Source organism: Ceratotherium simum, chromosome 17 (assembly GCF_057802395.1).
Source record: "Ceratotherium simum simum isolate JZ-2026a chromosome 17, ASM5780239v1, whole genome shotgun sequence".
In the NCBI taxonomy this organism is placed as follows: Eukaryota; Metazoa; Chordata; class Mammalia; order Perissodactyla; family Rhinocerotidae; genus Ceratotherium; species Ceratotherium simum.
This window is the reverse complement of record NC_141916.1, coordinates 31,061,940-31,195,968: the sequence shown is the minus strand read 5'-3', so window position 1 is coordinate 31,195,968 and position 134,029 is coordinate 31,061,940. Positions and strand designations below refer to the sequence as shown.

The 134,029-nt window shown below is 39.3% G+C and overlaps 2 long non-coding RNA genes across 2 annotated transcripts; both read right to left on the bottom strand.

Moving 5' to 3' along the window:
* Window positions 1–25,848: 25,848 nt before the first annotated feature.
* On the bottom strand, window positions 25,849–87,681 carry LOC147914766 (uncharacterized). Its single transcript, XR_015554888.1, has 3 exons — window positions 87,344–87,681; window positions 28,190–28,283; window positions 25,849–27,702 (listed from the first exon to the last, which is right to left on the bottom strand). It is a non-coding gene; the product is annotated as an uncharacterized LOC147914766 (long non-coding RNA).
* Window positions 87,682–101,597: 13,916 nt separating this feature from the next.
* Window positions 101,598–104,638, bottom strand: LOC147914765 (uncharacterized). Its single transcript, XR_015554972.1, has 2 exons — window positions 104,498–104,638; window positions 101,598–101,968 (listed from the first exon to the last, which is right to left on the bottom strand). It is a non-coding gene; the product is annotated as an uncharacterized LOC147914765 (long non-coding RNA).
* Between the last annotated feature and the right edge of the window lie 29,391 nt (window positions 104,639–134,029).

Sequence of the window (134,029 nt, the reverse complement as noted above, 5' to 3'; positions counted from 1 at the left end):
AGACACAGTGAGAGCTGGGCGGTAAACCTCCATGTCTGGAGAGATGACACTGTAAGAGAGGGACTCTCAAATATGGATCTGGGTGTTTACATAGGGAGGAATAACCATTCCTCTTTCCCCTCCTCGAAGGAGGGAGGAAAATCTTTGCCCCTAATGTAAACTAATTTTCCCTAGGAAAAGAAGGGGAAGAATCTTGGATTCTTACCCTTTGGAAGCTAAATTATCTTTGGAATCTAAATTGCCTCTAGGGGAGATAAAGCCAGCCTCTTTGAAATTACAAGCAGGGTTTTCTCCTCTTTTGACGAGTGAACACTTAGGGTGATAGTTCGCACAGTCCTTCCCGAGGTCTCTCTAGGGAGGAGGGAAAGCAATTCCCTATCCTGGAAAGTAAGGCTTTGACTCCAGGTAAGGTAAGAGAAGTTTTATTGCCCTTTAAACGGCAGCAGATGGCTCTGCAATCAAGGCTGTAAAGAGCAAATGTTTCTGGGGGACATCCGAGCAAACACTCTCATCTTAGAGTAGATCAATATCCATGACTCCAGAGGCTGTGGTTTTACAGGAACAGAAACACAGAGAAAATTTATTTCCCCGCAGACTACAGTGCAAAATTTCAGAATGGGTAAGATTTGTCTTTGGTAACCCATGGACATCCTTTCTGCACTCCCTCCCTCCCATTTCCTACATCTTATCTTTGACCTTTGGTGCTCTTGTGGGACTCTACCCTACCACTTCAATTTGGGGTATGGTCCCCTTCACAAAATACTCTATGCTATAAGATTACTTTGTCCCATGTCCCCAAATTAAAAAGTCCCATATTTTTAGGGTAGCAGATCTTAGCTAGTTCTTAGAAGGAAAGCAAACTAACTAAAAATTAGCCATCAATGAATGACGTGCTCTTAATATTGCAGGAGATTATTTTTTCAAGAGTACTGATACCTATCACAAAGAGATGGAGGGACTGAAAGAACGAAGTGAGGTCAATTTTTGAAAGCCCACTTATAATTTGTAAAATGCCATATAAACGAATGTTAATTTGTATGATAGTTATTACTAATACTACTACACTGAGGCCTGGGTACGGGAGGACACTGTATTTTAATTCGTGGCTCGTATTGACTTCCCCCATTTTAGTGCACTGGACTTCATTTTCCTACTTTCTGCCTCATGGTCACAAGATGGCTGCTGCAGCTACAGACTTATATTTTTACATACTTTCCTGGCAGAAAGAAGGATGTGAAGTAAAGGGTGAAGAGAACAAAATACGCTTTGTCTTTTTATTCAGAAAGGGACCCTATCCCCAGAAACTACTACCTTCATCTTATTATGCAAAACTGTGTCACACGACCAGCCCAGATGCCAAGGAGGATGGGGAAGCGTTTTTTAATTGCGCACACAGTTACCTCAAATAAAATCAGGGCTCTGTTAGGAAGAAGGGTTGTGCAGGGGTCGGGGTGGATATTGTTTGAATGGGCAGCTAGCAACTAGCATTCAGCAATTTCACTTCTAGGAACTTTATCCTACAGTTATACTCGCTGTTGCAGAATCTGTTGGTGCCCCCACCTAGATCCCTGGGGCTCCCTCCTACCATTTTGGTGTGCCCATCCCCCTAGCAGCTGCAGACGCTGCTGGGAATGGCTCCCGGCCTACAACCCCAGAGGATTGCCCTTGGATAATTAGAGCCACCTGGACCTGAAGTGCCTGGAGTTATGTGTTAACCCCCACCCCCTGCCCGCCCACCCAGGAGTAGCCCACAGCCAATGTCTGTCTATGTGAGGGTACAAATGTTCTGGTCCCTAGCCTAAGGGCAGACAGATTCTACTTGCAGTCTATGCTTCAGTCTTTAAGAACAGACTGAACCCAGACTTCTGAAACCACATTCTTGCTTTACTTCTTCCCCTTTCCTGTCCTGCTTGCCTCACCCACTTGGGTTTCTCTTGAGAGTGTTCTAATAGAGCACGTGCACAAGAATCTCCACCAGAATCTCTGCTTCCAGAAGACAGACCTAAGACACACGTATGTGAAATGACGCATACAAGATCCATTGCTTCATTATTTGTAATAGAAAAAGACTGTCAACAAGCTAAATGTCCATCACTAGCATACTGGTTAAATAAAGTATGGTAATATATATAATTGAAAGGTTGCCATGTTAAAAAGAATGAAGTAGCTAAACTCACAACATTGGTTCCTCTGGGAGAGAAACTCAGGGTCAAGGGACAGGGTGGGAAGTAAACATTTCATGTACCCTTTGTTCCTTTTGAATTTGGAACCATTTGGTGAATTGCATATTTTAAAGAATTAAATTAACATTAAAAATCAATGTGAACTAAGCAAGTAAATTTGATACTTAAGCGAAAATTTCCAAATACCTGTGAAATTTATTAAATAATTATAAAATAGTAATAACAAAAACTATTATTTATTGAGAGATTACTCTGGGGCCTGTCTCCTTCATTTCTCAAAGTCATCTACACTCCATGTCATCTCGTACTTAATGCCTCTGCCACTACAATCTGGCTGTGTCTCTCCCCAAAAATGACTCTTTCTGAGGTTATCAATGACCTCCTTGTCTTTAAATCCAGTAGCTACTTTTCAAGCCTCATTTTCCTTGTCTCTCAGCAGCATTCTGTGACATTATGCTCTCCTGGTTTTCCTTTTTTTTTAAAAAAATCTTTTTCAGGTGTACATCATTATATTTTGGCTTCTGTATAGACTGCATCATGTTCACCACCAATAGTCTAGTTTTTATCCATCACCATACATATGTGCCCCTTCACCCCTTTTGCGCCCCTCATCTCCTCTAGTAACCACTAATCTGTTCTCTTTATCTATGTGTTTGGTTTATCTTTCACATATGAGTGAAATCATACAGTATTTGTCTTTCTCTATCTGACTTATTTCTCTTAGCGTAATACCCTCAAGGTCCATACATGTTGTCCCGAAGGGCTCAATTTTGTCCTTTTTATATGGCTGAGTAGTATGCCATTGTGTGTGTGTGTGTATACATATATACCACATCTTTTTGTCCATTCTTCCATTGATGGGCACTTGGGTTGCTTCCAAGTCTTGGCTATTGTGAATAATGCTACAATGAACATAGGAGTGCATATATCTTTTTGAATTAGTTTTTTCATGTTCTTTGGATAAATATCCAGAAGTGGAATAGCTGGATCCTATGGTATTTCTATTTTTAATTTTTTGAGAACTCTCCATACTGTTTTCTGTAGTGGCTGTACCAGTTTACATTCCCACCAGCAGTGTATAAGGGTTCCCTTTTCTCCACATCCTCTCCAGCACTTGTTATTTCTTGTCTTGTTAATAATAGCCATTCTGACAGGTGTGAGGTGATATCTCATTGTAGTTTTGATTTGCATTTTCCTAATAATTAGTGATCTTGAAAATCTTTTCATGTGCGTGTTGGCCATCTGTATATCTTCCTTGGAAAAATGTCTGTTCAGATCCTTTGCCCATTTTTTGATCAAGCTGTTCATTTTTTTGTTGTTGAGTTGTATGAGTTCTTTATATATTTTGGGCATTACCTTCTTATTGGATATATGATTTGCAAATATTTTCACCCAGTCAGTGGGTTGTCTTTTCATTTTGTTGATGGTTTCCTTTGCTGCGCAGAAGCCTTTTTCGTTTGATGTAGTCCCATTTTGTTTCCCTTGCCTGAGGAGACATGGTATTCAAAAAGATACTGCTAAGACTGATGTCAAAGAGCATAATGCCTATGTTTTCTTCTAGGAGTTTTACGGTTTCAGGTCTTACATTCAAGTCTCCTAGTTTTCTGCCTACATCTATACTCATTTCTTCTTGGTCTCCTTGATCAGTTTATCTCCTTCTGCCAGTCTTTAAATGTCCCAAGTTTCTCAAGACTCTGACTTAGGCTGACTTCCTTTCTTTCTTTATGTTCTCTTCCTAGGCATTATTATCCATATCCATGGTTTCAATAATCATCTATGGACAAGTACATCCCCGGTTTTATAAAATCTCCTCTGAGCTTCTATTTTCAACTGCATATTTACATTTCCACTTGGATATCCCGGTGAATGGCCACCACTATTCATCCAATTTCTCCTTTTAGGATCCTGGGCATCATCTTTTTCCTTTAATGCTCATATTTAATCAATCACCAAATCCAATCAATTTTGACTTTTAAATATCTCTCTAATCTGTTCATTCCCCTCTATCTTACTGTTACCACCTTCTTTTAGCTGCTTCATAGTCTCTCACCTAAACTCGTGCAAAAGTGTTTTAACTTGCCTTTCTGCTTTCAATCTTGTTTTCCTCTATTGCATTCATCACACTGTGCCCAGACTAATCTTGTGAACATATAAATGTAATGTCACTCCCTTCAATAAAACTTTGCAATGGATTTTCGATGCCTTTCAAATAAAATCCAAACTTCTCATCAGGGACTCCAAGGCTACACGGTCTGGCCTTTGCCTACCTCTCTAATCTTGTTTCAAAGCATTCTGCCTCTGGCTCCCTCTAGGTTACTTCCTCGATACTGGCTCTTTATTGTCTCAGGGCATCTACTTTTGTTGTTTCACGTTTTTTAACATTCTTCTTCCTGTTTTCATGTATTTGGCTTTTTCTCAGTATTCAAGTCAGATAAAATGTCACTTCCTCAAAAACCTTCTCTGACCATGCCATCTAAAATGCCCTCATGCTGCTTTATATCACAGAAGAAAATTATTTTCTTCTTAGCACTTACCACAATATGTAAGTATACTCCTTTATACTTGCATATACATATATACAATTACCTATTAAATATGTAACTATTTATTTATGAGTTTACTTATTATCCATTGCCAACACCCACCTCAACCCCAAATGTCAGCCCCATCAATGCAGGGACCTTGTTAGCCTTACTCACCAGTGAATTCCTTTTGGCTAGAACAATGCCTATCATTCAGTAAGGAATCAATAAACATCTGTTAAAAGACTTTCACATCACTCTTTTTATGTTTTTGCCCCCGAGTCACGCTGGCTTTATTTGAGCTTTTAAAAAATGCTCTACAACTTTCTCCCTCAGTACCTTACCATATCCTATTTGCTCTGCCCAAAAAGCTCCCTGCCACCATATATTTAGTTAACAGCTACTATTTTTCAGGTCTTAGCATAAATGTTACTTCTCCAGCTTTATCATCCCTGATATTCTAGAAAAGATGAGGTCACTGTTATATAATCTCCTAATATCTATATTTTTCCTTCTTGGCACTTATGAAAATTTATAATTACATTTATTTGTTGGTCTGTTTCCTCTAGACTAGGACTTAGTAAACGATGGCCCATGGGCCAAGTCTAGCCCATAACCTATTCTGTAAATAAAGTTTTATTGGAACACAGCAACACCCATTCATTTATGTGTTGCTTATACGGCTTCTAAAATATTTACATTCTGGCCCTTTACAGAAAAAGTTTGCTGACATCCATGCTAGACTAGAGTTTAATCTCTATTATGGCAAGGATACTATCTGTTTTGCTTATGTCTTCCTAACACACTACTAAAAATTAAAGGACTCCAGTAAAACTAGTTAAATAAATGAATGGTAATTACTCTGCTAAGTACTTTACATATATGACCTTATTTTAATTTTCACAGCAGCTTTATGAGATAAGTAGTGTATCTACAGTTCACAGATGAGGAAACTGAGGCTCAGAACCATCAGTGACTTGCCCTAAGGTCACACAGCTGATAAGTAGCAAACCAGTTTTTGAACCTAAGTTTAAAAAATTTTTTCTTCTATAAATTTTGTTTAGAAATAATTGATAGTAAAACTCGTCAGTGAAAGTTTAATAAGGAATAGTGTATCGTCATACAAATTACTAATTAATTATAAAGGAAAATAGTAACTTTACAATGGAAACTCCAATTGATCAAAGTTAACATCAACAATGATGGGGTAAACTGATATCACTTCCTCCTGATGTAATGTAATGAGAAGGTTGTAACATCTGTTATACAATGTTTATGCTAAAAATACATGATCTGAATCTAATCACAAGCAAATATCAGATGAACCCAAATTGAGGGATATTCTACAAAATTCAAAATGTCAAATAATTCAAAAAGCAAAATTCAAAAATGTCAGTGTCATGAAAGACAAAGAAAAGCTAAAGAACTGTTTCAGATTAAAGGAGACTAAAGCGATATGACAACTAAATGCATTGTGTGATCCAACAGGGAATCTTTTCTTTTTCTATAAAGGATGTTACTGGAACAACTTGGTGAATTTATGTTAGAAATAGTGGATGATTAAATATAGCTATAGATTTCTAGCTCCTCCTGAAAAGAAGTGGAGCTGTTTCCCCACTATGTTAGTCAGGGTTCTCCAGAGAAACAGAACAAATAGGCTAGATACTTGAGATATAGATATGGAGTTGGCTCACATGGTTATGGAGGCCAAGAAGTCCCATGGTCTGCCATCTACAAGCTGGAGAACCAAGAAAGCCATGGTGTAATTTAGTCGAAGTCTGAAGGCCTGAGAATTGGGGGACTGATCATATAAGTCCTGGTCTGGGTCTGAACACCCAAGAACCAGGAATGCCAACGTCTGAGGCAGAAGAATATAGATGTCTCCACTCAAGCAGACAGAGCGAATTTGCCCTTGCTTTTTTTTGTTTGTTTGTTTATTGTGGTAACATTGGTTTATAACATATATATTTCAGGTATACATCATTATACTTCGATTTCTGCATGGATTACATCATGTTCTCATGTTCACCACCCAAATACTAATTACAATCCATCACCGCACACGTGCCTAATTATCACTTTCGGCCTCCTTCCTCCCCTCTTCCCCTCTGGTAACCACCAATCCAATCTCTGTCTCTCTGTGTTTGTTTGTTGTTGTTATTATCTACTACTTAATGAGTGAGATCATACGGTATTTGCCCTTCTCCCTCTGACTTATTTCACTTAGCATAATACTCTCAATGTCCATCCGTGTTGTCACAAATGGCTGGATTCATCATTCCTTATGGCTGAGTGGTATTCCATTGTGTATATATACCACATCTTCTTTATCCGTTCGTCCCTTGATGGGCACTTAGGTTGCTTCTAAGTCTTGGCTATTGTGAATAACGCTGCAATGAACACAGGGGTGCATGTATCTTTACACATTGGTGTTTTCAAGTTCTTTGGATAAATACCCAGCAGTGGAATAGCTGGATTGTACAGTAGTTCTATCCTTAATTTTTTGAGGAATCTCCATGCTGTTTTCCATAGTGGCTGCACCAGTTTGCACTTCCACCAGCAGTGTATGAGAGTTCCCTTTTCTCCACATCCTCTCCGACACTTGTTGTTTCCTGTCTTGCTAATTATAGCCATTCTGACGGGCGTGAGGTGATATCTCATTGTAGTTTTGATTTGCATTTCCCTGACAATTAATGATGTTGAACATCTTTTCATGTGCCTGTTGGCCATCTGTATATCTCCTTTGGAGAAATGTCTGTTCAGGTCTTTTGCCCATTTTTCAATTGGGTTGGTAGTTTTTTTGTTGTTGAGATGCATGAGTTCTTTATATATTTTGGAGATTAAGCCCTTATCAGATGTATGGTTTGAAAATATCTTCTCCCAATTGTTAGGTTGGTTTTCGTTTTGTTGAGGGTTTCCTTTGCTGTGCAGAAGCTTTTTAGTTTGATGTAGTCCCATTTGTTTATTTTTTCTATTGTTTCCCTTGCCTGGTCAGGCATGATGCTTGAAAATATGTTGCTAAGACCGATGTCGAAGAGCATACTGCCTATGTTTTCTTCTAGAAGTTTCATAGTTTCAGGTCTTACATTCATGTCTTTAATCCATTTTGAGTTAATTTTTGTGTATGGTGTAAGGCAATGGCGTACTTTTATTTTTTTGCATGTGGCTGTCCAGCTTTCCCAACACCATTTGTTGAAGAGACTTTCCTTTCTCCAGTATGTATGTTCTTGGCTCCTTTGTCGAAGATTAGCTGTCCATAGATGTGTGGGCTTATTTCTGGGCTTTCAATTCTATTCCATTGATCTGTGTGTCTGTTTTTGTGCCCTTCCTTTTTGTTCTATTCAGCCCCTCAATGGACTGGATGGTGCCCATCTGTATTGGTGAGGATGATTTTCTTTACTCAGTCTACTGATTCAAATGCTAATCCCTTCTGGAGACATCCTCACAGACACACCCAGACATAATGTTTTACCAGCTATCTAGACATCCCTTAGCCCAGTCAAGTTGACACATAAAATTAACCATCACATCTACCTCTTGAATCTTGGGGTTGACCTACTTTGCCAAGTAAAATGCAGAAGCGATGTTATATGACTTCTGAATTTCACCCTCCAAAGGTCTTGTTCTTCTGCTTTTTGCTCTCTTAGAATGCTGCCCTGAGACTACCGTTTAAAGAAGCTCAAGCTAGCCTGCTGGAGGATGAGGTTATGAACTGAGGAGCACAAGTTGACAGCCAGCACGAGTGCCAGGTGTGTGAATGAATGAGACTATCTTGGTAGTATTACTATTGCCCTGGGTGGATTTCAGGCAAGCCCAGCAGAAGAACCACCCAGCTGATTCCAGACCAAATTGTGATCCACATATTGATGAGGAATAAGTGGATGCTGTTTTAGGCTACTAATTTTGGGGGTGGTTTTTTATGCAACAAAAGCTGACTGAAACAGGCATATCTGAGAAAAACTGGCTGCTTGGGCAAGGGTTCACAAAATGAAATCATTAACTAGAGTCTGGTCATTAGCTTACAGGGGCAGAATTTCAAAATTGCTAACGAATCCAGAATTGATCAGACTGCATAAATATGATAACCAAACTCACAAGAAACTGTTTATAAACCAAGACATCTATCAGAAAAATTTATAGTGAAAATTATATATTTTTTCATGACCCTTGTTTAGGTAACTGGGAAGCATTTATACCATCAGCAATTTACTTAGGGGAGAATGGAATTAGAGCAATGGAAAGTATACAGTTTATCCAAACTAAGAAGTACATGATCCAAACTATAATGGGGTAAAGTAAACCATCTTTAACATACAATAGTATATAACTATGGCGCAACAAGAGTGTTTGTGTCTGCCATAGTCAATTTCTCTGGCTAGGTAATCAGTGCCCAAATCTTGCTCTCTTGCTATCCTTTACTTATCTCCTCTGACCTTTTTTTTATTGCAAAATTCCTTTGGATGGTGTAAAATTGATATTTTAGCAATATTTGGTACAATTACATTCTAGTCCTTTCTCACTGATATTATACCCCAATCACCTTAATGGATCTTGGGCGTTTCCAGGTATTCTTATGTCGTAGGTGTTTCCATTAGTCTTTTGACTTTGTTAATAAGTCCTTGACTTATGCCATGCATAATTTTTTTAGTAGTCAAATTTATCATTTAAAAAGATCTCGTCTGAGTTTTGTGTCATAGTTAGAAGGCCAAGGACCTCAGAGATATGTCTCTGGCTATTGGAAATAGACTTCCAAAGAAAAACTTTCATCCCAGGATCAACATGGCAGGAGGAGGCTAGTGGAACGGTAACAAAACGCATGACCTCAACATAAATAGGAAGAACTCGTGTCAATTATATCTCAATAAACCTGGAAAAAAAGTAAATAAATAGGAAGAACTCCTGAAGACAATAAGAGGCAAGAACTTGCAATTGAAGAAAAACGATCTTCTGCCTTCCTGATCTGTGAAGTAATTTCCTGGCTCATAATAGAGGATTGTCTCACCAGTTTTTGTTTTGTTTTATTTTATTTGGCAGAGTAAGGGAGTCATTACTCTGTATTGTGTAATAAGGTTCCGGATACATACCTGATATATTTACAAGAAAGATTATTGTCTTCAGAAAAGTTTATTTTTATACATAAAGCAAAAGAAAACAACATAGGAATCTTCTTATTTATCTGCCACTTATTTTAATTTATTATTATTTTTATTTATACAGGAAAGAAGGCCTCTTATAAATAGTAAATGATTTATATTTCAGAGAGAATTGAGATTAACTTTATGCATTCTGGTGAACAACACAAATTTCACCCTGTTGTAATATACATAAATCAAGTTAAGTTTATATTCCTTGGCCATGACTCAGATCTATTATCTTTAGCCTCGTGGTCTATGGTCTCTTGTCATATCAAAGTAAAATTTGTGTAACCTTACAGAAAAGCATATGTAAATATACAATTGTGTAAACACGAAGAAAGCAGCTTTTAGGGTATATTTGCACATAGTGCCATATATTGGTATAGAGTGACAATCTGGTGATATTTCCTTTATTATCATACTTACAAATATGTGATCATACAGTGTGGAAAAGTAATGCTATATGCTCCTTATTTTACTATTATTACAAGATCTTATGCATTCTTTATTGCCAGTTTATGCCAGTAAAATTGATCTCCACAGGCCTGCTTTTTGCTTATAATGCTAACTAATGAAAATCCAGGACTTGGCTTTATTAATGCAAGATTTTCTAATTAACGAAAGAAGTCTCAGAAAGAGAGAAAGGATATGCCAGTCTCCCTTATAGCACAGAGGAAGAGACAGCTTTCTGTGACATAAAATTTGTTCAAAATATCTCATTTTGTAAAATGTTAAATGGTGGATATTCACAAAAAATATTGATTTTTTTTCTGTGCAATATGGAGATGGTGTGAGTATTCATAATAATAATTTCCAGTGTGTTCTATTTCTTGTTATTATAAATCTGTCCTTGGAAGCATAGTTTTAAAAAAGGATTTTATAAGACTACTAAGACTTAGAAGTTTAGTTGCTATGTCCTTAAAAATAACTAGGAGAGGGGCTGGCCGAGTGGCGTAGTGGTTAAGTTTGCATGCTCCCCTTCTGCGGCCTGAGGTTTGCAGCTGGGATCCCACGCGGGGACCTACACACCACTCAACAAGCCACACTATGGCGGGATCCCACCTGCAAAAAAATAGAGGAAGATTGGAATGGATGTTAGCCCAGGGACAATCTTCCTAAAGCAAAAGGAAAAAAAAAACAAACCTCAGAGAAATGCTTGCACTTGGAGGTCCTAAGAACATGCTAGTATGGAGATTTGTTAGGACTCATTTGACTAAGTAGCAGATTATACTCATGGCTAAAGTTTACTCTAGCAAAGGACACAATATAGGATAAGCAGAAAAAAGATAAGCCTAGGTGAAGTCCAGAAAGATTAGGCACCAACTTCCAGGTCCTCCCTCTGTGGGGGGGTCACACTGAAGTGCTTTCTGTCTAGTGCTGAATTAGAGGAATATATAGGAGATGTCTCTGCCCAAGTAAGCCCACTCAGGTCTCAGGGCCCAGAATTCTTATAGGAATCTGGTCGTGTGGGCACATTTCTCCTATGTGACCGCCCATAGGGCAGACCTCAAACCAGGAGGCAGCTAAACATGATAAATCTTGATATGTTGAGTGGTTAAACAAGACTGACAATCTGATATATCTTGTCTCCATGCCTCAGAAGCACAAGACAACCTCATTAACCAGTGGCTATGTTAATTCCAAGGTTTTAGCTCCCAGAGTTTGGCCAAGAGTTAGTACCATGACTCCAGATACATCCAGAAATAGGCAGATGTGCTTTGCGAACTCCTTTCTTGAAGCTGTGAAACTGAATAAAGGAAACCTCATTTTATTTATTTATTTATTTATTTATTTATTTATTTATTTATTTATTTTATTGTGGTAACATTGATTTATAACATTGTATAAAGTTCAAGTGTACATCATTATACTTCTATTTCTGCATAGATTACATGTTTACCACCCAAAGACTAATTATAATCCATCATCACACACACGTGCCTAATCATCCCTTTCGCCCTCCTCCCTTACCCCTTTTCCCTCTGGTAACCACCAATCCAATCTCTGTTACTATGTGTTTGTTTGTTGCCGTTTTTATCTTCTACTTATTAGTGAGATCATACAGTATTTGACCTTCTCTGTCTAACTTATTTCGCTTAGCATAGTATCCTCCATGTCCATCCATATTGTCACAAATGGCTGGATTTCATTGTTCCTTATGGCTGAGTGGTATTCCATTGTGTATATATACCACATCTTCTTTATCCATTTGTCCCTTGATGGGCACTTAGGTTGCTTCTAAGTCTTGGCTATTATGAATAATGCTGCAATGAACACAGGGGTGAGTGTGTCTTTACACATGGGTGTTTTCATGTTCTTTGGATAAACACCAGCAATGGAATAGCTGGATCATATGGTAGTTCTAGTCTCAGTTTTTTTGAGGAATCTCCGTACTGTTTTCCATAGTGGCTGCACCAGTTTGCACTCCCACCAGCAGTGTGTGAGAGTTCCCTTTTCTCCACATCCTCTCCAACACTTGTTGTTTCCTGTCTTGTTGATTATAGCCATTCTGACGGGCATGAGGTGATATCTCATTGTAGTTTTGATTTGCGTTTCCCTGATAGTTAATGATGTTGAACATCTTTTCATGTGCCCATTGGCCATCAGTATATTTTCTTTGGAGAAATATCTGTTCAGGTCTTTTGCCCATTTTTTTAATTGGGTTGTTAGGTTTTTTTTGTTGAGATGTATGAGTTCTTTATGTATTTTGGAGATTAACTCATTATCGGATATATGGTTTGCAAATATCCTCTCCCAACTGTTACGTTATCTTTTTGTTTTGTTGATGGTTTCCTTTGCTGTGCAGAAGCTTTTTAGTTTGATGTAGTCCCATTTGTTTATTTTTTCTATTGTTTCCCTTGCCCGGTCAGACATGGTACTTGAAAATATGTTGCTAAGACTGATGTTGAAGAGCGTACTGCCTATGTTTTCTTCTAGAAGTTTCATGGGGAAACCTCATTTTAAATGGAGTGAGGAGGCCAGAAGGGGGAGCTCTCATGTACTACCATGCCACATCAATAACAGGAAGAAGCATCAATCACAGCCCCAAGAGAAAGAACTGTCAACAAGAAGAACCCTCAATTACAGACCCCAACGGGAGAAGATGTACATTGCATCCCCAATATGAAATTGACTACCCTAGCAACTCAGCCAATGAGAAATCATCACCACCCTGAGCTCTCATTTTCCACCAATGGACTTTGTTCAAAACAACCCCTCCTTGGGGGGTGGGCAGAACGGCTGAAGGGATGCATTTATATGGTGACTGACAAACACTAATGTACAACAAAAATTTCACTATAAAACAAAAACAAAAACAAACAACCCCGCCCAATTTCCTCCTTTTTCTCTATGAAATAATGTTGCTCTCCTTTGCTTACTGGACTTGCCTATGGCTTTTGCTATAGTTTGCTTGTCTTGACTTGCAATTCCTCTGCTATTCCCAAATAAACCCATTTTCTTGGTAAAATAACTGGCTGTTTTATTTTTCAAGACAACCAAGCTTATAATTCTGATTGGTTGCTCTACTTAATTTGTTGCCCCATTAGTAGTATTGTAATTGACATCTCTGCATGTGTAAATAGTATATATTCTTATAAGATTGCTCTGCAAATCAGAAGAAGATCATTTGTTCCTCTTCTTTTTCATGTATGATAAGGGAAAAAAAGCCTGTGACTTTGCTAAATTTCTTATTTTAACAAAGAGTCTGTGAGTCTTATCTAGCTAAAATTAACAACTAGCAAAGGATTCTAGCAGCATATAGTTTTAAAATATTTTATTGTAAGAGTAATTTATGCTTTTAAACTATTCATAATACATCGTGCAATATAATAATAACGTTTTTGTTAGTCTAGAATAATGAATTGAAGATTCCAATGGTTGCTTTTTAAAAAAATAACATCTTTATTGAGATGTAATTCACATGCCATAGAACTCACACATTTAAAGTGTGAAATTCAATGGTTTTTAGTATATATTCACAAAATTGTGCAACTATCACTACAATCGACGTTAGAACATTTTCATCACCCCAAAGAGGTATCTTATACCCATTAGCAGTCACTCCCATTTCCCCTCAAACCCTAAGCAACCACCAATCTGCTTTCTGTCTCTATAGGTTTACTATTCTGTTACATTTCATATACATGGAATTATATAACATGTAGTCCTTTGTGACTAGCCTTTTTCACTTAGCATGTTCTCAAGGTTCACCCACGTTGTAATATATATCAGTACTTCATTTCTTTTTATGGCTGAATAATATTTCATTGTATAGCTATATCACATTTTATTTATCCATTCCTGAGTTGATAGATAATTGGGTTGTTTCTACTTTTTAGCTATGGATAGTGCTGCTATGAACATTCCTATAGTTATTTTTTGGACATATGTTTTCATTTCTCTTGGGTATATACCTAGGAGTGGGATTACTGGGTCATATGATAATTCCATGTTTAACATTGTGAGGAACCACCAAACTGTTTTCCACAGTGGCTGCACCATTTTACACTGCTGCTAGCACTGTATGAGGGCTCCTGTTTCTCTGCATTCTCCTCAACACTTGTTATTATTTGTCTTTTCGTGATTGCCGTATGAGATGGATTTTTTCTTTCATACTTCCAGATATAATCTCTGATGGAAAATCATAATTACCAACTTCAGGCTGTTCTAAATTCCGAAAATGGGTAGTGCTCTGAGAGAACAGCTTCTTGCTTATTACTCAACTTCTCTGTTCAGTTTTCAGTTGGGAATATTGCATTGTATAGTTGTTTAAGTCAAATGATTTCTAAATTCATGTGCCACCAAGAAGTAGTGAATTCACCATTACTGGATATATTTAAATAGAGATAAGATGGCTAGTTAGCAGACACACTGCAAAGGCAATATGTATGTGGGTTGGAATAGGTGGTGTTTGGCGGATTCCAAGACCACCCCAAGTTTGGTGATTTGTCAGAAGACTCACAAGACTTGTCACCGACCAGGTGACTCAAGGAAGGCGGGTTTGGAAGCAATTAACTGTTTTTCCAAATTGTTTCTTTTCCTTTTGTGGTTAAGGAGATGTTACCACCAGCCATCCTGAAACTGACCAAGCCTCACCACAAGAGCTATGCCCATGATCTTTGCCTTATTTTTAATGCAAAGATCTCTCCAGGAGGAGCTTAGCCCTCGTTATGTGGAAGCATGTTCTCCAGCTGAGGCTGTGCAAGTGAATACCTGCCTCTCCCTTTTGAATATTCATTCCCCAACTGAAATAAAAGTTTCTGCTTCCCCTTGTTTGGGGACTTCCCTTTGTTGTTTGGAAATGATTCCTCATGGCCTCCTATTTGCTGCAAATACACTTTACTTTGTGAGGCAACTTCCACTGGTGTAGAGTCTTATTTAACTCACCAGGAGACGAGCCCACTTGGTTCGGTAACAGACTGAATAGCAGGTTAAAGTCACAGCTAAAGTTTACTACAGCATAGGCTACAGAGCGAAAGCAACAAGAAAAAGACATCCATCAGATGGTGTCTAGAGAGGTCCAACACATATTCTGAGTCCTACCTCCTCTGAAGTCACACGGGACATGCTTTCTCTCTGGAAGCAAACTACAGGGTCATAAGTGGAATGCCTCTACTCAGAGAAGCTCATTCAGGATTCAGAGTATGAGGCTTTTCTGGGGGACTGGTCACATAGGCTTATCCTGCTATGCTACCAGCGACAGCAAGCAAAACTCTGGGCCTCAACAATGAAACCAGGCATACATCATCAATCTAGATTTTGTGCAAAGCAAATTGACAACCTGGTATGGCACTGTACATTGCTCCATGTGTACACATGGAATCATCAATCAATTAGTTACATAAAGACTGTTCTGAGGACCACATTCCCGAGGGCTGGCCAAGAGTCAATTATGGTCCCAGGCTGCCTTGGAGATGTCAGGACTGAGCAACTAGACCTGCTGTATTGACTTACCTCACAGATGGCCTCTTCAAGAGAGTTTTCATCATTCTAGAATCTTATTTATCAACAAGATTTACACACTAAAATTCAAAATGCCCAAATAATTGAGAACAAATTTATTGAAGAGAGAACTCAGATTGCAAGGAAAATAATAAGGAAGTGAATGGAATCAATCATGAAAAGGACCACATAAATATTAAAGGTTACAAGGCAGTTTTAACCTATTTGTTTCGGAAAAAGAATGGTAAGTAGAACTTAGATATTAATATTGTGAAGTTTATTTTTAATTTGGGATGACGTAGCAAGTCTCTTCTAGCTTAGAGAGCACGAAGTCTAACCACTGTCTTGGGATGGCCCGAGAGATGACCTAATAGGAGCCCAGCATTTAAGCATACAGGAATAAGAAAAATGAGCACAAGATCAGTTTCAGAAGGGGGAAACAGAAACTAGAGATATCATGAAGTTAAGTTTGGACCAGATATCAAGGTCACACTGGCCCTTTTAGGAAAGGGAAGTTAAACAGCTGAGAGGGGAACTACAACGTAGATGAGGAAGTAAAAATGCTTAGTAGAGGAAAAGAGTAGAAGCAGAAAGGGAAATGGGGCCCACAAGGATTGCTTTTTATGTTTCTTCCTTTTTCTTCTTTCCTCTTCTCTCTCAGCAAATACTTATAGAATATCTATGTAATAAGACTAAAAGTGCTTAATAAATGTCATGAATGAGCAATTTCTAAGTAAGCCTGAGTCACATGCGTCTAGATGTTGTCCTAATGTGTGTAAAACCCCTCAGTGTGTCAAATTTGCACCAACGGCTCTTAAAGAAAAGGCCATTTATTGGGAATGTGTGGACAGACAGTAGCTTGATTTGTAGCTTTGCGGAGGCCTAGATGCTTGGTTTTTGACTCTTGGTCAATATAAGGGCAGTGGAATTTATGATGTACAGTTTAAAATCTGAATCTCCCCTGGCAAACCCCAAGGTCATTTTTTTTACTCTTGGTCTTCAACTAGCCTAACCAGTTAGATCACCTGACTTGATTATGTGACCAGAGGGACAAAAACCCTGCTGGAAACTTCTGCTTTAGCCTCCCCTGAAGCCTAGATTCCTTGCACCTATCTTGATGATTCAATCTGGTGATGAAGCCCCATCCCACCGTGAGTGAATAAGGACCCTGGGGAGCTTGTGTTTACTGTTGTTTTAAGCTACTAAGTTTTGGGGCAATTTTCTATGCAGTAATAGATAAATAGCTAATTAGTCAAGGCATGTGTTGCTCGTTTGGGTATCTGGTTGAAATAAGGCTGAATAGTCCCTTTCTTTTGTGTTTCAGAGAGCATTTTTACAGCACCCCACCCCCACACTCCACATACCATACAAATTTTGGCATGGGTTAGAGATATGCCTTATTTTGTATGGTGGGAGAAGAGTGATTGGAATACTAGCAGACCATAGGCACATTCCCAGGCAGGTCAATTTTATGAGAGTACAAATGGAAGCTGAGACTCAGAAATTGGTTTCTTTAAAGCTATTCATACCCATATACATCATGGGAATCCTTCAAGTTTTCCCAGAGGTACATATCCCAGTTTGAAGACCACTGGAGAGGAGTTGCTATGCTGTGTTGGGAAACCGTTTGAAGAAGGAAACAGTGAATGGGATGAAATAAACACTTTTCAGAGGGATTCCAGTGGGTCACTGTTGCTGACTCTCAAGCTATATTCAACCCGGAAAGGGATCATAAACCAGGATCTGGGCTCAGTTGGGTCCTCTGAGACCATTGAAGACATCCATGCATTGGCCTCACCTCCTTGCCTTTGATGCTCCTCTTCTCTGAGAGATGGAAGATAGGTGTCAGCTTGCTTGGTTTGTTTTAGACAACGTTTTTTTTTTTTCCTGGATCCCATTGTCTTATTATGTTTGTTAATGTGGATCTTCTAATTGTTTCTTTCTTCCTCATATGTGTTTACCCAACACGGGACCTCTTGTCTTTCATAATATATGTTTTGCATGTTAACTCTGGATACATTTAGCCAATGTAGGATATTTCAAGAATCTACAATGGCTATTTAATGTTTTACCATCACTGCCAGTGCATAATCACATTAAAATTTGTCTCCAGTTTTATTGAGATGTAATTGACATACTGTACTGTATAAGTTTAAGGTGTACAGCGTAATGATTTGACTTCCATGTATTGTGAAATGATTACCACAATAAGTGTAGTTAACATTCATCATCTCGTATAGAAACAAAAAAAGAAAAAGACAAAAAGTTTTTTTCTTGTGATAAGAACTCTTAGGACCTACTCTCTTAGCAACTTTCAAATATGCCATACCATTTAAAAAATCTCATCAATCCAATTAATAGATGACTCTTAATAAAGGACACAAGAAGAACTCCATCTCAGTTGTCTTTACAATTCTCTAGGTTTTGGTCAACTCTCATGGCTTCATTTACCATCTATGTATCTATAACAAGAGGCTCAAAGTGACTTTCCATGTTGAATCAGAATTGAGGACTAGCGTTGAAAGCTGAGGCAAAGAAGAACCAAAAAGAGAGACATTTTAAAGAGCCGTCTTTGGGGCTAGATTTCACCCCTGGGCTTACTAACACACAGCAGACTGAGCCTCACTCATGCCAGCTTTCAACCCACCTCCAACTCCAATCTACAGAAAAGAGGGCCAGGGACGGGTGGGGAGAGGGAAAAGGAGAGGGAATCAGAGTTGCCCTTGGCCGTGTGGTGCTTGCTTCCTTCACAAAACTAAGTGAGAGAGAAAACTCCAATAGAAACATTGAGAGAGATTAGGGGGCCTGCAACAAGGGGACTAGCATTTCTCCCCCCGTTGAGCCTTTGCTTAGAGATGTCAGTGCAAGAATGAGGAGCAGCCTTGGAGTGGTCACACCTCTCGCAGTTTGGCATGGCAGGGATACACATGATTTCTTGGGCGATAGCTGGCCCCAAAACATTGCTGGTCAGGTGAAGGAACCCCAGCAGTTAAAGGCTGGAGGACAGGCAAGGTGGGAATGGGTTGGAGTGGAAGAGGTAAATGAAAGTCAGATCTCATGTGAGTGTGGTGGAGGAAATAATGAAGCTGACTATATCCCTACCCCTCTCCCTACTGCCAACATTTTCGGTTCCTTAAGCCATAATTCGAGCAGGAAAGGAAGGATAGGGAAGTTTTGGATTGGATATATGATTGCAGTTTCAATTAGACTGGACTGTTTTCACGACTGAAAGTGAGGAATGCAAATGGAAAATCAGGGAATCTGTCCGTGATGTTGCTAAAGAACAAGGAAAGGGGATTCAACAGAGCATGACTGAAAGCACTGATTTAAGGAAAAAAAACATTTTTCATATATACATCCCACTGAGTTGAGAGACTCATATAAGCTATAAGCTGGTTACTGGCTGACTCCAAAATTTACATTTCTAGCTCCAGATCCATATCTCAATGGCCTCCTACGCATCTCCGCTGGGATACTACGCTGGATTCTGTATGAAAACCATATATAGTAGTCATTAGTGGGGTCCCAGGAGGCAGACTGTGTAGGTTCATTCCTGGCTCTACACTTAGCTAGATCTATAACCGTTGGCAAGTTGTTTAACCTCTCTATGCTTCAGTTTCTTCATTTGTGAAATGTGGATAATAATATATTCTTCATGGGGTTGTTGTAAGGACTAAATTATTTATATTGGCTGGCACTTGATAGAACATAGTGAGTGGTAGAGCAAGGATTAGAACACAGTTTTATTAGACTCTAGAGCCCATGCTGTCAATCACTGAGATATACTCATCTTTTTTTATGGAAATGACAATATTTTGGACATATATAATAGTAAAATATATTATTAAAATCAATTTCAATTAATCTCATCAGTTTCTTCATGCTGTTTTTTAAAAATGTGGCTACTAGAAAATTGCATATGTGGCTCACATTCTATTTCTGCTGGACAGTGCTGCTCTGGACCTCATCATCACCTGAAATTTCCTCACCTCCAAAATCTCAAATGTCTCACTCCCCAAACACAATCTCTTTCCTTGCATTTTTCCTAAAATGGTCTCAATTATCTCCGCAACTCAGGCACAAATACACATGGTCCATCATTTCACTTAGTAAACTCCTGTTTATCCTTTAGGGGCAAATCAATTGTCACTTCCTCCGAGAAGCCTTCTTTGACTTCTTTGATTGTTAGATGCCCTATTATAGCATTCCTTTAATGTCATATTCTCAGTCATTTCTGTCTTATTCCTTATTACAGTTGTAATTTTTTGTTTATTTCTGTGACTATTTGATTACTGTCTGGGTTCTCCACTCAAATATAAAATCTGTACGGCGCTGAACTGTGTCTGTTTTGACTCAACACCAATTCCCCAGTGTCTACCACAGCACTTAGCCTTTGGTAAGCACTCAAAAAGATAAATATTCAGTACATAAATGTTCTCACTCGGGCCGGCCCCGTGGCTTAGCGGTTAAGTGCGTGCGCTCCGCTACTGGCGGCCCGGGTTCGGATCCCGGGCGCGCACTGATGCACCGCTTCTTCGGCCATGCTGAGGCTGTGTCCCACATACAGCAACTAGAAGGACGTGCAACTATGACGTACAACTATCTACTGGGGCTTTGGGGGGTGGGGGAAGGAGGAGGATTGGTAATAGATGTTAGCTCAGAGCCAGTCTTCCTCAGCAAAAAGAGGAGGATTAGCGTGGATGTTAGCTCAGGGCTGATCTTCCTCACAAAAAAGAAAAAAAAATGTTCTCACTCCATCTTTTTCTAACTCACTGGGATCTAGACTCTACTGACACTAATATTCTATATTTTATCCCTATTCATCAGTCCTCTTCTAACTGTACTGACCCCCATCCAGAGCAGGCTCCATGATTAATTACTGCTTGAGTTTCTTGCAAGTATCAAACTCCTCATCCCTCTGTCCTCTTATTTCATCTTGCTGGTCCAACCCTAGATGAACCCATTGCTCTGCTTTCTCTTTTCTTATACCTCAGTGGCCCTTTTATCCAAGCCCTGGTGGAGAAAATAAAACCAGGCATGTGAGTACCACTCTAAATTCATAAACTCTAAACCCGACTGTTTGGCAAACCCTAATGACCTTCATACTTCCTGGCAATTCTACTTTATTTTGATGTAGAATTTCTGTCCCACTGTTTCTTGCTTTAATTTTTTTCTTGTGAAATATTCATACAAAACTGGGAATGTAACATATACACACAGCTTACTAATAATAAGCACCCACATATCCAGAATTCTGCTTAAGAAATAGGGCATTACCACTACCTTTAAGGAAGGATGACCATATAATTTTTTTCTCTAAACTGGGACACTTTTGAGAGTGAAAGGGTTTGCTAAATGGTCGGGATACAATGACAAGCGGTGTAAGCCAGGACTTTCCCAGGCAAATCAGGACACATGGTCCCTCTCCTTAAAGGCCTCCTGTGTGCCTCTCTCAGATTGTATACTCTCCTACCCTGAATTTTGTGTTATCTTATTTTTTGTTTCTTTATAGTATGTATGTATTCCTAAACAATATGTAGTTTCATTTTGCCTGTTTTTAAGCATAATATAAATCATATATGTTATCATATCATATAAATCATATATAATATATAATCATATACTAAGCATAATATAAATCATTGAATTATACCACACGTATTATTCTGAGATCTGTTTCTTTCATGCAGCATTGTTTCTGAGATTTATCCATTTAGCCATAACATGAATATCTGTAGTTCACTCAGATTTTTCTGCTTTATTCCACTGATGAATACAGCACAGTTTATCAGTTCTACTGTTGATTGACATAAGGCGATCTTTAGTTGAGAGCTATTACAAATAATGTTGCTAAGAATATTCTTGAATTATCTCCTGATACTCATGTGCAAAACTTTGGTTTATGATCTAGGTGTAGAATTACTGGGCTTTAGGTTATGCACACGTTCAACTTTATTGTAATGCAAAACTTTTTTTTTTTTTTTTTTGCTGAGGAAGATTCTCCCTGAGCTAACATCTGTGCCAATCTTCCTCTATTTTGTATGTGGGTCACTGCCACAGCATGGCCACTGATAAGTAGTGTAGGTCTGTGCCCAGGAACCAAACCCAGGCTGCTGAAGTGGAGTGTGCCAAACTTAACCACTAGGCCACGGGGCTGGCCCCTGCAAAACTATTTTACAAAGTGGTTGTACCAATTTTCACCAGCATTGTATGAAAGTTTTCATTATTCCACATCCTCATCAACAGTTGGAACCATCAAATTAAAAAATTTTTGCAAATCCAGTGCTTAAGAAATGCTATATCATTGTGTTTTTAATTTGCATTTTTTCATTTCTAATGAGGTTGAATATTTTTTCATATATTCATGGTTCCTATTCTATGAAAGCCTTTTGCTCATTTTCCTATGTATTTATTTTTCTTTTTTGTGTATAGAAATTCTTTATATATTTGGATATTAATCCTTTCAGTTATATGATTTGCAGACATTTTCCTTTTGTTCGTAGATTGTCTTTCATTTACTTTATGGTGTCATTTGATAAATAGATGTTCTTAATTTTAATGTGGTTCAGTTTGTTAGTCTTTTCCTTTGTCAGATGTTTTTCATGCATTATTTAAGAAACATTTGTCTACTTTAAAGACAAAATATTTTCGTATTTTGTCTTCCAAAAGTTTTCTAAGTTTATCTTTCACATTTAAGGTTTAATCTACCTAGAACTCTTTTGTCTCAGCACCATTTACTCAGGAGCCATCCTTCCTTCACTGACGTGTAGTATTGTTCTATCGTATGTCATGTTTGTATATATCCAAGGGACTTTTCTCTGGGGTCTCATTTCTGTTCCATTGATCCATTGTTTTGTTTTTTTTTTTAATTTTTTTTTCCCCCCAAAGCCCCAGTAGATAGTTGTATGTCATAGCTACACATCCTTCTAGTTGCTGTATGTGGGACGCGGCCTCAGCATGGCCAGACAAGCAGTGCGTCGGTGCGCGCCCAGGATCCAAACCTGGGCCGCCAGCAGCGGAGCGCGCACTTAACCGCTAAGCCACGGGGCCGGCCCTGATCCATTGTTTTTTAAATCTCATAGCTAATACTACATTTTTTAAAACAGAATATTTGACTGAGGTTGGCTCTTTGTTCTGCAATAATAATGTTAGAATCAGTTTGTCAAGTTATAAATTAATCTTAGGAGATTTTAGAGATCTCAATCCTTCTTATCCAAAAACATGGTATGTCTCTACTTGTTTAGGCTTTCTTTAATGTATCTCAATGATGTTTTATAATTTTCTTCAAAAAGAGTTTGCATACCTTTTGTTAGATTTATTCCCAAGCTCTTGAAATTTCTTGTAAAATATGTCTTTTTGGGGAGTATTTCTCCCAACTTTTTATTGTGAAAAACTTTCAAACACACAGGAAAATTGAAATAATACAGTGAGTATCTATGTGCCCTTCACGTAGATTCAATCACTGTTAATTTTGTCATATTTGTTTTAATGTCTGTGTGTATAATTTCTTTTCTTTTGTGCCATTTTCACAAACTTTGCCAGTGGTGGAGTCATCATTTAAAACTAGGAAGTCTAATGTTAGGGTCCGATCAACACATTCTAAGCTCATCTCATATTTTCTGACAAAGTATTCACAATATCCCATTTCTTACCCTCTGCTTTGTCTTTCTTTTTTTTTTTTTTTGATTTTGTTTATTTTATTTTTCCCCCCAAAGCCCCAGTGGATAGTTGTGTGTCGTAGCTGCACATCCTTCTAGTTGCTGTATGTGGGACTCGGCCTCAGGATGAACGGAGAAGTGGTGCCTCGATGCGCACCCGGGACCCGAACCCGGGCCACTAGCATCGCAGCACGCGCACTTAACCACCAAGCCACAGGGCCGGCCCACCCTCTGCTTTGTCTTGACCACACTTGAGTCAGGCTTTTTCCTACAGGTCCCTGAACTCTGCTTGCCCCCAAGCCTGAGCAAGCACGTGCACGAAAGAGTGGAACATGCCGCCCCTTATCAGCTTCTCCTGGGAATCAACAGAGGACTTTTCCTGTCAGACCCCTCTGGTCTTTCCTCCTGCTTATCCAGCTTCCCTTTAGGACTCTGCTTATCTCTGCTTCCCTTCCCCTATCCTATAAAAGAAGACCTTTTTCTGTTTGATTTTTAAATGCTTGCAGATTTCTGGGATCAGAGTGTTCTCCCTATTGAAATAGTCTTTCTTTCTGATAAAGTCTCTCCCTATCTAAGTCGGGATTTGTTTTTATTTGACATTTTCCCGCCCCACCCTTGGAATTAGCCATTTTTCCACTTAAAAGGAAATTATTCCATTTAGTGTATACTTTTTTATCATCAGTGTGTGTGTGTATGCTTTTTCATCTAACCATTTGAAAATAAGTTGCAGATGCCATGACACTTCACCTCTAAATATCTCAGCAAGCACCTCTTAGAAATATGGAGAGTCTACCTCATAACCACAATCTGTTATATGACCCAAGAAAATTAACTATAATTCTATACCATCTAATATCTAGTCCATATTCAATTTTCCCCAAGTGTTCCCAAAGTCTTTTATTGCTGTTTTTCTTTTTTTTCCCTCCTAACCAGAATTCAATCAAGGTTCATGCATTATATTTGGTTGTCTGGTCTTTTTAGTCACTTTTATCTAAAGCATTCACCCTACCTTTTTTTTTTTTTAATCATTTTTTATTTATTTATTTATTTATTTTTCCCCCCAAAGCCCCAGTAGATAGTTGTATGTCATAGCTGCACATCCTTTTAGTTGCTGTATGTGGGACGCGGCCTCAGCATCGGTGCGCGCCCAGGATCCGATCTCGGGCCACCAGCAGCAGAGCGTGCGCACTTAACCACTAAGCCACGGGGCCGGCCCGCACCCTATCTTTTTGGTTTGTTTTTCACAACATTGATTTTTGAAGTCTATACATAACTACTATATAGATATATAATAGGATAAAACAAATGAGGAAATACATTAATAGTAAAGTGTAAGAGAAATAAGATACAAAAATAAAATAAGAGAAAAAAGTAACGTTAAATTTGAACTGGCAATATTAATATCTACTCATGATTTAAAAACGATATCACTTCCTAATTTTGTTCACTAAACTGGTCTAGAAGCAATGACACTCCAGTAGCATTGCGCATACCTGGGGCCCAGATCAGAGTTTCTAAATACCATTCCCCACTAACAGGAATCATTGCCTTTTAACTGGAAAAATGGGGATTCCAGGTCTGAGGCAGTGAAATACAATGTAAGCATAGAATGTCTTCTTGTGACCCTGAAATTAGATTTGTTAGTTTTAAATCATGGCTCTACTACTTGCAAATTTTGTGACAAATGAGCAAAAAACATTAACTTCTCCACATTTCAATGTCTTTTTCTGTACAGTAGGAGATAATAATAATACTTAGCTCATAGAATTTTTGCAAAGAGTTAAGTAACAATACTTGTAAAGTTCTTAGAATGGTAACTGGAACATAGGTGCTCAGAGGTATTAGGTATTATTGCCATTGTTTTCATTAACACCATTCAGACTTCTATCATTCTTAGCATAAAAACCAAAATCTTTGACAAGCCTTGCAAGACCCTGCCTGATGTTCCTGTTTCTACTTTATTGTGTTCACTATATAACCATTCTCTTTGCTTTCAAAGTTTGGACCACACTTATGAATGTGCCACATTCTCATCCATTTCAGAGCCTTGGGCACATAATGTTCTCTCTTCTTGAAATGTTCTTCTGTCTCTTTTTTTTTTTTTTTTGTGAGGAGATCAGACCTGTGCTAACATCCGCCAATCCTCCTCTTTTTTTTGCTGAGGAAGACGGCCCTGGGCTAACATCTGTGCCCATCTTCCTCCACTTTATATGGGACGCCGCCACAGCATGGCTTGCCAAGCAGTGCGTCGGTGCGCGCCCGGGATCCGAACCAGCGAACCCCGGGCCGCCGCAGCGGAGCACACGCACTTAACCGCTTGCGCCACCGGGCCGGCCCCTCTTCTGTCTCTTTTTGACTGGCCCTTCAGAGCTCAGCTCAAACGCAACTTCCCCAAGGAATCCTCTCAGACCAGCCCCCTTGTAAAATAAACCCCGAACCCTATACTTCTTAGCAGTACTTTATTAGTTGTGATACACTAGGTTATTTTGCAGGGCAAACAATCCCAAAATCTCAGTGGCTTAAAACTACAAAGGTTTTCGCATTCTAATTATATGTCCCTCAAGGTTCTGTAAGAGATTTTGTTCATCTTAGACACTCAGTCATCTGGTCACCAAGGCTGATGGAGTACTTAACCATCTTGAACATTCAATTGTCGTGTTACTGAGGAAAACTCTTTAGTTTCTCACATTGAGCAATTAAATGCTTATCCTGGATAGGACACATGTCACTTTTTTCAAAAATTGAGATAAAATTCACATAAAGTTAACTGTTTTAAAGTGAACAATTCAATGACATTCAGTATAATCACAATATTATACCACCACAAGCTCTATGTAGTTCCAAAACATTTTCATCACCTCAAAACAAAACCCTGTACCCATTAAGCTGTTACTCTGCATTCCCCCCACCTCCCAGTCCCTGACAACCGCCAATCTGCTTTCTGTCTCTACCTAATATTTACCTATTCTAGACATTTCGTAGAAATGGAATCGTGTAATACGTGACATTTTGCGTCTGGCTTCTTTCACTTAGCATGATGTTTTCAAGGTTCATTCATATGGTAGCATGTAATAGTACTTCATTCCTTTTTATGGTGGAATAATATTCCATTTTACCTATATACCACAAATTTTTTCTTATGTATTCATCTGTTGATGGGTATTTGGAGCAGATATTTTGGCTATTGTGAATAGTGCTGCTGTGAAAATTAGTTTGCAAGTATTCGTTTGAGTCTCTGTTTTCAATTCTGTTGGGTATGTATATTGAAATAGAATTTCTGGGTCATATGGTAATTCTATGTTCAACTATTTGAGGAACTGAGAACTGTTTTCCATAGTGGCTGAACCATTTTGCCTTCCCACCAACAAATATGAGAGATGCAATTTCACCACATCCTCACCAACACTTATTTTCTTATTTTTTAAGTTACTGCCATCCTAGTGAGTATGATGTGGTATCTCTTTGTGCTTTTGATTTGCATTTCCCTAATGACTAATGATGTCGAGCATCTTTCCCCGTGCTTGCTGGCCATTTGTATGTCTTCTCAGGAGAAACGTCTATTCAGTTCCTTTGCCTATTTTTAAATTTGGTTGTTTGTCTTTTTGTAGTTGAGTTGTAAGACTTCTTTATATATTTTGGGAATAAGACCTTTATTGGATATATGATTTGCAAATGTTTTCTCTCATTCTGTAGGTTGTATTTTCACTTTCTTGATGTCTTTTGATGCATAAAAGTTTTTAATTATGATGAAGTCCAATTTAGCTATTTTTTCTTTTGTTGCTTGTACTTTTTGTATCATATCTAAGAATCCATTGCCAAATTTGAGATCATGAAGATTTACCCCTGTTTTCTTCTAAATTTTATAGTTTTAGCTCTTATATTTAGGTCATTAATTTATTTTAAGTTATGATATGTTAAGGTATGAGGTAGTGGTCCAACTTCATTCTTTCACAAGTGGAGATCCAGTTGTTCCAGCACCATTTGTTGAAGAGACTATTTTTTTTCCCCATTGAATGGCTTTGGCATCCTTGTTGAAAATCAATTGGCCATAAAGGTATGGTTATTTCTGGATTCTCAATTCTATTCCATTGGTCTATATGTCTGTCTTTATGCCAGTATGTTTTGATTACTATGGCTTTGTAGTAAGTCTTGAAATTGAGAAGCGTGAGTCCCCCAACTTCGTTCTTTTTGGGTGTTCTTTTAACTGTTCAAGGCCTCTTACAATTCCATATGAATTTTAGGATTGGCTTTTCCATCCATCCTGCAAAAAAGGGACAAGTGTCACTTTTGCTGATAACTCATTGGCCAGAACTATCAACTTGGTCCAACCCAAGCCCAATTCAATCCTATGTGTCAGGAAGAGGAGAATCATATATTACTGAGCAGCACTAATACCCAACATGAGCATTATTACAACTGTAAATTAACACTTAGTTTTATCATTCATTGTTTAACACCCATCACTCTTAATGTAATATTTCCTAAAGGGGAGTAATTGTGTCTGGCTTCTTTACTAATTTGTCTCCAGTATCTTGAACATAGAGGTACTCAATCAACATTTGTTGAATACATACTTCTTTCATTTAAGAAATGGCATTACCACACTCCATGGGTAGATAATCTAGTCTCTGAGAATTGTTTCCTCATAGTCACTTTTCCAGGGATAATTCATAAACAAAATAGAAAATTTCTACTCAACATTTATACACAAGCATTAACTAATATTTTTGTATAGTAGACATACCTACCAGACATATCCACCAGAGCTAGCATGGAAATCAGTCTCTTGGAGTTGGGATGAAATAAAGATGATAGGGGATTTTTCTCTTTGAAAAAGGCCATCTACAGTGAGAGAGAACATCGCCGATTTACACAGGAAAGCAGGTTAGAGAAATGGAGAGAAAAAGAAAAGAAAGAAAAAGCAACAGCAAACCGTCATACTGGTTGAGTTCTTGGATTATGAAGTATCTGAAACTAGATCTACCCATGGAATTTCCAGTGTAATAAATCAATACATTGCCCTTGTAATTTAACTAGTTTGACTTAGATTTCTTCATTTACAACTGAAAGAATCCCAATAAATATAGATTCATACCCCATGAGGGAAGTTCTTTGAAGTGGGCTTCAATGTATTTTAGCAACATCCAAGTTAAACAAGACATTTGCATTCAGAAAAAGGTTTGTAATACTGAGCAAAACATAAGGGTTTATATTTGTCCACAAATGTGGCTAATTACCAATGGAAACAAGAGAGATAATCTTGCAGAAGAAGTGTTTTACTGAGCCAGTGTTTTGGAACAAATATCTTCTTGTCTTACTTTCTAGATGTTCAGTAAGAAAAATTTAAATTATTTCTGGCATGCAGAAAGCTTGGACAGCTTCAGAAGTTGGTCTTATCTCTTTATAAATGTTAGTGAAAATGCCTGCAATATTTTTTTAAATTTCACAATGGTTTATACAACAATTTACAGAGCACGTAGTACACTCTGTATAGCTAAATCAATAATAAATTAAGTTTTTTAAAATGTTAAAATTCATTTTAAAATACTGAAAATTAATTTTGGATCCTACTTAACATCTATGTTTTCATTCCCTGGATCACTGGTTAAGGATTACTCTATATGATCCAAATGATATGAAGCATTTAACTTTCTTTTAACAAGTATGTTTCTAACTAGCAGGACCTGATCCTTTCTCAGGTGAAAATTATTAAAACACAATATATTTCTGTGAGAAGAAAATATGATTCTGATAGGAAAACCTCTGTTTTTCTGAAATCATCTTTTGATGGTCTTACAGTTTTCGGTATATAGGTCTTTCACCTCCTTGGTTAAATTTATTCCTAGGCATTTTATACTTTTTGTTGCGACTGTAAATGGGATTGTTTTCTTAATTTCTCTTTCTGCTAGTTTGTTGTTAGTTTATAGAAATGCAACAGATTTCTGTATATTGATTTTGTACCTACATCTTTACTGTATTCATTTATTATTTCTAATAGTTTTTTGGTAGAGTCTTTACGGTTTTCCAGATGTAAAACCATGTTATTCATGAATAGTGACAGTTTTATTTCTCCCTTTCCAATTCAAATGCCTTTTATTTCTTTTTCTTGCCTAATTGCTCTGGCTAGCACTTCCAATAGTATGTCGAATTAGAGTGGTGAGATTGGGCATCCTTGTCTTGTTCCTGATCTCAGAGAGATAGCTTTCAGCTTTTTACCATTGAGTATGATGTTAGTTGTGGGTTTGTCATATATGGCCTTTATTATGTTGAGACACATTCCTTCTGTACCCATTTTTTTTTTTTTGTAAGGAAGACCAGCCCTGAGCTAACATCCATGCCAAGCCTCCTCTTTTTGCTGAGGAAGACTGGCCCTGGGCTAACATCCGTGCCCATCTTCCTCTACTTTTTTATATGGGATGCCACCACAGCACAGCCTGACAAGCAGTGCATCTGTGTGCGCCCAGGATCCGAACCCGGGCTGCCAGCAGTGGAGCGCGCACACTTAACCGCTATACCACAGGGCCAGCCCTGCTTCTGTGCCCATTTTATTGAGAGTTTTTTATCGTAAATGGATGTTGAATCTTGTCAAATGCTTTTTCTGCATCTATAGAGATGATCATACGGTTTTTATCCCTCATTTTGTTAATGTGGTGTGTCACGTTGATTGGTTTACAGATGTTGAATCATCCTTGCATCCTTGGAATAAGTCCCACTTGATCATGGTGTATGATCCTTTTAATGTATTATATTTGGTTTGCTAATATTTTGTTGAGGATTTTTGCATCTGTGTTCATCAGAGATACTGGACTGTAATTTTCTTATTTTGTGTTGTCCTTGTCTGGTTTTGGTTTAGGGTAACATTGGCCTCATAAAATGAGTTAGGAAGCATTTCCTCCTCTTCAATTTTTTGGAAGAGTTTGAGAAGGATAGGATTAAATCTCTTTGAATGTTTGCTAGAATTCACCAATGAAGCCATCTGGTCCTGGACTTTTGTTTTTTGGAAGGTTTTTGATTACTGTTTCAGTTTCCTTACTAGTGATCTGTCTATTCAGATTTTCTATATCTTCACAGCTCAGTCTTGGAAGGTTGTATGATTCTAAAAATTTATCCATTTCTTCTAGATTTTAGAATTGGTTGGCAGATAGCTGTTTGTAGTAGTCTCTTATAATCCTTTGTATTTCTGTCATATCCATTGTAACTTCTCCTCTTTTGTTTCTAATTTTATCTATTTGAGGCTTCTCTCTTTTTTTCTTAGTGAGTCTAGCTAAAAGTTTGTCAATTTTATCTTTTCTAAGAACCAGCTCTTACTTTCATTGACCTTTTCTATTGTCTTTTAGTCTCCATTTCATTTTTTTCTGCTCTGATTTTTATTATTTCCTTCCTTCTGCTAACTTTGGGCTTCATTTGTTCTTTTTCCAGTTCCTTTAGGTATAATGTTAGATTGTTTATTTGATATTTTTCTTGTTTCTTGAGGTAGGCCTCTATTGCTATAAACTTCCCTCTTAGTACTGTTTTTGCGGCATCCTATAGATTTTGGTATGTTGTATTTTCATTTTCATTTGTCTTCAGGTGTTATTTTATTTCTCTTTTGATTTCTTCCTCGACCCAATAGTTGTTAGTAGCATGTTGTTTAGTCTCCACATATTCGTGACTTTTCCAGCTTTTTTCTTGTAGCTGATTTCTTCTCTTTGTTTAGTCTCCACATATTTGTGACTTTCCAGCTTTTTTCTTGTAGTTGATTTCTCCTCTTCTCCTTCCTCCTCCTCCTCATGTAAGTTCTCTTTCTCTGCCAGCCCCTCCACTCTGTTTTTCCGCTCTCTTCCACAACCTCTTGACATCAGATTTAAGATACCCCAATGGTGTATCTAGAGGTCTTCTGAGCACCCAGAAGGAAAAAGATTCCCTCTTCTCCTGGATACCATATTTTAGGATCTGTAGAGGAGGAGATTAAAAATAGTCCACACTATAAAACTTACGCATATCTACCTACAATGCATATTATGAAAACTCTTGACTACCCAGCACTTAGAAGATGCCTGGCATGTTGCTGATTTCTAACCACCCGAGAATCATGAATCTCTGTCTCCCTTCCCTTACCTCTCTACCCTGCTTATCCCTTAGTTCTTATTACTACCACCCCCACCCCCAAGCAAGACCCCGCTCCTTGGTCTCTATCAAACCTCCTAACTCTTCAGATCTCCAGTGAGTCCTTCTCAGATTAACTTATGGAGGTCCACCTTCAAGCACCCCAGGATACCCACAATCATTTTCCAAGAGCTGCTTGTGTGCAGGGCTTTTGTAAGAATACTTGGATGGGACAGATCACATTAGGTGATCACATTGCCTCCAATCTTCACCTCCTCCTCAACTCCCAATACCCATGGCTGCAAATTCATGTTCCAATTGAAACAAACATCAAGAGCAGCCTTGATGCTCTTGAAGAAATGATGCTTTTTTGTGTGTGTGTGAGGAAGATCGGCCCTGAGGTAACATCTGCCAATCCTCCTCTTTTTGCTGAGGAAGACTGGCCGGGGGCTAACATCCATGCCCATCTTCCTCCACTTTATATGGGACGCTGCGACAGCATGGCTTGCCAAGTAGTGCATCGGTGCGCGCCCGGTATCCGAACTGGCGAACCCCAGGCTGCTGCAGCGGAGTGCACGCACTTAACCGCTGTGCCACCGGGCTGGCCCCAAAATGATGCTTTTCGAAGAAAAAAAAAACGTGGATGCAGGAAAGGTTTTGTCCACTGAGTGTATGTATTCATGGCTCAGTGATTTTTGGGGGAGCTGGCTTCATCTCATTGTCCTCTCCCCCAGCACTAGTGTGGCACTCCAGTCACTACTTCTCTGGATGTTTCAAAAGGTCCATTTTTTTTCCTTCTGTAAGTGTTTACCCCTTGCATTCATGGAATAAAAACACCACGTGGGCAAAGACCATACTTTACCTTTTTACTTCTTATGTCACCTTATAAGAACACAGCAGACTAGCCTTCTCCCATATTTTCACCTTCACTTCTATGAATCCTATTATTCTTAAACCAAGAGAGTCACCCTGTCACTTTAGGAGGGGACAGACACCCCAGTTTATTCAAATGATACTCAAATATTTACCTTTTTCTGACTCTTCTTTTTCTAATCTCTTCTTAAGTCAGAAACTGTGAAGGGTGTGAGATTTTAAGTAGCTTGCAAGCTAACAAGTTACTCTGCCACAGGTTTTTCTATACACACTGGCAGAAAACTGGAGACCTCTGTGTCAGAGACAAAGATGGTGTACTCACAGCAAAGGGAGCAGCCAAGGTAACATCATAGCTCTAGTTTCCTGAGCTCCAATCCCCCCGGGGTAACACATCGAGGGCCAGACGATATCTATACATGTTTTTGGGGTGCAATATGGGAGATGAAGTCTGAGTTTAGGAGACTCTGATCTTATATAGTGCTGCTGGTAAATCTGCCCATCCTCATTTCCAGAGAGATATTGTTTTGTTATCCTGGAATGTAAGTAAATGTTTCTGGGGAAAGATATCTGTAAATCTCTTGGAGGAAGTTACCATATTGATCTTTACTTACCTGGGAATGCAAACTCATTTGCTCCAGGGGGAGTCCTTATCTCTATCTTTCCAGGGCTGCCTGCTTGCACAAGCATTCCAGGCAGATAGTCCTGGAGCACAGCAGCTGAGCACATGAGAGTGCTGCAGAGTCATAGAAAATTGCCTTTTCAAAGCTCTTAAATTATCTTGCCCCCAAAGTTCTGTCTTTGGACATTCCACTGCACTTCCCTTTAAAAAATCTTATCCTTTCCAACAATTTTGATTGTAAAGACTCCCAAATCAAGTGCTGCTAATTTCCTCAATATCAAACCACGATGGGCAGCAAACTTAAAGTGTTTAATCGGAATGTTTTGGCAGAAAGCACAACGATAGATGGTGTATGGGACAATAATCTTTTTGTTTGTTTTGGTTTTGTTTCTTGTGAGGAAGATCAGCCCTGAGCTAACATCCATGCCAACCCTCCCCTTTTTGCTGAGGAAGGCTGGCCCTGAGCTAACATCTGTTCCCATCTTCCTCCACTTTATGTGGGACGCTGCCGCAGCATGCTTGACAAGCGGTGCATCAGCGCGCGCCCGGGATCCGAACCCAGGCCGCCAGAAGTGGAGTGTGCGCACTTAACCGCTAAGCCACGGGGCCGGCCCGTGGGACATTAATCTTGAGCTAAATGAGGAGGTAGGAAAGCTCTAAATCTCTCACAATTTATTTTAAAGATGGCCTATTATATTAGGTAGTAGGAATTTGTGTTAAATATTACCATTTGTATAAAAAGGGGAGTAGATAAAGAATATGTATGTAATTTCTTGTGTATGGATATCAATGTAAGTATACCAAAAACACCAATAACAGTTGTCTATGGAAAGGATATTGAGTGATTGATGAGTTGGTGCAATAGTTTGGATTATTGTGCAGTAAATATTCACTCCCTTCCCCATTCCACTGTGGGTAAATTATATTTCTTAGGCTTGGCCATGTGACTTGCTTTGGCCAATGGAATACTAGCAGATGGACATTAGCAGAGGCCTTAAATATGTTTGGCTTTGCTCTTGTAGTCCTACCATTTGTCTTAAGAAGAACATGGGCCAACAGCACTGCTTCTTCAGCCTGGGCCCAGAAACGAGACATGAGGAACAGACATGACCCCAACCTGAATCCTGGAGCCCAGACAGCCCAGCCCCAGTCTGAAGCAGAGTTATCCACTGACCTACAGACCAGTAAGCAAGAAAAATAAATGCTTGTTGTTATAAGCCACTGGGTTTTGGTGGGTTTTTTATACAGCATTATTGCAGCACTAGCTGACTCATAGAGTTGGAAAGGAAACTTTTCATTCAATATTCTTTTGTAATTTTTGTATTTTGAACCATGTGAATATACTATTTATTTTTTGAAAAATTTAAATGAGTATACGGTCAGGCACATATGCCAAAATGATTCAGGATATAGATAAGGGTAATCTTCATAATGTTAAATGGTTTCTTTGTGTCCATATCTTTCCATTTCCTTATCTTGGACTCAAGATGATGGTAGTGATGAAACAAGAGTGAAAAGGATATTTTTAAAGTATTCTGGCAATGTCTTCAAAATTCTGAGGAAATTTCATTTCCAACATAAAATTCTGTACCTAGCTGAACGATCCATCCAGTGTGAAGGTGGAAAAAAGTCATTGTCACTAATTGCCCCATTAGTGCTACAGGATGAGTTTAAGACTTTTTTTTTGGATTCAAAATGGCATTCATCACTTCACACTTACTAGGATGGCTATAATTAAAAGAAAAAAAGGAAAATAACAAATGTTGGTTAAAATGTGGAGAAATTGCTATACTTTGCTAATGGGCATGTAAAATAGTACAGCCAATACAAAAAACAGTTTGGCAGTTCCTCAAAAAGCTAAACATAGAATTACCATATGACTCAGCAATTCCACTAATAAGCATATACCCAAAGGAAGTGAAAGCAGGGACTAAACCAGATACTTGTAAGCCAATATTCATTGCAGCATTATTCACATTAGCCAAAAAATCAAAACAATCCAAAGATGAAATAATCTTATCATTTATGAATGGATAAACCAAATATGGTATACACATACAATGGAATATTATTCAACCATAGAAAGGAATGAAGTTCTGATATATGCTACAACATGGATGAAGCTTGAAAGCATTATGCTAAGTGAAGTAAGCCAGACACAAAAAGATAAAAATTATATGATTCCACTTACATGAAACATATAGAATGGGAAAATTCCTAGAGACAGAAAGTAGATTAGAGGTTACCAGAGGCTAGAGGGAGGGGGATGGGGAGTTATTGCTTAATGGTTACAGAGTTTCCGTTTGAGGTGATGAAATAGTTATGAAAATAAATAGTGGTAGTGGTGGCGCAACATCGTGAATGTAATAAATGCCACTGAAATGTATACTTACAAGTGGTTAAAATGGCAAATTTTATGTTATATATATTTTAACTACAATTTTTAAAAATTAATAACCTCATATTCCAAAAACCATTAAATTATATACTTTACATAGGTGAATTGTATAGTATATAAATTATATCTCAATAAAGCTGCTTAGAAAACAAAGGACATTCACAAACCAATATGACCTCAATAAAATAATTTTTTTTAAGTTAAAAAAAAAAGGACATTGACAATTTCAACCTTGCTGAAAAAGAGACAACTCTGCATGTGCTGGTAGAACAGTCAGGACACAGGATAAGGCCAACATAGAATTATTTAGTAAGTACATGTAAGCTAGCTCATCTTGAAATCCAAACACCAATCAAGAATAACCAGAACTGGAAATTGAGGATAGAGCTGTTGTTCCTCAGGTCAACTGTCAAGTCTTCCAAAAGACTACTAGAAAAAAACCCGTTAATCAGGCAAAGCTTTATTTATTAGATTTACTGCAGTAAGGAATAATACCACTTTGATAGAGTCTTAGTAATGTTTCAGAAGAGTGAAGTCAGAGGAAGATATTTATAGGGTTTTGGAGTCTTGAGTTCAAGTGGCTTAGATGGGTCTTTCAAGAAGAGAAATTGACTGGGATTGGACACAGTTTGTGACATAATAGTTTAGGTTTGGTGGATATAGGGAAGTGAGGCTCTTGAAGTGAGTCATGATAGGTAAACTATTACTTGGTAAGTAAGTTTTTGTCCAGGTGGGTGATCTATTGTCCTAATAGAAGAGCTGTTTGCCTAGGTGAACAAATTGCTTACCAAGATAAAATTAGCTTTGCAAAAATTTCCCCAAATGATTGGTGAAGTTATCTATTGATTTATCATCATATCTTTTGGGGGAAGAATTTCCTGAGACAAATATTTCAGTTCTCTGTCCCAATAGTTAAGCTATGTTGATGCCGGTGGTCTCAATTATCACTCAAGAACAGAACAATCCTTATAGAGAGAGGCCTGGGCACTCAATTTACCCTATTATTTTCTTAGTTGCAATCAGTGATTGGCAAACTACGACTTGTCAACCAGAGATGACCCACTGCCTATTTTTGTACAGCCGACAAGCTAATAATGGTTTTTTCATTTTTAAATAGTTGGAAAAAAATTAAAAGGTGAATAACATCCTGCGACACATGAAAATTATAAGAAAATCAAATTTTGATGTCCAGAAATAGAGTTTTATTGGGATACTGGCACACTCATTTATTTACATATTGTCTATGGCTGCTTCCTGCTACAAGGACAGAGCTGAGTAGTAACAACAGAGACTGTAGGGCCTGCTAAGCCTAAAATATTTACTATCTGGCTCTTCATAGGAAAAGCTTGCTGACCCCTTCTCTAGATGGGAGAACAGGAAGCATATTACCAAAGAGTGGACAAGCTATTTGAGAATAAAAGGAAGAGAGAAATATACACGGTGAAAAGTAGGAAGAAAAAGAGTGAAAGAAATTCTTCTATGTCTGGTTGGGTAACTAAATCAAAGGCAAGTGGACCAAAGATACTCTATTCACATATGAGCACAAAGCTGATAGTAGACACCTTATAGAAAAATTTTTCTCAAATACAAAAATTAACACAGCAAATTAAAACCGAGTCTTGAACGTCTTCATATTCAGAAAACAAGGCACATACTTTTCAGTCATTCTCTGCACCATTAGGCAAAAACATACAAATGGAAACATTTGTTTCTACTGGGGAAGGAGGACAATCACTAGGAATATTTTCCAATTCATTCTTGACTGTATACACACACATACTCACTTGCACAAACTCACATTCACCAAAAAACATGCTCCCTCTCCAAATTAAAAAAAATAATAATAATAACAAAATAATCCCTCAAGCCACATCTGCACTTTGTATTTAAGCAAACAAAGATCCTGGGAGTAAATGCAAAACTTAAAAAGTTAGTTGAAAGAAAAATGATGACCAAACATCATCATTAGTATACAAAATATTCCTGTTACGTAAATATTAATAAATGATGTTCTCTGCTTCTCTTCAACTTTGGAACCATGGAGCTGGTTTGTTAAATTTACTCCACGTGAGCTCCAAGAACCAGAAAATACTTTACTGTCATTCTTGGATGTCACATCAAAAATTTTGAGGGTATCTAGACAGAGAGACTGAATATACAAACAGACAAGGGCCAGACTACACATAAAAATAGAACTCTGACCCACAATCTGCAGCAACCAGCCCAGGAAATTAACCCATCATCTAATACAGCCCAGGAAGTCAACCTACTATCTATAAGTCAGACTTGTAGGAAGTTAGACCACTATCTCTAGCAAACAGTCCAGAAACCAAACAATAACGCCTGTAACAATCAACCCCAAATATCTAGGACTTGATTAATATCTGATAGCCTTCCTAGTCTTTGCAACTTTGGAGCAAGTAGAGAAAGCCAAATATGCACCCTTAACCAATCACATAGGGTGCTCCACTTCTATTTAGTCCACCTAGAGCTCCCCCATGACAACACCCTCCAGTCAGGGAACACCCTAAGGCTTCTCTTTATTCCACTAGAAAGCTTTCCTACTCCTCTGCCTGCCTTAGAGTTTCTGCCAAAACACAAGTGATTGTGGCTGACTCTCTTGCTATTGCCAGCTCAGAATAAATAGCTTTTGCTTTTTCTCAATGGGTAGTCTTTGTTTCCACAAGGCCATTATTATCTTCATCATCAGTATCTTCTAGTTTTAAACCTTTGCTATTCAACACTCCCCATGGGAAAGACTGCTTGGCTAACATCCTAGAACATGTAACATTGTCAGCGCCCAGCTGCCTTCATATTCCAGGGAGCATTTCTGAGACCATTTTGGCCTTTGCATGATGAGTAATTATAAAGGTGTTAGAGAGGAAAGCCTGGGTCCTGAGATTCTGTCACGGATTAGGTGCCTCGAGAAACTCAAAGGTGGGTTTGGAAGCAATTAACTGTTTTTCCAAGTTGTTTCTTTTCCTTTTATATGTTAAGGCGGTGTAACCACCAGCCATCCTGAAACTGACCAAGCCTCACAACAATAGCTACGCCTATGACCTTTGCCTTATTATTTATTTATTTTTTTTGTGAGGAAGATCAGCCCTAACATGCATGCTAATCCTCCTCTTTTTGCTGAGGAAGACCGGCTCTGAGCTAACGTCTATTGCCAATCCTCCTCCTTTTTTTCCCCAAAGCCCCAGTAGATAGTTGTATGTCATAGTTGGACATCCTTCTAGTTGCTGTATGTGGGACACAGCCTCAGCATGGCTGGAGAAGCAGTGCCTCGGTGAGCACCCGGGATCCGAACCCGGGCCGCCAGTAGCAGAGCGCATGCACTTAACCACTAAGCCACGGGGCCGGCCCCATGACCTTTGCCTTATTTTTAATGCAAAGATTTCTCCAGGAGGAGCCTAGGCCTCATTATGTGGAAGCATGTTCTCCAACTGAGCCTGTGCAAGCGAATACCAGCCTCTCCCTTTTGAATATTCATTCCCCAACCAAATATAATTTCTTGCTTCCCTTTGTTCTGAGACACCATGACTTTGGAAATGATTCCTCATGGCCTCCTATTTGATGCAAATACACTTTACTTTGTGAGACAACATCCACTGGTGTAGAGTCTTATTTAACTCACCAGGAGGCGAGCCCACTTGGTTAGGTAACAATTCCCCCTTCACCTTTTTTTTTTTTTTAAAGATTTTATTTATTTATTTTTTTCCCCCAAAGCCCCAGTAGATAGTTGTATGTCATAGCTGCACATCCTTCTAGTTGCTGTATGTGGGACGCGGCCTCAGCATGGTCAGAGAAGCAGTGCCTCGGTGCGTGCCCGGGATCCCAACCCAGGCCGCCAGCAGCAGAGCGCACGCACTTAACCCCTAAGCCATGGGGCCGGCCCTCCCTTCACCTTTTTTTTTTTTTTTTTTTTTTTAAAGATTTTATTTATTCTATTTTTTTTCCCCCCAAAGCCCCAGTGGATAGTTGTATGTCGTAGCTGCACATCCTTCTAGTTGCTGTATGTGGGACTCGGCCTCAGGATGAACGGAGAAGCGGTGCCTCGATGCGCACCCGGGATCCGAACCCGGGCCACCAGCATCGCAGCGCGCGCACTTAACCACCAAGCCACAGGGCCGGCCCTCCCTTCACCTTTAATTAGGTTTATCTCTTCCACTTCAGTAATATTACTTACAGCTACTTTTAAAAAGAAAACCCTGAAGCTTTTTGCTGTCAGCTGTTACTATTCTACGCATCACCTTCTTTCTGCAAGGAAGGTGTACCCTGTCTCCTTCCAGATCTGAGCTTGAGGTCTGGCCACCTTTTCTTGATTCACATTGTTGGTCAATCTGAGGCAGGAGCCTCTTTCGACACTAGCAGATGGCAATAGTGAAATGGTTGCTTTGGTGAAGATAGAGAAAGGAGGCAATTAGTTTTACGAAAACAAGCTTCCAGAGCCTCAACTTCTTATTTATTTATTTAAAAAAATTTTTTTTATTGAGGTCACTTTGGTTGAAAGCCTCAACTTCTGTATATACTTTTTCTTAAATTAGATCTGCCTGAGAACTTGGCTGGAGTCAAGGCATCATGCTGGTTCTCGGACGTTATTCAGGTCCTACCTTTCCAGCTCCCCTTTCATATCCGCTCTCCTCCCTCTTATATGAACCTACCACCGTATATTGCTTTGGGGAGAGAAAGGCTCCAGGGCCCTGGGAATGATGCACTTCAAAACACAGTGTCAACTATTGAGGCAGTGGATGACTCAGATGATAGAGGAACATATCCTTTGCAAGTCAGATGTATCCAAATTCTTTGCTTTCAACAAAATTGAAAGAAGATCTAAAGAAGTTGACAGCCAAAATTGCATTAAAAATCAACATTCAATGATTGATACCTAGGTAATTTGGGCATGTATCTCAAAAAGGGTTCAAATAATTGAATGATATCACTATGATAAAACCACTTCCATTCCCATCTACTTATTTATGTTATAAGGTATCAAATAAAAACAAATCCAGACTTAGGTAAGAAGAGACTTTTTTCAAAAAAAGACTACTGTGATAAGGGGAGGAAGATATTGCAAAATAGAAAACATGCCACATATTAAACAAGGTCAGAAGGAACAGGGTGTGGGGGAATGGGATTGGCAGATGTCACAATGAGCAGGGAGCACAACTGAACAGTTCTTCTTTGTGTTAGCCAGTTCTGGAAGGGCCACTAAGGAGGTTGTTCCACATTCCATGCTTGTTTAAGCTCAAGGGTAGGCCAAAGTTCAGGGGCCCTGGGGGTAGGAGGGAAGCCTATCTAAAGTTTGGTCAAGTCAGATTAGTGGCATTTTCGGCAGATTAGTCAATGTCAAGAGTTCAGCTAATCATTTATGAGAGAAAGAATGGGAATTTGGAGGGTTGTGTCTAGCATTGTCATAGGTAAACAAGAGGGTCATCCATGAGTCTTACCTAAGTCACTGGGGAAGAGTGGCTTTTGGCAGTAAGCCGTTTCCTGGAACACAAACAAGTTGGGGGGATTTTTTTAACTATGCTGTTTTCCAGGACAGGGCTCAGGTAAAGTTCAACATTACCAAAGGTTCACACAGAATTGATGCTGAACTCTAAGCTGTTTTTTTTTTTTTTTTTTTTGCTGAGGAAGTTTCGCTCTGAGCTAAAGTCTGTTGCCAACTTTCCTCTTTTTGTATGTGAGCCACCGCCACAGCATGGCCGCTGATGAGTGGTGTAGGTCCACGCCTGGGAACTGAACCCGGGCCACCGATGTGGAGCGCACCGAATTTAACCACCAGGCCACTAGGGCTGGCCCTCTAAGCCATTTTCTTAATAAGTCATAATTATTCATGGATATGTGAACTAAAAAACAAAAGAACATCCAACTCACTAAGATATGTATTTCCAATAAAATTTTACTTCCATGTTGGAGTGACTACCAGCTCAGTTATTGGTTAATGTTAGGTTCAGGACTGATAGAAAGACTCCCTAGGTACAATTTGTTCCCATACTACAGATTCTTATTCCATGCAAACTGCTGCATTCTGCAGTATCCACAATTAAATTATTGGCATCTGATGGTTTTATCTAAGGATCCAAGACAGCAAGGATTCTTTAGGAAGCTGCTGATCTTTTCTCAATAAAATAGCGCAGTTTCTTCATACTGTAATGCTGGACTTCTGTAATGACTTGCACACCCCCATTGGGACCTTGGATAATTTGATTAGTGAGGGATCTCACTGGGGTGGCAAAGTGAATAACTATGGCGTCCTTCTATGTCCCCAAAAGGCATTAGGGAAGCTATGAGGATCAGCCTTTGTTTCAAATACCAGTCTTAGAGCTCTTGGCTCTTCCTTTGCCTTCTCTCTGTAAGTGGTTTCATATCCAACAATGCTGTAAGCAGCAACCATGAGATGGTATTTTTAGCCTTTCTCTCTCAGCCGCTTCTCTTTGTCAACACTAGCAGGTGGCATTTAATCAGTTCTTAGTGAATCAGATCAATGCTTTTTAAATTCCACTGATCAGATCAATTCTTGGATGGGACTATAAAATGTTAGCCATATCAAACAACATGATGGGTCAGCAACTTTTCAGGCATCAAATTTCTCTTCTTTTCTTTTTATTACCCTTTTACTAATACTTCCTTATTTTCCCCTCCCCCCAGCTCCTGGCAACCACCATTCCATTCTCTGCTTTCATGAGTTTGACTATTTTAGATTCCTCATACAAGTAGGATCATGTAGTGTTTGTCCTTCTGTGTCTGGCTTATTTCATGTAGCATAATGTCCTCCAGGTTCATCTGTGTTGTGGCAAATGGCAGGGTTTCCTTCTTTTTTAAGACTGAATAATATTTCAGTGTATATATATAACACATTTTCTTTACTCATCGGTTGATGGATATTTAGGTTGCCTCCATGTCTTGGCTATTGTGAATAATGCTGCAATGAACATGGAGTGTAGATATTTCTTTGAGATCCTTATTTCAATTCCTTTAGATATACACCCAGAAGTGGGATTGCTGGATCATATGATAGTTCTATTTTTAGTTTTTTGAGGAACCTCCATACTGTTTTCCATAATGGCTGTACCAATTTACATTCCCACCAACAGTGTACAAGGGTTCCAATTTCTCCACATCCTCTACAACATTTTTTATCTTTGTTTTGCTTTTTTTTTTTAATAAAACCATCCTAACAGTTGTGAGATGATACCTCATTGTGGTTTTGATTTGCATTTCCTTAATGGTTAATGATGAGAGCAACTTTTCATATATCTGTTGGCTATTTGTATGTCTTCTTTGAAGAAATATCTATTCAATTCCTTCGCCTATTTTTAAAAATTGGGTTATTTTTGCTATTGAGTTGTAGAGTTTCTTTATATTTTGGATATTCATGCTTTATCAGATATATGGTTTGCAAATATTTTCTCCCATTCTTTTTGTGTGTGTGTGTGAGGAAGATCAGCCCTGAGCTAACATCTGATGCCAATCCTCCTCTTTTTGCCTAGGAAGATTGGCTCTGGGCTAACATCTGTGCCCATCTTCCTCTACTTTATATGGGACGCCGCCGCAGCACGACTTGACAAGCTGTGCGTCACTGCGCTCCCGGGATCCTAACCATGGAACCCTCTCAGGCCGCCACAGTGGAGCACGTGCACTTACCCGCTACACCACCAGGCAGCCCCGTATTTTCTCCCATTCTGTCAGTTGCCTTTTCATCTTGTTGATTGTTTCCTTTGCTGTGCAGAAGCATTTTAGTTTTAGGTAATCTAAATTATTTATTCCTTTCTGTTTTCTTACTTCATAAGTTTTGCCAAATGGAATTAGGGATCTTCACATTTATTGCCACTTCTGATACAGATCTGGACTGATGGAAGGGCTAACAAAACATAATGTGTTTCCAATACCAGTTTACTTATTTTATTCAAAGCATGTAGGACAGGTAATTCAGCATGCAAGCAAGCATCACTTTTAGCAAAAGTCCTTTCAATATCCCAGACAGAGCTTCCAAGACCTCCCATTTCATGGGTCATGCTCAGTTACGAGGGATGAAGGTAGAGTGGGGTGGACCACTTTGGTTTTGGGAAACTATTCCACTCTCTGCTCCTCAACTTTTCATACCCTATTGGTCATATTGGTCCTCAGGGCGTGTGTGTAACTTACTAACATTCTTTGGTCCAGCTAAATCAATATCAATGAAAGGTTATACAAAAAATAATCTGGACAACCAGATACATCTCATGCAGAAAAAGCACAGTCTGCACCCCATTCCCCATTTATCTTAACATTCTAGGAATTAATGTTCGAAGAAGGTAAATTCAAAGTCAGTTTCCCAGGTGTCCCTGGGCCTGGAACTAGAGTTTCAGTTTACTGAAAATTTTTTTCTTACAATGTTTAATAATTATTTCCTTTTTTTTCCTGAGGAAGATTCACCCTGAGCTAACATCTGTTGCCAATCTTCCTCTTTTCGTATGTGAGCCACCGCCACAGCATGGCCACTGACAGACGAGTGGTGTAGGTCCACGTCTGGGAACCAAACCTGGGCTACCAAAGCAGAGCACACTGAACTTAACCACTAGGCCACTGGGGCTGGCCCTAATTATTTCCTAAAAAGCATAATATATTCACTGTTTTTGATCGATTGTTTACTATTAATAACTGTAGTAATAATTTATTTTTATAATTTTATTTATTTATTTTTCCCCCAAAGCCCCAGTAGATAGTTGTATGTCACAGCTGCACATCCTTCTAGTTGCTGTATGTGGGACGCGGCCTCAGCATGGCCGGAGAAGCGGTGCGTTGGTGCGCGCCCGGGATCCGAACCTGGGCCACCAGTAGCGGAGCGCGCGCACTTAACCGCTAAGCCACGGGGCTGGCCCCATGTAGTAACAATTTAATCCAGAAGAAAATTTAGCATTAGAACTTTAAGGGCCGGCTCCGTGGCTTAGCGGTTAAGTGTGCGCGCTCTGATGCTGGCGGCCCGGGTTCAGATCCCGGGCACGCCCCAAGGCACCACTTCTCCGTCCAACGCGAGGCCGAGTCCCACGTACAACAACTAGAAGGATGTGAACCTATGACATACAACTATCTACTGGGGCTTTGGGGGGAAAAAAATGAATAAATAAAATCTTTAAAAAAAAAAAAAGAACTTTAAGACATAGGAAATAAAAAGTTTAAAATAATTTCAATTTATATACATATTTTTGCTCAGAGAAACATGACAAGATGATGAATAAAATATTCAAACATATATTACACATATGTAATATATTTAAATATATCTAACATACTATTAGAATAAAATTTTGTGGGGAAAAGGAATGAACATATGCGTTCAAGGAGAAAAGAGAAATTGTATAAAATATACACCTATTAAAGAAGAGCTTCTTGGGCCGGCCCTGTGGCTTGGCGGTTAAGTGCGCGCGCTGCGATGCTGGTGGCCCGGGTTCGGATCCCGGGTGCGCATCGAGGCACCGCTTCTCCGTTCATCCTGAGGCCGAGTCCCACATACAGCAACTAGAAGGATGTGCAGCTACGACACACAACTATCCACTGGGGCTTTGGGGTGAAAAAATAAAATAAATAAAATCTTAAAAAAAAAAAATAAAAAAATAAAGAAGAGCTTCTTTTTTTTTTGCTTTTGATGAATATGCTGTATATCAATATCCTATGCTATTTAGATAACATTGGATACATTTTAACAAGTGATACATGTTTTTATTTTAAAAGATCAAGATTTACACTATGCCCCAAATTATATTCTTTGAAACAGGTTAGAAGTAAGTGAGGGAGTACATAATTTTTCAACATTATTTTAAGCACACATTTAGAAAAAGTAAGAAGACCCTCAAGTTGAAATTAATCATCTTGGAGCAATGGAGAGAAGGGAAAGAATGGCATGGCTGAATTATGCACACATTATTTAACTATCTGAGAGTCTTTTTGATAGTCTTTCCATCCAGACATAGCCCTTTTGTCCCATCTTTAACTGTAGGACACACTCATTTTCTCTAATTAATTTAGGGACTAATCATGTACAGTGAACATCATGTCACTTTTTTTAAAAAGAAAACATAGGGTCAATGAGGCAGATGGGATCGTACCCTCCCTGTATTTGAATTTTACCTTTACACCCTTTGCTATGTGACTTTGCAATTCCTCCCACTAGAGATGGATTGTATTTCCTGAAAGTTACTTTGGCTAATAAAACATGAGTTGAAGGGACGGTATGAGGGTTCTTGCTCCAAGAGACAATACTACGTGCTCCTGTGATCTCTTACAAGAAGGACATACCCCCAGGTAGCTGCTGGTCCAAAGAAACTGAGGAAACATGTAAAACAAACCTACACCCAAATAGAAGCACAGAGCCAAACCCAGGCAAACTTCAGCCCAAAGCAAAGTAGCCCCAGCCCATGTGAAGACCCATAAGCTTGTTAAAAGTCTCTGAGTTTTAGGGAGGTGTGTTATGCAGCGTTATTGTGGCAATAACTGACAAATACAATGGAGTTTGAGTATCTTTTCTTTAATGTGTGTGTGTGTGTGTGTGTGTGTACGCATAGATGCATATGTGTATGTGCATGTATTTTGATCCAGCACTTCTTGATTGGTGCATTAGAGTGACAGTCAAACATCCTTTATAATTTACGAGTTTTTGAGAATGAAAAAAGGGAGACTGGAAAACTTGGCCAATTGATAGACACCAGCTTAGGCAAGGGATCAGAGTTAACATCACCAGTAATAAGACATACTGATATAACATAGTCCCTTATATAATGCACCAAGAAGGGCATAACATAACTTCTGTGGTATTCTTGCCAAAAATGCATAACCTCAATCTAATTACAAGAAGATATCAGACACACCGAATTGAATGACTCTACAAAAAAACTCATCTGCGCTCCTCAAAAGTATTAAGGTCATGAAAATGAAAGAAAGACTGACGAAGTGTCACTGATTAGAATAGACTAAGAAGCCATGACAGCTAAACAAAATGTGGGATCCTGGATTGGATCCTGGGTCAAAGAAAGGACATTAGTGGGATAACTGGCAATATTCAAATATAGGGTGTAGAATAGTTCATAGTATTGTATTGTAGGGGAGCAGAATTTGCTACCCTAAAATATGTCTCTTTGGCTCAATTATTTTTAAGAACAAAAGACTCAGGAAGAAACTTTGACCTTCTACCTAACTGCCTGAAAGAATTTGAGATAGAAGGCCTGTTCCAGGAAGGAGCTATCACCATAGATAACTATAGTGTAATATGAACCAGGTGTGGTAGACAGGGAGGGACCTAGCAAGGCCCCTTGGATCAAAGTCCTCTCCATGTCCCATTATCTCTGCAAGACATGGCAAACATTTGTTTACTCAACATCTGCTTTTTCATCTCCACGTGAGTGAATTGCCTTCCTTCTCTTTGAAGTCCCAAACCACTACCCCCAACATCTTCCCTTGTCTTTAGCTGAAGATGGTATTTAAGGTAGTGGCTTCAGCCATTCTGGCAAGTTAACTCAGTTTTCCTGGGTTTCTCCCAGGTATACATGTTATTAAACTTGTTTGATTTTCTCCTGTTATTTTGTCTCAAGGCCAGTTTAATTCTTAGACCAGCCAGAAGAACCTAGAAGGGCAGAGGAAGATTTCTTCCTCCCCTACAGTATCAATGTTAATTTCCTGGATTTGATCATTATACTATAGTTATGTTAACTATAGAGGATGTTAACATTAGAGGAAGCTGGATAAAAGACACATGGGAACTCTGTACTACTTTTGCAACTTTGTGATGTCTAAAATTATTTCAAAATAAAAAAGTTAAAAAAAAAATCAGGAATGAGGCCAATTATCTTCAGAGTGACACATTTTAAGAAAAAATTAGGGTTTCCATTTAGGATAATATTTGCCAGATCCCATACCAATTAGATCAGAATCTCTGAGGTGGGAACTAGGCATCAGTATTTTTTTTTTTTTTTTGGTGAGGAAGATCAGCCCTGAGCTAACATCCATGCTAATCCTCTTTTTTTTTTGCTGAGGAAGACCAGCTCTGAGCTAACATCTATTGCCAATCCTCTTCCTTTTTTTCCCCCAAAGCCCCAGTAGATAGTTGTATGTCATAGTTGCACATCCTTCTGGCTGCTGTATGTGGGACGCGGCCTCAGCATGGCCAGAGAAGCGGTGCGTGGGTGCGCGCCAGGGATCCGAACCTGGGCCAACAGTAGTGGTGCACGCGCACTTAACTGCTAAGCCATGGGGCTGCCCGGCATCAGTATTTTTTAAAAGCTGCGTTGGTGATCCCAGTGTGCAGCTGAATTTAAGAACCAGTGGTATAGAGAATAATAATCAAATGAACACTAATGCACCCACCACCCCGTATAAGAAATACTCAGTTTAAAGAAATACCCAAGGACACCTGTTGGCGCAGCAGTTAGGTGCGGGCGATCTGCTGCGGTGGCCTGGGGTTCACTGGTTCGGATCCCAGGCGTGCACTGACACACCACTTGTCAGGCCATGCTGTGGTGACGTCCCATATAAAGTACAGGAAGATGGGCACAGATGTTAGCCCAGGGCCAATCTTCCTCAGCAAAAAAAGAGGAGGATTGGCATCAGATGTTAGCTCAGGGCTGATCTTCCTCAGAAAGAGAAAAAAAAAAGATAGAAATACCCAGTGGACACCTTCCTGATCCCATCCCATCTGGTCTGAAAATATTTCCATCCTGATTTTGATTTTCCTTATCCTCTTAATTTTCTTCATAGTTTAACCAAATATGAACATGTGGTTTTATTTTTACATTTTTAACTTTGTATAAGTGGAATCATACTATATATATTTGTTGGTAGCTTGTTTTTTTCACTCAATATTATGTCTATAAAATGTATAGTTTTGTTTTTGTTTTTGTTTTTTGTTTATTTTTCCACCAAAGCCCCAGTAGATTGTTGTAGGTCATAGCTGCACGTCCTTCTAGCCGCTGTACGTGGGACGCGGCCTCAGCATGGCCAGAGAAGCAGTGCGTCGGTGTGCGCCCGGGATGTGAACCCAGGCCGCCAGTAGCGGAGCGCACGCACCCAACCGCTAAGCCACGGGGCCAGCCTAGTATAGATTTTTTTGTGGGTGTGCGTGAGGAAGATCATCCCTGAGCTAACATCCATGCCAATCCTCCTCTTTTTGCTGAGGAAGACTGGCCCTGGGCTAACATCCATGCCCATCTCCTCCACTTTATGTGAGAGGCCACCACAACACAGCCTGACAAGGGGTGCACGCCGGGGATCCAAACCCGGGCTGCCAGCAGTGGAGCACACATGCTTAACCACTACGCCACAGGGCCAGGCCCTAAGAATGTATAGATTTTTAACTCCTGTAGCTGTAGTTTTTCACTACTGTCAGTATGTTAGTATATTATTATCTCAGACTTTATTTGTCCATTCTACTTGAGGATATATGGGCAATTTTCAGTGTTTTGCTATTATAAACAATCCAGCTATGAACATTCTTATATTCCTTCTTGTGCCCAATGCAAGAGTTTCTGCAGGGAACATGCCCAGGAAGTGGAATTGCTGAGTCATAGGGCACATCCATTTCAGCTTTTCTAGATAATGCCAAATTGGTTTCCAAAGTGAATACACCATTCAGACTCCATCAGCGCTGCATAAGATTGCTTATTGCTCTTCATCCTTGCCAGCATTGACTTTGTTTTGTTTTTTTTTTGGCAATATGGTAGGTAGAAAATCATATCTCGTTAGGGTTTTAATTTACCTTTCCCAGATTACCAGTGAGATTGTGCTTATTTTCATTTGTTCACTGGTTGTTCATTTGTGAAGTGTCTATATATGCTTTTGAAGACGATCAAGATATGCTATCCCAAAATATGCTACTTTGGCATAAGGATTATCTTGAGCTAAAGGCAATGAAAAATCAACAGATCCAGGAACAATTCTCTGCCCTTCCCTTTACTGCTTAAAAGTATGGCATAAATAAATACCAGGAAGAGGAGAGTAACTCTTATCAACGGAGATGGAGAGCCACCGCCAAGATGAGTTTGCATAAACAAACCTTACTAAAATAACCCTTATCTTCCATTAGTTTCCCCTGTATATTTCCTAATCATTTCCCTACAATTTATTGTCCCTTGATGTCCAAACCTCCCCAATACCTTTCCCTCATTTTTCTCATGAGTTGTTTGGTATTTCTTACTTACTTGTAAAAGTTATTTACGTTTTCTGGATTCTAATCCTTTGTCAGGATTATATATGTGTGACAAATCTCTTCTTCCAGTTTGTAGTTTGTGTTTTGATTTTCTTCATGGGGTCTTTTGGTGGACAGAGTTTTTAATTTTAATATAAGGAAATTTATCAATCTTTTCCTTTATATTATTTCCATCTTTTTTTCATTTTAAATGGTAAAACATTAAACTTTAAAACCAGATAGGGATGTCATCTATCACTATAATTTCTATTATTATCTTAAATCTTCTGGTAAATTAAGATAAAAAAAAGTGAAATAACTGGCATATATATTGGAAAAGAAAAGATAAATGATCCCTTTTGGCTGATTATAAGATTTATGCCTGGAAATGCCAAAGACTCTAGTAAAAAAGAAAAAAACACTAGAATCAATCAAAGTAATGATATGGTTGTTGCATTCAAGATAAATATACAAAAGGTATAAAAATTAATGTGTTTTCACAATTCTAGAAATAAGCATCCAGAAATTGAAATGGGAAAATAGTCTAGTCACAACGGTTGACGAAGACTGAAACATACTCAGGAATAAGTTTAGTAATAAGTAGCATTAGTTGAGCACGTGCTTTGTGTCAGGCACTGTTCCAGATGCATCGTAAATGCTAGAGACCAAGATTCAAACTTAGACAGCCTAGTTCCAGCATCATGCTCTTACCTCCCTTACTTCCTCCTTATCCCTGTTACTTCAATCTCATTCTCCCTGCTTATTTCTACCCCATGCCCATTCATCCCCCATAACTAGTCTGTTTCGATTCTGACTTATCTTTCCTGTATTTCTTTTGCCCAAGGAGCACATACATGTGCGTTTTCTTATGTACTCTTCTTTCTTACATTAAGGGGGAAGTACTATAGATATTCTTCTGGACTTTTTTCCACTTAACTACATGTTCTGGAAATCACTCCATATTGGTTTATAGAGATCTTCCTCATTCTTTTGTACAGTTGCGTAGTCCTCCATTGAGTGGATGTGCCATAGTTGATTCAAGTACTCTCCTATGTATGGGCATTTAGGTTGCTTCAGTATTTTGCACTTACAATCAAACCTGTAATAACCTTGTGCATATGTATTTTTATATCGTTGGAGGTGTATCTCCAGGGTAAATTCCTAGAAATAGGATTGCTAGGTTGAAAGATAAGTGCATACGTAGTTTTGTTAGCTACTATCAAATTACCCTCCAAGAGGGTTGTACTGAATTGCACTCCCACCAGTCATGTATGAAACTATGTATTTGCTATATAGCCTCACCAACAGAATGGGTTGTCAGAATATATTTTTAAATTTTTGCCAGTCTAAATTTTGCCAGGTTAGAAATGGTATCTCAGTGTGATTTTAATCTGCATTTCTCTAATAATGAATGAGTTTGAACTTTTTTCATACGTTTGAGTACCATTTTTATATCTTTGTTTGAGCATGTGTAAATTGTCTGTTCATGTCTTTTCCCTATTTTTCTATTGAGTTTTTGGTCTTTTTTTCTTTTAATTTTTGAGGGTTCTTTGTATATTAAGGATATAAGTCCCTTGTCTATGGAATGTTGTGAATGTTTTCTCTCAATTTCTCAGTTGTCTTTTGACTTTGTCATGCACATTTAAACATTTTCATGTAGTCAGGTTTATCAATCTTTTCTTCTTTTTTTAATTGAGGTAACACTGGTTTATAACATTATGTAAATTTCAGGTGTACATCATTATATTTTGATTTCTGTGTAGACTACATCAGGTTCACCACCCAAAGACTAAATACTATCCATCACTGTACACATGTACCCTTTCACCCTCCTCCCACCCCCGCTTCCCCTCTGGTAAACACCAATCTAATCTCTGTATCTATGTGTTTGTTTGTTGTTGTTGTTGTTGATCTTCCACATATGAGTGAAATCACACAGTATTTGGCTTTCTCCATGTGACTTATTTCGCTTAGCATAATACCCTCAAGGTCCATCCATGTTGTCACAAATGGCAAGATTTCATCTTTTTTTTATGGTTGAGTGGTATTCTATTTTATATATATATATCTCACATCATATTTATCCATTCATCCATTGATGGGCATCCTTAGGTTGTTTCCAAATTTTGGCTATTGATGGACATCCTTAGGTTGTTTCTAAGTTTTGGCTATTGTGAATAATGCTGCAATGAACATAGGGGTGCATATATCTTTTCGAAATAGTGTTTTCATGTTCTTTGGATAAATACCCAGAAGTGGAATAGCTGGATCATGTAGCAGTTCTATTCTCAATTTCTTTGTGTGTTTTTTTGTGTGTGTGTGAGGAAGATTAGCCCTGAGCTAACATCCGATGCCAAGCCTCCTTTTTTTGCTGAGGAAGATTGGCCCTGGGCTAACATCTGTGCCCATCTTCCTCTACTTTATATGGGATGCCACCACAGCATGGCTTGACAAGTGGTGCGTCGGTGGGCGCCCAGGATCCAAACCTGCGAACCTCAGGCCGCCAAAGGGGAGCACGCACACTTAACTGCATCACCATCGGGCTGGCCCCTATTCTTAATTTCTTGAAGAATGTCTATACTGTTTTCCAGAGTGGCTGTACCGGTTTATATTCCTACCAGCAGTGTATAAGTGTTCTTTTTTCTCCTCATCCTCTCCAACACTTGTAACTTCTTGTCTTTTTAATAATAGCCATTCTGATGGGTATAAGGTAACATCTCATAGTTTTAATTTGCATTTCTCTAATAATTAGTGATGTTGAACGTCTTTTCATGTGCCTGTTGACCAACTATACATCTTCTTTGGAAAAATGTCTGTTCAGATCCTTTGCCCATTTTTTAATTAGGTTGTTTTTTTGTTGTTGGGTTGTATGTGTTCTTTATATATTTTGGAGATTACCCCCTTATCAGATATATGGTTTGCAAAATCTTCTCCCAAGTGTTAGGTTGTCTTTTCATTTTGTTGATGGTTTCCTTTGCTGTGCAGAAGATTTTTAGCATGATGTGGTCCCATTTGTTTATCGTTTCTTTTGTTTCCCTTGACTGGGGAGACATGATATACAAAAAGACACTGCTAAGACTGATGTCAAAGAGCATACAGCCTATGTTTTCTTTTAGGAGTTTTATGGTTTCAGGTCGTACAGTCAAGTCTTTAATCCATTTGAGTCAATTTTTGTGTATGGTATAACGGTCAACTTTCATTCTTTCACATGTGGCTGTCCATTTTTCCCAATACCATGTATTAAAGAGATTTTCCTTTCTCCAGTGTATGTTCTTGGCGCCTTTGGTGAAAATTAGCTGTCCGTAGATGTGTGGGTTTATTTCTAGTCTCTGGATTCTGTTCCATTGATCTGTGTGTTTGTTTTTGTGCCAGTAGCATGCTGTTTTGATTACTATAGCTTTGTAGTATATTTTGAAATCAAAGAGTATGATACCTCCAGGTTTTGTTTTTTTCTCAGGATTGCTTTGGCTATTCAGGGTCTTTTGTTGTTCCATATATATTTTAGGATTGTTTGTTCTATTTCTGTGAAAAATGTTGTTGGTACTTTGACAGGGATTGCATTGAACCTGTAGATTGCCTTAGAAAGTACAGACATTTTTAACTATGTTAATTCTTCCAATCTGTGAGCATGGAATATCTTTCCACTTCATTGTGTCTTCTTCAATTTCTTTCAACAATGTTTTATAGTTTTCAGAATACAGGTCTTTCACTTCTTTGGTTAGATTTGTTCCTAGGTATTTTATTCTTTTTGTTGCAATTGTAAATGGGATTGTATTTTTGGTTTTTCTTTCTGCTATTTCATTGTTAGTGTATAGAAATGCAACTGATTTTGGTATGTGGATTTTGTACCCTGCAACTTTACTATATTCATTTAATATTTCTAATAGTTTTTTGGTGGATTCTTTAGGGTTTTCTATGTATAAGAATATGTCATCTGTTGGAGCCAGCCCGGTGGTGTAGTGGTTAAGTGCACATGCTCCACTTCAGCGGCCTGGGGTTCGTAGGTTGGGATCCTGGGCGCGCACCGATGCACTGCCTGCCAAGCCATGCTGTCACAGCATCCCACATAGAGTAGAGGAACGTAGGCACGGTTGTTAGCCCAGGGCCAATCTTCCTCAGCAAAAAAGAGGAGGATTGGTATCAGATGTTAGCTCAGGGCTCATCTTCCACACACACACAAAAAATGTCATCTGCAAATAGTGACAGTTTTACTTCTTCCTTTCCAATTTGTATCCCTTTTACTTCTTTTTCTTGCCTAATTTCTCTGGCTAGGACTTACAGTTAAATTAAATAAGAGTGGTGAAAGTGGGCATCCTTATCTTGTTCCTGTTCTTAGAGGGATAGCTTTCTGTTTTTGTGGTTGAGTATGATATTGGCTGTGGGTTTGTCATAAACGGCCTTTATTATGTTGAGGTATGTTCCTTCTATACCTATTTTATTCAGTTTTTATCATAAATGAATGCTGTATCTTTTTGAATGCCTTCTCTGCATCTATTGAGATGACCATGTGATTTTTAAATCTTTTCTTTTCTTCTGAATTTTGAGTTAGAGTCAGGAAGCCATTACCTTCACTGAAGTTAAAGAGGTAATCTACTCATGTTTGTTTCTAGTACTTGAATGTTTTCATTTTTTTTTACATCTAGATTCCTAATCCATTTGGAATTTATTCTTCATGGTATGAAGTATGGATCTGTATATATTATATTTTTCCAAATGGCTACCCAGTTGTCCCAGAACCATTTATTTAAAAGTCTTTTACTTCATTGATTTGAGATGCCACCTTTGTCAGCTACCTAATGGTGTTTTGATGAACAGTAGTTCTTACTTTTAATGACTAAGCTCTTTAGAATATTATCTTAAAATACTTTTAGAATTTAAAAATATTTCCCTCTCTTTCTTCTTTTTTCTTCAGAGTAAAGAGCCCCAAAGCAGCTTTGGGGGGGAGAAAGTTCACAGTGGAACTCCGGCCTGGCTTTAAAGGCTCTTCCTTTCCCCAGCCTTGATCTCCAACTAGAGTTTAAGCTTTAAGAGGGAAGATTAGAACTAGTTAACAAGTTCAGCAAGGTTGCAGGATACAAGATCACCACACAAAAATTAATTGTGTTTCTATACACTTGCAGTAACAATCCAAAAATGAAATTAAGAAAACAATTCCCGGGCTGGCCCTGTGGCTTAGCGGTTAAGTGCGCGCGCTCTACTACTGGCGGCCCAGGTTCGGATCCCGGGCGTGCACCGACGCACCGCTTCTCGGGCCATGCTGAGGCCGTGTCCCACATGCAGCAACTAGAAGGATGTGCAACTACGACATACAACTACCTACTGGGACTTTGCAGAGAAAAAGGGAAAAAAAACGAGGAGGATTGGCAATAGATGTTAGCTCAGGGCCAGTCTTCCTCAGCAAAAAGAGGAGGATTGGCATGGATGTTAGCTCAGGGCTGATCTTCCTCACACACACACAAAAAGAAAACAATTCCATTTACAGTAGCATCAAAAGAATACAATATTCAGAATAAAGTTAACATAAGAAAAGTAAAACTTATACTCTGAAAACTACAAAACATTGTTGAAAGAAATTAAAGAAAAGTTTAAAAAATGGAAAAACATCCCATGTTCATGGATTGGAAGATATAATGTTATAAAGATGACGATACTCCCCAAACTGATCTATAGATTTAATCAGAATCCCAGCTGATTTCTTTGGAGAAATTGACAAGCTGATTCTAAAATTGATATGGAATTTCAAGAGACCTAGAGTAGCCAAAACAATCTTGGAGAGAAGAACAAAGTTGGAAGACTCACATTTTATGATTTCAAAACTTAGTGCAAGGCTACAGTACTCAAGTCTGTGTGGTACTGGCTTAAGGTGAGACATATAGATCATCTGAATAGAATTAAAGGTCCAGAAGTAATCCTATGTATCTGTGGTAAACTGGTTTTAAACAAGAGCACCAAGATCATTCAATTGGGAAAGAATAGTTTTTTTCAACAAATGATGCTGAAACAAGTGGATAGCCACATGCAAAAGAATGAAGTTGGACCATTACCTCACACCATATACAAAAATTAACTCAAAATTTATGAAAGACCTAAATGTAAGAGCTAAAACTACAAAAATCTTAGAAGAAAAAGGGGTAAATCTTATGACCTCAGTTCTGGCAATGGATTCTTGGATATTACACCAAAAGCATGAACAACAAAAGAAAAAATAGACAAAATGGACTTCATCAAAATTAAAAACTGTTGTGCATCAGAAGGGCACTATTATGGAAATGAAAAACAAGCCAAGGAATGGGAGAAAATCTTTGCAAATCACATATATGATAAGGGACTTGTATCTAGAATATAAAGAACTTTTACAATTCAATAATAAAAAGACTACATAATTAAAAATGGGCGAAAGATTTGACTAGACATTTCTTCAAAGATATACGAATGGCTAATAGCCACATGAAAAGATTCTCCATATCATTAGTCATTAGGAACATGCGAATCAAAACCACAATGAGATACCACTTCATGCCCCCTAGGATGGACAGAATAAAAAAATCAGATAACGACAAGTATTGAGAATGTGGAGCCATCAGAATATTCATACATTGCTGGAGGGAATGTCAAATGTTTCGATCACTTTGGAAAATAGTCTGGCCGTTTCTCAAAAAGTTAAACATAGAATTACTATATGATCCAGCAATTCCACTGCTAGGGATATACCCAAGAAAAATGGAAACATATGTCCACACAAAAATTCATACATGAATATTTATAGCAGCAATATTCATAATAGCCAAAAGGTGGAAACAACCCAAATTTTTGTCAGCTAATGAATGGCTAAATGAAATGTGGTGTATCCATACCACACCATAGGATATTATTCAGTCATAAAAAAAGAATGAACTACTGGTACGTGCTACAACATGGATGAACCTTGAAAACACTATGCTAAGTGAAGGAAGCCAGACACAAAAGACCACATATTGTATGGTTCTATTTATATGAAATATCCATAATACACAAATTTATAGAGACAGAAAGTAGATTAGTTGTTGCTTAAGGCTGAGGAGTATGAGGGGATAAGGGAATGATAGCTAACGAGCACAGGCTTTCTTTTTGAGATGATAAAAATGTTCTAAAATTGATCATGATGATTGTTGCACAATTCTGGGAATATACTAAAAACAATTGAATTGTACACTTTAAATAAATGAATGGTATGATATATGAATTATATCTCGGCAAAGTTGTTAAAAAAAAGAGGGAAGAAACTTTATTGTTTTCAATGCTACATCCCCATCGCCTAAAGTAGTACTGACATACATAGGTACTCAATAAATATTTGTTGAACAAATGAATGGAGTACTCAGCATTTTCTTTCTTTTTCAAATAGAAGTATTGAGAGTATATTTGTATACTTCATTTAGAAGCGTTACTAAAAAAAAAAGAAAAGAGCATGGTTTTATGTGATTTTCATTTGCTTGTGTTATTCTTATGTTTTAGCCAGGAGAGTTTTTGTCTCTATACAGTTGTAAATGATCTTCCACACAGCCACCAGAATAATATATATGTATATTATTTTTGGTGAGGAAGATTAGCCCTGAGCTAACATCTGTTGCCAATCCTCCTCTTTTTGCTGAGGAAGATTAGTCCTGAGCTAACATCTGTGCCCATCTTCCTCTATTTTATATGGGGCACCTACCACAGCATGGCCTGACGAGTGGTGCGTAGGTCCACATCCTGGATCCCAGCCCATGAACCCCGGGCCGCTTAAGCAGAGCACACGAAGTTAACCACTATGTCACAGGGCCTCCCCAGAATGATATTTTTTAAAATGCAAATTTGAAAATATTTGTCCTCTACTTACTATCTTTCAATGACTTCCTACTCCCTGCAGTATTTAGTTCAAATCCTCAAACAGAGCATACAAGTCTCTTATCTTGTAGGGTATCCCACATTCTTTTATCGTCTGATTGTATCACTTTGTCACTTAAAGTTGTTTTTTCAACATATATATGTGCCCCAAATTATATGGTTTAATTTTCATAATTTCTGAATTTTATTGAACAGATATCACATTATACATAATATTGTCAGTCTCAGCTTTTTCACTCAATGTAACAGTACTAGGATTCTTCCATATTGATGTGTGAAATTTTATTTATTCATTTTCAGAGTCATATAATATTTTCCATCTATTCAATCTCCTGTTGAAGGGCATTTAAGTATTTTGTTTGTTTGTTTTTACTGTTATAATCAGTGGTATAGCAAACATTCCTGTATTTGGGTCCTGGTGTTTATAAGCTAGAGTTTCTCTTAGGTATACAGTTGGGAGCAGTTACTTCTCTCAAAAATGCCTAAATCAATTTAAATCCTTCCCAGCAATGTTTAAGACATCTTGTTGGTCCACATCCTCCCCAATATTTGACATTATTATATGTCTTCATTTTTGCCAATCAAATGGGTAGAAAATGGCCTCTCATTATAGTCTTGATTGTGGTCCTGATTACTGTTGAAGTTGAGTACCTCTTTATATTTATTGAACTTAGTGTTTCTTCTTTGGATGTAAAACCTGTTCACGATCTTTGTTCATTTTATTTTCTGTGAATTGGTGCTTCTCTTATTGATTTATAGTTGTTCTTTTTATAATCTTGATACTAATCCTTTGTCAGTTGGGTATGTTGAATATATCTTTTCTGAGTTTGTGTCTTGACTTTTCATTTTCTTTAAGGTGTTTTTGATGAACACACTTTCTTAATTTTTATTTTATTTTATTTTTTTATTATTTTTGTGTGTGTGTGAGGAAGATCAGCCTTGAGCTAACATCCATGCCAATCCTCCGCTTTTTTGCTGAGGAAGACTGGCCCTGGGCTAACATCTGTGCCCTTCTTCCCCCACTTTATATGGGACGCCACCACAGCATGGCCTGACAAGTGGTGCATCGCTGTGTGCCCGGGATCTGAACCCAGGCCACTAGCAGCGGAGCATGCGCACTTAACCACTACACCACGGGGCCGGCCCCGCTTTCTTAATTTTAACAAGGGCAGACCTTTCATGTCCTTCAGGGTCAGTATTTTCTGTGTCTTAACCCCTTCTCTAGCCTAAAGTCGGAAATGTATTTATCTATGTTTGCTACTAAAAGTTTTAAAATTTTATATTTGACATTCAAGTCCTTAATCTCTCTGTGGTTGATTTTTATTATGGTGTGAGTTAGGGATCCAGTTTCATTTTTTTCATATGGATAATTATTTTTCCAGCTCAATTTATTGAATAGTCCCTCTTTTCCCCACTGATCTGTCATGCTTCACTTTTGAATATCAAAATTCTCCTCCCCCCCACACCACACATTGTTTTAATCACTATACGTTTATAATAAATAACAGTTGAGCAAGTTTCCCTTCTTTATTCCTCTTGCACATCTGATTATTAGTAAGAATGCAATATGACTGTTAAAAGCAGAAGTGATTGAGTGTGTTGACCTGAGTCTACTGGTTGAAAATGTTCAAGTTGCTATGGATATCAGCCATCTTTCACTAAAGGAACTGTGAGCATTGGTTAATCCAGTGAGTAGGTTAAAAAGAGATCATTTAAGGAAGCTTCTATTGTACTCATCTGTACTATAACATGTAGCACATTATATTTCAAGAGTTTATTTATCTTCCTTCTTTACTAGACTGAGATTCATGAAAGCCCATAACGTGTTTTATTCTTTTTGTGTTTCCGGAAGTCTGGAACATGCTTAGCAAATAATAAATGCTTAAGTCATACTCGTTGAATGAATACATAGAGAATAAAGCACTTATTCAGTGCAGACTTGGATCTACCAAAAAGAGTCCCGCGAAAGGCACCGGGAGTTCCAGAGTTCAGGGCGAGTCAGGAAAGAAGACACCCTTGGATGAAGCCACGAGGTTGACCTAAATCACTGAGTTTCAGGCAGATATTTGACTGCCCAGGTAAAAACAACATATTGTGAGAGCAAGTTGGTGGTCTTCTACTATACACCCACAAAATAATCAGATTGCCCCAATACCTCAAATGGAAAATATCATGGTACAGAGATATAGAACAAACTCACAAAATATGGGGGTGGAAAGTGAGGCTCTAAACGTTAAGGTGGCCAAATGGAAAAGGAATGGAATGCTCAACAATCTCACCAAATGTTGATACTTCTAACATGCCCCCAGGATATCAAGGTGCTCATTGTTCCCATATTCTAGGGATGACGGGCAACACGTTTGAAAGGTATTAAATGTTTTGTTCCCTAGTGAATTCTCTACTACACACTGTACAATATGAAATTCAAATTTGTGGGAAAAAGTCATTATTTCATTTTCTCTGTGCTCTTTAAAACATGAGCCACTGACTTTACTATTCAAAGAGTTCAGCAGCATTTTTCATAGAAAATTACAGCACAAATATCACTATATTTTCATATAATTTGTTATTTTCTAAAAAATAAGCTTTAATGTGATCATCTGAAATTATATATTCAAAAACCCCCCAAATTTATGGAATTTCCTTTGAAGTGCCTTTCTTTACGTTTAGATCGGAAAATTGTGGAGACCCCTAGAGTTGATAGGAAGATTGTTTTAAACTGAAAACATCTGAGATAACGGCAGATGCAGAAAGAAGCCTTCCGGAGCTTCTCTTATCTGACTAAAGGGCAGGGGTGTCTGGGAGGGAAGCTGCCACAAATTCCCTCTCCAGGGCAGCTCCACTCCCAGGGAGAAGACTGACCACTCCTACAGGGATGAGAAATTGCATAAACAAACATTATCACAAACTGTCATACCTTCCATTTGTTTCCCCAGAAGCTCATTTGCTCTTCCCATAGAAGGCTCTCTCCCTCCTCCCTTTCCCTTATTAAGTTGGTGTATAAACCTTTATCTCTAGCTATTCAGGGAGCCTCTTTACCTGAGTGCTCCTGCATGTGTATGAATAAAACCTGTTTTCTTTTCTCCTGTTGATCTGTCTATTGTCAGTTAATTTGCAGGCCCCTGGCTACAAAACTTAAGTCAGTAGAGAAAAAGGTTTTCCTCCAAATATGTCCAAGATTAGTTAAAGCCAGTTATTGTTTTTATTTCCTGGCTTGATTTTGAAGGAAGGATTCTATTTGTGCTATCCATCAGAAGACAAAGAAGTAAATGTTTATAAAAACATCGTGTCTCTGTTAGAAACTCGTTAAACTTTAGTTGATTTTCAATCTGTTCCAAAGTGAGGCCAAAGAGAAAGGGAAAAAAAGAAAGGACGAGAGATAGGAAATGGATTATCAGAGTGAAGTGTTGAGTGGGGAAGTTGAGGGGTGATGGGGAAGAAGCCTGTCTTATCTTATGGAGGAACAGGAAGTTTGGCTCCTCAAGTCCCTTTTCACAATGAGCCATCTTTCCCATTCCTGGGCCTTTGGGATTGCCATGAAACCTAGTCTTTCTGACAGTTATTTCTGTAGGGAAAGAAAAATTTTCCTCTACCATCTTAAGTGTTATAACTGTGACCTGCAAATTAAACTGACAAAAGACAGAAAACAGGAGGAAAAGCATACAAATTTTTATTGATGTTAATATTTTAAATTTTACATTCATGGGGGCTTCACAGAAAAGAAGCGAAAACTTAAAGAGGGGGTTAGACTTGAGAGCTTATACACCATTTTAACAAAGGATGATAAATTGTGAGAAAGTGACTAGACAAATGAAAGGAAATTTGGGCTTCTAGGTGGTAAATTGTGGAAAGATAAATATATGGGGAAACTAATGTAAGATGAAGATTATTTTAGTAAAGTTTCTTTGTGTAGACTCATCTCAGTGCCAACTTCCCATCTTCTTCACAGCCATAAAACTCCCTTGGAAAGGGGATTTATGGTAGTCCTCATTTTTCAGAGTTTCTGCTTTTGGTCAGATAAGGGACTCTCCAAGAAGATTTCTTTCTGCATCTGTTGATTCTCAATTGCCTTTGGCTCTAAATAATATATATTTTGGCATATTTTGGGGTAGCATATTCTGATCTCCTTTATTTCTCAGGGCACTCTCATTACCACATTTTATACTTTTCTGTGACAACAAAGCAAGTGACATGTCTATAATTGTTTCCTAGCCTGCAAAGAAAAAAATGGACTAAGATTACTTCCAGCTCTAAATTTCTATGATATTATGAACTGGCTAATGCAGGTCCCTTCAAACTGTTCCAGTTGTGAGGGAGGAAGAAAGTTTCCTCTACCCTTCCAGGTTCTTCTGGCTGATCTAAGAATTAAATTGACATAGAACCGATTAACTGAAGAAAATAAAATTTAATTTTGTATGCATGGGAACCCCATATACTTGAGAGAGCCAGAGACCCCACATACCTGAGAGGTTCAGAGACTGAAAGATAAAATGAGGTATTTATGCCGCCTTGAACCAAGGAACGGGATGGGGCCTGGGGGTTCAGAGAGTAGGAGAGGAATTCACAGGACGATAAGAAGAGCAGATGTTCAGTAATTAGAGGTTTACCCTGCCATACAGATAGGTCATAAAAAGTTATTTCTGGTAACAACTCTTGTTATGGGCAAAACCCTCAATTTAAATTCTTTAAGGGAAAGGAAAAGATTCTCTTGACCCCGCAGTGTCTCCGTTGCCTTTAGCTCAAAATATTCCACATGCCAAAGTAGCACATCTTGGGAAGGCCTGTTCTGAACCTCTTCACGGTCATAACTTTTCTTCCCAAGTTACTAACACGTATTTGAACTTTGCATTTTGTCTGAAATCAAGGCCCTTTTGAAGATGGTACTCAGAGAGTGACTCGCACGGTTTTTGGCCTCACAGTCCCTTCTTCAGGTCCTGTCCTTCCACGTTACTTGAGTTTCATAGCAATTAATAATAATAATGTTAATAATGGACAATATTATGCGTGTTCACTATGTACCACTGTGCTAAGTGCCTTGCAAACATTTTCTCATTTAATCTTCATAATAATCCCATGAAGGGTGGTATCAATATTATTCCATTTTGCAGCCAAAGAAGCTGACTTCGAAGTCACTTGTTCAAGGTCAAACAGCTGTAAGTGGTGAATCTGGGATTCAAATCCAGTCCCTCTGACTGCAAAGCTGTGTGCTTATCCCTTAGATTGTGTTGTACTCAACCCCAATCAACTTTTAAAGGTTGCTTTCTTTTTTTTAGAACAAACTTGACATGAATGCATTCTTGTAAAAGAGGCCAATTTTATATAACTAAAAGAAAAACATGGAGATCTTCCCCATCTTTCTGCAGGGCAAAAATTTTTCACAGATTTTTGTGTACCCTTCCAGACCTTTACACTGGAGGAAAAATGTGCTTTAGTGGAAAACAATGCATTGTCTAGAGCACACTTTTCCTGGTTATCTGATTCTAACTCTGAGAGAGCTATTTTACAACTCTGTAAGTTTGTTAGCAATATAAAATAATTGGTTGATCCATGAAGCATTGATAACAATGCTAAATAATTCTTGTCTATGGATGTGGAAATGGATTCTGTTCAAGTGGAGAACAACCCACTTGCCCCACCCCAAGCTACTTTTGCTTTTCCTTGCACATTAATTTCAACTTTCCTTTATATCACAGAAATTTGTTCTTCTTTGACTTCTTTGAATAGGTTATAACATTTGCCTGGTTTTTCTCATTTAATTAATGAGATAAGTAAGATCTTTAGCATTTAACAACATACTCTACTCATGGAGATATGATTCAGACTTCACGTCTCTCTTACATCACTGCCCATTTGTCCCCTCCAGCCACTAGACCAGACGGATTATTTGTGGTTGTGCTCTCTTTGTTTTTGTGTTTTTTTAGACAGCTATCTCTTAGGAACCCCAGTAGATTGGATACTAGCACACACATACACACAGGCAAGGTCACAGTCAGACAGATCCCTGGCACATTGATTTGGCCGTTTGCCCAGGAGCAGCTGGTAGCAGTAATAAATCCTTGTGGTGTTTTAGCACTCAAATTTCTACTCTCAGATTATGATCTCTGATTCTATTGTCAGCTTCTTCACATAAAATTATCAAGCGTCTCCAAAACACAGAATGCGCCATTTGACCATACTACCACTACCACCTATCTTATATACTCCTATCTCTGGGAGCATTTTGCTTGAAGGGTGGTGGGGTAGCAAGTCTCTTGGAGAGAGCCCTTAGTGCTGGGTCTTTGTAATATGTCTCATATCATTCCACGTACACTGAGGTGCATTTGCTGCCAGAGAACAAAAACCACTTACCAAGAACCCTCTGATTTCCAGTGCCCACTTTGCTGGGCCTACTTCTATTCATTTACTCTCTGGGGCCAATGGGATGGAGATGGGAGGGATGCCAACAGGAACATGAAAAGCCACTATAGGGGAGGAAAGTAAACTTTTTCTTCTACCTTCCTAGGTTCTCTCGTTGGTAGCCTACAAATTAGACAGATAAAAGACAGATTAACAAGAAAGAAATAACAGAGTTTGTTAACACGTGCAGCATGCATACACATGGGAGAAACTCAGGGATGAGTAACTCAAAAGTATGCTTAGAACTGGGGCTTATATAGCATCTTAACAAAGAACAAGAAATTTGTAGAGAAGTGACAAGACGAAGGAAAAGGATTTTAGGCTTCCAAGAGTGGCAAACTATGGGAAGGTAAATGAATAGAGGAAAATAATGGAAAATAAGGATTGTTTTAGTAAGGTTTGTTATGCAGATTCCTCTTGGTGCCATCTCTGAGCCAATAAGAGTCCCTGGTGATTAAGAGTTTAGGCAAGTGCGGGTGGGGGCAGAGAGCTTTTTTGGTGTCTGCTGTTTCTCAATTGTCTTCAGCTCAAAATAATCCTTATGCCAAAGTGGCATATTTGGAGGTGGCCTATTTTGATCCCCTATACCACCCAAGGAGATAGAGAAGAATGATTTGAAGTATATATCTCAGAAACTGGAGCAGAAGGGGAGGATGGGTGAGAACTGGGGCTTGGAGTACCACAAAAGCCAGGAAGAGATACTGTGTCATGTAGGGAGTGATCAACAGTGTTAAATGACACAACAGGACAAAGTAAGTAAGAAATGAGAACAAGCCTTTGGATTTGTTCGTTAGAATGTCATTGAGACATTCAACGGATGAATTTCGGTAGGGTAGTGAGTGTGAAGCCTAGACTACAGGGGTTGTGAGGCAAGTGGGTGGGAAGAAATGGAACAATATTTTATACTGCTCTTGAAATGTTTAACAAGGAAAAAAGGAAATTGTAGATGAGCAATGGAAGGGGTAGGCCCCAGAAATAAATCCTCCAAGAGAACGCTCACTGCTCTTTGTTTACACCTAGCGTAGGACTAATAGGGACTCTCTTCGTAAAACCATGGGCCCTTAGGGTCCCCTTAGGGTCCCAGGATACATTAAGAAACAGAGACCAGACTGATTCTCATAATCTTTTAAAAAATGTATTAGCATGCTAGCAGCATGGAAGCAGGAACACAACATCTCAATCTAAATTTAGGAAACTTTGTGTTGTGTGGAAAATTGTCTGTTGTAATTGCCAAGTATCCTACCAAACAAGCTAACCCAGGGGCCGTGGTACGGAAAGGCTCACAGACAAATTAAGATACGCAAATTATGTGGTTTAGTAAGTGAATCTGAAACAAGCAGCAAGTAGCAAGCGGAAAGAAATGGAGTAAGTTGAACACAATTAAGATAGGATGCAAGTGTACAAGGACCATATCACCTGAATCCTGGGATGCATGATGTTTGTATGTTCTGTCTCTCTCTGCTGCAGCAGACTTCTCTGCTGATCGTACAGTTTCAAGGATCAGACTTGAAGTTGGGGCAAGGGGGTTCAATTAGATGGAAGGTACCCGGAGCCAATGACACGTACTTGCCACATCAGACAGACCCAGGGGTAAGAACACTTGGCCACAGCTGTAACTTGCCAATTAGCCTGCTGAACAGCCATGCATTTTATCTGTGTGTGGATGGCCCATCTATAACTTCATGAATACTGAGCCCTTCTACGTCTTGTGTGTATTTAATGCATCATGACTTTTTGTTGTTTCATATACCTGTTGACACAATCAATCAATAACCAATCTATAGATAAGAAAGATATTTAATGAGCTAATGCTGAGGACTAGCCCGGAACTGTTATCTTCCCCAGCAAAGAAAGCACCCTAGAGAAGCGTGGTTTACGGTACAGTTGTATGCCATTTCAGAAGAAAGAACGTATATCAAGCACGACAGGAATACAATTTTTTCTTCCCAAGTCACAAGGAGATGTTTTGCTGCAATTTAGCACGTACACAGCAGGTCAACTTGACCTTGGTTCTCTGGGAAGAAAAGCTTATCTTCAAAGAAGTACTGGTATTGGCGTCAGGGAAAGGGAGACATTCATCTCTATCTTTAAAGAGTGCATTCTTTGTTTTGGGAAAATGCTTGAAGCAGACATGTAATGCATATTTGGTAGGCCGTAAGTCAGGCTGCTCTGGGAAAAACAAGTGTTAGGCCAAATCAGATTTAAACCAGAATGGCTTCCCAGTGTGAAAACTTGTTATTATTCTTACTATTTTCATCAGACCTTATTTATAGTCAGTGTTCATGAATACTAGGGGATTACGGATATTCTGTGCCATTGGTCCTTCTCTCACTATTTATGTTCAGGATATGTTCAACATGTTTCAGAGGCTGCTTATTTATTATTAACACATCTTATGGATTCTACCTATGTCTCACAAGCTACTTGCTTCCAAACAATTTGATTTATCCTCCTTGTTTATTTCTCAAATTTTCTGCTGAATAACATAACTTAAATAATACAGCAGGGGCCGGCCTGGTGGCGTAGCAGTTAAGTGCATGCATTCCACTTTGGCGGCCCAGGATTCGCCAGTTCGGATCCTGGGCGCGGACCTACTCTCCCCTCATCAAGCCAAGCTGAAGTGGCATCCCACATAGAAGAGCTACAACTCTACACCCACAATATACAACTATGTACTGGGGCTTTAGGGAGAAAAAAGAAAAAGAGGAAAATTGGCAACAGATGTTAGTGCAGGGCTGATCTTCCTCAAAAAAAAAAATAATAATAACACAGCAAATACCTAGAACACTTTCAAAAAGATTTTTCAGGGCCAGCCCCAGTAGCCTAGTGGTTAAGTGCTCTGCTTCAGCAGCCCAGATTCCTTTCCCAAGTTCGTAGGCATGGACCTACACCACTCGTCGGCCATGCTGTGGCGGCAACCCACACACAAAGTAGAGGAAGACTGGCACAGATGCTAGCTCAGGGCAAATCTTCCTCAGCAAAAAAAAAAGAAAAAAAAATTTTCAGATGACTCTCTACCCATTATTCTCTGATCTCCTCCCAGTTCCATTTCATTCTGCCTCCATCACCATAACAGTCTACATTCAATAATAAACAACTTGATTCATTAACAAGAGCCAGAAGTGAGACATCTGATTTGGGTTTTGGTGAGTCTTGGCTTCTTTTTTTTTTTTTTTTTTTTTTTGTTGAGGAAGATTCGCCCTGAGCTAACATCCATTGGCAATCTTCCTCTTTTTTGGCTTGAGGAATACTAACCCTGAGCTAACATCTATGCCAATCCTCCTCTATTTTGTATGTGGGATGCCTCCACAGCATGGCTGATGAATGGAGTAGGTCTGCGCCCGGGATCTGAACCCACGAGCCCAGGGTGCTGAAGAGGAGCACACAGAACTTTAACTACTCAGCCATGGGGCCGGACCCAAGTCTTGGCTTCTTTATGATCTATCTGGAGTGGCTGGTGGGGCGATGGTGGGGTGGCTCTTGAGGGGCTCAGGGGAGCAGCCATTTTACTTTCCTGGGGGCTTCCTGTTTCTGTCTAATGAGAAAGGTGGTCCTAGGAGCAGCGGTTAGGGAAGCCTGAAACAAGGCTATCCTTTCAAGTCCTTTACCTTCAGCTGCTGTGGCAGAGAGGCCTGAAAAATGGCCACTGTTAATCCTTCCCTCCCTGTAAGCACATGCTGCTCCAGCCATTCAGAGGTGGAGATTATTTCCTTCCCTTGAATCTGGTCTGGACTGTGACTTGCCTTGACTCATAGAATGAGGTAGAATTTGAAGGAACACACAACCCACCAAAATGGTATAAAGATTATTTTAAACTGAAGACATTTGAGATACAGCAGATGCAGAAAGAAGCCTTTTCTGAGCTTCCCTTATCTGACGAAATGCAGAGCATTCCAGGATGAGAAATTGCACAAAGAAACATTACCGCAAACTGTCTTGCTTTCCATTTGTTCTCCCAAAAGCACATATGTTTCCCACAGAAGTCCTATAGCCCCCCTCCCCATTTTCCTTTTAAGTTGATATGTAAACTTTTACCCCTAAATGTTCAGTGAGTCTCTTATTTTGGATGTTCCTGCATGCTTGTGTGTAAACCTTGGGGTTTTTTTCTCTTGTTAATCTGTCTATCATCACTTAATTTGCAGGCCCCCGAGGACTGGACCTAAATTGGTAGAGGAAAAGTTTTCTTCCCAACAAAGTGATGCTGTGCCAGTTCTAAGCTTAGCTTTCAGAAAACTGGAAACTTCCGTTTCTGTTTTAATAAGCAAGACGCCATGGTGTAAAGAAGCTCAGGCAAGACTATGGAATGTGGAGAGACTACTTGGGGAAAGAAAGGGCATGTGGTGGCGCATTGAAGCACTAGAAATGTGAGTGACATCTTCTTGGGCCTTCCAGCCTAGCCCACCTCTAGCTGAAGTCAGCCCAAGTGATGACCACAGCTGTTGCCATATGGAGCAGAAGAGTCAAGTAGCCAAACCCCGCCCGGAGTCCAGACGACAGAACCATGAGTAGTTTGGAGTGGTTTATTATCTAGCAATAGCTACAGAGATAGCTACAGAGATAATTCCAGCATGATTTCCAGGCAAGGCTCTCTCTCATAATTTGTAGAATTCCTCCAAAGAGCATCTATGTACTGAGCTGTAAGTATCTCACCCAAAGAAATGGGAGAAAAGAGAGAACCCTTGATGACCTGCTGTGGAGAATGGCTGATTCATGTCATCTGCACCCTCCCATGAACTTACAAATGATCCAGCCCTCAAATGTGGCTCTGGATATGGCAAACCATCCCAGAGGGGCCTCTCTATGGCCCCAATAGCTTTGCATCTTTCACAACTCCTCACACTTAAGAGTCGACACTTCAGTGTTTATCGCTTGCCGAAGCCCAGAGATTCCAACAGTCCTCCCTATCTTGATGTAAAAGAACATTAATTACAAATTCTATAACACTGATACTATCTGACTGGCAGGTTACTATTTAGACACATTATTTCATTCAATTCTCATATTACTGTGAGGCAGTTAGTAGTATCACACCTGTGTTACAGCTGGGCTGTAATTTAATTCAGCAGGGCCGGCCCCGTGGCTTAGCGGTTAAGTGCGTGCGCTCTGCTACGGGCAGCTCGGGTTCGGATCCCGGGCGTGCACCGACGCACCGCTTCTCCGGCCATGCTGAGGCCGCGTCCCACATACAGCAACTAGAAGGATGTGCAACCATGACATACAACTATCTACTGGGGCTTTGGGAGAAAATTAAAGGAGGAGGATTGGCAATAGATGTTAGCTCAGAGCCGGTCTTCCTCAGCAAAAAGAGGAGGATTGGCATGGATGTTAGCTCAGGGCTGATCTTCCTCACAAAAATAAATAAGTAAATAAAAATAAAATAAAATAAAATAATTTAATTCAGGAGTCAGCAACCTTTTTTTGTAAAGGCCAGATAACAAGTGTTTTAGGCTTTGTGGACCATTTGGTCTCTGTTGCAAGTACTCAACTCGGTTGTAGAGTGAAAGCCGTTAGAGCGGATATGTCAACTAATGAGTGTGACTATGCTCCAATAAAACTTTATTTATAAAAATAGGCAACAGCCAGACTTGGCCTGTGGGCTACAGTTTTCCAACTCCTGCATTAATTCCTTTAATACTCAGAAAAGCCATATGTGGATTATTATCTCCATCTTACAGATAAGGAAACAGAAAGCTTAAGGAAATTGCCCCAGGTCACGCAGTTATCAAGTTGTGAAACTGAGATGTAATCCCAGGCAGTGTGTCTTTAGAGCCTGTCCTTCAGCCACCATTTTAAAAAGCATATATGTATATATGTATATATGCATATGTGCATTTTTTTTAACCTTGTGCTATTAGTATATACTATTCTGCATCATGTTGTTATCGCTTAATAATATCTTGGCTATATTTCCACATCAACACTTATATAAATCTACCTCATACCTTTAAGCTATACAGTATTCCATTGTATGAATTACCAATCAGTAAATATCTAGCTTATTTCTGTGCATTTGCCCTTAAAAACAATGCTTCACTGAGTATTCTTATACTGAGGTATTTGCACACAGGTGCCCACATATCTAGGAATGTAGGGAAAATTACTACAAGGGCTAGGTCAAAGAGTATATCGGTTAGAGTCTAGTTTAAAAACAAAGAACAACAACCAAAAAAACCCCACCCAGGCTATTTTCAACAGAGGGAGTTCAATATGGAGAGACGGTTTCAAAAGTAGTAGAGGAGAACCTGAAAGAGCAAAATAAGCCACTCGAAGATTAGCACTAGCATAAAGCCACTAGGGGCTGGAGGGACAGAGAGCTGGTGGTGTGACTAGAGGCTGGAGCTGGGGACACTTAGTGGGAGCTGGGACCATAGAGGGAAGGATTGTCCTGCCTGGCAGGAGCTGGGTCATATGAGACACAGATGCAGCCACTGCTGGGAATGCCCCTGGAAGCAAGAGGGAAAAGAAATATCCTAGCTTCTTCCATTCTTTTACACTTCAGTCTCCTGCCACTACTTCCCATTGACTGAATCTACCTGAATGCTAGTGGGCAAAGGAGCTTGGGGACTGTAGTTTGTAGGGATCAGCCCCTGTGAGAGGGAGCAGAGCTGAAGGGTAGCGAATGAGGCAGAGAGCAATCAGGTAATGGCTGATGTGAAGGGCATTGTGTTTTCAATTTTGATGTATATTGCCAAACTGCCCACTGTTGGGGAAGAGGGAGAATCCCCCTCCGCCCTTTCCCTTAAGGTTCTTATGGCTGGCCAAATAATTAAAAGACAGGTTAGCAGGAGAAAATAATACCAAGTTTAATAACACGTATACATGGGAGAAACCAGGGAAACCGAGTTTCTTGACAAAACGGCAGAGATTTTCATCTTAAATACTATCTTCAGCTAAAGACAAAGGAGGATGTTGGGGGTGGGGGGTTTGAGATTTCAGAGGGAAAGAAGACAATTCACATGAAGAGGGAAATGTAAATGTTTATCAAACAATTCTGTGTAGGGCCACCTATAGAGAATGTGGCTGGAGAGACAGGAATTATAGTAATCAAGAGTATATAGATTTAAGTCCTCTTCTTCCGTCCTAATAAGTTTCCAGAGATAAGGCCATCACCCCCCTCCCTCTTTCCAGTATATAGAGGGAGATACCTTTACAAACATAAATATTTGGTAAACAGAACTTTGAAAAGAATGGGCTTAGCAAGGACCCTGCCAATCTGTCTATACCCAGAGTTAAATTCCTTTAGGCAGTTAATGGGGGAGGTCAAATGTCCACCAGAAAAAATAATTAAGGCAAAGCGATATATTTCAGGGTGGCCAATTTTGATCTCCCATACCACCAAAGAAGCTACAAAGATTTATAGTTCCGACTAGTATGTCTATTTTCCAACAAATTCTCCAGGCCATGAATTTATCTATCTGCTTTAAAATGGTATTCTGCTGTTTTAATTTACATTTTCTTAATTATGAATGCAGTTGAGTATCTTCTCATTTGTTTATATGCCATTAATGTTTATTTCTGTTAACAGTATGTTCACATCCTTTGCTAATTCTTCTATTAAGTTGTTGGACATTTTCTTATTACTTGTAAGAGCTCTTTATATTTATATATATACACATGTATATACTGGTCAATCATAAGTGTTGCAAATATTATTCCCCATATGTTGTTTGCTTTTTAATGTTTTAATCATGTTTTACTGTGCTGTTTTCAATTTTTATGTAGTCAAACATAAATCTTTTTCTTCTATGTCTTCTGGATTAGAAATTTTGTCTCTTGCTTAAAAAGACTTTTTCCTGCAAGATTATAAAAATATTGGGATGGAGGAATATTCAAAATTTTTCTTCCTCCTATTTTTTTTCTGCTCTAGCCAGAGACCATCATGATGACTAACACTCTGGGTCTTTTCTAGGTTACTCTTCTAAGTTAAGAGCTGTTAAAATTGAGAATATCCTCTTGTACATTCTACATTCCCTCCTCATTAATCTGCAAAGGAATTTCCTTTTTTTTTTTTGAGGAAGATTGGCTCTGTGCCAACATCTGTTGCCAATCTTCCTCTTTTTCTTTTTTCTCCCCAAAGCTCCAGTGCACAGTTGTGTGTCATAGTTGTAGAGTTGTAACTCTTCCATGTGGGACGCTGCCTTAGCATGGCTTGGTAAGAGATGGGTAGGTCCACGCCCAGGATCTGAACCAGCAAACCCTGCGTCACCAAAGCAGAATGCGCCAACTTAACTGCTACGCCACTGGGCCGGCCCCAGGAATTTCTTAATTAATGGAGAAGCCCTTTTCCTCCCATCTGAGATATAAAATGTAAGTAACTTAGAATCTCTAGCAAGCCTCCCCTTCTATCTCTAGGCCTGCGCTGTGCCTTGTCTACTCTTGAGTCTAAGTTTTGATTCTGGAATGTGGGTGGTAATGAAGAAAGCCTTGAATTAAAAGGCAGTTGGAGGCAAAATTGTAATAGGAGTAGAGACTCAGCTCTACAATATATGCAAAAGTTTTCTTCTTTGTAGAAGGCTAGAGATGGTGCCCACAATGACCCCATGATTCTTTTTTTTTGGGGGGGGAGATCAGCCCTGAGCTAACATCCATGCCAATCCTCCTCTTTTTGCTGAGGAAGACTGGCCCTGAGCTAACATCTATTGCCAATCCTCTTCCTTTTTTTTTTTTCCCTTTTTCTCCCCAAAGCCCCAGTAGATAGTTGTATGTCATAGCTGCACATCCTTCTAGTTGCTGTATGTGGGACGCTGCCTCAGCATGGCCGGAGAAGTGGTGCGTTGGTGCGCGCCCGGGATCCGAACCTGGGACGCCAGTAGCGGAGCGCGCGCACTTAACCACTAAGCCACAGGGCCAGCCCCATGATCCCGTGATTCTAACTGGTCCCATGAAGTTCATAAAAATATGCTCCACGAAAGCAAGAACCATGTGAGTTTTGTGTTTAACCAATATATCCCCAGTACTTAACATGATATATGCTAAGGAACACCAATAAATATTTACTGACTTGAAGATTCTTTAAGTCAGAAGAATCTCCTGCTTCTCCAACATACCCTAAAGGAGTAATGGAAAAGGTGTCTCTGTTAGTATGATGTGGCATGATTAGGTCTCATAGCATTAATTTGTTTATTTTTCAGTGTATATCCTCCCACCCCACTCTCTTAATGAAACCTTAAGGGCCGGCTCCGTGGCTTAGCGGTTAAGTGCACGTGCTCCACTACTGGTGGCCCGGGTTCGGATCCCGGGCACGCACTGACGCACTGCTTCTCTGGCCATGCTGAGGCAGCGTCCCACATACAGCAACTAGAAGGATGTGCAGCTATGACATACAACGATCTACTGGGGCTTTGGGGAAAAGAAAAAAAAAAGGAGGAGGGTTGGCAATAGATGTTAGCTCAGAGCCGGTCTTCCTCAGCGAAAAAAAAAAACAGGAGGATAGCATGGATGTTAGCTCAGGGCTGATTTTCCCCACACACACAAAAAAAATGATACCTTAAGAGCTACTTTTACCACTTTTTCACGCCACTATGTCACAGAAAAAAAGAAGTCCAAAAAATTGCTAACTTAACTAGGAGTTGAAAGGATTAAGATGCATGCTTATCTCATAGAAATATAGCCCCGATCTCTGTCTTCATGTTCACATGGTGTTCTCCCTGTGAGTCCCCTTTTTATAAGGACGCCAGTCATATTGGATTAGAGCCTACCCTAATGACCTCATTTTGATCTGATTACCTCTATAAAGACACTATCTGCAAATAAGGTCACATTCTGTGATACCGAGAGTTAGGACTTCAACATATGAAATTTTAGGGAGACACAATTCAACCCGTAATGATAACCCAGACAGGGAAATACAAGACTTTACTCAGGAGGAGATAGCCTATACATGAAAAAAAATTGCAGGATCTCAGCAATTTGTATTGGCAGGGATCTGGGGAACATGTATGGGATGGATTCCAAAGGTGTTAGACTAGTGATGATAAATACAAGATTTGATTACACTGAAGTTATTGGTTGCTTGCGTTCCCTTGGGAATCAGAATTTAATGTGTTGACTCAAGTGCCTAGAAGAAGCATGAACGTTCTCCTCAGTTGGCTAAGTGAATCTTGGGCCCAATTCAGTGCCCATCAACTTGAGATGCCTGAACTTCCCTGGCATAGTGTAGAGGAAGGAGCCTAAGGACTACAGGAAACAAGAATGACGGCTTAGGGCCGGCCCCGTGGCTTAGCGGTTAAGTGCGTGCACTCCGCTGCTGGCGGCCTGGGTTCGGATCCCGGGCGTGCACCGACACACCACTTGTCTGGCCATGCTGAGGACGCGTCCCACATACAGCAACTGGAAGGATGTGCAGCTATGACATACAACTATCTACTGGGGCTTTGGGGGAAAAATAAATAAATAAATAAAATTATAAAAAAAAAAAACAATGATGGCTTAAATCTATTATGATCTACTTACTCTGCCACTCTGAATCACATACCTCCCTGGAAGAGCCAGGAGGACAATATCCACACGAATACATTACAGAATGCATTGGTAAGGCAGACATCGGCATTCTTATAAAGCTCTGTGGTGGCTGTTCTTTGACGGCTGGAAATGACAGTGAAAGATGTTGCCAAGAACTCGAGTTCTCTCATCTCAAACGGGTTAAAGAGATCCAGGAGTGGAAGAGGCATGGCAATCCTTAGGCCTCAGTGACAAGATGAGTATAAATTACCGGGATAACCCATAGGGATGAAGTAGTAATCAGAATGCGTGACCTGTAGGATATGTGACAATGTATAATTGGTCACAAGACCTTAGGAATTAAATACAAGGGCACTCTACCAAGGTGCTTCTTGACATATTCAGACAGTGATTCTGGGTCTAGTGGGCAGAAATTTAAAATAAGTCACTATAGTGGAGATTCACAGCCTCTTATCCAGTTTCTAGAACTAAACTAGATCACAGACGTGGAGCCCCAAAGGACCCTGCAATGTGACCACAGGTGTGTTTTGTGAATCTTCAATAAAACTCTTCCCAGAGACAAGTGAGGCCACTTACCAGTGTGGCTGTAAACTGGAAAGAGGTAAATATCTTTTGGGGTTATATGATCTTGGCTTTGAACTGAAGCTAATCCCCAGAGACACAAAATGAAATAAGATAAAGCAAAGCAAACAAAAGCAACAAACAAACAAAAAATCCACCATAGTCCACCAGTCCACCAGCATTAAACCTCACAGAGGTCAGGTGATATTCAGAATCTTGTCCAGAGTCAGTTCCACTGTGGGTCCAATGGCATGATGGAACCATTCATTGGTTACTTCCCTCGTCTCAGAATGCATGGAGGAAAAGGAATATTTAGCAACTGTCCTTTCATTGATGGAATGAGGCCTATCATAGTAAGAAGGTTCTAGTGGAAGCTACAGGAACTCTTTCTCCAGTTCACCAACATAGCGTTCCAAAAGTAATTCTGCATCCCAATCAAATTCTAAAGATTTGTGCTACCATCATAGGCTTGAAAGATGCCGAGTGGTGATTCCTACCACAAACCCACATAGTTCTCTGCCTGGTGCAAAAGCCACACGTGTTTCAGAGAATGACTCTAGATTACCAGAAACTTAATCAGTCAGAGATGCCAATCACAGCTGTGATTCTGGATGTGGTATATTTATGGAACAAACCAGTATAGCCTCTGGCGCTTGGTATAAACTAGTGACCTAGAAAATAATCCTCCTCTCTCTCTCCAATTCCTTTTAGCAAAGATAATCAAAAGCAGTTTGCCTTCATGTGTTAGGAAGAGCAATAAACCTTCACCGTCTCATTTCTAGGCTACCTCTTTTTTCCCCTCTGTATACATTCTTTATTCTTCTCCATCTTGCTCTGTCCCCGGAATATTGACCTTTATGAACACAATCTTGACAGAGAATGGTAGATAAACCCCACATAATTCAAGACCTGCCTCTTTGGTGGATTTCTAGAGGTCCAGTCGTCTAAGGACATGTTGGGATATCCCCTCTAAAATGAGAGGAGTTGCTGCATCTTGCATTGCCACCCAGGAAGAAAGAGGCATCACGCTTGGAGGACCTCTTTGCATTGACAACCTACACTATGTCTGACGTGTTGCTCCTTCTCGTTTACCAGGTAACCCATAAAGCTTCTAGTTTTGAGTAAAGCCCAGAGTTACAAGTTTCTGTAGCAAGTCTAAGGTACAGTGCAAGATGCCCTGTCACTTGTGCAGGTGACAGCAGTCCCAATGGTATTGGAAGTGTCTGTGGGAGACAGAGATGCTGAATTCAGCCTCTAGGAAGCCTCAATAGAAGAGGCATATCAGAGACTCATAGAGGGGTTTTTTTTGGTTTTTTTGTGTGTGAGGAAGATCAGCCCTGAGCTAACATCCATGCCAATTCTCCTCTTTTTGCTGAGGAAGACTGGCCCTGGGCTAACATCTATGCCTATCTTCCTCCACTTTATAAGGGATGCCAACACAGCATGGCCTGACAAGCAGTCTGTCAGTGCACGCCTGGGATCTGAACCTGGGCCTCCAGCAGCTGAGCGCACGCACTTAACCGCTACGCCACAGAGCCAGCCCTGAGACTCATAGAGTTTTGGAAGAGGCCACGCCTTCTTCTTCTGAAAACTATGCTCCATTTGAAAAGTAGCGCCTCGCTTGCTACTGGGACCTGGTAGAGACTGAGCCCTTGACTGTGGATTATCCAAGTACTTAGTTACCCGAACTGCCAATCAAGAACTAAGTGTTACATGATGACCAAATTAGAATGTTACATGAGTACAACAGCATTTTATTATTGAATGGCAATATTATGTAAAAGACTGGGCCCAAGTAGATTCAAGAGGCACAATTAAATGGCACAAGTGAGTGAGTTCGAGATTCTTGGTGACTGCATGTACTATTTTACTACCTTCTCTTCGTCTCAACATTTAAGGTTTTACATGGGGTTTTTTATGCCCAGAAAACAGAGTAGAAAAAAATGCCGGCTTGACGCCGGTCAGAAATGGAAGGCTACTGTGCTATAGCCCTGCTTGGGAGAAATTCTGAGGGTGGGTGAGAGAAACCCTCCCAGGGGCAGAAATCTGGAAGATACATTTGGTTGTGCACTTCATATGGAGAGGTAACCTGAGATATGTACCTAAACTGATTCATGGATAGGGGCTAATTTTTCACTGGTTGTGCAGAGACTTGATAACAAGAGGATTAGAAGATTGACAATAAGAGGACAAGGGGGAGACGTGTGGGGATGGACTTCTCAGAATGGGTATAGAGTGTGAAGATATTATTGTCCCAAGTAAGTGCCACCAGAGGGCACCCACTCTGGAGGAAGAGCTCAGTAATCAGGTAGACAAGATGGCCCAACCCCTGGATATAAGTAAGCCTCTTTCCCCAGTCATCCCAGTGTTTGCTTAATGGTCCCATGTACAAGTGTCCATGATGGCAGGTATGCATGGTGTTATGGATTGAATTATGTCCCTCCCCTCCAAACTCAAATGTTGAAGCCCTAACCCGCATACCTCAGATTGTGACTGTATTTAGAGATAGGGCCTCAGGGGCAAGGCTACTGCCCAGGGCTGCAGGAGCAACGCTACCTCCCAGGGCCCCAAGGTGAGGCTGCTGCCCCAGTGGAGCCAGAAGGCAGGGCCACCACCCTGGCGGGACAAAAGGACAGCATCAAACCAAGGAGGATTATTCTTGAGCCTTAAAATCAAATGGAACTTGCCCTGGTAGCTTGTGGACTTGCTTGGGACCTGTGACCCCTTTCTTCTTTCAAATTTCTCCCTTTTAGAATGGGAATGTCTATCCTATGTCTGTTCCAACATTCTATTTTGTAAGTAAATAACTTATCTGGTTTCACAGGTTTGCAGCTGGAGAGGAATTTTTGCCTCACGATGAGTCATACCTTAAGTGTCACCTACACTTGATTTACATGATATTTAGATGAGATCTGGGACTTAAGGGTGGTGCTGAAACGGGTTAAGAATTTTGTGTTGTTGGGATAAGGATGAACGTATTTTGCATATGAGAAAAACGAGAATTTTGGGGGTCCAGAGGGCAGAGTGTTATGGACTGAATTTTGTTCCACTAAAATTCACATGTTGAAGCCCTAAACCCCATAACCTCAGAATGTGACTATATTTGGAGATAGGGTCTTGAAAGAGGTAATTAAGTTAAAATGAAGCCATGTGGGTGGACCCTAATCCAATCTGACTGGCGTCCTTATACGAAGAGGAGATTAGGACATACAAAGAGATACTAGAGATGAGTACACACAAAGAAAAGACCTTTCGAGGACACAGTGAGAAATGCAGCCGTATGCAAGGCAAGGAGAGGAGCTTCGGAGAAACCAAACTTGCCAACACTTTGATGTTGGACTTCTAGCCTCTGGAACTGTGAGAAAATAAATTTCTGTTGTTTAAGCCACCCAGTCTTGGCATTTTGTTATGGCATCTCTAGCAAACTAATGCACATGAGTTCAACAGCATCATCTTCCCCTCACCAAGCTGAGGCTGTAGCTACCACCACTAACAGCAGTAGAAGCCACTGATGAGCGTGAATATGGCACCGTTCCCTGGGAAATCAGCCAACTCTGTGGCAGATTGATTACATTGAATCTCTTCCATTATGGAGATGGAATGACTTGTCCTCGTAGGGATAGACACACATTTCAGGTATAATTTTACCTGCCCTGCCAGAACTACTTCTTCCAGTTTGTATGTATGGTATCCACACACAGACTCCTACCAGAGGATGCACTTGACAGCAAAAGATTTGTGACAATGTGCTCATGCCCATAATATTCATCTGTCTGAAAATATGTCCCATCATCCAGAAGCAGCTAAAGGTGCCTGCTGGGAGAGGACACCCTGTGAGGTTGGGACACCATCCTACAGGATGCAATATATACCTGAAACCAGTAACTAGTTAATGTTTCTATGAAGGAAGGAGTTAACAGCAGACCTGTGACACATTTCCTCCCTACCAGGGACATTAATCATCCTACCTTGTAAACATGCTAATAGCACTTACCAGTGGAAATATACAAGGAATTCATTATCTAAAAATAGCTTTTTGGCAGAATATATCTTGTCTGTCTAGATTTCTTATTGTAAATAAATCTGGAATTTATGTATTGGTGGACATGACTGCTGGGTAATGAGAGTTAGTCATGCAGACCTTTCTATCCACCAAATGGCTTTCTCTGAGAACACACTGTTAAGTGCTCATTTGTTACTCCAAAACCAAAATGCATCCCAGTGTGAGAAAGAGGGAAAATTAGGAATGTGTTGGATAGGTTTAGTTCCTCCAGAAACAAATGCTACGTTTCTGTCTATCCTGCATGTATCAATTGAATCATTGGTAAAGTTTGGTGTTGATAAGATCTATGATACATGTGAGTCTGTTTTGACAATCCAACTATTTGTGGTAATTCAGGTCTATCTCTGCTACAACTATGATGAGTAAATCTGGGAGCCAAAGTGTTAAAGTGGGAGTGACCCTCTCACTCATACACCTAAGCACCCAGTGAAGAATTTCTTGCTTCCTATATGCAATTCTTGGGCTCAGTGGATTTAGAGGTCCTAGCACACAGGAGAGGAAAGTGTCTCCCAGGGAAGAGAGTCAAGGTTCTGGTAAATTGGAAGCTGAGACTTCCCCCTGACCACTTTGATTTCCTCATACCATTGAATCACCAGGTAAAGAAATTGGTCACTCTACTGGTCAGACTGATTGATCCTGATTACCAGGGGAAAATCAGAAGTGGAAGCAAGGAAGACTACATCTAGAACCCAGGAGACTCATGGGGTATCTTTCAGTACTGCCGCTCCCAAGAATAATGGTCAATAGGAAACTGTGTCAACTTGATAAAGATAGAACCACTAAAGGTTGGGTCACTCAACCAGGTAAAGGACTTTGTCCAAAACGAGGTTCTGGCAGAGGTAAGGGGATTATGGAACAGATGGTGGAAGAAAGAAGATAGGATTATCAATTTATCCTTGTAACTAAATACAGCACTGGAGAAATTAGTAAATACATTTTATGTTAAGGATTTCCCTCTCTTCTTTGTTTTTTCCATATAACTTATATAAAGAGCTCTGGGAATGGCTCATGTTTTTGGTTTCAGTTTGGGAGTGTGACTGAATTGACATCATCCCACAATAATGTGGTGGTTGATGGGACTTTGTGTGTCTCTGGGTTTGAGAAACAAATTTCTCATTTCGTCCAAGGACAGAATGCATGGTAAGGAGTAAAAAGAATAGAATGTGCTCTGTAGTTTCTATTTGCCCCACGGGTCAACTCCTCATCATTTTCTACCCTGTTCTGCGTCCATGGAATTAGATCATTATGGACTACATCAACAGGCTTCCTTGCCCTTGGTTTCTTTATTAGTTTTGTATTGCTGCTATAACAAATTACCACAAACTTAGTGGCTTAAAACAACACAAAACTGTTATCTTACAGTTCTGAAAGTCAGAAGTCTGAAATGAGTTTCACTGGGCTAAAATCAAGGCGTTGGCATGGCTGCGTTCCTTCTGGAGGCTCTGGAAGGGAATCTGTTTCTTTGTCTTTTCCAGCTTCTGAAGGCTATCTGCACTCCTTAGTTTACGACCCCTGCCTCCATCTTCCAAGTCAGCAACACAGCATCTTCAAATCTCTCTCTCTGACTCTCCTGCCTGCCTCTTTCACTTATAATTACCTTTACAATTACATTGGGCCCACCATGGTATTCCCCATCTCAAGATTCTTCATCACACCTGTAAAGTCTCTTGCTATGTAAAGTAACATATTCACAGGTTCCAGGGATTAGAACATGGACATCTTGGAGGGTCATTATTCTGCCTAACATAGTTTCCAATTGGTTTTGGCCAATGGGGGGCACTGATGAGATTAGAAAGCGTGAGGAGAGTAAATTTAAAGTATTTATCCCTCTGGCTCCCTCCCTGCTGTTTGCTGCATCCCTTTCTGAAGGCCATGGCTCCTATCAGGCAGCCCTCTCTTCCTTTTCTTTTTTTTTTATAATTTTATTTATTTATTTATTTTTTCCCCCCAAAGCCCCAGTAGATAGTTGTATGTCATAGCTGCACATTCTTCTAGTTGCTATATGTGGGACGCAGCCTCAGCATGGAGGGAGAAGCGGTGCATCAGTGCGCGGCCCGGGGGATCCGAACCCGGGCCGCCAGCAGTGGAGCGAGCACACTTAACCGCTAAGCCACGGGGCCGCCCGCAGGCAGCCCTCTCTTCCAGCTCAAGCTACTTACTTTCTTTGGGTTCTGATAACTACTCCCTCTGCTTGACCTTTCACGCCCAAGGTTGGTGACACCTCCAGGCTCTTGCTAGCCCTGAGAAGCTTCTCTATCCTTTCTTGGTTTCTCTTCCCCCTGACCACACCATTATTAGTAGTGCCATTTTGCTCCCCAATCACCCTGTTGTTTTAGAAGGAACTTGACAAAGAACAGCAGGGCAAGGGTGAAACAACTATCCGTGTGAATATTATGGTGATGATGATGGTATTGATTATCTTCTTTTAGATAAAAAAATTTTTGTCTCCCTGTGCGTAATCATTAGGCTAGGTTCTGTATATCTCCCTATAAAACATCTAATTTGGCTTCCCTGTTTTTAGCACCACTTTCTATGGTCAATTCTACTAAGTCTTCAAAAGTCATCTTGTATTTAAATATTTCAATAATTCCATTGCCTCTTTTAAAAATTTGGGATGCCACTTTCTTCTTCACCAATATGAAATGATTTTCTACCACTTGTAAAACTATGTCTCATTATTCTCTACATCCTTCCTACCACCAGTTGGTTGAAAGCATTTCTAATGAGCAGGTTTCCTTCCCAATGCCTTATCTGCCATATGCAGTACTCTTCCCTCCCATCTAACCCCACCCTCTGAGTCTTCTTTTGCACTAAGACCTAAAGACTGATAATTATCATTGCTCTACAGGGAGCTTATTTTAATAGGAGATTAGTGACTCAACCTAAACTGGGAGTTTTTGGAGAATTTCAGCATAAAATATCTATGAAGAAGGACATCCGTAATGCAGCTTCACCTTGTGCATCAACCTATGACCAAACTACTAATCCAGGTCCCAGACCTAAAATGAAATATTAAATGTTTAAAAAGATGTATTTATCTGATGCTTAATTGCACCCATAAGAGAAAAGCAAATCAAACTTAAAATGATATAAAAATTTTCACCTGTTTGTTTGAAAAAGGTGAGGTGAGGCTATAGAGAAAGAGGCACCTTCCCACATAGTTGATGGGAGAATAAATATATGACTTCTATAGGGGACAAATTGGCAATAGCTCCTAACATTGAAAATGCACATATTCTTTGACACAGAAGTTCCACTTCTCAGAATTTACCCTATAGATATGCTCCCAATTGTGCGAGTTGACCTGTTAATAAGGATCTTTATTGCAGCGTTGTTTATCATAGCAAAAAGAATGGAAACAGTTTAAATATTTTTCAATAGGATACTGGGTAAGTAAATTATGATACCTATACACAATGGAATACTATGCAGCTGTTAAAAAGAGTGCAGGCCCATTATATGTATTCATTTGGACATATCATACATATGATGTGGCTATGAATCAAGAAAGCTATGGGTGACATCCAAAATTCATGTAATGGGATAACACAAAGAATTAGATTGTCAGATCAAACTCACCAAACCAGATACTTACCTAGTATCAAGCTTTACTATAATTTCAAGGATACAAGTAATCATGAGGCATAGGTGAAGTAGGGAGAGATCTGGGACCATCAACATGGCTCTAGTCAAGATTAACATGTGAGGTTTCTAAGCAAGGTCTGCAGGTCACATGAAAAAGAGCCATTTTAGTCATGAAACATCCATTTTATACTCAGATAGTTGCATAGCTTACATGACATTTTCCAGGAAGGCTTTCCTATAAATTCATACATTCCAGGTTTGATTACCATAAGCAATCCTAGACAACCGGATACATTCTGCTAAAAGCATTCCATAGATAAGGACTCTTCAGCTAGAAAGTACCGTTAGCTTCTTTGCCAGGAATTCTATTTATTGGAATGGTCACAAGAAAATTAGACCAGATCATCTCCCTTCTTTCTTTCCCAGAAGTGTCTCCCAGTAACAAAAGAAAATTAATTGCAGACTTGCTGTACAATAACCCCTTCTTTCCCATATATCATTTTAAATACGAATAAAAATTGGGTGGTTCTGAGAATATGAAAATGATGTGGGCTTAATTAAAGTTGAAAGGTCTTTAAAATTCAACAAAAAAGACATTAATATGTCTTAGGATACAATCAAGTTTAAAGGTCTTTAGAATAAGAAGGAAATACATTGAACATATTTTTAAATATGCATGGGTAGAGCTCTAATGCAATCCAAATTTAAAGGAACTATAAACTAGTCTGTATATCCAGAAAGTCTTCTGTTCCTTCACCCTCCAAAGTCTATCAAACAACTTCTCTATCAATATACTTGTAGATCTCTTCTGAAATTTTACTTTTTTCCCCCAACACATCTTTGATAAAAGGAGGATGTTTTAATATTAAGTTGAACCATACAAAATTCTTGATACTTGATTGTGTTGGCCTACAAAAACAACAATTTCATATGGTTAAACCTAATACCACATGGACACTACCTAATTTCATGTCTAAATGTAAGTCAGACAAAACACATAAAGAGCCACATAGATAGAAAATAGTATAACAATACAATAAGGCAGGATCGTGAAGAAGAAAAAACCCTGGTTCAAGCTGGGAGATCTCGTTTCTAGTTTCTCCTTCACCTCCCACTAACTATAAGTATTTGGGTAAGTCTATTTATCTCTCTTAATTTCAATTCACTTGCCTCTCAAATGAGAGTTTACACGTAGACAATTAAACCACAGTGAGATATCACTTCACACCCACTAGGCTAGCTTTTACCATAGGAAAAAAAGCAGAAAATAACAAGCATTTGCAAGGATGAAGAGAAATTGGAACATTTGTGCATTGCTGGTGGGAAGGTAAATGATGCAATGCAGTGGAAACAGTTTGGAGGTTCGTGAAAAAGTTAAATATAGAATCACCATATGATCCAGCAATTCCACTCCTGGGGATACACCCAAAAGGATTGAAAGCAGGGATTCAAACAGATACTTGTACACCAAGTATCTGTTCATTTATTTTTATTTTTTTATTTTTATTTTTTGTGAGGAAGATCAGCCCTGAGCTAACATCCATGCCAATCCTCCTCTTTTTGCTGAGGAAGACTGGCCCTGGGCTAACATCCGTGCCCATCTTCCTCCACTTTACATGGTATGGCGCCACAGCATGGTCTGACAAGCAGTGCATCAGTGCGCACCCAGGATCTGAACCCAGGCTGCCAGGAGTGGAGCGAGCACACTTAACCACTACGCCACAGGGCCGGCCCCTACACCAATGTTCATAGAAGCATTATCCACATTAGCCAAAAGGTGAAAACAACACAAGCATCTATCAATAGAGGAACAGATAAATAAAATGTGGTATGTATCCAATGGAATATTATTTGGCCTTAAAAAGGAATGAAATTCTGATGCATGCTACAACAAGGACAAACCTTGAAAACATTGTGCTAGCTGAAATAAGCCAGATACAGAAAGATAAATATTGTTTGATTCCACTTATATGGAGTACCTAGAATAGGCAAGTTCATAGAGACAGAAAGTAGAATAGAGATTACTAGGGGCTAGAGGAGAGAGGAATTGGGAGCCACTGTTTAACAGGTAAAGAGTTTCAATTTGGGATGATGAGAAAGTTCTGGAAATGGACAGTGATGATTGTACAACACTGTGAGCGTACTTAGTGCCACTGAATTTTATACTTAAAAATGCTTAAAATAGTAAGTTTTATGTTATGTATATTTTGCCACAATAAAAAAAGTAGATAATTAATATTATTAGCCCTATTATTTCAACATACATATTGTTATTATGTTATATTATAAGTTTTTCTTTCATTTTATGGTAGCAATAGTAGATAATTAAAACCAAAATATAATTTCAAATATTGCTTACTGTCATTAAATTCAAGAAGGAAACACCAAAAAAGAAAAGCCTCACAAACTTTTCAAAATGAGTCATAAAGCATACTGTGTAATATGTATTCAGGTTTTTTTAATACCCATGAACATTAATATGCAATAAAAGATTTTAAATATATATGTAGGTAATTGTGGAAAATTACATCTACCATGAAGAAAAAGAAAAGTATGTGACAACAAGTAGAAACAACAAAAAGTAATGCAAATTATCTTAATCAATTTAGAAAAGTCATAATTTCTTGAGCTTTAACAGCATTTACAGGGAAACATGGAGAAGAAGGATGTGGTTTGAGGGTGTCTATTGGTTTGTCAGAAAAGCATATTAACACCTAAACAGCTGATATTAAAAGATAGGTAGCAGCTATCATAATTCTTCACATGGTTGCTTCACAAATGAGTTGAAATAGTCCGAAAGGAAGATAATTCAAATTTCTGAGTGTTTTCATCAAGTGTTGAAGGTTTTATGTGAAGTGATAATAAAGAGAATTATGTGAATGCATGGCCCAGTGGCGATAAACTTCATTTTGGCCGTGAACTACTGAAACGGGGAATTCTTTGTTCAACAAACCTCCTTTGAGTGCTTACACAGCATAGGCTCTGGGGTCTGACAAACATTGGGTTCTTCTCTTGGGGCTACCTCTTGAAGTTGTGTGACTTCGGAAAAGTTATTTCATCTTTTGGTGCCTCAATTTCCTTGTCAGCAAAATGGGGGTTAATAATGGTGGTGTTGAGATAATTAAACGAGATAATGTACTTAAGATTCTTAGTACTATGCTCAGCACATAATGAGCCTTTGGTAAATGCTATCTACTATTACAAGCAATACACTGTATAGTGGGCTAAAAAGTACACATGTGGCATGAGTTTCAGTTTGAGCCTATGCTCCACTCACTCTAGCATTCAGGCAAATGTTGCCTGTCAGTTGAGCTAGTGGCCACGTGTTAGAAGAAGATAAGAATTTCCTGAAAATCTCTCTCTTCTCCTAGAGGAAGAGAGTTAAGAAGGACAGGTTTAGCTCAAGGAAAAGGCGCCAGGGACAAAAAGGACGGTAACAATGCCTACTACTCAGAATACTGTACTGGCCGTAATCTCTAACTGTAATGCAATTAAATTAAAAATTAATAAAAAGATAAGTTTTATTTGGTAATTTAAAAGTGCACCATTTAATAACCCATGGGACCAAGCAGAAATCATGATAGAAATTAAGAAATCTTAAACTGAGTGAAAATACCAAATATCAGAACTTCTCGAATGCATCTAAAGAAGCATGTAGAGAAATTTTTTTAGTTTTAAATGTTTATATTAGGAAATGAAAGGCTGGAACTTAATAAGCTTAAGGAGTTAAAAAAAAACAACAAAAAGTGAATAAGAGCAGAAAATAACAAACTAGAAAGCAAAGACACAGTGAACAGGAGCTACAGAGCCAAAAGCTGGTTATTTGAAAAGATGAAGAAAATAGACAAACCTCTGGCAAATGAAAAAAAAAAAAAAGAAGAAGAAGAAAGCCACACATAATTAAGATTAGAATCAGAAAAAGGGAGAATGTAATAGCAGATTCTTTCGGCAAATATTTAAACAATGCTTAAATAGTAATTATACAAATAACTTTAAAATTTCAATCAAAAGTTCAAATTTTTTGGAAAAATATAACTTACCAAAACTTAACAAGAAATTAAAAGCCTAAATAGTTCTATCACCAGTAAAGTATTTCAATCATGAATTTAAAATATTCCCATAAAAAAAAATTAAACGCTTAAAATTTTAGATGTGAGTTATATTAGGCCTTTAAGGAAGAGATCATTGCAACCAAAGGAACCACTCAACGTAGTAGAAAAAGAGGGAAAGCTTCCTGTGGTGAAGCTGTCAACTGTACATTTAAAGTTTTTCTTCCCTTTCTCCAAAGGGAAGAAGGCTCCAGCGGGCACATAGCTGCCCAGCCAGGGACTGTGTTTCTCCCTCTGTTGTACTTAGATATTCTTATATGAATAAGTTCTCCCCAGCTGAATGTGAGCAGACGGTATAAGTGCAATGTCCTTCCCTTAAGAGAGCCTGTGTGCCCATTCCACTCTCTTCTTACCTTTTCCTGCTGGCTGGAAGGCGGCTGTAGCTGCAACCCTGTTTCAACCATGCAAATGCAACAAAGTCCTGGGAAATGGCTTAGCCTCAAATTGGAAAAAACCGGGGCTCCTGAATGACTACAAGGACTAGAGCCACCTGGCAAGTTGGAACAACCATCGTTAACTTTTACATATTAAATGGAAAACTATATTAATAAGAAAATCTTCTGTGCAAGTCACTTTTTTAAAAATGGAAAGGACAAGCCATGAATTGAGAGAAGATATTTGCTAAGCATATAACCCATAACAGATTAGTATTCAAAACATATTTAAAAATCTAACAAATTATTAAGAAAAAGACAATTTTTAAGCATGAGTATAAGCTATCAACTGACACTGAAATTGGTGGGCTTCAGGACACACTGCTCCAGAATATGGCACCTTGGCATATTGAATACTTTAAGCTGGAGGAGTTTGAGAAAACAGCAGAAGCAGGAATGTCACTCTGACCTCCCTCTCTTGCCCTTCTTCCCTGAAACAGGTCATAAAACCCTCATGTGGGAGGTGCCCGCCCTATACTGGAGGAAATGAGCATCCTTATCTCCAAAGACAAAGAGATGCCAAGAAGAATCCTGAAAAACAGGCCTTGCTAAGTGTCCCTCAGTTTACTATAATTATCTCATAATCCTTAACCTATCATATTCCTCCACGACTATCCACTCTTCAATCAAACCTAGCATAAAATACTCAAGTCTAACTGTTTCTTTGGGTCTTCATTTCCTTACGAAGGCTCCCGTGTCACATAAAACTTACATTAAATAAATTTGTATGCTTTTCTCCTGTTAATCTGTTTTTGTCAGTTTAATTTTCAGACCTAGCCAGAGACTCTAAGAGGTTCAAGGAAAACTTTTTCCTCTCCTGCAATATTTAATCAATTGATATATATTTGTTGACAAATATTCAACAAAATATATATTGAATATCTACAATGTATTAGGCATTACTCATGGTGTTGGGGGTACAAAGTTCCTATACTCTTGGAACTTACATTCTTGTAGATATACAACTCACAAAAGTGAACACAAATACTCAATAAACATATGAAAAGATTCTCACTGATTATCAGAGAGATATAAATCAAAGCAGCAATCAGATTCAGTTTTAAACCCACCATTGTAGCAAAAATTTTAAAATTGGACAATACCAAATTTGGGGGAAATTTTGAAGCAACAGGAACTGCTATATACTATGGGATGGATGGGCGATGGGGATTGCAAATTGCTAAAGCAATATTGAAGGACATATTGATAATATATAGTAAATTTGAAGATGTGCTTACCCTATATCTGCATTTTCATCCTGAGGTTTATCCAAAATAAAGAGCTGTGATGGAATGAGTATAGTATGATACTATTATATAAAGTAAAAACCACACAAAACAATTTTATATTTTGCTTAAGAATACATATGTATATTGTGAAATTATACAAATATGTGATGGAATGATAGAAAACCAACTTCAGGATAGTGCTCCATTCTAGAGGGGAAGGTGGGGAGGCATATAAACAAGGGATTTAAATGCATTGACAATCATTTATTTCTTTAGATGAATAGGGGTTATTCCTGTGCTTGCTGAGCTATTCTTTATATATTTTTGCATGTCTTAAATATTGAAAAAAAAAAAGATTGGGAATACCCCAACTCCAATCAAAATTAGCAAGAGGTAATCTCAAAAAGGCATGATTGGAATGTTATTGTAACTAGAAAGCAGAGATCTAATGAATAGTATTTCATTCACGCTACAGAAGGAATGTTTTAACAGTCTTGAGCTAATCTTTAGGGCATCTATAAAACAGAAGCTGAAGAACAAGAAATTCTCATTAAATCTGGAAAGGATGCAGGGGAGAGGATTCTATACCTGTTTGACTTGATTGAGAACCAGATAATGTGCTTTCGGAGTAACATCTGGCATGTTCATTGATAGTAATGTTTATCACTGTAAAGTAACAAATATAAAAGCAGAAATCTCTACATATAGGTCATATGCACCATAAGTGCTAGGACTATGTCTGTTTTTTTTTTTTTTTTTTTAAAGATTTTATTTATTTTATTTTCTCCCCCCAAAGCCCCAGTAGATAGTTGTATGTCATAGCTGCACACCCTTCTAGTTGCTGTATGTGGGACTCGGCCTCAGGATGGACGGAGAAGTGGTGCCTCGATGCGCACCCGGGATCTGAACCCGGGCCGCCAGCATTGCAGCGCGCGCACTTAACCACCAAGCCACAGGGCCGGCCCCAATGTCTGTTTTTTTTTATTTTGCATCCTCAGCACACAGCACCAAGATTAACATACAATGCACACTAATTCTTTAATGAAAGAATAGATAAATGAATCTCTTGAGTTTGTGGTTCTATCAACTTTGGGTATATTTACCAGTTTAATTTCTAAACTAAGGACCAGACTTTGGAATGAATGAGCCTGCCAAGATAGGGTGAGGAGCCTATGGACAGGCCGGCTTGCCCTTAAAGGGTGACAGAATATGCTACCCTAATATATGCCTCTTTGGCATGTGTTACTTTGAGCTGAAGGTACTTGAAAGACAGCAAATGCAGGAAGAGGCTTTCTTTGAACTCCGCTTATCTGCCTGAACACAGATCCTTCAAAAAGAACTCAATTGTCACAGATCCCCTCCCCCTAGTTTCATCAACCAGGGAAGATTGACTCATCACGGGAGAGGAGGCTAGAAGTCGACTCCACACCCTGACAAACTTTGTCACAAACTACCATATCTCCCATCTATTGTTCTAAGGGCCCATTCATCTTTCCTAAAAATCATTTACTCTCCCCTAAGAGGCCTAATCCTCCCTCCCTTTCTCCTATTAATAGTAGATTGTATATAAACTCTCAAATCTCACTTTTTTTTCCTGTGATGTCCCCATGCACGTAATATTAAAAATTAATAAATTCGTATGACTTTTTTCATGATACTCTGCCTGTTATCAGCTTATTTCATAGACCCAGCTGTCGAACCTAGAAGGGTAGAGAGAAAGTCCTTCCCCTACACCCTCTACAGGCACAATCTCATTCTGCTCATTTTTCTCCCTCCTTCTTTTCCTCTCTTCCTCTCCTCTCTTTTCTTTCCCCGCCACCTCATACCTGGTGCATTCTTAAAACTACAACACTTTCTACTTGTGATTCAAAAAATGCAGGGGAGGAGAATTTTGAAAGAGGAAGCTGTTGCATCTATTTCCTAAACCATTCATTGATTTAATTTCGTATATGAAACACACTTCAGTGCTCAGTAGTCCAACCATTTTATTGCTTAATCATAAGACCTGCCTAAAGGTTCCAAAAGCAGTTTGGCTATTAGTGAACGAGCCCTTACAAAACTCTTGACTCTGCAGATGTGTTTCTGGTGGAATGCCAATGGGAGGCCACATGGCTAATGAAAAAAGCATTAGAGACTTTCTGAGTTTAATACTACTGCAATAGTAGTATTAAAACAAACAGACAAACATGAAAGCACAAAGATGAGGAGGACAACAACAACAATAAATCTTTGGAAGCTGGAAAGCAAACTGATTGCAAACTAACTTAGAAGAACCAAGAAAGCTGAATTCTACAGCAACAGTGGAGAAAATTGAAAACAGACATGATTATATTGCAGAATCACCCACAGACTCAAATCCTCTCCCCCTATCCTCTCCCTAACTCCATGGTCCTGGCTGACTGAATCTCCCTGACTCCAGTAGAAGTTAGAGTCTCTGGAGAGGATAAAAATGAGTCTCTGGACTGGGGAACAGCAGGCACAGTTGAGAGCATTGGTACCATAAAAAATGGAGGTTTACATAATCACATGCATCCTGCATGCTAAGGCTCCGCTTCTTGTCCCATAGTCCTCATCAACTACTCAGTCCCCAAAGCATGGCAGCCATATCTTTACCCTCTAGGCAGGAGATTGGCACACTTTTCTCTGGGAGAATCTGTGCAGCCCAAGAGAAAAGTAGAGAAACTGACCAGTTGGAATTACCCAACAAATAAATGGCCCTTGATGGTGCTCAGGGCAGGTTACCCCAGGAATCACCACTCTGGTATGCGGATTATTTTGAGCTGAAGACAATAAAAACTCAGAAAACTCAGGAAGAATATTTGAGTTTCCCCTCCCAAACTGCCTAAAGAATTTAAATCGAAAGATCTGTTTCAGGAAGGAGTTATTATCATGATGACTGTAATGATAATGTAAAATAGAGCCACATTCTCTATAGATGGCCTTGAAAAGAATTGTCAGACAAACATTTGCATTTCTATCTCATGTGAATTGTCTTCTTCCTCTGAAATCCCAGACCGCTACCCACCCCCGACACCTTCCTCGCCTTTAGCTGCAATACTTAAGCAAGCAGCTTAGACAGAGGGATGAGCTGCTCATTTCTGAGTTTCTCCCATGTATACATGTTGTTAAACTTGGTATTATTTTCTCCTGCTAACCCGTCTTGTTGATTATTTGGCCAGCCATAAGAACCTTAAGGGAAAGGGCAGAGGGGATTCTCCCTCTTCCCCTGACACCCTACAGTAAACTCAAAATATACAAGAGCTCTCCATGTACTCAGAACTTCCAATCAGCTCTTTAGCCCTTCACTCTTAATCATGAGCAGAAAGCCAAAGGTTACCAGAACTCTGGAGAAAGTCTTTCTCATGCAAGATAAAGACCAAACAAGCAGAAAAAGCACCTTGAAGAAAACAGAATATGTAGATGAAAGAAAACTTGACATAATTTGTGTTCAGTCAAAGCTTCTCAGAAGAGACCACCGAAGAAATCTGTTACGATTACGATAAACACCAAGCTTGGTTCATTAGAAATATGCCAGGCAAGGGAGACACTGGCCAAATGAAATTGGCCAAATGGACTCTCTGAGAAGCTTTGGCTCTTGAGTTTTATAAAGTTTTGTTGGGGAGGAGTTAGTCAAAGGATGGTTTCAGGGCGGAAGTTAGCAAAGGTGGGGGGAGGGGCAGGCAGGAAGGGTGGGCTAGGACAGGAAAGAATTGGTCAGAATTGGCAAGTGAGTCGAGTCTTGGACTACTTTGATAGGCTAGGCTAGGCTGTTTGTGAAAAAGTCTGTGGTTTTATCTTTCCTGAACACATGGGCCAAAGATGAGCTGTTGCTGTAATAGTTTACCTGTTTTGCAAACTGCGGTTTCTGTGCAGTTTTTCTTTCAAGTTGTGGTTTCTGTAGTTTTCCATTTCTCCATCCTGAGAGAGGTAAGAGAAGATACTGCATCCTTAAAACAAGAATAGGACATTATTTTTAAAAAGAGCAACATTCATAAAACAAAAAAGAATTTTTAAAACTTAAAAATATGATAAGAAAGGAAAACTTAATGAAGAATTGAAAGATAAAATTGAGGAAATCATGCAGAAAGAACAGCAAAAAGACAAGAGAGGGGCCCACCCCGTGGCGTAGTGGTTAAGGTTGCACACTCCGCTTTGGTGGCCTGGGGTTCTCAGGTTCAGATCCCAGGTGTGGTCCTATGCACCACTCATCAAGCCATGCTGTGGGGGCGTCCCACATACAAATGACAAGAGATTCTCACATATTGAGGTATATGGGGTAACTACTTGGGTTCAAAACTGATTTGGCTTGAACTAAAAAGCCTGACTTATGCCCTATCATGCACCATACATCTGCTTAACCATTAAAGTAAAGAATGCACTCTCTTAAGATACTTCCCCTCCTACCAGTAACGCCCTATTGGTAATGCCCAGATTAGTCCTTTTCCTGACATCAAGGTCATATTCACCTACTACTTTGCAACTAAATACCTCTTTGAAATTTTGATGAAAATGTATCCTGGGTGTGTTTAATGTATGTTCTTTGTTCTGAAAAGATATAAGACTGTACTGAGGGTCCAGCCCAGTGGCATAGTGGTTAAGTTTGCTCGCTCCACTTCTGTGGCCCAGGGTTAGCAGGTTCGGATCCCGGGCACACACTGGCGCACCGTTTGTCAAGCCATGCTGTGGCGCTGTCCGGTATAAAGTAGAGGAAGGTGGTCATGGATGTTAGCCCAGGACCAATCTTCCTCAGCAAAAAAAAAAAAAAAGAGGAGGATTGGCATCAGATGTTAGCTCAGGGCTGATCTTCCTCACACGGAAAAATATATATATATATTAAAAAAAAAAAAAAAAGACTGTACTGAAAACCATGCTTCTCCAGAATGCTTTCTAAGGCCTTCCTGGGTTATAATGCTCACTCTGGCTCAAGTGAACTCCCCGTATCTCTTTTATCTATAGAATGGTTATTGATATCAACACAAAATAGAGGAAGATGGGCACAGATGTTAGCTCAGGGCTAATGTTCCTCAGCAAAAAGAGGAGAATTGGCAAGGGATGTTAGCTCAGAGCCTGTCTTCCTCAACGTACACACAAAAAGACAAGGAGATACGACATAGGAGAAAAAAGATGAGAAAATTAAACCAGTCTATGATGTTCCCCAGCCAAATAATGGCATTTCCAGGAAGGAAAAAACAAAGGGGAAGAAATCAACAGCAAAATGATTCAAGGAAGATTCCCAGAACTGAAGGACACAAATTTCCAAATTGAAAGAGCCCTCATGACAGATTAAAATTGTGCTACACTAAAGCATATGATTGTGAAATTTAAAAATTTTGGACAAAAGAGGAGATTCTTGTGCTTCCGGAAAAAGGGATGGGAGGGAATGGGGGACAAAAAGGAGGAATGGGAATTGGAATTGTTTTGGACTTTTCAACAGCAACATGGTGGAGGGGAGGAAAAAGTTTTCATTGACTCTCTTAGAGTCTCTGGCTGGGTCTGAAAATTAAACTGAAATAGACAGATTAGCAGGAGTAAAGCAAATTTTATATGATTTTTACATGTCCATGGGAGCCTTCATAACAGAATGAAGACACAAAGAAGTGACCGGAACGGGAAGCCTTTGTATGTTTTAGACAAAGAAACAATAAATTTGTAAAAAATTGACAGGAGAAAGGTGTTTGAGCTATGGGTAGTAAATGGTAAAGAAGTAACAAGGTTTATTTACACAGTTTTCTGGGCCCTAAATTCCCAGTCTCTGGTGATAAGAATGTCTCTCTTCCTTCTGGTATGGGAGTACCCTTTCACATGGGAGATTTATCTCCTGCTTTCAGGGAAGAACGACGAGGGCGGGAAGGTCAGAGTGACCTTAAGACATACAATATGCCAAGGGGCCATATTCTGGGGTAGTGCATCCTGAACCTCACCATTGGGAAGCTAGAAGACAGTTCAGCAATGCTTTAAAAACTCTGAAGAAAATTTATTCCAATAGTGAGCGCTCTGTTCAACCAAATTATCAGACAAGTGCTGATAAGTGTATGTAAAGACTTGCAAAGAGTGAAAAAATACTTTCCATTTACCCTTCCTAAAGGAACTACTGCAGGGTATGTGCCACTGAAATGAGAAAACTAAGAAGAAGGTATGAAATATAAGAAACGAGAGAAAGGCAAAGGCAAGGCCCGAGATGATGGTGAAAGGATATCACAGGAGACAACCAGGCACCAAGTGTAAAAGGCAACTGGTCCAGACTGGGAGTGATGTAACTCTAGAGACAGACATGTTGGCAATGTCATCCCCAAGATGCCTACTGCCATGTTTAATCTTGTCTGCACTTGACTTGTTTGTGTTGCCTTCTTCTTCTCCCTCCCTACCTGGATCATCTGAAAATCTTCATTTTACCTCACAGAAGTGTTCTGCTTCAATCTACTCCTGAGATCTGGATATAGGCCACAGTTAGCTGGAAATAGAAAATACAGAACCTTCCACACATCCTGACCATATTCCTGCTGGATGTCCATTTCTGGGCCTACTTTATACCCCTGTGCATGTTTGTCAGGACTCATGACCCTGTCCTCAAACTGCCCCGGATGAGGTTCTTATAAACTCTCAGAAGACACTCAGTTCTGCCTTAGGAGCTTTCACCAACCAGTGGCAATATTGCATTTTTCTTATCCAGATAGCTTTGTTGTTGTTATACTCAGTGTTTCACGATCAAAAAATACAGTAAATTCTTCCTTAATGCAAGACAAATTGTTCCCAAAACTTGAACCACATAAGAGTTGGGGTCTTGGTATTGCCAGAATAATGAAATGACTGGGTGAGTCTGCATGGTTAGCTTGCTGGGAATTCTGGGGACCAGGGAACCAACTGCCGATTACCTTATATCATAATTCTCATTAAAAGGTTTTTTCCCTCTCTATTTGTTTACAACTTACAAAAGTAAGTTGTAAAAATTATAAAGAAAGGCAAGGGAGTGATTAACATGAAAATCAGCAGGAAAGGACCAGGAGAGTATTTCCTTTGGGAGGGAAGGAGGGAAATGTAGGCAAATTACCTCGGTAAAATCAGGACTTGCCTCCTTAATTTGTAATCTACTTCCTAAAAGATCACCAAAAAGCCCCTTTAATCAAGCAAAGCTAAGTTTATTAGGTTTACTGCAATAAGGAAAGACACCACTTTGACAGAGACTTAGTAGTGTCTCAAAAGGAAAAAGTCAGGAGACCATATTTATGGGATTTTAGGCCAGGGCAGGGTGATTTTATGATGGGTCTCACAAAGCAAGGAGTTGAATGGGATTAGGCAAAGTGTGCCCCAGGATAGTTTTAAATTGTTTGGGAGAACCAGATGAGGGTCTTGATGTAAGTGTTGACCAGTAAGCTTGATGAATAAGCCATTTCAGTTAGTTCAGAGTTTTATTTTCTATGGGTAAGTATTTCTTGGAGAGAGTAGCTAAGTTATTTTGGCTTGATCCTAGTATTGTTTAGCACAAAAGTAGGAAAGAATGATTCATTCCAGAATTAACACAAAGACAGGGAAAGATGTTGGTTTCAGTTATCATAATTATTATCTAAGATACAAATATGGTAGAGACTGAAGAATGTTGGGATATTTTTATTGAATTTATAATCCCCACTGGCATCATGGGAGGAAACTGTACCCAATCTCAAGTCTGACTCAGAATTGGAAACATTTACAAATATTTTTCAAATGAGTCCCTGAATACATTAAGATATCTTCTACAACAGCATTGTAGGAGTGTAAAAAATTTCCCTCTACTCTTCTAGGTTCTTTGGCTGTTCTAATAATTGAATTGACATAAGACAGATTAATGTAAGAAAAACAAGTTTAATTTCTTATGTATGGGAGCCCCATAAAAATATGAGATCCAAGAGTAAGTTGGGCAATTGAGGCTTATATGTCATCCTGAGCCAAGGAATGAGAGTAGTGGTCTGGGGTTTCAAAGGTAAGGAAGACAATTCACAGGAAGATGGGAAGAGCAAATGTTTGGTAAACAAATATTTGTCATGCCATGCTGAGACATTGGGATACAAAGAGGACTTTGATCAAACAGACTTTGCTGAGCAACTCCCCCCCCTCCCTGGTTTACCACACCCAGCCCAAGCTCTTTATAGTTATCTCTGCTGATAGCTCTCTTCTTGGACAAGGCTCTCTATCTAAATTCTTTTAGGTAGTTAAGGGGGAGGTACAAAGCTCTTCCTGAGTCTTTTCAACCTTGATTGTCTTCAGCTCAAAATAATCCACATGCCAAAGTGGCACATTCTGGGATGGCCTGCCCTGGACCCCACTGGCATCAATTCCAATTCAAGCAAGCCTCTCCTTGATCTTAATAGCAACATACAATGATAAATACTTTGTCCAGGGTCTTAAAGTAAGTCCACAAGAATACAGGTGATAAAAGAGAACAATACATCTGCTGGCAGCTGGATGGTCTGTCAGAAACTGAGGGAGATTGTCATCTCCCTCCCCCTTTCTGGTAGTTAGCAGAAATTTCACGGGTTATAAAGGTCATAAGGAAGAAAAATGTGGGGCCAGCCTGGTGGTGTAGTGGTAAAGTTTGTGCGCTTTGCTTTGGCGGGCCGGGTTTCTGGGTTCAAATCCTGGGCGTGAACCAACACACCGCTCATCAAGCCATGCTGTGGCAGTGTCCCACATACAAAATAGAGGAAGATGGGCACAGATGTTGGCTCAAGGCCAATCTTTCTCAGCAAAAAGAGGAAGATTGGCAACAGATGTTAGCTCAGGGACAATGTTCCTCACTAAAAAAAAAAAAAAGAAGAAGAAAAATGTGATGTGTGAGGCAAGGCAAGTGTTCTGTTTCTAGTTATCCAAGGTAGATGGCCTAAGGGTTAGCCAAGTTCAAGTTCAGCAAGGAATCACATTTAAGCTGGTCCTGGAAAATATATTCCTTGGTGTCCATTTTAGCCAGAAAAGGGCTTTAACCTGGGACCTGCAACTCTATTATGGAAAAGTTGTAAGAGATTTTAATACAAGTTAAAGAGCAGCAAGAATCATAGAAAAATATATATTTTGCTTTTTGTTTTGGGGGCCCATATTCTTGCCATTTGGTGGTCTATCACAGACGACCAAACTTGTGAGTGCCCATTAGGACTTGTGAAAGTCAAGAGTCCTGCATTGTTTATCCTGATTTAATGCTAGAATAAATTGTGACCATTAATTTCCCAAAGAGTAGATTTCTGTTGTTGTTGTTTGTGAGGAAGATTAGCCCTGAGCTAACATCTTTTGCCAATCCTCCTCTTTTTGCTGAGGAAGATTGGCCCTGGGCTAACATCCGTGCCCATCTTCCTCTACTTTATATGTGGGACACCTGCCACAGCATAGCTTGACAAGCAGTGCATAGGTCCGTTACCAGGATCCAAACCTGTGTACCCTGGGCTGCCGAAGTGGAGCGAGCAAGCTTATCCACTATGCCACCAGGCTGGCCCTGTAGTGTAGCTTTTGATTGAAGACTTAACTTTGAACTTTGAGACCTAACTGACCCCTCAAAACTCCAATTTGTGGCTCAGAAAAATTACAAATTGCTAACAGTACATTTCTGATGAATTTTTTCAAACCAGGAACGTAAATCTAAAAATTTCAAGGGCCAGCCCCGTGGCTTAGCAGTTAAGCGCGCGCGCTCCGCTGCTGGTGGCCCGGGTTCAGATCCCGGGCGCACACCAACGCACTGCTTCTCCGGCCATGCTGAAGCCGCATCCCACATACAGCAACTAGAAGGATGTGCAGCCGTGACATACAACTATCTACTGGGGCTTTGGGGGGGAAAAATAATAATAAACTAAAATAAAATCTTTAAAAATTTCAAGTGTCTACTGTACTTTAACTAAATACTCTCACAGACAGAATCCTAAAAAAGGAATTTATGAGCTGGTAAATTTGGAGTTACTCAGTCCTTTAAGATGAAAATTGATCCCTATAACCATTTAAGATACTATCATTCCATTTCCTATCTATTTTGAAGTCTTCAAACTTGGATGGTATTTAAGAGTAGAACCAGGGGGCTGGATCCCGGGTGCAGACCTATACCACCCATCAGCCATGCTGAGGCAGTGACTCTCACACAAAATAGAGCAGGATTGGCACAGATGTTAGCTCAGGGCGACTCTTCCTCACCGAAAAAAAAAAAAAAAAAAAGAGTAGAACTCTTTCAGGTAGAGCTTGATGAAGGAGTAAGCAAAAGGCAAAAGCTAACTGGGACATTTACCATCTTTTAAGTTATCTTCAAACAAGAGCAGGATGGAAACAAATTTTGTAAAACATAATTCGCCCATATTTGGCCTTTGTGTTATTCCCATATATGTTTCCTCAAGTAGATTCACATCATATGAAAAGGGGTTTGTGTGCTGTTGTCAAGATGAGGGGGATAGAGGATGACTTCAAAGTCTAACTTGAAAATCAAGGCAGAAAGAATGGGTGGCCGTTGTTTGGATGACTTTCCCTTAAAATGTATGGGCTTGCCATTATTCCACAGGGCTTCTATTGAACAAGGCCTTTGGAGTTAAAAAGACTTGAGTTTAAATCCTTGTTCTGCCATTTAATTGCTGCCTGGTCTTGGAACAATTATTTCACCACTCTAAGCCTTAGTTTTTGCATAATATGGGGATAATAAAAATATCTATGCACTGCGTCACTGAGAACATTAAATGACTTAAAGAATATAAAACACTTAGCACTGTGCTCAATAAATGTTAGTTAGTGGTGGTTTCAATGACTCCTCAGCACTATCCTAAAAATGTTATAAGTAAAACTCTTTAAAATGGATCCAAAGCTTTTCTTAATCTGGCTCATGCTGATCTCCCCAGTTTCACCAAACTGCATATAGTTTCCTCCACAAACTATAATGCTCTTTGGGTCTCTGCCTTATTCATGCCTTCACCTCCTCTACTCCCAGGAGTGTCTTTCTCTTCTTGGATTCCTTATCCACTCATGAAGTCTCAGCCCTGGCATTACTTCTTCTCTGAAGTCTCCATTGATTGGGTTAAGATGCTCCTGGTGTGTACTTGTCATAACTCCTGTTCATACCTTTCTATATCTTTGTATTTATGACTTTGTTTGAGTGTTGTGAGCTCCTTGAGAGCAGAGACTATGTCTTATGCATATTTTGAACCCCAGAGACTAATACAGTGATTTGTACATGGTAGATGTTCAGTGAGCCTTGGATAAATGAATAATGAATGAATAAATAATGCTCAAGTTACTTCCCAGTTCTAATCCTTTGTTTTGCAGGTCCAGGACCACGAGTTTGTTTGAACATTCAGGAACAAACAAGCTTAAGGCAACTAAATAGCCTCTCAGTGTAGTGGATAAGCCAGAATGCAATTTATTGAAAAATAACTCCTATCAATACACTGTCTCCCCTAGAAGAAAGTCTTTAGTAATAATCAATATGATTTATCAGGAGCCTGGTATTTTCCAGGTACTGTCCTGAGTTCACCAAGAGCGAGTCTATCTCTTAAAGATGTACCTTAAAAAGCTAGAAAGTCAATGTATTAATTTACAATTACATTGAGCTCAGAATGCTCAGGTCTGTATGAGGAGCACATTCTTTCCCAGCACTCAAGCCATACACTCACAACCAGAGGAAGCCACTGTGGGAGATCAAAATTTGGCCACCCTGAAATATATCTCTTTACCTTGATTGTTTTCTCTGAAGGACATTTGACCTCCCCCACTAACTGCCTAAAGAATTTGATATGGTGGCTCCTTCCTGGAACAGATCTTCTATCATAATGGCTGTAAAGATAATGTAAGATAGAGATTACAATAGCAAAAGCACCAAGCCTCTTTTATCAAAAACTCTGTCTCTCCCTGACCACATTATCTATAGATGACCCCGAAAAGAATTGTCCTCCTGCCCTCTGAAATCCCAGGCCACTACCCACCCCCAACACGCTCCTCGCCTTTAGCTGCAATACTTAAGCAAGCAGCTTAGACAGAGGGACGAGTTGCTCATTTCTGAGTTTCTCCCATGTATACATGTTATTAAACTTGGTATTATTTTCTCCTGCTAACCTGTCTTGTTGATTATTTGGCCAGCCATAAGAACCTTAAAGAAAAGGGCAGAGGGGGATTCTCCCTCTTCCCCCGACACCACTCACAATCAGAGGCCCAATCATTAATTTACAAGGTAAAAGCACTGTGACAGGAAGAGGAAATACTATACTCAGAGACCTTATGATGTGAAGGTTGTCTTCGCAGGCTGACCTACCTACCATGCCAGATCACAATTAGAATAAAGGGAGCTAGGTTGTCAGATATTTAATGGTATCAGGCTGAAATAGAGAAGATTTGTTAAAGAGAACTGGATACTTGAAGTCTGTAGTTTAAAGCATCCTTTCTATTGCAAGGTCACTAAAGAAAACTTGTAAACTTTATCTTTTATAATGTTTACCTGGCTGACCTACCACCTTCACACTCACCTTTCTATGAGTGAGTTACTCTGGTCAGCAAACTTTTTCTTAAAGGACCACATAATAAATATTTTCCGCTTTGTGGGCCATACAGTGTCTGTTGCAAGTACTCAACTATAGCACAAAAGCAGCCACATACATAATAAAGGGAATGAGCATGGCTATGTTCAAATAAAACAATTTATGGACACTGAAATTTGAATTTCATATAATTTTCACGGATCATTAAATATTATTCTTCTTTCAATTTTTTTTCCAGCCATTTAAAAAGGTAAAGCCAGGCTAAGCTAAAGAGGTAAAAATAGACTGTGGATAGTTTGCTGACCTCTGATCTAGTCAATAAAAAAGAAACAGGCCAGGAGGTGTGGCCTAGTATTGAAAAAGAAACAAGAGAGTTGCCAAACGCCGTTCCCTAAATTATACCTTAAGGAAAATTCCTGGGTAATCCAGGAAAATGAGAGGTTAATTTCATTATAGGCCTGGGTAATCTCACAATAGAGCCCATATATAAATCTAGGATGCCTAATTATCCTGTAGTCTTCTAGGGCAGATTGCTAAAGCTGTCACTGCTTTGGACCTCCCTCATTTTGGTCCCTTTCATTAGGGTTTCTATAGCGGCTGACTCATTCTCCAAGCTTTGACTCTAGCATCCTTCAGAACACAACATTGATCATTTTCTTCTGCCTCGACACTGTGCTCCTATAATGCTACTCCCCAAATAAGGATTAGTTCAAGTCAATATTTACTGAATATCTGCTGGGGAAACAAGAGTAAGACAGACGCCATCCCTGCGCTTAAAGAATTCCCATTCTCAGTGTTACTGCACAAAGGGCATGGTCTGCTTGCCACAGACAAAAGCCAATCCATCAAGAGGCAAGATGGTGGTAGAGAAAGGACTTTTATTAAGCAATGAGCTAGCTAATCAGAAGACGGTGGACTAGTGTCCTAAAGAACCAACTTAAGGGGAATACAGAATCTTGAAGCAGTTATATAGGGCTAGTGGGCTGTAGAGGAGGGGGTCAGGAATGTTGACCATCTGGTGCTGTAGACTGGGGGACGCCACACCAGACCTTTCAGCTGTCGCCGATGATGGATGCCAGTATAGAATCTCTCTTCAGGGGTCGTTGGAGGAGAGGGTCAAGAATGTTTTCCATCTGGTGCTATAGACTGGGAGTTGCTACACCAGACCTTTCAGCTGTCTCCGATGATGGATGCCAGCATAGAATCTCTCTCCTGGGATCATCACATTCCTAAGGCACTCAAAAGACAAAGTCATTGTCTCATTGCAGCTGGGAGGTATAAAGCTAAACAGGGGTCATAAATCACAATGCATGCAGTTTTCTTTATGTTTCAGTTATTTATTATCTATTGCACATCTAGCCTATGTGCAAGCCACAGTACGTCCAGCTGGGTTAATTACTTAGAGATTATCCATAGTTCCAATATGGCTCCCTTTCTACAAAATGGCTTCCCTTACGTCAAGCTCATGTTGAACTGGTATCATCAGCAGAAGACAGATTTTCTTCATATGACAAGTAAGTGATTGCAAATTAGCTTTGTAAAGGAGTAATTTGGCAGAGCTCTAATCTCCACTAGTCTCTCCAAAAAGCCGCCTCAAATAAAACAGCATTTAATATAGATAATCAATGTTAAATGTCAATAGAAACTTCCTTAGAAGATGTCTTTATTGATACACACTGTCTTTTTTATTATTCTTTATATTATTGCCATTGCATTTTATGACCCTTCAAGACAAAAATCAATTAGATGATTAACAGAATATTTCACATTAATATAGAGAGGTTTTAGAATATTAATCATTTCACATTTTCGTATTTATATGCTTGGGTCACCACTTGTAACTTATATGAACAATTATTTCATTGGTTCCATCAATGGTCTCTGTTTCATGGTGTGTTTCTTTGTATTTTAGCTGTCTTACTTGAAAGATCTTAACGTAGAGTAACTAGGGTCATCTCTATTTTCTTTTTAAGCAACTATTATTGAATTACTATTTTCGAGTGAGCTTTTAATAAATTGACTTTAAAGTCAGGGGGATGAACAAATATGTTGTGTGGGGTTGTGGATGAGGGGAGATGGGTCTGTATTGGGAATATCTGAGTGGTGCCTTTCAGCTGAGTGGTACAGCTGGAGTATGGGTGAAGGAGGAGGACCATGGATGTCTGGTGATGAGTTTAAACTTCATGCTGGATAAACACATCAGCATTCTATGATTTCATTTTATGTCGATTTCATTTCTTTTTTTGTATGTGTGAGGAAGATCAGCCCTGAGCTAACATCCATGCTCATCCTCCTCTTTTTGCTGAGGAAGACCGGCCCTGAGCTAACATCTATTGCCAATCCTCCTCCTTTTTTTTTCCCTTTTTCTCCCCAAAGCCCCAGTAGATAATTGTATGTCACAGTTGCACATCCTTCTAGTTGCTGTATGTGGGATGCTGCCTCAGCATGGCCAGATGAGCGGTGCGTCAGTGCCCGCCCTGGATCCGAACCCAGGCTGCCGGTAGCGGAGTGCGCGCACTTAACCGCTAAACCATGGGGCCAGTCCCTGTCTATTTCATTTCATTCTGCATTCAGAAGCAGTATCAAATGGAAAGCGACACTTGGATGTCTTCCCTTTTTGTACAGAATTCAAATTTATTCCCCAATATCAAGATTGCTCCCATTTCAGAAACCTCACACTCACCATTCCTACGTTTTTTTTTTTTAAATAATTTTATTTATTTATTTTTCCCCCAAAGCCCTAGTAGATAGTTGTATGTCACAGTTGCACATCCTTCTAGTTGCTGTATGTGGGATGTGGCCTCAGCACGCCCGGGATCCGAACCTGGGCCACCAGCAGCGGAGCACGTGCACTTAACCGCTAAGCCACAGGGCCGGCCCCCCATTCCTACCTTTTTGGGAAGTATACTATTTTTTAAGGATAAACAGTGCCCATCTTTTGCAAATGATATTTCAAAATAAATCCCTTAGGCACTCCAACCCACCAAAACAGATTGCCACTCTAAAGTCCCCCTAGTCAGAATTTCAGTCACCTCTGCCCTTGGGGGTTTGAGGAACGCTTCCAAGAGAGGAGATAAGCGTGAATGAGTCTTGAAGCATAAGAAAAAGTGGGAAGAGTGCTCCAGAAGACTATCAGCTACCTGAGAGGCTGGAGAGCTTATGAAAAGCCTTCCGTGTGTATGGTGCTATGGAGCTTCAAATGTTTTTTTCCTGTTAGTGTTGGAAAGATTTAAAATGAAGTCTGGCTGTAAAGGAAAACTATTATTTTCTTTTATATAACACGCAATAATCTCTGAGTATTCAGAGCACTCCAGTACTCAGAACACTCCACTTCATAACACTTCTGACAGCAGATGTGTGAGTTTTCCACACATCAAGCAATTCTGGGACACCAGCTGGGTGTCCTACAGTTTAACTCAATTCTGACACTATCTACCTGGAAACGGCCTCAGATCCCACAGGTTAAGGGCTCAGAACAACAAGACTGTCCTCTTACCCCTCACTTCTGACTCCAACAGCAAGTCCATCTTGTCACCTGTGCTTCTGACCAACGGCTGTAAATTGGAGGTTCCCACCACCCACTCTGTGGGTTCCATTAATTTGCTAGAGCAATTCACAGAACTCAGGAAAACAATTTACTTACTAGATTACTGGTTTGTTACAAAGGATACTAAAGGACACAGATGAACAGCCAGATTAAGAGATACACAGGGTAAAGTATGTGGGAAAAGTGGGAAAGTGTGTAGAGCCTCCATTACCTGTCTAAGATGCCACTATCCCAGCACCTCCACGCATCCAACCTGCAAGCTCTTGAACCCTGTAGCTCAGGCTTCATTATGTAGGCACGACTGATTAAATCATTGGCCATTGGTGTTTGATTCAACCTTCAGCCCCTCTCCCTTCCTCAGAGATGGGGGGTGGGGTGGGGCTGAAAGTTCCAACCCTCTAATCGTGTGGTTGGTTCCCCTGGCAACCTCTTAGGGACTTTCCAAAAGTTGCCTCATTAACATAAACTCAGGTGTGATTGAAAGGGGCTTTTATACGAATAACAAAAGATACCCATTTCACCTTCATTGCCCTGAAGCTATTTCAGGAAATGCGAACACAACTAAATATAACAAAAGATGCCCCTATGACTCTTACATCGGAAATTGCAAGGGTTTTGCCAGGAACAGTGGACAAAGACAAAATATATATTTCTTATTATAAATCACAGTGTCACACCGGCACTATCAGATTTGTTGTTTAGAATCTAACTAGAAGAATCACCCTGATTGTGACAAGGGAGATAGATTTAGTAGAGACAATGCAAGTCAGGGAGGGCTGTGGTGATGAAGGGTAGATACCCAGAAAGCTGTTAATAACTCAGTGGTAATGATGAAACATTGCAGTTAGATGATCAATTTTAACACTTGTTCATTCTTCATGGTTAAAAATAACTGCTATTGATGAGTATGCATTTCAAAGTACGTTCTCCATTGCCCGGCACAATCCCAGGTTATATTTGCTGTCTTGGCTCCTGCTTTCACTCTCAGTGGTGACCTGGTTTACATGATCATTTATAAAGTCTCCCTATTATTTAGGCAACCCTTGCATAGGACACCAATAATTGCTAATGACTTTGCAGTTTAATGTTTCATCCTGACTTTTCCTCTCACTGTCTGCACGACCTTTGTTGATGAGAAACAACCAATAACCATTCTATAGATAAGAGAAATAAAGCGAGTTTTACTTGAGCCAGAGTGAGGATTATAACCTGGGAAGGGCTTAGAAAGCGTTCTGGAGAAGTGCGGTTTTCAGTACAGTCTTATATCTTTTTAGAACAAAGAACATATGTTAAACACACTCAGGATAAATTTTCATCAAAATCTCAAAGAAGTACTCAGTTGCAAATTAGCAGGTCAACAGGACCCTGATGTGGGAAAGGGACTAATCTGGGTGGGTGTTACCAATGGGGTGTAGGAGGGGAAGTATGCATTCTTATCTTAAGAGAGTAGATTCCTTACTTTAATGGTTAAAGCAGATGTACAGTGTATGACAGGACGTTAAGTCAGGCTTTTTAGTTCAAGCCCAATCAGTTTTGAACCTGAATAATTACCCCATATATCTCAATATGTGAAAATCTTTGGTACCTTACCTCTAGTTATTGTTTCACTTCTGAAATATACATATGGATCATATCCTCTGTAGGATCTTGTTCTTTTTAGGATCTATATTGTCAAGACCCCTTCCTATATTAACCCCTAAGTCAATGTGGGTTTGTTTTCTGGGGCCTTTTTAGTCAATATTTTTTAAACTTTGATTGAAACCCATAGTAAAAGTTCAATTTTATATCAACACCCAGTGTAGACTATTAACTTGGAAGAGAACACTAACAGTCAGAGAGGTTAAAGGAAAGTTGAAGTTTATTTCATCCAGTTACTGTCTGCAGGTTGGGGAAGCACCAACCCAAGAAGGTCTTGAGTGGGTGTTCCAAAGGGGAAAGGGAAAGAAAAGATTGCATAGGCTGACACCACAGGACATTGGCCTCAGTCCAAATTCCATAGTGACCATTGACAAAAAACAGGGTCGGCAGACGTGGTCTGGTGGTCTGACCCCTGGCATCAGTCTATCTTCGTCTTTATCTTAGTCAGCATAACAAGAACATTGGTAAAAGGTCAGTTGCAAAACAAAATGTCACAAGTTAGGGATTAATGGTTACATATACATTGCTCAAGTTTCCATTTCTCCTGAGAAACTGACCTGGGGTCAACAGAAAAGAATTTAGGCTTCCGTTAACAAGAGAGAGTCCATTTTCTTTTGTAACATTTAATATTCTCCCCTTTCAATTCCTGCCTGCTTATCGGCAGCACAAATGATCAATTATGGGGCTTAATTAATTGTCCCATTTTGAGGCCAGAGTGGCAACTAGCCTGCTCTGGTTCCATCATGTCCCATGGTGGGACTTACTCTCTGCCAACATCAGAGGCATCAGAGCCGATTATGACAAATCCTCTAGGCAGTTTCTCAAGGAGAAAGCGATCTCATTATACGTCAGTATATATAACCTTAGGCACAGCAAGTCATTGCATTAGCATAACTCTAGCAGGTGGGGTGCATAAGCAAGATGAGATACACATCATTATTATTTTAATAATAATCTATAATCCCATGCGTATAATTATTATTATTATGACAAGCTGAACACCTGAGGGCAGTAGTGAACCCAAACCAGCAGGTAACCAACTGAACAGGTCGGAAAAATGGAAGTTAAACCAATTAAGGTATCCGGGAACGGGTTTAAGGATTTGGCTAATTTTAAAATTTTAGAAGTTTCTAGTTCTATCTGACCGGAGGTGTTAATCCAAGTGCAACAGGAGGTATTAGACACAATATATACTCCTCCTTGAGCAGCTAGCAAATAATCTAAAGATATTCTATTATCCCAAACGACCCATGCCTAATAATCTAAAGATTTTTGTTGGGCTCAGATGGCTCAGGCTATCCTACTCACAGTCCTGGAGAGGTTTCTTGTCATATATTCGTTCCAGGCTGTACCGGTTTCCAGCCAGGATCCCAATATTCTTCCTAACCTGGCTCCTTCACTAGGGTTAACTCTTCCTGGTAAATTACACCGTTGACAGTGACCACAACTGTTGTTTTCATAGTTGGCAGGATTGGCATCAGGAAAATCATGTACAATAGACTGAGCCTGTTTCTTCTGAGAGCTAGAGGCAAAACAAGGGTCAGATTGTAAAACTACAAATGTTGTGATTAAATACCCAAGAAAACAGGTGTCTCCCATATGCCAGGAATCTAGGCAGTGGAAGCTCCATGCCTGTCCTCCGTGTCCACAAACCAAGATATATCTAGAGGGAGCACATAAAATTCCAGTACCTTCTTTAAGCTTTATAGAGGCATTTACAGGTAATGAGGCAGTTAGATTTTGAAACTATGGATCAGAAAGAGGCAAAGCAAGTGTCCCTTCAGTACAATTACAAATAGACAAAAGTGTGGGTGATCCTTGAGAATATATTTTTTCTTGTCTTTGTACGTATTAGAGTGTCTTGATATTCATCAGTTAGGTTGAAACACTTAGATATTAAATATGGGAGGGACATAGACTGGGAAAAATAGACATGGTTTTTACAATATCCTAAGCAAGTGGCACCACGACTGAAGCCTTGACAGAGGTAGACTCCAGGGTCATTTACCTGAGGACATGAGAAAAGGATCAAATTTAGGTTTAGTCAAGAAGAAACAGGGAGTTTCAGAAGTGAAGGGAACTAACTGAACTTGACAACTGAAATTAGATAGTTTGGATTTGAGGGTAACTTTATACTTGGATATAGAGTAAAAATTAGTAATGGGAATAACCAAGGGATCATTACCCCCAGAAAATGACCCAAAGGGAGGGAAGTGGCAAATCCAACATTTGGTTAAATTTCTAGCCGAAGCCAAAGACTGCAAGTACTGTACTATAGCATTGCTTTTCCACACAAGGCCACATTTGTGTAAAGAAAAGAAGATATTTTCATTGTTACAATTGTGTGCACAAGTAGACCAATTTAGGAATTGCAGAAGAACCCCTTTGAGGCCATTGTAATTTTAAATCATCCTAGGTTATCTTGGTCCATAGATCCAGCCATTTACAGCTACATTCTCCATATTTTTTATACATGTATCCAGCTGTAGTACCTGAAGGAGGCATTTCTGCCAAAGAATACTTAGAGTAGGGGTTCCCCACGGCACTCACTTATGAAGGCATCACTTCAGTGCCCTGAAAATTTGTAGGCATCCTTATGACTGAAAGTGAAAAGTCCCTTTCTCTAGATGAAACAATCTCGAACCTCGATCAAGGCAAGAGGTTTGGGACTGTGGAGTCTTTACCTGAAATCTCTCAGAGCCACCCAGAAGACAACTGAGCACAACAGGCTCATTCAGCTGCCTTGTGTTGGTTCGAGGCAGCCATAGGAGAAGAGCAGAAGGGACACAGATCCCACTTCTGACACCAAATATGTTAACATGGAAGAGAACACTAACAGTCAGAGAGGTTCAAGGAAAGTTGACGTTTACTTCATCCACTTACAGTCTGCAGGCTGAGGAAGCACCAACTCAAAGAGGTCTTGAGTGGGTGTTCCAAGGGAGAAGGGTAGGGAAAAGATTACATTGGCTGAAACCACAAAATGTTGGCATCAGATCAAATTCCAGAGTGACCATTGATGAAAAACAGGGTCTGCAGACATGGTCTGGTGGTCTGACCACTGGCGTCAGTCTATCTTGGTCTTTAGATTAATCAGCATAACAAGAACATTGGTGAAAGATCAGTTGCAAAAGAAAATGTCACAAGTTAGGGATTAATGGTGTGGGAGATCAAGATTTGGCCACCATGAAATATATCTCTTTACCTTGATTGTTTTCTCTGATGGACATTTGACCTCCTCCACTAACTGCCTAAAGAATTTGACATAGTAGCTCCTTCCTGGAACAGATCTTCTATCTGATGGCTGTAATATAATGTAAAATAGATGTTACAATAGAAAAGGCACCAACAAGCCCATCTTATCAGAAGTTCTGTCTCTGGCCACATTCTCTGGATGGCCCTGCGAGGAGTTGCCAGACAAACATTTACATTTATAAGGGAAATCTCTGTTTGTAAAGGTATCTCCCTCTCTGTATTGGGAAGAGGGGGGATGACCTCATTTCTAGAAACTTATCAATGTGGAAGGTGAGGCCTTAAATCTGCATAATAACCTTGCTCTTGTTTACTGTGCTTTAGTGGTAATCTCCTGTAACTGACTCCCCCCACCCCCAACATCTTCCATTGTCATTAGCTGAACATGGTATTTTTTTTTTTTTATAATTTTATTTATTTACTTTTCTTCCCCCAAAGCCCCAGTAGACAGCCGCATGTCACAGCTGCACATCCTTCTAGTTGCTGTATGTGGGACTCGGCCTCAGCATGGCCGGAGAAGCGGTGCATCAGTGCACGCTCGGGATCCGAACCCGGGCCGCCAGCAGTGGAGCACGCGCACCTAACCGCTAAGCCACGGGGCCGGCCCCTGAACATGGTATTTAAGATGAGAATTTCTGCTATTGGGTTGAGAAACGCAGTGTCCCTGCTTTCTCCCATGTACACATGTTATTAAACTTGGTATTATTTTCTCCTGCTAACCTGTCTTGTTAATTATTTGGCCAGCCATAAGAACCTTAAGGGAAAGGGCAGAGGGGGATTCTCCCTCTTCCCCCCACAGTTTTGGCGTAGCTGGCAGGATCCCCACTGGCTGGCAAGTTGCCTTTTCTGGCTGGAAGAACTGCCTTCTCCTTGGGCTACTGCAGATGAAGAGATACAGGAACACTTGACGAAAGCCGGCAAAAGGTAAGATTTCTTACCACGTCAGGCTCCCGGAATCTCTATCTGTGGGGTCCGGTGGAAGCAAGCGGTGAGAATTTTTTTCTCTTTCTAAATTTAGATTGGCAGGAGAAAATATTTGGGAAACTAGTTTCTTGTGCTTTTAGTGACTCTGGTAAATTTGGTAGAGTACTCTTGGTTTTGATCTTGATCCCTTTTCCTCCCAGAGTAGTCTCTGTCTTGTTCTGTGTCCTGAGAACTTGGCTTTGTGACCAGTGAGAATATTCTCCTTGGTCTCCACCATACACAAGGTTAATTTACCGGGGTGCACCTTGGTGGCCAGTCGAGTAGACTGGGGTTCTGAACTGTCTTTATCCGGCTGTGCCAAGCTCTCAGGGGAGTTTGTCATAAAGGGCCCAGTCCATAAGGGCTTTTGTTGTCTTAACCTTTTTTGCTTGTTAGTGCTGGAAAAATCCCATTCCAGTATCGCCCGCCCAGTGTTACAGATTATCGGGTCTGTGACTGGAGGCGTCCCACACTATTGTGGGAGAACGGAGACACCGTTTTCACTACACCATACTTACCGCCTGTGCAACGAAGGTCTTTACTTTCTCTGAATATCTTTGAGAGTGAATTCTGTGGATCATGGGGGCTACGTCATCTGCGCCCTCACAGGGATGCCTCTTGCATCCATGGTAAAGATTTATTCTAAGCGTGGAAAGTTACCTCCGGGTCTTTCCTTAAAAAGGCTTATTGGATAGAGTCACTATTGGAATAAATATACAAATGAAGATCCTACCCGTCAATGGCCAGACAACAGATCCTTTGAATTTGGAAAACATCTAAATTGGGGGAAAAAAATGTTTTCAGAGCTCTCACATAATTGTTTAATTGGTACCTAAGAAAAGGCCAGAAAAAGGAAGGAAAAATTTGACTAAGTTTAAGACGTTGACTCAGGTTACAACTGAATTGAGAACATGTAAAAGTGTAAGGGTTGATAAGATTATAAAGGTTGGAATGTTTGAGCTAATTTTATATAAAGAGGTTACATCAACCTTGCCTGAGTATGTTTTAAAATCTCTGACTGGGAATGCTTCCCTTGTCCAAAATTATAAGACCAAGACCTATTGATAAAAGACTTAATGAAAACTATGTTTAGAGGTATAAGAGGTGATGAAATTTACATGAAATTTTGTAGAAAAACTGATGTTATTTCTATTACAGAACTGGTTAACAAAAATAGTAACTTAAATGATGCCTACTTTTATCTGATGTCTTATGAAGTCTTGTAGGCAATCTAAATAATTATTGGGAACAAGTAACTAAATAGTTGTGAAAAAGATGAATGTTGGGTGAACTTTAAACAATAATTATGTGTTATGGTGGTTACAGCTTCCAAACTCTTTTTCATGACTTAAAACTTTAGAGTTTTGATAAATTTTATGATAAAAATTCATTGAGTATCTAGATCATTTCCAAATAAGATAAGATATTAGACATTAATTGCTAAATACAGGTTTGTCTACTTTGGTTTTTCTTTATTGCAGGAAAACTAAAAGACGTTTTGGGTCTATTAGTAAAGATGTCTTGTGTTTTATTAAGAGATTGTACTATAAAGTAACATGTTGCCAGAAATTATGAAGTGTTTATAAATTTTCCAAGCCACAAGATACTAATGTAAAAAAAAAGTTTATAATTGCTTACTTAGTTTTTACTTACAAATTAAGGTTCCTAAGGGTTAAAATGTCTAATTAGTATATGTGATTGAAGCTACTAAAAAATTAAGAAAAACATGTCTGTGTACAAGGAAAGTTATAGGTTTGTGGAAGAGGAATTCTGGAAAAGGAGTTTTATGCATGGTCAAGTTGGCTAAGATTAAAATAAATTTAGTTAAGTAAATGAGTTTTAATATCAGAAGTAAGCTGGTACAAAATTATAATTTGGTCTTATTTCTCTTAAAGGGATAATTTTCTTGAACTTGATAAAGAGGTTATAAAAGCTTTTTCTTTACCTTTGAGTAAGTCTACCTAAAAAAAAACCAAAAAAACCTGTTAAGATAATTTCCTGTGTTCAAAAGACTGAGGTCTCTCTATTAAGGCTTTTTGGACTGTTAATGCTCTGTTTGCTTTGACTTTTTATATTTTTGACAAGCTCCCCAAAATTCATATCTTAAATAAAGTGTTTTTTTTACTTTTTTTTCTTTGGGAATTTTCAAAGAGCCCTGGAACTTCACAAAGAAATTTGCTCTCGTCCTATAAGGAGGAAGATACTAAACTTATTAGGCTTATTCAGTATGTTAAACTACATGGGAAGCATTGTCAGACAAGTGATGATAAACCTGCTTAGGTGGTATTATGTGGGTAAATGTTATTGATATAGGTGTTTTAAAATTGTATAACATTACTGAAATTCTGATCTGTCCTGGTTTTTATTATTTTAAAGTGTTGTATGTCACAAAATTAACCAAATTTCTTTGTCAATTGCCATTTTGAGATCTTGTTTATAGACATTTCTTTGCTCTAATGCTTTTGCAAAATGTTTCAACTTCAGAAAAATTCATGGAAAGGACTCTGACAGTTACACTGGAGTACAGGCTTCTGATAAACTTGCCAATCATAAAACTGAACTGGGTAAGAAATTACAGAAATCTGATGGAGAAACTGATGACTTCATGAAGCCACCAACAAAAAGATTGGGATCAAAAATGGATTACACAGGACTGAATAAACTGATCAGGATGATTATAATTTTTATGATTTTCCATTTGAAGTATTGTTGAATTTTTAATGTTTTATTTTTTTCAGATTTAAGGAAAACTGTTTCTCTTTTCTCCTGAGCTAGCTATGACTTATAACAATTTGGTAAATGATACTTTTGTAAGCAAAATTGAAATATTTATCATTTTCTCTCTACCTGATCCCTCCAGGATTTGGAAACTTTTAGTAAGTAAGTATTGTTGTTTTCATGGCAATATAGTTATTTGCATAAGTTCAATAAGAATCTGTTCTCCTTATAACAGGACACAATTGGAAAGACTGGTTATATTACCAAGGTTTGTGACTGGAACATCATATTTGCGATATAACCATACAGCTTTTGAGGAATGAAGATTCGACTTTATGGAATAAAGCCACGTGGAAATATTGGCCTGGTACCTTATGTTCCAAGCAGCACTTACCAGGATAAGTAAAGAATGTCACTTATCTGGCAGGTACAAGGAACCTCGAAATATTTTGGGGGAACCTCGGAAGAGAGGAATTCACCCAAATCCGTAGGTATTGCAGGCGAAGTCTGATGACAAAATCCTTGGTCTTGGCCTCGAGAGGCCTTTAAAGTTCAATCTGAGATTCCTTATAAAAAGTTCCAGCAAAGCAGATTTAAAAGAGCTTATATGATTAATTGCTATTCTTGCTGTACTTATGTAAATAATTGGGCCAACTTTATTGGAACTAGACTTATTTTACAAACTAGTTAGTCTAAATTTGGCTATCTTTGATAAAAATGAGGGTGATTTTAGAGAGAAAAATTATATTTCAGTAAAAACTATAGTATACATTTGCAGATATTAGATCCTAATTTTGTTAATTGTCGTTTGAGGTTTTTGTTTTATATCTATTGACTAGACTGGATCCTGATTTCTTCTAGTCTCCTAAAATATCTGGCTACAGATCCTCAAACTAACATTTTTGATTTTTTCCATCATTTTCATTTGGAATCACTGAAAACTGAACCTGCCCCTTTTCCGGAAGCCTTACAAACTGAAGCTGATGGACTTATAAACCGGAGAGATTACCCAATGACATCATCAGGGACATTTAAACTGCAAAAGATGCTTTGATGCTGACATCTAAATATCTTCTTAATTGGCTGTCCTCTGAACTCAGAAACTGGTTTACAATTTGCTCCAACCATTAACCTTGTTTTTCTTTTGTTTCCATAGAAATGCTTCTTATTCAATACTTGATTGCTTACTTCCACAAAATATAAAGCCTAACTTTGGGAGCCTGCCTGCATCACCACCTTCTAAAATGACCTTAATTGAACTGATCTATTATCAGGACTAAGAAATGTGTTCAGTGAGATGAAACAATCTACCAACTCAGCTTCGGGACTATGAAACTTAACTCTAAGTTTCAAAAGGACTGTGAAACTTTTAGTTTCAAAGGCGGGACTGTGGGAGATCAAGATTTGGCCACCATGAAATATATCTCTTTACCTTGATTGTTTCTTCTGACGGACATTTGACCTCCCCCACTAACTGCCTAAAGAATTTGACATAGTAACTCCTTCCTGGAACAGATCTTCTATCTGATGGCTGTAATATAATGTAAAATAGATGTTACAATAGAAAAGGCACCAACAAGCCCATCTTATCAGAAGTTCTGTCTCTGGCCACATTCTCTGGATGGCCCTGCGAGGAGCTGCCAGACAAACATTTACATTTATAAGGGAAATCTCTGTTTGTAAAGGTATCTCCCTCTCTGTATTGGGAAGAGGGGGGATGACCTCATTTCTAGAAACTTATCAGTGTGGAAGGTGAGGCCTTAAATCTGCACAATAACCTTTACTCTTGTTTACTGTGCTTTAGTGGTAATCTCCTGTAACTGACTCCCCCCACCCCCAATATCTTCCATTGTCATTAGCTGAACATGGTATTTAAGATGAGAATTTCTGCTATTGGGTTGAGAAACGCAGTGTCCCTGCTTTCTCCCATGTATACATGTTATTAAACTTGGTATTATTTTCTCCTGCTAACCTGTCTTGTTAATTATTTGGCCAAGCATAAGAACCTTAAGGGAAAGGGCAGAGGGGGATTCTCCCTCTTCCCCCACAATAGTTACATATACATTGCTCAAGTTTCTATTTCTCCTGAGAAGCTGATCTGGGGTCAACAGCAAAAAATTTAGGTCTCAGTTAGCAAGAAAGAGTCCATTTTCTCTTATAATATTTGACCAACAAAAGTTTCACAAGATAATTGCAGGACAATCTTGCAATACACTTTGGGATTTCATATTCTGTTCTTTTCCTTTTTGTTGGTCGGTAGTATTATGCCAGCTTATTCATTCATCAGTTGATTGTTTCCAGTTTTTGGATATTATGAATAAAACTGCAATGAACAGTTGTATACAAGTCTTTGTGTGGACATGTTTTCATTTCTTTTGAGTAAATATCTAAGGGTTAAATTGCTGGGTCATGTGTTAAGTGTAAGTTCACTTAATAAGAAACTACCAAACTGTTTTCAAAGTATTTGTACCATTTTGTATTCTCAGCAGCAGTGCATTAAAGTTTCAAATGCTCCACATTCTCACCAACACCTAGTATTATTAGTCTGTTTAATTTGAATCATTCTAGTGGATGTGAAGTGGTATTGCATTGTGGTTTTAGTTTGCATCTCCCCAATGACTAAATGATGTTTTTATTTGCCATTCATATAGCTTCTTTGTAAAGTGTTTGTTCACACTTCTCTCTTGTTTTTGATCATTCGTGCCAGATTTGTGTATTCTTTTAAAATAATTGTTCTGTTCCTTTTACCTTGGATTTATTTTACTATTTCTTTGGATGATGGAGTTCAGGACCTGCTACTCCAAAATATGGTACCTTGGCATATTGAATATTTTAAGCTGAAGGAGTTTGAGAAAACAGCAGATGCAAGAAGGTCCCTTTGATCTTCCCCCTGTCCTTCTCCCCTGAAACAGGTCATAAAACCCTCATGCGAGAGGTGCCCTCCCTATACTGGAGGAAAGGAGCATCCTTATCTCTAAAGACAAAGGGACGCCAAGAAGAATGCTGACAAACAGGCCTTGCTAGGTGTCCCCCAGTTTACTGCAATTACCTCATACTCCTCAATGTATCATATTTCTAAAGGACTGCCCACTCTTCATCAAACCTAGCATAAAATACTCAGGTCTAACTGTTTCTTTGGGTCTTCATTTCCTTATAAAGTCTCCCGTGTCACATAAAACTTACATTAAATACATTTGTATGCTTTTCTCCTGTTAATCTATCTTTGTCAGTTTAATTTTCAGACCCAGCCAGGGACCCTAAGAGGGTTAAGGAAAATTTCTTCCTTCACTACACTGATTTATTGTAGATGTTTACTTATAGATTTTTCTGTTTTTTTCCCTAATATACGCTTTTAAGTTTATACATTTCTCTCTACTACTTAGCTGCATCCCACATTTGCCATTTGTAATATTTTTATAATCATTTGGCTCAATATATTAAAATTTTCATTCTGAATTCTTAATTTTTGTCTTTCTTAACCTCCTCTAATGGAGGAGATTTTCTAGTTATCATTTCATTGTCTATTTGTAACAATAGTATTATAGTCAGAATGTCATATATGTGATTTCAATCCTGTGAACTTTGTTGAGATTTGCCTTATGGCCATATACACATTCAGTTAATAAAAGTTCACGCATGCTTAAAGAGAACAAGATTTTGCAGTCATAGCATAGTGTTCTATGTTTCCATTATGTCAAATTTTGAAAATCATATAGAAAAAAATCCTTTTGTTCTTGCTCAACATTTTCTGTCAATTACTAGAGAGATACATTGAATTCCTCCACTGAGATTATAGATTAACCTGTTTCTTCTGGTGATTCTCTCAGTCTTTGCTTTGTATATGTTTTTTCAGGCTACGATTTAGGTACACATAAAAGATATTCATACCAAAATAGTGAAATTGCTGAACAACAATGGCAAAGAGACTATCAGAAAACAGCAAGAGGGAAAAGAGAAGACCTTTGAAGAAGCAGAGTTTGTGACACTTGGTTTAGGGACAGTGTAATCCACAAGACAATGAAACATTATCCTCAATGTGCTGAGAGAAAGTGACTGACAACTTGAAATTCTAAGCCCAGTGAAAATATCTTTCAAGAATGAGAGCAAAATAAAATCATTTTCAGACAAACAAAACTGAGTCTCCAAGACAGAAAAAGCTTAGCCAGAAGGAAAGTGATCCCAGATGAAAGGCCTAAGATACAAGAAGAAAGAAAGGGTGAAAAAGGTAACAAGTGTTTGTGTAAATCTAAACAAATATCAACTATAAAACAATGATAATGTTTAATGATATTTAAAGATTTTATTTATTTTTATTTTTTCCCCCCAAAGCCCCAGTAGATAGTTGTATGTCATAGCTGCACATCCTTCTAGTTGCTGTATGTGGGACGCGGCCTCAGCATGGCCGGAGAAGCGGTGTGTCGGTGCGCACCCGGGATCCGAACCCAGGCCGCCAGCAGCAGAGCGCGCGCACTTAACCGCTAAGCCACGAGGCCGGCCCTAATGATATTTAAATTTAGAAGAAAAAAATCCAAAATAATATTAAAATATATGACAGGTTCATCTTCTGGGGAAGATAAAGATATTGATTAACTTTAGACATTGTAATTTAAGAAATCATATTGCAATTTATAGGTTAAATAAAACCGCCATCCAAAAACAAACAACTAAAACCACATCCCAAAACCAAGTAGAGTGCATAACTTCCAAGCTAGTAGGAAAATAATAAAATTAATCCAAAAGAGGGTAAAAAAGAAGAAGTAAAACATAGCATAAACTAGGATGGTAGATTTTATGTAACTAATTTCATTAAATGTAAATGAACTTGATGCCTTAATATTTAAAAGAAAGAGACTGGATTTTAAAAATCCATTCTAGGGCCGGCCCCATGGCTTAGTGGTTAAGTGCGCGTGCTCCACTGCTGGCGGCCCGGGTTCGGATCCCAGGCGTGCACCGACACACTGCTTCTCCAGCCATGCTGAGGCTGCGTCCCACATACAGCAACTAGAAGGCTGTGCAACTATGACATGCAACTGTCTACTGGGGCTTTGGGGGGAAAAAAATAAATAAATAAATAATTAAAAATCCATTCTATAGGCTGCCTGCAAGACTTTAGAAAGGTTGAAAGTAAATAGTAATGGAAAAGAATAGAATAGAAAGTAAATAGATGGAAAAGGTATGCCAGGTAAAAAGAAAGCCAGCATAGCTACATTAAAATAAAAAAACAATAGAGTTCAATACATATAGCAGTACTGGAAATACACAGGGTCACTGGTGCTAGGTGTGAGCAAGAAAAGAACATAAGACTGTTACTGGCTCACTCATCCTTCTCATTTATAAATTGATCATCAAAACATGGCAGTATTTCTTACCTCTTCCATTATCACAACAAAGATTTGTTCCTAAAGCCTCTTCTTCTTTCTTCTTCAAATTTCTTCTTCTCTCTCTCCTCTCCCTCCTTCTCCTCCTCCTCCTTCCTTCACTTCCCCCCATCCACTTCCTCTCTCCCTCTCCTTCCCCTTCTCTCTTGGGGTGTGGGGGGGAGAGCAGAGGGATAAAAATGAAACTCCTGAGTTAGAGTAAAATAAAGATATTTCAAAGCTTTAAATGTGTTTATTTCAGTAAACCCTTACCAGAAGTAATCTTTTGGGGGAAAAAAAGTATCTCAATGTTTTAATTTGAATTTCTGTGACTGCTTGTAAGGTTGAACATTTCTTCTGTTTTTTTGGCAGTTGGATTTCCTTCTTTATTAATTATTGTCTCACATCCTTTGTACATTTATTTAATGGCATCTTTGCATATTTATACCTGGTTGGGTCAAAGGAGGGACTACCGCTCAGTATCTGTAACTAAAAAGATGACTATGCGGCTGACTTCAATAAGGGAAAACTATACTGATCGCACAGTATCCTTTTTTTTTTTTTTTTTGTGAGGAAGATCAGCCCTGAGCTAACATCCACACCAATCCTCCTCCTTTTGCTGAGGAAGACTGGCCCTGGGCTAACATCTGTGCCCATCTTCCTCCACTTTATATGGGACGCTGCCACAGCGTGACCTGACAAGCAGTGCATCAGTGGGCGCCTGGGATCTGAACCCCGGTCACCAGCAGCGGAGCTCGCGCACTTAACCGATACACCACGGGCTGGCCCCAGGCACAGTATCCTTGAGGAAAGCAAGCTACTGGTCTTATGAGGTTCTTGGGAAGCATTTGTCTAGTGGTTGTATTGTTTATAGAGGCAAGAGTGGGTTACAGCAGCCTTAGAAATGTGGCTTGTGCTAATTACAGAGATGAGAGTGGCAAGACTTACTGACTGGTGAATTTTCAGGAACATTGGGCTGTCTCTGATTGGTTGGCTTTCAAAGGCATTTTCATAAAAGCAACTTGATTTAAGAGGGTTATTTGTTACCATGGCTATAGAACTGTCAATCTTTCTCCTAGAAGCATAAAGACTTTTTAATACTCAGCTCTTTATATTAAGGATATTAAGCTTTTGTCATGTTGTTTAAATTTTTGTTTTCAGTTTGTCTTTTAATTTGGAGACTCCTCATATGTAAAGATCTTTAGTTTGTCAAATTTCCTTGTCTTTATGCTTCCTATCTTTTCAGTTTAAAATCTTTCAATACTCAGTGCATACAATCAGGAACTTTCTACTTTTTATCATTAACTCTCATTTTCAAAGCAACTCTTTATATTGATTTGTTATAGCTTCATGTCTATGTATCTTGCTTCCTCTAAAATTCTAAGCTCCATGAGGTCAGGGTTTACATCATTTTTTCCTCCCACAGCACATATTATGGTGTGAGGTATGTGAGGCTGCAGTATGAAGCCTGGATTGAAACAGGAATAATTAAGACTGAGAGATAATAGACTATCTATTGGGGTAAGAGTTAGTAAGTGCTAATGTAAACCAAAGACAAGTTGGATGCAGGAAAAGATTCAAGAAGAGGTAACTGATTACCCAAATTTGATAGAACTTGTTGACAAAACTAATTCTCTTGGGCAACACAAATTTCTATCAAAAATTTTTTTAATAAATCTGCCTTTATTTGGCATTAATTTAGTGGAGTCCTCTTGTGGGATCTTAGTAGGTGAGATGGTTAAGCGTAAAGACTGGTCTTGTGAAAAGAGCCCGTAACAACTAAACTTAATAAATCCCCAGGGAAGATTAGAAGAGTGAGGACTCAGGTGGCAGCTTTATTTAAATGGCTACTTCTGAACTTAGCAGACAAAAGTAACCATAATTAGTGTGCTTACTCTAGGGTGGTCCCTAGAGGTACAAAAATCCCCAAGCCATACCTGGGACATCCTAAGGGTAATCAAAATCACAAGGTGTTTTACTTTCCCCAAAAGATTCTCAAAAAATTTTGTGCATGTTATATTAAGTTAAAAGGCAGAATAGCCTCCATCTGAACTTCTCAGTATGTGAGATAATGAATCTCCTCACGATGATGAAAGAAAGGAAAGGAGTAGAAAGGGAAGGAAGGAGGGAGGAAGGAAGGAAGGTAGGAAGGAAGGAAGGAAGGAAAGGAGGGAGGGAGGAAGGGAGGGAGGGAGGAAGGGAGGGAGGAAGGAAAGAAAAGAGATGAAAAAAGGAAAAAGCAAGTAGCCTAGAAATGAAAAGTCATATTCAGTGACCTTATAGATGTGAAGGAAGGAGATCTAGAGTCTGAGTTTCCTTGAGAAAAGTGCTCTGCCAGTCATGGGCCAATTGTATAATGCTATAGTTCTGGGATGCAAAGATATTTAGAAGTTACCTATTTCAACTCGACTTTTTAAAGGAAAAAAAATCAAAGAATCAAAAGTTAAATTATTTGCTGAAGTGAGTTAGAACCAGAGTTAGAACTATAATTCAGATCCTCTGATTCATAAACTAAGGGTAAGTGCTTTACAATATGCCTCATTACACACCGCATCCTCTGCTTCTCAGTCCAACAGCCAATGGGTTAGAGAGCACAAACTCCGAGAGCTAAACAAAGATGTTTAGTACATCTTAATGATTCTGGATAAGATAGTTTCTCTGGCTGGATTCCTGAGGATACAATTAATATTTCCCGGGAGTACTAAAGTCAATTTTTCAATTCGTTCTGCACCTCATATGATCAAGGTTTGCTAGGCCCTAGGAAGAAGATAAATCATTTATGGGTGGCTCTGATAAATATATCCTTTGCTTCTGACATCTTGCAAAATAATGAATGGGTATGGCAAATAAAGTTTTTAAGAAAAAATGGTTTTATCTTGGTTAAGCATGACTTTTCCTGTTAGGACATATAATTCATTTGCAGTGGTCAAAAACCAGACGAGTAAGATTGATTTTATTCAGATCAGAGTATCTTGGCAGGATAGTCTTGCCTTAGACTTTTACAAGCAGGGGTAAACCAGCTACAGTTGGGCTGATTTACAGTTGAGGTTGTTTAGCAAAGAGGGAAAGTCTCAGCCAATTGATGGAACAAATGCTTTTCTCTCTAGTTAGCTAGTTTCAGGGGTACAAATAGTTCTAATCTTAGCTGAAAATCAGGAGACAAAGAATGGGAAGTCGGCTAGGTACAAAGCAAATTCAGGCAAAGGGGAAGAGTCTGTGTCTGGCTTTGTCACAGCCTTTTCCCAATCAACAATGATTGAATCACTCATTACTTCTTGATTAAACTAGATCCCCCAAGTAACCAAATCCTCCATTGCCTTGCCCTAGGCTTGATGGAAGCTCTCAGTTACAAAATTAATTTATGGGAAATATAACAGTTTGTTGTGAATGCTTTCAAACTTTTAGTTATCAATGTTTTTGCAACTGATGGTGTCTACAAGAGCTCTTAGAACAGATAGACTTCAGTAACATAGCCAGGAATAAGATAAATACAGGAATAAATCAGAGGATAGTGGTAATGGATGTACAATGTTGTGAATGTACTTAATGCCACTGAATTATGCACTTAAAAATGGTTAAAATGGGGCCAGCTCGGTGGCATAGTGGTTAAGTGCACACCCTCCGCTTTGGCGGTCTGGGGTTCGCTGGCTTGGATCCCGGGCACAGACGGAGGCACTGCTTATCAAGCCACACTGTGGTGGCATCTCATATAAAAAGTAGAGGAAGATGGGCAGGGGTGTTAGCTCAGGGCTAATCTTCCTCAGCAAAAAGAGGAGGATTGGCAACAGATGTTAGCTCTAGGCTAATCTTCCTCAAACACACAGACACAAAATGGTTAAAATGGTAAATTTTATGCTATCTATATTTTACCACAATTTTAAAAAGTGTATAGAAAAAAGAAGAAATCAAAAAACATAATGGAAAAATCTTCTTTATAACAGCAAGAGAAATTAGACTATCTAGAAAGAAAACGATAAGATTGTATAAAAAGGCAAAAAGAACACCTGGATAAATGCAGAGACATAATATGCTCCTGGATTGGAGGACTTAATGTACAAAAAAACAAGGAAGTTCTCCTCCAACTTATCTATGCCTTCTATATAATACAAAAGAAGTCTTTATTTTTTTTTTTTTGGTGAGGAAGATCGGCCCTGAGCTAACATCCACACCAATCCTCCTCTTTTTGCTGAGGAAGACTGGCCCTGCGCTAACATCTGTGCCCATCTTCCTCCACTTTATGTGGGATGCTGCCACAGCATGGCCAACAAGCGGTGCATTGGTGCGTGCCCGGGATCCAAACCCGGGCCGCTAGCAGCGGAGTGCGCGCACTTAACCGCTACACCAAGGGGCCGGCCCCCAAAGGAAGTCTTAATAGAATTTACATACATATTCTATAGATAGATGGATAGACACACATACACAAAAATTGACTCTATAATTATCAATTATCTGGAATGGATTATTCAATAAGTAGCATTGTGATAAGTGACTAGCCATCTGGAAAGTGATAGTTGAACTCCTACAACTTACCTTACACCAAAATTAATTCTAAGTGGATCGGGCCAGCCCCGTGGCTTAGCGGTTAAGTGTGCGTGCTCCACCACTGGCGTCCCAGGTTCAGATCCAGGGCACGCACTAACGCACCGCTTGTCCAGCCATGCTGAGGCTGCGTCCCACATACAGCAACTAGAAGGATGTGCAACTATGACATACAACTATCTACTGGGGCTTTGGGGAAAAAAAAAAGGAGGAGGATTGGCAATAGATGTTAGATCAGTGCCGGTCTGCCTCAGCAAAAAGAGGAGGATTAGCATGGATGTTAGCTCAGGGCTGATCTTGCTCACAAAAAAAAAAAAAAAAAATTCTAAGTGGATCAAAATGTAGACTTAAAACCATAATGACAACAAAGAAAAGACAGACCTTCCCTCCCCAAATGGGCTAAAGTCTGAAACAGGCAATTCATCAACAGGAATTCCAAATGGCAACTAGACAGGTAAAGGTGCTCACCCCCATAATAATCAGTAAAACCACAATAAATTATGTCTATATTCCTACCAGAATAACTGGGTTAAAAAGTCTGATAAAACTACATTGATGAGAAAGTGAGCAACAGGAACCTTCATGCCCTGCTGTTGGGAGTGTTAACTGGTACAACTTCTTTGAAAAATGGTTTGACATTGAACATACCCCAATGACTCCAAAATTTTGCTTCTATTAATTCAAAAGAGTAGAATTTACTAATAAAAAAGAACATCTAGAAGAATAGATTCAGATGAATAACACACTTTGAATAGAAGAAGAAACGTAGGGGACAGGCTCTCCCAGATGTCAAAATATAAAGCTATTAAAACATTGTCATATTAAAGCAGTTATAAACAAAGTGGCCACGGAAAGAGAAGAAAGTTCAGAAATAGACTTGAACATACACACACACACACACACACACACACATACTAACTAATATATACATATACTAATATATATATATAGTAACCTAAAGTTTTATTTCAAATCAGTGGGAAAAGATGAACTATTCAATAAGTGGTGTTTTGTCTGTTTTGAGGAAAAAAAAGATCCTTACATTACATCAAATAATAAATATTTTGGGAAGGAGTGATTTAAAAATGTAAAGATCAACAAATATATAAAGTTACCAAAAAAATTTTTTTAAGGAAATACCTTTATAGATTTTGAAGTGACAAAGTATTTGTGTGTGTGTATGCATATAAATATATACCTTTATTTATATATATATTTAAAGGAAATATATATATTTATATATATTTATTTAAAGGAAAATAAATTTATATATGTATATATATATTTAAAGGAAATTTATCCCAAACTTGGAAAGAGACTAAGTGATAATTGCTTGATTTTTTCATATATGCCAGAACATTTAGTAAGTCTGCTTACCCTAATGTGACACTCTTGGGAAAGGATACTATATATCTCACAGTAGTCAACATCTGATGAAGGTGCAGAAAGACTACTGCTCTATAAGATTAGAAGTTTACTTGAAAATGTGATAAGTTGTTAGGATGCTTACCACCTGGTAGAGATGTTATCTCCAAATGTGATAGGTCTTTATTGCTCTGAAAAAGTTAACCACTCTTTATAACTAATTTAGCAATCTTATTTGGCATTTCTTTTCCCTTTGACCTTACAAGTAATACTCTGTTCTTCAAATGCTTCTCAAATCAACTCTTTTCTTCCCTTCTTTTTTTTTTTTTTATAATTTTTATTTATTTATTTTTTCCCCCAAAGCCCCAGTAGATAGTTGTATGTCATAGCTGCACATCCTTCTAGTTGCTGTACGTGGGACGCGGCCTCAGCATGGCCGGAGAAGCGGTGCCTTGGTGCGCGCCGGGATCCGAACCCGGGCTGCCAGCAGCGGAGCACGTGCACTTAACCACTAAGCCATGGGGCCGGCCCTCTTACCTTCTGGTTTCTTCATTATTCAATAAAACTTTTACATGTACTAACAAATTTATTTAAGAATTTTGCCTTTCAATGTACTTGTATATTCACAGACAATGTTCTGGAAGGATATGCACAAAAGAAATTGGACAATGGTTATTTCTGGGAATGGAAATTGGAAATTGAATTTTTACATTTCTGCATTACTTTTGTATTTTAAAAAAGTCCTGATTTAAAAAAATGTTATTGTGTCTAAGTAAAGGCAAAGAAAACAGAATGATCCCTGAACTCTGCTCACCACTAGAGAACTGATTTAGCAAAGTATGGTACCCGTTTTCCTTGGAAAAATATTCAATCATTAAAATTATGTTTGTGAAGATTATATTATAAGATACAAAACTATTTTTTTAGGGAAAACAAAAACTATGCATAGAAATCATAGGAGGAAAAACCAATATATGAATGATAGTTATCTTTGGGTAATAGGCTACTTTATTTTATTTCTTTGTATTTTTCTCATTGTCTAATGAGCATACATTATTTTTATAATGAAGAAAGCGTTGGTACAAACAAAACACAGCATGTTTCAGCATGCCCCAACTCTTCTTTGAGGATGTATGATGTAATAGGTTGGCCTCCTGTGGCTTTTACAAAAACTTGTAGTTTGTGTTCCCACCCACATCTAAGAATTTTACCCCACATAATGAATATTTAATAGCGGGTGTTTTAAAGGAGGGCAAGTTAACACTTCAAACTGTGATTGAATTAGATAGAGAGTAGGTCTCTTGCAAGTTTTGACGAAGAAAACATTTCTGTACTGGGTTGTTAATCAAAGGGACTTCAGATGGTTAATCTATTTGGAAAATCCTCCTTTTGAACTTAGACATGTAGGGAGGAAAAAACTCTACCCTCTCAGGTTTTTACCTGGGGTGGTGCGAATTAAACTAACAAAAGACAGATTAACAAGAGAAAAGGCAGTCAATTTTTTTATGTGCACAGGAATTCACTGAAAAGAAGTGAAACTCAAAGAAGCAGAGTTTATATAGCCTTTTAACAAAACAAAGAAGTTTTGGCTCCAAGGGGCAATAAATTGTGGGGAAGTGAAACTAAGGGAAGGGCTATTTTAGCAAGGTCTTGTTTATGCAAACTCATCTTGATATTGGCTCCCTGTCTTTGACAATGAGTCACTTTTCTCTCCCTGGTGGCGGTGGTGGTGCTGGGCAAGTGGTTGATTCTTAATGCCTTCAGCTCAAAATAAGCCTTATGCCAAAGTGACATATTTTGGGGTGGCATATTCTGATCCATTTCAAACAGAAATGAATAAAGTCAAAACACCTATGGGGTAAAAAAAAAAAAATCACCATTCTGTGCAGAGATTTCATTGCTGTGCAGAGTTTACGCTCTTTGGGGAGAGAGGATGACACAGCGGTTATGAGCAGAGATTCTCGACTGGGGCCAGCCACGGTGGTCTAGTGGTTAAGTTCGGTGTGCTCCGCTTCAGTGGCCTGGGTTCGGTTCTCGGTCACTGACCTACACCACTCATCTGTCAGTGGCCATGCTGTGGTGGTGGCTCACGCACAAAAAGAGGAAGATTGGCAACAGATGTTAGTGCAGGGCGAATCTTCCTCAGCAAAGAAACAAAAACACTCTCGATTGTCCAGCTTTTCATATTCTAGTAGTGTGCCCTTGGGCAAATCTATTAATCTTTTGGGGCTCAATATCTTCGCCTGTAAAATAGCGTTGTGGTAAAGATCAAATAAGATAAGGCACACACAGGGAAACGTCTGGCACGTAGCCAACAATAAATGCTACAAATATAATTTTATATTTATCTCTGGAAGATGCTTATTTTCTAAGTGTACTGACTCCTTGTCTCAGGCAGATTTTGATTAGAGATGCAGAAACACTATGAATAATAGAATAAAGAGTTTATAATAGGCATTAGACCTCACGGCGGCTGGTTAAGAAGTCTCTCCAAGGCTGTTGCCTCTGTGTTTTGGAGGGCCTGAAGTCACCCAGGCTGGCAGTCAGGAAAGCTGGAGATGAAGGAGGGAAGAGCGAGAACTGGAATCCATAAGGATAAACTAGAAACCATAAGGACAAATCATTATGTTGGGTGACCTGCAGGAGAAGTTGGTGCCCATCATTATGGAACTACCCATGCACCTGGCCTAGGACTAGGAAAAGCTGAAGGAGAAGATATGGTGTGTGCTTGAAGAATGGTGGACTGGGTACCACTGTCCCTTCACAAGGTGAGCTGGCAGATCAGTGACAACATGGGCTCACTTCAACAATGCGAGGCACCATACACTGACTTGCAGTGTGGGAAAAATGACAGCTGCTTCACTTAGGCCTTCCAAAACACACTCCTATTTCTCCTACCGCTAACTGTAACTCAGAATCATGCAGTGAAAGAAATTCTGGGCAAGTTAATTTGAACATAGCTAAGTTGACATAGTACAAAGCCATTATACTCCTTGTATTGCTTATGATCCTGCCTACTTTAGCCTGAAACTGAAAACTTGGAGGAAAAAACACACCATAGCATTCAGATTTTTTAAGCCTAGCTCTTTTATTTTGAAATTTGGGGCCTTTTAATAGCAAAAATAATTACCTTCTCTGTTCTATCTGATGAATTTGTAGTTAAGAGAATAAATATCATTCACTTCAAAACATGTAATTTTGAATGACTATGTATCACACCATATAGAAATTTGTTTAGTAAAGGACTGTCAAATTCTTGTGCAGATTTGGCCTCTAGGAGAGGGTTGGATCCGAGCAAATCTGAGTGGGTTATGACAGCATGTCCAGCTGGATAGCCTCCTTATTTGGTCCTCAACTAGTGCCCAACCACAGATGGCTTTAAATATGGACATCTAAAGGAGTTTCAAAGAAGTCAGAGTGAGACAGGTGAAATTCCCAAATAACCCCACTAACAGTTATGAGGTTTGCCTTCCACTGAGTGAGGAAGAACAGCGATGGGGTCTAGAGTGTTCCTGCAATGGATAAAATACACGCAGGGGAAGAGAAGATGATTTTTTCGGAAGTCAATCTAGAGGCAGAAAAATGCTAGGTATTTTCATTCAAGAATAAGATCTGAACAGCACCAGGGACTATGAGGTTAAGTGCAGGTACTAAGGCTAAGTCATCAGACTGTGGCAGCTGCTTCCAGTGCACCCAAACAAGGTGGGTGAGCTTTTGCTATGGGGTCAAATGAGGGGATATAATCAATGGGTCTCTGATGTCCATTATGCTGTTGATAAGACCCCTAGAGTTTGTCCTGCTTTTCTGTATACAAATAGAAAGAAAAGTTTATGGCAATTAGGGAGTCCAAGGGTAATGAGTCCATTCAGGGCAAGGACTCAGGTGTGTCAACTAGTTAAGATCATATAAAGGGGCAGCCAGTACAGAAAGTTAGGAATCCAATGTCTACAATATCCTGAGTCCAAAACTCTTCTAAATTACTTTTTGGTAATTAGCCAGGTAAAGGCATTAAGAGCTTCCATTCTCTGAAAAGAAAGAGACTTTCCATTTTGTTTGATGATGTCATGACCAACATAATGCACTTTGGTATGCCAAAATTGGAGTTTATCCTTTGAGAAGTTATATCCCTCATTTGCTAATGCTGTCAGTAAGTGGAGGGAACCAATTCTTCGAGATTTTCTATTTGGAGAGCATAACAGAAGATCCACACATTATATACGAGTTTCCCCATCTCTGGGTCCCATAAGGAAATGAACTAATTGACAGAGATCAGAGAGTCCATACTACAAATTTCTAAGATGATTGCAAATTCTTCAATGAATTTTCCTCTTTCCTTAGGAGCATTTACAAAGTTCTTAACTAGATTATGCAAACCTGATCTTGACCAAAGTTTAAAGCTATAAGGCCAATAAGCTTGGTCATCACCTTTATCTATGTTATAAGACATGATGGAGAGATATTGTCCAGTGAAAGAGGTGTTTTTAGGAAGGAGCAATGGAGGAAAGGCAAGAGGACCTAGGGAATGTACAGGAGGAAGAAGATGAGCAGAACAATGGGGAGGAGGAAGTCAAAGTACAGGGGTCCAGGAAGAAAGTCAATCCAGGGTTGGATCAGGAGAGAGTGTCAGCACCCAAGGTGGGGGTTGTCTGCACACCACAAGACATGCCAATAGTCAAGAGGCAAGGAAGTAGGAGAGACAGGTGAAATTTTTATTACAGTTTGCTAGCAAGAGGGAAGATGGCTGACTACTGACTGAAAGAACCATCTTACAAAAAAAAGATTACAGGCCAGTTATATAGCAGGCCCTCTGGGTGGGGGAGACATCTGGTCTCAGGGTGGAGGCATCCACCTGATCTCCAGGTGCAGGCAGATATCTAGTCTCAGGGTGGAGGCATCCATGTGTTCTTAGTTCCTGATAGTCTTCTGTTATACTGGATATGCATCAAAGACCAGAGCAACGCCCTATACCCTGATCTTTCAGTTGTAATTGATGATGGCCATCAGCATAGACTTTCTGCCCAGGGGTCATCACATACCTAAGGAACTCAAGAGAACAAAGTTATCAATTTATAGCAAGTGGGATGGGCCATAAAATCCACAGAGCATGTCTGGGTTAGTTAATCAGAGGTCATTCAAAGCTACAATATGGTTTCTTTTCTACAATATGGCTTCCCCTTTGTCAACCTTGTGTTGTATCAGAAGGAGAGAGTTTAAGGTTAGATTTTAGATCCTCCACATTTTTATTAGCCTTTCCTAAGGAGCCCTTAATGGCAGCAATTTTAGAATTTTCCATTTAGAGGCCTCTTTATGCCCATTTAAAAATGCTGACCATTGAATATTTGGAATCTTTCAACCATTTGAGTCTAAGGTGCCAAGCAAATGAATTATTTTATTCATATTCCAAGTTCCCCAGAATCGCCACTGAAATTCTAAAGTGTCCTTGGTGAGATCCCATCAGAGCTTCCAATATTTAGTGCTCTTTGCTCCCACAACTTTGAGCCCATATTCAAATGACAAGAACAAACAAGAAATAAGAAGGCTAGGAAAGTGTCTTGGGACTATGAACCCAGCTCCTCTGTGAGAACCATGAGTAGTGAAAACAAATCAAGTCAAGAAGCTTACACAATGGACAATGAAAAGAATAAAGGTTTAGGTGGCACTTCATCACAAAGAGCAGGTCAGGAGGAGGGCCCACTCAGCCAGCGAGTCCCTGCGACTTGAGGGGACATGACAAGAGGTCTTGGGCACGTTCTGTTCTCCTTGATATGGCTGGGGGCTGAGCAGCAGGGGGGTTTCCATCCTGATTTGAACTGAGGCACCACAATTTTAGAAAATGGACCAAACACTGTTACTAGAAACATTTATTGGGGGATGCTGGGTATGAGATGAGAAGTCCCCAAATGAGCAGTCTAACTTGTGAAAGGATGGCATCTTAGCAGGAGGGGTCAGTTGAAGTTTGGCTAATTTGGGGAATAGTTGGTCGAAGATGGGTCCTTGGAAAAGAGGAATAATGCTTGTGGATTGGTAGCCATTGTTTGGTCAAGGGGATGAGGGGGTGATAGATAAGGGCTATGGTCATGCGCTGGAAGGGGTGAGGAGGAATATCTGTGGGGACAAGGACATGACAGGACCACTGTGGAAAATTCTCAGTCCTTCAGTGTCTCTCACAACATTCAATATCATCTGGGATATCACCACTGAGAACGAACAGACCTAATATAACTAGTCTAAAGCACAGTCTTTAAAAACCAGTTCCCTGTAGGGTAGAATTTGTCCCCCTTGACCGTGAATCTGCACAGAATAGTAGTTTCAACAAAGAATGAATTGATTCGTCAGTGGCATCTTACCTTCAGTCTCCAAAACTCAAAGCTCTTAGCACCTGACTTGCTGGGCTATTTTCCTTTTTGATTGCTGAGCCCTGCGGCTACCTTCTACACTTTTTGTTCTTTGTTTTCCAAATTGGCCCGCAATTTTGTTTTCCAGTTGGTAATTCAACTTACCAGATCTTTTTGACTGTTCAAATAAACACAACAATGAGATCACTTTACATAGATTGAGAAGTTAATATCCATTGTTAATGATGGTGAAAGGATAACTTTCTGGGTGTTAATGAAAATTGTCAGAGCCTTAAAAGGAAGTCATCTGGCAATATCTGTTATGTTAAATTACAGTTCAACCCAGCAATCCTCCTTCTGGGAATCCTTCCAGTACTTAAGGTTTGTTCACAAGTGGTAAAAATTGGAAACAAAGTGAGTTTCATAGGGTAATGATGAATTTTAAGTAATTATTAAAAATGACAGAGCTATTACTATGATCTGGAGAATTGCTGTGGCTTGTTGAATAAAGCAAGAATCAGAGACATGTGTGCCATATGTTATTTAATAAAATGGTGACTAAATAAAATTTAAACTATATGGTTAAATGAGCATGCAAAGTACTGAAGTACACAACGATTAGGAGGAATTGGTGGTGGATCCTCACACCAATACCACACCTGATTATTATATAGTAAGTCTTGAAAGCAGGTTGTGAAAGTCCCTCAACTGTTCTTCAGGATTGTTTTTGCTGTTCTTGGTCCCTTGTATTTCCAGGATCAGGTCTCCAATTATCCCCTTTTGTCAAATCCAAAGGGTATTTTCCAGTTTATTCTTACTTGATCTGTAACAGGATTGAACATTTTTTACTCACGTGAATCTTTCTTTGCTTCCATGATTCCATTCTCCTCGTTTTTCTTGTCTTTCTGGCTATTCCCCTGTCTCTTTAAGGCATACCCTCCTCCCTTGCCATTACACATGGGAGTTTTTCAAGACTTGGTCCTGGATCTCTGTTCTCATTTTACACTTCAATAAGCTAATACTCCTTCATATCCAGAACTTAATCAACTTGTAAAAGATAGAAATTTACTTCTCTCTCAGTAATAGTCTAGCTGATCCAGGCTGGTGGAGAGCTCTTCTTTACAGATCTTTCAGGATCTAGTTTCCTTCCGTTTTGTTCCTTAAACATTCCCTTAGGCAGGGGTTATAACCTAGCGTACATTATATTAGTTTTCTCTTGGTGGCATAACAAATTACCACATACTGGGCTGCTTAAACAACACTGACGTATTATCTCAGAGTTCCACTTCCAAGCTCATTCAGGTTGTTGCCAGAATTTATTTCCTTCTCATGCTTCCCACGTGGCCCCCCTCCATATAGAAGCCAGCAACAGGGAGGTGAGCACTTCCCATGCTTTCAGTCTCCGACTTCTCCCTCTGCCACCTCTCTCTAGCCTCCTCCTCTACCTTCTCCTTCTGCTTTTTAGGCTCATATGATTACAATGGGCTGGGCCTACCCAGACAATCCAGGCTAATTGCCTATTTTTGGGTCAACTGATTAGTAATCTTAGTTATATCTGCAAAGTCCCTTTTATATATACGTAATATAACCATGAAGTAACACCAGGAGATGAAGGTCACAGGGGCCAAAATTCTGCTTACCGCATCTATGCATAGAATTCAGGAATACCATAAATTTAGATGGCCAAACAATTCTATTTTCACTAACATTTTGCTGAAATGTATCATACCCTTCAATTATGAATGTTGGCCAAAAAAGCCACAGTAACATAGCAGTAGTAACACTAAATTTGTCACCATAAAAATCACAGGTATTTTCGTATTATTAGAATTAATGCAGATAATCTTGAAATACAGTCATGTGTCGCTTAATGACAGGGACCTGTTAGGAGAAATGCATTGTCAGGTGATTTCATCATTGTGCGAACATCATAGGGTGTGCTTACACAAACCTAGATAGTATAGCTTACTACACACCTAGGCTACATGCTACTAAACTTATGGGACCAACACCGTATATGTAGTCCATTAAAACATCGTTATGCCGTGCATGACTGTATCATTTATGTCTATCACTTTCAAAATCACAGTTGTTATTGGATCTGCTAATAGATTTTATTTATTGTGTTAATAAAGATATACATATTACCATATCACACATTTGTTTTTTAAAATATTTTGATAACTTTCATATTGAATTAATTTCCTGTGTTATCTCACATAATTTACTTTAAGCATTCCAAAACATTATCCTAAGAAGGGGTCTATGGGCTCTAACGAAATGCAAAAGAGGAATACATTCCAATCTAAGAAAATGGAGAAAGATAGAGGAATTCCACAGTAAGGCATTCCCTTAGGCAGAAGTTGCATACAACATTTCTGCTCATATGTCATTGTGAGAACTGAAACATGGCAATACTTAGCTGCAAGGGAGGCTTGGGGAATGTACTCTCAAGTTATGTGACCTTGTACCCAGCTAAATATTACTAACAGGAAGGGGAAACAGAATATGGTGGACAACCAAGAAAAGAAAAAGAAAACCAATGACCTTATTTACGACAAATGAATAATAGGCATCTTTTGTACACCAACATAATTTTTTTCTTTTTTTTTTTTTTGTGAGGAAGATCAGCCCTGAGCTAACATCTGTGCTAATCCTCCTCTTTTTGCTGAGGAAGACTGGCTCTGAGCTAACATCTATTGCCAATCCTCCTCCTTTTTTTCCTCTCCCCAAAGCCCCAGTAGATAGTTGTATGTCATAGTTGCACATCCTTCTAGTTGCTGTATGTGGGACACAGCCTCAGCACGGTGTACTGAGAAGCAGTGTGTCGGTGCGCGCCCAGGAACTGAACCCGGGCCCCCAGGGCCCCCAGTAGCGGAGCGCGCACACTTAACCGCTAAGCCACGGGGCTGGCCCCATAATTTCTTACTATAGGCATGCTAACGATGTCATGCACTTTTCCAAAACATGTTTTATAAGTTTAGGAGTCAACGCGCCTTGAGGCTAAGTAGTATGCTCTTGAGAGATTGACTTACCTGAGAGCCTTTGTTTTTGAATGTTGGGAAACACAGGGAGAGGATCTGTAATCTTTGATAAGGGACACAGCATAGAGCAATCTAATCTTTTGGTGGAATCTTTCCTCAGCCTGACCAGTTGGATAACAAGATTCTTTGTAACTGGGTTGTAAATATCTTAAAGAGAAGGCAATATAAAGCCCCACCCCTGATTAAACATACTTTCAGGTCCCGGAGATTGTGTCCTCTCTTTGCAAGTCTCCTTGCTGGTGACCCTTCAGAGCTGCTATATTGATGAATGTCAGTTGTACTTTAGGATTGGTGCAAAGACCAAACACTTTTGGAAAATCAGACAAGCTTTACTTATCTAAGGGAGAAAATCAGCACAGGCGAAGACAAGGAGACAGGGCAGAGAGATCATCAACTTCATCCTAAAAGGAGTTGTAGCTTCCTGGGCATTAAATCTTGCTGGGCATTAAGCCTTCCTCAGGCTGTATAGGAGTGGGGTCCCTATCAGACTTTCTGGCAACATTACTCCCTCTCCCTTGGGTTCATTTCTGCTTGC